This window comes from Mustela putorius, unplaced genomic scaffold, assembly GCF_011764305.1.
Source record: "Mustela putorius furo isolate JIRA1106 unplaced genomic scaffold, ASM1176430v1.1 tig00003856_pilon_pilon_pilon, whole genome shotgun sequence".
Taxonomy (NCBI): Eukaryota; Metazoa; Chordata; class Mammalia; order Carnivora; family Mustelidae; genus Mustela; species Mustela putorius.
The window spans coordinates 2,069-125,853 of record NW_025422008.1 but is presented as its reverse complement, the minus strand read 5'-3'; the positions used below and the strand labels follow the sequence as shown (position 1 = coordinate 125,853).

Here is a 123,785-nt window from a genome sequence, read left to right as displayed (position 1 = left end):
GTTTCTATAATCAGTGGGTAAACTGGGAGTAGGGGGTAAAAAGCAAAGTAAATGACTGATCATGCATGAGGTTAAGACATGCAAAAACATCCTTAGTAGGGAATAAAACGTGACATGCAGCTAAGGTAATATTGCAACTAATACAATGTAGTTCTGCATATGCTTTCAAGACTAGTCCAAGAATCTGGCCTCAGGTGTCTGGCCTCAGTTGTTTAAAATGTTGTCACCTCTTTCCCACATATTTTAGGTCTACTCAGTTTCCTCTTGTTCATTTTTACTTTCATACCAATGTAGTCAAAGAAGTTGGCTGATATGATTTCAATCTTCTTAATTTTGTTAAGATTTCTGTGTTCCATCAGGGGTCTATCCTGGAGAACATTCAAGGTACACATGAGAAGAATATGCATTCCTCTGCAGGTGAACAGAATGTTCTGTAAATGTCTGTCATTTTTTTTTTTGAAGTGTGGTTACATTCTGTTTCCTTGCCAATTCTGTATCTAGATGATCCATCCATTGTGGACCATGGAGTACTGGGGTCCTTATTACTGGATCATTGTCTATTTCTCCCTTATGATCTGTATTTGTTTAATGTATTTCAGTGCTCAGGTGTTGAGGGCACATGTATTTACAATTGTTATATCTTCTTTCTGGCTTGAAGTCTATCTTGTCTGAATGTACATACGGTTGCACCTGCTTTCTTTTTGGTACTATTTGCTTGGGTTATCCACATCCATTCCTACACTATAAACCTACATTTGTCCTTACAGCTAAAATGAGCCTTCTGAAAGCGTCACAAACTTGGGCCTATGTTTTTAATTTATCAAGGCACTCTCTGTCATTTGATTGGTAAAGTCATCCATTTACGTTTAAGTGATTATTGATGCTATTGTCATTTTATCTTTTCTTTTCTGGTTGTTTTGTATCTTTATTATTTCTTCTTCTTTGTGTTTCTGTCTACTTTTGTCAGTTGCTGGTTTTCCATGATGATTCCCTCAGTTTGCCCTTTTTCAATGTTCTCTCTGCTCTAGATATTGTTTTGTCTTATCATGAGGTTTGTATAAACTGTCTCATAGATTAAATGGTGCTTTTCCTGCTGTTGGCAACTTTTCTTCATATGCCTACATGGCTATTCTCATTTTTCTCCTCCCCTTTTGCATTTTTGCTGTCGCAAACTCTTTTTTTGGTATGGGTTTGTTACCAACTGTAGTAGCTCTAGTTATTTTTAATAATGTTAACCATTGCCATTATCATAAAGTGTTTAGTGCCCTATTCTAAAATAAGGTTACAGTTTCTGACTCTGTCTGCCAGCTAACTCAGAGTCTCATCTCATCTGTTCATTACAGTATTAATTTACCTTCCTCTCTTCATTACAGTATTAAAGTTCTGTTCAATATGTCTTGGAGGCAGGACTAGTGGTGGGGAATTCCCTCAAGTGTTCTTTGTCTGGGGAAGTCTTTATTTCTCCTTCATGTCTGAAAGATAAATCCTGGATACAGATTTCTTGACTGACAATATTTATTTTTCAATGCTATGAGTATGTCATTCCACTCTCTCCTGGACTGCAGAGTTTCTGCTGAGAAATCTGCTGGTGTTCTCTCTTATGGGGACTCAGTTTTAGGTTACTTTCTTCTACCCTTTCAAGTTTCCTTCTTTATCATTGACATTTGACAGTGTCATTGGAAAGTGTCTTGGAGATGGTATTTTTGTATTGAGATAGGAAGGTTATCTATTAACTTCACAGACTTCTATGTCCACTTCTTTCCCCAGGATTGGGAAGTTCTCAGACAACACTTTTGTGATAACAACTATGTCCCTCTTCTCCTTCTCTTCTCCTTTTGGTATACCCACTATTCTTAACTGGCTCTTCTAATGGAGACTGGTAGCTCCTCCAGGATTTCTACATTTTCTTTTTTTTTTTTTAAGACTTTATTTATATATTTGACAGAGAGATCACAAGTAGGCAGAGAGGCAGGCAGAGAGAGAGAGAGAGAGAGAGAGGAGGAAATAGGCTCCCCGCTGAGCAGAGAGCCCGAGGCGGGACTCAATCCCAGGACCCTGAGATCATGACCCGAGCCGAAGGCAGTGGCCTAACCCACTGAGCCACCCAGGTGCCTTATTTCTACATTTTCTAAGCTTGCTTTTCTTTATCTTTTTTTTTTTTAATTTATTTTCAGCAAAGCAGTATTCATTATTTTTTCAAGACACCCAGTGCTCCATGCAATCCGTGCCCTCTGTAATACCCAACACCTGGTACCCCAACCTCCCACCCACTGCCCCTTCAAAACCCTCAGATTGTTTTTCAGAGTCCATAGTCTCTCGTGGTTCACCTCCCCTTCCAATTTCCCTCAACTCCCTTCTCTCTATCTCCCCATGTCCTCCATGCTATTTGTTATGCTCCACAAATAAGTGAAACCATATGATAATTGACTCTCTCTGCTTGACTTATTTCACTCACCATAATCTCTTCCAGTCCCGTCCATGTTGCTACAAAAGTAGGGTATTCGTCCTTTCTGGTGGAGGCATAATACTCCATAGGGTATGTGGACCACATCTTCCTTATCCATTCATCCGTTGAAGGGCATCTTGGTTTTTTCCACAGTTTGGCGACCTTGGCCATTGCTGCTATAAACATTAGGGTACAGATGGCCCTTCTTTTCACTAATCTGTATGTTTGGGATAAATACCCAAGAGTGCAATGGCAGGGTCATAGGGAAGTTCTATGTTTAATTTCTTGAGGAATCTCCACACTGTTCTCCAAAGAGGCTGCACCAACTTGCATTCCCACCAACAGTGGAAGAGGGTTCCCCTTTCTCCACATCCCCTCCAACACATGTTGTTTCCTATCTTCCTAATTTTGGCCATTCTAACTGGTGTAAGGTGGTATCTCAATGTGGTTTTAATTTGAATCTCCCTGATGGCTAGTGATGATGAACATTTTTTCATGTGTCTGATAGCCATTTGTATGTCTTTATTAGAGAAGTGTCTGTCCATATCTTCTGCCCATTTTCTGATATGATTGTCTGTTTTGTGTGTGTTCAGTTTGAGGAGTTCATTATAGATCCTGGATATCAACCTTTTGTCTGTACTGTCATTTGCAAATATCTTCTCCCATTCCGTGGGTTTGCTCTTTGTTTTCTTGACTGTTTCCTTTGCTGTGCAGAAGCTTTTGATTTTGATGTAGTCCCCCAAAAGTTCATCTTCGCTTTTGTTTCCTTTGCCTTTGGAGACATATCTTGAAAGAAGTTGCTGTGGCTGATATCGAAGAGAAGGAGCACAAGTTTTTGGTTGCTCTTTCCAGAGTAGCCCTGGTGTCTGTATAGACCAGGCTTAAAGAAAAAAAAAAAAAAAAGTAGGAGGCTGGCACACTGGAGGGGCCAGTATGTATTAAGCCCTTGGGCTTTGGGTGTGTCCCACACTCCAGGCGGAGGATCCTCAAGTTCAGGAATCCCTCAGACCTGGGAGTTCTCTTGTTGAACTCTCAGGTCAGACAGTGCATAAAGTGTTGCTTCTTGTCTGCCTCTCTCCCTTGCCTTTTCCTTCCCCCCACTGTTCCCTCCAGGTCACAGATACCTTACCTCAGAGGACACTGCTCTGTGGCTTCATAACTAGGGGGTCCTCCAGCCACAGCCCACAGGGCCAAATAGACTTTCACTCACCCCTTTCCAGCCCCACCTTCTCCACCACAGGAGTCACTGGTGAGCATTACCACCACTGTAGAAGCCAAGGTAACAGACCTCACCAAGCTGCCTGGGCTCTGGTCTCCGTGAGGCACAATCCACACTCCTTCAAATGTAAACATGGATGGATCTCTTTGGTGTCTCATGTGCTGTGCAGAGGAACCTTTGTTGGGTTTTGGAATCCTACTAGTTGTAAACAGAAAGGGGGAGACAAATGGAAGGACTCATTCTGCCATGATGCTGATCTCACTCCTCCCAAGAATGATGGTTTTAACCATTCTTTCTGGAATTACATGGGCAGCTGGTGTATTTGTTTCAAAGGATACCTCTTTTTTTGTGTGGATAATCATATCCCATCCATACCTTCCTTTCCTCTCCATTTCAATGCAAATATACCCATCGCCCATCTAAAAGTAATCCACTGTCATAAAGGCACAAGCCATACGGAAAGAGGAGATGAACATGTCATATAATGTATTATCATGTAAAGTATTTAAAATATATGCACAGATACCAACGAGTATATTTATGGCTTTATTTTTTTTTTTAATAAATTTGAACATTCCTCCATTACTGTTTCCCATATACTATGAGAACATAGAGTTCAGTTTAGATGTTTGTATCACTCAGTGTCCGGTCAGAAGGGAGAAACCATATCACTCATTTTAACATGGATATAAAGAATTATTAAACAAAGGTTTTAAAGAAGTAAAAGAAAGCTCTAAGGAAACCAGAAGTAGGAGATACAGGAAGTAGACGCTACCTCTAAAAACAGAAGACATTTGAGAGAATAAGTCTGATACTCTGTTTATTGGAGAAGGTGGAACTGGGGTCCTCAGGTAGGGAAAGAAGTTCACCAACATGCCACAGACCAAGGCTACTGGGCAGGAAAACTCTCACTAGAGTACTGGCAAGATTCCCTGGGAGGCAGCCTTCTAGAACTGCTACAATGTACAATTGTAGCCTGCTACAATGCCATACCCTTTTACTTAAAGGCGAGAGAAACTAGGTCTCCTCCAGGCCACTGGCAGTAACACTGTAAGATCAATGGGTGAAAACACTGACAGTGGGACATCTGAGTGGCTCAGTGGGTTAAGCATCTGACTTTGGCTCAGGTCATGATCCCAGAGTCCTGGGAGCAAATCCCACATGGGGCTCCTTGCTCAGTGGGGAGCCTGCTTTTCCTCTGCCTGCCACTCCCCCTGCTTATGCTTGCTCACTCTCTCTCTATCTCTGAGAAGTAAATTAATAAAATCTCTTTAAAAACACAGCAAAAGAAGAAAGCTTTTTCCCCAGCTATGTCTTGCTGTATTCCCTCTGGTGCCCGCTACGAATTCACAGTGCTGACACAGCCAAAATCTGACTTGTATATGCCTCCATGGATGAAACCAACTGAAAAACAAAGAAGGAATGCCCAGAACGCAGGCCTCCTTTGAAGATTCTTGGGTGAAAGCAGTCAGATTCTTACTTCGACTCAAGGTTCTCATGTAGGAAATAAATGTTTAAATTTCGAGGAGAAACAGGCACAAGTGGTGCTCACGTAATTCATGAACTCCTAGCCTCCTTGACCTTATCACCCACTGACCCATATATTATTGTCCTGACCCTTAAGGTTACACTGTCCTCCTTGCTTTGTGATTGTGCTTGGTGTATTGATGTGACCCCAATGAAAGTGGAGTCAAAGCTTGGCATGAGGCCTTTTGCCACTAAAGTGTCTGGTCCCCAGGCCTCTCCTTTGTCCTAGGAAGGTGTCTGGAGAAATTTTTTTCATTTGCCATCTCAGGGTTTGCTAGCCAAACCCAGCAGTGCACTAACTGACAAAGGCTGTGCCAAGTGTGCCACATATCAAAAATGAAACATTTATGACATCCAGTATCAGCAAGTAGGGCACATACAGGGTAGATTTGAATCAAAAGGCAAAGAACAGATAATGGGCAGATTTCACACCTTTAAATCCTCAGCTTCCCCATACACCATTTTACTCATATTGGAGCTTTTTTTTTTTTTTTTTGATTTACATTTCCAGTTTTATTTTATTTTTTTTTAAATTATTTATTTTTTATAAGCATATATTTTTATCCCCAGGGGTACAGGTCCGTGAATCGCCAGGTTTACACACTTCACAACACTCACCAAAGCACATACCCTCCCCAATGTCCATAACCCCACCCCTCTCTCCAGACCGCCCTCCCCCCAGCAACCCTCAGTTTGTTTTGTGAGATTAAGAGTCACTTATGGTTTGTCTCCTTCCCAATCCCATCTTGTTTCATTGATTCTTCTCCTACCCACTTAAGCCACCATGTTGCATCACCACTTCCTCATATCAGGGAGATCATATGATAGTTGTCTTTCTCTGCTTGACTTATTTCGCTAAGCATGATACGTTCTAATTCCATCCATGTTGTCGCAAATGGCAAGATTTCATTTCTTTTGATGGCTGCAAAGTATTCCGTTGTATATATATACCACATCTTCTTTATCCATTCATCTGTTGATGGACATCTAGGTTCTTTCCATAGTTTGGCTATTGTGGACATTGCTGCTATAAACATTCCAGTGCACATGCCCCTTTGGATCACTACATTCGTATCTTTACGGTAAATACCCAGTAGTGCAATTGCTGGGTCATAGGGTAGCTCTATTTTCAACATTTTGAGGAACCTCCATACTGTTTTCCAGCGTGGTTGCACCAGCTTGCATTCCCACCAACAGTGTAGGATGGTTCCCCTTTCTCCGCATCCTCGCCGGCATCTATCATTTCCTGACTTGTTGATTTTAGCCATTCTGACTGGTGTGAGGTGATATCTCATTGTGGTTTTGATTTGTATTTCCCTGATGCTGAATGATATGGAGCACTTTTTCATGTGTCTGTTGGCCATCTGGATGTCTTCCTTGCAGAAATGTCTGTTCATGTCCTCTGCCCATTTCTTGATTGCATTATTTGTTCTTTAGGTGTTGAGTTTGCTAAGTTCTTTATAGATTCTGGACACTAGTCCTTTATCTGATATGTCGTTTGCAAATATCTTCTACCATTCTGTCAGTTGTCTTTTGATTTTGTCAGCTGTTTCCTTTGCTGTGCAAAAGCTTTTGATCTTGATGAAATCCCAATAATTCATTTTTTCCCTTGCTTCCCTTGCCTTTGCCGATGTTCTTAGGAAGATGTTGCTGCGGCTGAGGTAGAAGAGGTTGCTGCCTGTGTTCTCCTCAAGGATTTTGATGGATTCCTTTCTCACATTGAGGTCCTTCATCCATTTTGAGTCTATTTTTGTGTGTGGTGTAAGGAAATGGTCCAATTTCATTTTTCTGCATGTGGCTGTCCAACTCTCCCAATACCATTTATTGAAGAGGCTGTCTTTTCTCCATTGGATATTCTTTCCTGCTTTGTCGAAGATTAGTTGACCATAGAGTTGAGGGTCTATTTCTGGGCTCTCTATTCTGTTCCATTGATCTATGTGTCTGTTTTTGTGCCAGTACCATGCTGTCTTGATGATGACAGCTTTGTAATAGAACTTGAAATCCATTTCTTTGTGTCTTCCTCAATTTCTTTCATGAGTACTTTATAGTTTTTTCTGAGTATAGATTCTGTGCCTCTTTGGTTAGGTTTATTCCTAGGTATCTTATGGTTTGGGGGGGTGCAATTGTAAATGGGATTGACTCCTTAATTTCTCTTTCTCCTGTCTTGTTCGTGTAAAGAAATGCAACTGTTTTCTGTGCATTGATTTTATATCCTGACAATTTACTGAATTCCTGTACAGGTTTCTAGCAGTTTTGGAGTGGGAGTCTTTTGGGTTTTCCACATATAGTATCATATCATCTGCGAAGAGTGATAATTTGTCTTCTTCTTTGCCGATTTGGATGCCTTTAATTTCCTTTTGTTGTCTGATTGCTGAGGCTAGGACTTCTAGTACTATGTTGAATAGCAGTGGTGATAATGGACATCCCTGCCGTGATCCTGACCTTAGCAGAAAAGCTTTTTCAAAGCTTTTCTCCATTGAGAATGATATTTGCAGTGGGTTTTTCATAGATGGCTTTGATGATATTGAGGTATGTGCCCTCTATCCCTACACTTTGAAGAGTTTTGATCAGGAAGGGATGCTGTACTTTGTCAAAGGCTGAAAAAGCATCTATTGAGAGTATCATATGGTTCTTGTTCTTTCTTTTACTGATGTGTTGTATCACATTGACTGATTTGTGGATGTTGAACCAACCTTGCAGCCCTGGAATAAATCCCACTTGGTCGTGATGAATAATCCTTTTAATGTACTGTTGAATCCTATTGGCTAGTATTTTGGTGAGCATTTTCGCATCTGTGTTCATCAAGGATATTGATCTACAGCTCTCTTTTTTGATGGGATCCTTGTCTGGCTTTGGGATCAAGGTAATGCTGGCCTCATAAAATGAGTTTGGAAGTTTTCCTTCCATTTCTATTTTTTGGAACAGTTTCAGGAGAATAGGAATTAGTTCTTCTTGAAATGTTTGGTAGAATTCCCCCGGGAAGCCGTCTGGCCCTGGGCTTTTGTCTATTTGGAGATTTTTGATGACCGTTTCAATCTCCTTACTGGTTATGGGTCTGTTCAGGCTTTCTATTTCTTCCTGGTTCTGTTGTGGTAGTTTATATGTCTCTAGGAATGCATCCATTTCTTCCAGATTGTCAAATTTGTTGGCATAGAGTTGCTCATTATATGTTCTTATAATAGTTTGTATTTCTTTGGTGTTAGTTGTGATCTCTCCTCTTTCATTCATGATTTTATTTATTTGGGTCCTTTCTCTTTTCTTCTTGATAAGTCGGGCCAGGGGTTTATCAATTTTATTAATTCTTTCAAAGAACCAGGTTCTATTTTCGTTGATTTGTTCTATTGTTTTTGGTTTCTATTTTATTGATTTCTGCTCTGATCGTTATGATTTCTCTTCTCCTGCTGGGCCTAGGGTTTCTTTGTTGTTCTTTATCCAGCTCCTTTAGGTGTAGGGTTAGGTTGTGTACCTGAGACCTTTCTTGTTTCGTGGGAAAGGCTTGTACCACTATATATTTTCCTCTCAGGACTGCCTTTGTTGTGTCCCACAGTTTTTGAACTGTTGTATTATCATTATCATTTGTTTCCATGATTTTTTTCAATTCTTCTTTAATTTCCAGGTTGACCCATTCATTCTTTAGAAGGATGCTGTTTAGTCTCCATGTATTTGGGTTCTTTTCAAACTGCCTCTTGTGGTTGACTTCAGCTTCAGAGCATTGTGGTCTGAAAATATGCAGGGAATGATCCGAATTTTGATACCTGTTGAGTCCTGATTTAGGACCGAGGATGTGATCTATTCTGGAGAATGTTCCATGTGCACGAGAGAAGAATGTGTATTCTGTTGCTTTGGGATGAAATGTTCTGAATATATCTGTGATGTCCATCTGGTCCGGTGTGTCCTTTAAGGCCTTTATTTCCTTGTTGATCTTTTGCTTGGATGTTTTTTCCATTTCAGTGAGGCGAGTGTTAAAGTCCCCTACTATTATTGTACTATTGTTGACGTGTTTCTTTGATTTTGTTTTAATTGGTTTATATAGTTGGCTTCTCCCAAGTTGGGAGCATAGATATTTAAAATTGTTAAATCTTCTAGTTGGACAGACCCTTTGAGTATGATATAGTGTCCTACTTCATCTCTTATTATAGCCTTTGTCTTAAAATCTAATTGATGTGATATAAGGATTGCCACTCCTGCTTTCTTCTGATGTTCCATTAGCATGGTAAATTGTTTTCCACCCCCTCACTTTAAATCTGGAGGTGGCTTCGGGCTTCAGATGAGTTTCTTGTAGGCAACATATCGATGGGTTTTGTTTTTTTATCCATTCTGATACCTGTGTCTTTTGATTGGGGCATTTAGCCCATTCACATTCAGGGTAACTATTGAGAGATATGAATTCAGTGCCATTGTATTGCCTGTAAGGTGACTGTTACTGTATATGGTCTCTGTTCCTTTCTGATCTACCACTTGTAGGCTCTCTCTTTGCTTAGAGGACCCCTTTCAAGATTTCCTGTAGAGCTGGTTTGGTGTTTGCAAATTCTTTCAATTTTTGTTTGTCCTGGAAGCTTTTAATCTCTCCTTCTATTTTCAATGATAGCCTAGCTGGAAATAGTATTCTTGGCTGCATGTTTTTCTCGTTTAATGCTCTGAAAATATCATGCCAGCTCTTTCTGGCCTGCCAGGTCTCTGTGGAGAAGTCTGCTGCCAATCTAATATTTTTACCTTTGTATGTTACAGACTTCTTTTCCCAGGCTGCTTTCAGGATTTTCTCTTTGTCACTGAGACTTGTAAATTTTACTATTAGGTGATGGGGTGTGGGCCTATTCTTATTGATTTTGAGAGGCGTTCTCTGAACCTTCTGAATTTTGATTCTCATTCCCTTTGCTATGTTGGGGAAATTCTCCCCAATAATTTTCTCCAATATACCTTCTGCTCTCCTCTCTCTTTCTTCTTCTTCTGGAATCCCCATTATTCTAATGTTGTTTCATCTTATGGTCTCACTTATCTCTCGAATTCTCCCCTCGTGGTCCAGTAGCTGTTTGTCCCTCTTTTGCTCAGCTTCTTTATTCTCTGTCATTTGGTCTTCTATATCGCTACTTCTTTCTTTTGCCTCATTTATCCTAGCAGTTAGAGCCTCCATTTTTGATTGCACCTCATTAATAGCTTTTTTGATTTCAACTTGGTTAGATTTTAGTTCTTTTATTTCTCCATAAAGGGCTTTTATATCTCCTGAGAGGGTTTCTCTAATATCTTCCATGCCTTTTTCAAGCCCGGCTAGAACCTTGAGAATTGCCATTCTGAACTCTAGATCTGACATAATACCAATGTCTGTATTGATTAGGTCCCTAGCCTTTGGTACTGCCTCTTATTATTTTTTTTGTGGTGTTTTTTTCCACCTTGTCATTTTGTCCACATAAGAGTATATGAGGGAACAAGTAAAATACTAAAAGGGTGGCAAAAACCCCAGGAAAATATGCTTTAACCAAATCAGAAAAGATCCCAAATCATGTGAGGGGAGAAAGGGGATAAAAAGAGATTCAAAAAGAAAGAAAATAGAAAAATAAAAGAAAAGAATTAAAAAAAAACGAATTAAGTAAAGTATAAAAAAGAAAAAAATATATATATATATTAGATAAACTAGTTAAAAAACTTTAAAAACGAAAAGGGTAAAAGTTAAAAAAAATTAGCAGAAGAAGGGAAAAAAATGAAAGAGAAAAAATTTAAATTAACTCCAAGCCTAAAAAATCAGAGGGAGAAAGCCATTAGTTCCGTGCTTTGCTTTCTCCTCCTCTAGAATTCTGCTGCTCTCCTTGGTATTGAAACCGCACTCCTTAGTAGGTGAACTTGGTCTTGGCTGGATTTCTTGTTGATCTTCTGGGGGAGGGGCCTGTTGTAGTGATTCTCAAGTGTCTTTGCCCCAGGCAGAATTGCACCGCCCTTACTGGGGCCCAGGCTGAGTAATCTGCTAGGCTTTGCTTTCAGGAGCTTTTGTTCCCTGAGCGCTTTCCGTAGAGTTCTGGAGGACGGGAATACTAATGGCGGCCTCCTGGTCTCTGGCCCGGAGGAGCAGAGATCCCGGGGCCCCACTCCTCAGTGCGCCCTCAGAGAACAGCGACCAGTAACTCCCAACCCCGAGCTGTGAGCTTACTCTCGGCTCTGTCTCTGTAGCCGGCTTTCCCTTTCCAATACCTGCAAGGTCTGCGACACTCAGACAACCCGATCCTTCTGTGACCCTGCGGGACCTGAGGCCACGCTGACCCCTTGTGGGCTTTGCCCCGGTTTAGCCTCTGGAGCGATGTCCCTCACCAGAACAGACTTAAAAGTCCTGGTTTTGTGCTCCGTTGCTCTCCCCCCAGGGTCTATCTTCCCATCGCTTTGGATTCACTTCTCCGCCAGTACCTTTCAGAAAGTGGTTGTTTTTCTGTTTTTGAATTGCTGTTCTTCTTCTCTTCGATCTGCCGATGGATTTGTAGGTGTTTGCAATCTTTCGATAAGCTATCTAGCTGATCTCCTGCTAGCTGAAGTAGTCTCAGCCTGCTACTTCTCCGCCATCTTGACTCCCCATATTGGAGCTTCTATGTGACAACACAACAATTCCACCTTTCACCTATCTACATGGCTACACTTACAAGTGAAAAACTTCTCACTCTTTCCCCAAAATGGAAAAGACAGGCAGTCCCAAGCATTGAATTAATCAGTTATATTTAGTTTCTTCAGTCCAGACACAATCATTTGATTATTCTGTTACCTAGAGATTATATTTGAAATATTACCATGGACAACTTGCATAAAATCACACTTGTAAGAAGAAGGAAGAAAGAAAATACATAATTAATACAAATGACATGACCAGAAACAAAAAATATACAAAACTACCACAGTCCTTGTCCTACTTTTGGTTACAGGCAGGAACTGAGATCTGTGACTTCCTTCTTCCACTTCCGATTCTGTGTATTCTCATCTCTCCCAGAAACACAGCAGGTCAGAGTTCTGTACCTTGGAAGTAGACACACATTCATTCCTGAAGGTCTGAGTCCTCAAGAGTCTGGCTTCCTTGCATTTCCTGTGGGTTCCATCCACCTTTGAAATTGGACTAGAAGTACTGAGAAGCAGTACATAGATCCTGGAACTGTGCTCATGGTCAAAGCTTTCTTCAATTCATCTGGGGTCTGAAAACGCTCTTCTTCATTCACATCTTTATTCTGGCAGCAGTTCTGTTCTCTCGAACTGCTGTTGACTCACAAGGGAACCCAAATTCTCATCTTCCCTTCCCTGAATTAATGCAGCACTAGTATTTCAGAAATAACAGATATTTATTAAGGTTTATTAAGATAAGTAGGTCTTGGGGTGCCTGAGTGGCTCAGTTGGTTGGGCATCTGCGTTTGGCTCAGGTCATGATCCCCGGTCCTGGGATCGAGCCCCACATTGGGTTTCCTGCTCAGTGGGGGACCTGCTTCTCCCTCTGCTCCTTCTTCTCCCTCTGCTCCTCCCCGACTCATGCTCTCTTAAAAAAAAAAAAAAGGTAAGTAGGTCTCGTCCATTCCAGAATAAGAAAGATATACAAGAGAATATTACACTCAACTCTTCTTAAAGTCCACAACCATACATTTATTCAGAAATGTTGAGACAGAGAACATGTCTAGTCAGACTCCACATTTCCTAAAATAAAGCTGGTGACTCACTCATAGCCTCTGGGTTTATCTGCACAACACAAACTGCATAAAATAAACACAATTTAATGGCAGTGGTGAGAGGGTACATCCCTATTGTATTCCCAAGGGAAAAGCTCTCAGTTTTTATCCACTGAGAATGATATTTGTTGTTGATTTTTCATAGATCGCTTTTATGATATTGAGGTATGTTCCCTCTATCACACCACTGTGAGAGAATTTTAATCAGGCAAAGATGCTGTATATTGTCAAATACTATTTCTGCATCTATTGAGAAAATCATATCATTTCCTGCCCTTAGTTTTATTAATGTAGTGTATTACATTGATTAATTTGCAGGTGTTGGACTACTCTTGTAACCCAGGAATAAATCCCACTTGGTCATGGTGAATAGTCCTTTTAATGTACTGTTGGATCTTGTTGGCTAGTATCTTGGTGAGAATTTTTGCATCACATTCATCAGGGATATTTGTCTGTAATTGTCTTTTGTGGTGGGCTCTTTGTCTTGTTTTGGGATCAAGGTAATGTTGGCCTTCTAGAATGATTTTGGAAAATTTCCTTCCATTTCTATTTTTTTTAAAAGCTTCAGAAGAATAAGTATTAATTCTTCTTTAAATGTTTGATAGAATTCTGGGTGCATCTGGACTGAACTCTTGTTTATTGCTAGATTTTTTATTACTGCTTCAATTTCCTTGCTGGTTATGGGTCTGTTAAGTTTTCTTTTTCTTCCAGTTTCAGTTTTGGTAGTTGATACATCTCTCTTGAGACTGCATCTCAGTAATAGCTTTTTAAATTTCAGCCTGATTATATTTTTGTTGTTTTATTTCCCCAGTAAGAGATTCTCTACTGTCTTCTATGCTATTACCTTTATAATTGTTGTGTTGATTCCAGTTCTGACAATTTACTTGTATTCATATTGATTCAATCCCTGGCAGTGATTACTGTCTCCTGATCTTTCTTTTGGGTGAATTTCTCTGTCTAGTCATTATGTCCAGGGGAAAATAGATGAAAGACAGAGAAAAGACAAAAATAGCAATAAGTCAAGCAGAGAGAGTGAATTATCATATGGTTTTGCTTATTTGTGGAGCATAAAGAATTACACGGAGGACATGGGGAGATTGAGAGGAGAAGCGAGTTGGGGGAAATTAGAGGGGGAAATGAGCCATGAGAGACTGTGGACTCTGAGGAACTAACTGAGGGTTTTGGAGGGGAGGGGAGGGGGTTGGGAGGTTGGGTGAGCCTGGTGGTGGGTATTGTGGAGGGCACAATTCTCTCTTCTCAGCAGGGAGCCTGCTTCCTCCTCTCTCTCTGCCTGCCTCTCTGCCTGCTTGTGATCTCTTTTCAAATAAATACATAAAACCTAAAAAAAAAAAAAAAAAAAAGAGTGAGCAGCAATGTATACAATAGCCAAACTATGGAAAGAACCTAGATGTCCATCAACAGATGAATGGATCAAGAAGATGTGGTATATATACACAATGGAATACTATGCAGCCATCAAAAGAAATGAAATCTTGCCATTTGTGACGACGTGGATGGAACTAGAAGGTATCATGCTTAGCGAAATAAGTCAATCGGAGAAAGACAACTATCATATGATCTCCCTGATATGAGGAAGTGGAGATGCAACGTGGGGGGTTAAGGGGGTAGGAGAAGAATAAATGAAACAAGATGGGATTGGGAGGGAGACAAACCATAAGTGACTCTTAATCTCACAAAACAAACAGAGGGTTGCTGAGGGAGGGGGGTTGGGGTTATGGACATTGGGGAGGGTATGTGCCATGGTGAGTGCTGTGAAGTGTGTAAACCTGTCGATTCACAGACCTGTACCCCTGGGGATAAAAATATATGTTTATAAAAACTGAAAAAATAAAAAAATTTTAAAAAAGGAGTCCACTTTAAAAAAAAAAGTGAAGAATTTAAAAAGAATTGATAAAATAAGAGAATGGATAAGCAAATCCCCAAGACTACATCATCATCATCATTATCATCATCATTGTCATCAAATACTCGCAGATGCTATGAACTGTTTTAGCCCAGGCTGAAGTTTTGGAGTTCTCTATGATCCATAACCTTCGTCTTAGCTGGATGTTCCTGCTGGTCTTCTGGGGGAGAAGCTTCTTGTGCTAATTCTTAGTGAACTTCTGGGGGAGGATTTCCCCTCCCTTGCCAGGGCGCTGGGCTCAGTGCGGTGGCTCCAGATTGCAGTATGTGCTCCTTGAAGACTTTCAGCACCAATGGGGGTAGGAAGGAGATGAATATGATGGTGCCCCAATCTGTACCTGGAGTTGAAATTTCGCACCCTCCCCCACTCTTCAGTGAGCCCTCACAGATGAGTAGTCAATCACTTTTGTCAACCTGGTTTCCTTAAAAACTCTGCATTTACTCAGCCTGTGAATGAACTTTTTAAATTTATTTATTTATTTTCAGCATAACAGTATTCATTAATTTTGTACCACATCCAGTGCTCCATGCCATCCGTGCCCTCTATAATACCCACCACCTGGTACCCCAACTTCCCAACCCCCCCGCAACTTCAGACCCCTCAGATTGTTTTTCAGAGTCCATAGTCTCTCATGGTTCACCTCCCCTTCCAATTTCCCCCAACTCCCTTCTCCTCTCTAACTCCCCATGTCCTCCATGCTATTTGTTATGCTTCACAAATAAGTGAAATCATATGATAACTGGCTCTCTCTGCTTGCCTTATTTCACTCAGCATAATCTCTTCCAGTCCCATCCATGTTGCTACAAAAGTTGGGTATTCATCCTTTCTGATGGAGGCATTATATTCCATAGTGTATATGGACCACATCTTCCTTATCCATTCATCTGCTGAAGGGCATCTTGGTTCTTTCCACGTTTGGACTGAACATTTTTATCTCAGGCATGAAATCCCATGTTAAGTCTCAAACTTTACAGGCTCCTGTGGGGCAGACCTGTGCTGTTCCTCTCAGGGGAAGGAGGTGCATCTTGGCACACTTCTGCCTTTGCTGGGCCCCTGCCCAGAGAGCAATAGTGGGACCATGTAGCAGTTTGTAATTTATGACAAAAATGAGCAGAAAACCAGTGCCTAGACTTGTTGTTTTCAGTCATTTTCTCCGCTGTGATGCCTGGAAACTCTGCTGCACCCAGGCACCCCTGTTCTTGTTGTAACCTCCAGGATCCTGAGGCCAAACTGTCCAGTGTCCTTGACCTGAGCGTCTTTAAGCCGTGGACCATCCCAGTCACTGTAGCAAACTTCTAAATGTTCTGATTTTGTGTTCTGCTGCTTAAAATACTTTGTGGTACCTCCTTCAGCATCAAAGAAATTACCCAATATCTTTCATAATATTGAGGAAGAGGCAATGTTTCTAAACCATTCCACAAAATGAGTATTACCTTGATAGCAAACAAGATAATGATACTTTAAATCAATATGTTTGATGACTATAGTTGCAAATATTCTCAGCAACATGTTAGCAAACCAAATTGAAACACTTTAAAAGGACCATACACAATGATGAGATGGGATTTATCAATGGGATGCAAAGATAATTCAACATATAAAATCAGCAAGTATAATTCAATACACCAATAAAATGAGAGATAAAAATCACACGATCCTCTCAATAGTTGCCTAAAGAAATTTGACAAAATACACCATTCTTTCATGATAAAAACTCTTGATGGATTGGGTATAGAGAGTGAGGTCAGGTGATGTAATGAGCACTGGGTATTATGTAAGACTGATGAATCACTGATCTCTACCTCTGAAACCAGGAAATAACACATTATATATTAACTGAATTTAAATAAAATAACAAAGACTGTATCTCATCATTATAAAGACCATTATGAGAAATCTACAGCTAACATTGTACTCAATGAAGAAGAAGTGAAAACCTTTCCTTAAAGAACAGGAACATAACAGAGAAGGCTACTCACCCTTATTCAATATAGTAGTGGAAGTCCTAGCTGGAACAATTAGTCAGGAGAGAGAAATAAAAATCATCCACATCAAGAAGGAAGAAGTAAAATTGTCACTATTTGCACATGATGCCATTTTGAGTATAGAAGAACTTAAGAAGTCAATTGAATTCTATTATAATCAGAGATTTGATAAAGTGAAATGTTACAAAATAAACTTACACAAATACGTGGCATTCCTTTACACTAATAATGGAGCATGAGAAAAAGAAATAGAGAAAACTATTCTACTCATAACAGCATCAAAATACCATCCTTAGAAATATATGTAATCAAGGGGCTCAAAGATCTGTACAATTGAAACCACAACACTTTGCGAAAAGAAGATGAAGCCACAAGCAAATGGACAGACAGCTCATGCTTTGGGTTGAAAGAAATTTTTAAAATGTATTTAAAAGTACTTTTAAAATGATGATATTACCCAAAGCCATTTACAGAGTTAATGTGATCTCAATCCAAAAAAACAAAGGCATTCTTGATGGAAATAGAAGAAATAATTCTGAAATTTGTGTGGAACTGCAGGAGATTCCAAATACCCCAAAAATTCCTGCAAAAATAAAATGAAGCTGGAGGTTTCGTACTTCTTGATTCTAGATGATTCCAAATCATAGTAACAAAATACAGCCTAGCGGTGGCATAAAAAGAGACATATCAACCAATAAAACAGAATAGAGAGTCCAGAATTAAATCCCAACATATATGGTCAACAAATATTGGATAAAGTAGTCAAGAATGCCCAATGGGAAAACGATAGTCTCTTCAAGAAATGGTGCTCAGAAAACTAGAAAAACACAAGTAGAACCATGGACTCGTTGGATCATGCACACCTTTGGAAAAGATACAAAATGCAAGAGCATATACATAAAGCATCAGGGAGGGATTAACAAACACGTTTGTCATAACATTGTACAGATTATAAAAAGAAACACAACCAGCATGTGTAAAAGAGATAATATTAAAAGTTTATATAATAGGAGTTCTAACATAACATTAAAAAAAATGGGCAGAAGATATGAACAGACACGTTTCCAATCAAGACATACAAATGGCTATCAGACACATGAAAAAATGTTCGTCATCACTAGCCCTCAGGGAGATTCAAATTAAAACCACATTGAGATATCACCTTACACCAGTTAGAATGGCCAAAATTAGCAAGACAGGAAACAACATGTGTTGGAGGGGATGTGGAGAAAGGGGAACCCTCTTACACTGTTGATGGGAATGCAAGTCGATGCAGCCACTTAGGAGAACAGTGTGGAGATTCCTCAAGAAATTAAAAATAGAACTTCCCTATGACTCTGCCATTGCACTCCTGGGTATTTACCCCAAAGATTCAGATGTAGTAAAAAGAAGGGCCATCTGTACCCCAATGTTTTTAGCAGCAGTGGCCACGGTCGCCAAATGTGGAAAGAACCAAGATGCCCTTCAACGGATGAATGGATAAGGAAGATGTGGTCCATATACACTACGGAGTATTATGCCTCCATCAGAAAGGACAAATACCCAACTTTTGTAGCAACATGGACGGGACTGGAAGAGATTATGCTGAGTGAAATAAGTCAAGCATAGAGAGTCAATTATCATATGGTTTCACTTATTTGTGGAGCATAAGAAAAAGCATGGAGGACATGGGGAGACAGAGAGGAGAAGGGAGTTGGGAGAAATTGGAAGGGGAGGTGAACCATGAGAGACTATGGATTCTGAAAAACAATCTGAGGGTTTTGAAGGGGCAGGGGGTGGGAGGAGGGTACCAGGTGGTGGGTATTATAGAGGGCACGGATTGCATAGAGCACTGGGTGTGGTGCAAAAACAATGAATACTGTTATGCTGAAAATAAATAAAAAATAAATTAAAAAAAAAAGACGTTCTAATATGATTTCTTTCTATCCTCCTGCGCCCCAAACTTCTGGAGCAGTCTTAGTGTTGGTAACCCCTGTCTGGTGCCATTTGATTAGAGCCTAGCTGAGCTATAGCATGGACCCTGCTCCTGCAGGTTTAGGCCACCTAACCATGTGACCCTGGGTAAGTCCCCTCCTATTGTTGAGCTTCTGTCTCACAACTTTCAAATGAGGAGAGACTTTCCTCTCAAGATTCAAGGAAGTAATTTGCTGAAATAAATTAGCTAAAGTTCAGCATAAAATAGCACTGGCATATAGTGGGCCTGAATATTTGGTGAAGGTCAGTAGCAAGTGGGAGCCTGGTCTCAGAACTTTACCTACAGTTCAGCCTATGGAGACAAGTCGCCCTGACATAAAGTAACAAGGTGTGGGACATCCTGGGGATGGTTGGTATCAACCTCTCAGGGTTGGTCAGGGACTCTCCTGCCTTTTCTGCCCAAGGCCACCCTCCTCTCATTCTTTCAAGGTGAGAGACGAAAGTGCCAGGTCTCCAAGCCCTTTCCCATAACTCGGCACTCACATCCTTCCCACCAGCACTTACTTGATTCAGTATTTACAAAGGGAGAAGGAGTAAATTCATCCCAGGTCACTGACTTGGTCACCCACATGGGCAATAGGTGCACTCATTCTCAGCAAATCATTTACTGACATTGCAGCACCTGGGGAATGTGCTTGAGACACTTGAGCAGACCTGAGTCTGATCCAGGTGTTTTGTCCCCAGATATATCAGGGATGAATGTTAGGAGGAATTTGCTACTTCTTTTTTACCTTTTCTCCCCTCCCTCCCTCTGTTCTTTCTACCTCCCTCTCTTCATTCTCCCTTAATCCCTCCCTTCTTCCTTCCTCCTCCTATTGCCATTCTTACATCATCTTTCTCTCTGCTTCTTTTTCTGGTAATTTCTTATTTACCTATTCCTGACTAATGAGTATAATAAATTTACTGAAGTTTCTATCACAATGACTTTGTCCTTGGTCTAAGTCCTTTGCCTTCATAAACTCAGGGCTTGAGTGGGAATGTTGTATCCTCACTTCCTCTGGAAACTGAGACTTTGGAAGCAGAGTGGATTGCCCACTTAGAGAGTGCTGGGGCAGGAGCCCCTGGCCTTGTGCACCTGTAGCCTATCTCTAGGTGGGTCTGGGCAGGCCCCAACCCTTGGGAGAGATAAGGATCTTAAGGAGTTCTTAAAGGTACCTTTGGTGGGTTATTTCAGTTATGGGAAGACAATCTCCATTGGGAGTGGCTGTGCACACTTGAGGGGCAGATTTGTGGGCTCAGGGGATCCTGATTCTTCCTGTTGTGCCCTTGAGTTTCTCCTTAGCAGGCTTCGAGGGTAGAATTCAGCTCGCCAACGAGTGTCATGCTGGTTAAGAGGAGGATGAATCTGAATGTCCAAACAGATACTCTCACTGTGTGTGTGTGTGTGTGTGTGTGTGTGTGTGTGTGTGTGTGTCCTGTCATATTCCACCTGTTTCCAATAGCAAAAAAGCAGAAAACCATTCTTTAAGCATTTGCCTGCAGTGGAAGATAATCCAGTGAATCCTTCATCTTCACAGGGTCAAAAGAAATGAAGTTCTTTTTAAGTCAGAAGCAAGTGACATAATATATTCACAATGTTGAAAGGGAAAAATAAAAACCCTACAACCGAGAATAATCTACCCAGGAAGATTATCCTTCATATCTGAGAGAGAGATAAATAATTTCTTAGATAAACAAAGGACAAAGGAGGTTATTACCAACAAAACAGCCTTACAATAAATGTTAGTGGGACTTTTTTACCTGGAAAAAAATATTCATAAATTGAGCTCAGTATAATGAGTAAAAGTTGTAAAATACAGGGGGGACAAGATGGCGGGGAAGTAGGAAGAGGCATCTTTTCAGCCTGTACCTCAAAGTGAGCTGATTACCTACCAAAGAACTCTGATCACCCATGAAATCAGCCTGAGGTCAGAATTATACACATCTGGATCTCTACAGGGGCAGAAGATGCCAGTGAGCAGGTAAAGCAGAGTGGAAATGACGACTGATATTAGAAGATAAACAAAAGGGGGAGGGAGCCACCAGAGGAGACCGGTTGGAAAGTAATACCCCAATACAAGCGAGAGTACCCTGGGTCTGGGGATCAGCATTAACTTAGAGACTGGTTGAAAGCACTCCAAAAGAGCAAAGGATTGCGGGGGGGGGGGGGGGGGGGGGGGGGTGGGAATCCAGGCGGCTAGAGACAAGGGCTTAAGTCCCAGGTCCCAGGACAGCCTCCCCTGGCGCTGAGGCAGAGAGAGTGCCTCGGAGAAACCAGCTCTTGGTCCCTAAGCCACCAGCGCGCCCCTAGAATGTGTGGGGTCCATTTCCTGTGAGGGGATGGGAGCCACACTGGGTGGCAGAATGCGAGAGCCCTGCTATAGAGCATGAGATACTCCCCTGAGAGAGATACAAAGGCCCAGCTGGCGCCCTTTGATACGCGCCATTGTTTCAGACCAAACACTCGCCCGAGAGAGGTGTGTGGAAGGCCCAGCCTGGAGCTTTCGGACCTGCGCCCTATTCTCAGAGCCTGAGACCTGCGCACGACCCACAGTCTCCCCTGAAATTGGTGCGCACAAGCCGGGCGCGCTTAGACCCAGAAACACGAGGCACTCCCAGCCCAGGCCAGCGGGAAAATCTCAGTGTGCAATTGCTGCTTGGAACCTCTCTGGTGGTCTGGAGCTGCCCAGCAGCCACCACTGCCTTGGCTTTGGGTACAAGCAAAAGATCCTGCAACTCCAGGGACCGCGACTCAGAACCTGCTCTGCCAGCGGCCAAGGGGAAACTTATTTAGGCTCTGCAGCCAGACTGAGGCTTCTCTCTGAGAAGGAGATCAGGGTGCGGTTTGTTTTCCTCTAAAACTACAAAAACCAGCAAAAGCAGTCAAAGTGAGAGAGGAAAAAAAAAAAGTGAACAAACATAAAAACCGCCAGAGAACAAAAGCCTGAAAAAAAAAAAAAAAAAACCAGTTTCCTCAGAGCCCACCCCTTTGAGGGGGCCGGGAGGACTTAACACAGGGAACATCATTGACTGAAAACCCACGTGGCAGGGAGGGCCCCCAGAAAACAAACCAAGAAAGAAAAAAAAAAGAGAAAAAAAAAAAAGGACTACAAGAGAACAACCACTACTTTATAGGAAAACTTTTATTTTTCACTCGTTCCCACTATTCTGGTTCATTTTCTTTTATACATAGGTAATTTTTTTAACCTATTTGCCATCACAGCGAGCTGTACAGTACATCAAATTTCATAATACCCTTCTAACCTGAACTTTTTGATACATACACTATGTTTTTCTTTTGCATTTCTATTTTTTGAATTCTTTTTTTAAATTTTAGTTTAGCTTAGTCTAGTTTATTCCTTTTTATTTTTATCTTCTAATATTCATATGGAGTTAAACTTCAAGGTAATCCCCTTTCCCCAATCAATACTATCCCTATAGGTAAACCAATTTTTAATCCCCCTTTATCTTAGGAAACTTGAGTCCTTTAACAAAGATATCAAGATACATCCAGGAAGAATCAAAACAACCTTCCTCGCAGACACTGAGACTTTATAAGAACTCTCCCATCTTCTTCCACCAGTGTTTCTGTGTTTTGGGGTTTGTCCTGATAGCATATAAATCTTACACTTGGGGTTCCTTTTGATGAGGTTCTACCTTTATTTGCATATATATTTTTTTTCTCTTATACTTGTATCAGTCTTTATGTTTGTCTGTTTTTGTTTGTCTACTCCATAAATCTTACCTTGGGGTGCATTTGTGCTGAACCTTCTCTTTCATCTTCCCTTTCTTTCCTGTCTCTCTCTCTCTCTTTTTTCTTTTTCTTTTCTTTTGTCTCTCGTTTTGGTGGGGAATCCTGATTCCTCAGAAGTGTTCCAGGGTGCACCTTGACTGCACCACAGTTGATACATCCAGATACATCTGTTCAGTCATCTCCCACCAAAATGACTAGGAGGAGGAAGGCCCAACAGAAGAAAAATACAGAGGATGGACCTTCTGCAACAGAGCTAACGGCTATCAACATAGACAATATGTCGTAAAGAGAATTCAGGCTAACAATTATCCAAGCAATAGCTAGGTTGGAGAAAGCCATGAAGGACCAAACAGAATTATTAGGGCCGAACTGAAAGCGACCAGACAGGATGTTCACAATGTTAGGGCTGAGCTGAAAGCTACCAGGGAGGAGGTTCACAATGCTCTCAATGAGTTCCAATCTAATCTAAACTCTCTCAAAGCTAGGGTAACTGAGACAAAAGATAGAATTAGTGATCTGGAGGACAAACATATAGAGAGAAAGGATCAGGAGGAAGCCTGGAACAAACAGCTTAGAAACCATGAAAGCAGAATCAGGGAAATAAATGATGCCATGAAGCGTTCCAACTCAGAATTATTAGAATCCCTGAAGGGGAGGAGAAAGAAAGAAGTCTAGAAGATATAGTGGAACAAGTTCTTCAGGAAAATTTTCCCAATCTCACGAGTAGAACCAGCGTTCATGTACTAGAGGCTGAACGGTGTCCACCCAAGATTATACATTCCAAAAAAACATCACGACACCTGATAGTCAAATTGAGGAATTATAATTGTAGGTATAATCTCTTGAAAGCCGCAGGGGAAAGAGGCTCCTTACTTACAGAGGGAAGCCTATCAGAATAATATCAGACCCGTCTACAGAGACCTGGCAAACCAGAAAAGGCTGGAAAGACATATTCAGGGCACTAAATGAGAAGAACATGCAGCCAAGAATACTTTATCCAGCAAGACTGACATTCAAAATGGATGGAGAGATAAAGAGTTTCCCGGACCTGCAAGGCTTAAAAGACAATGCAACCCCCAAGCCAACACTGCAGGAAATATTAATGGGGGTTCTATAAAGAGGAAAAATCCTAAGAATAGCATTGAACAGAAATATAGAGACAATCTACAGAAAGAAAGACTTCAAAGGTAACTCAATGTCAATAAAAATGTATCTATCAATAATTACCCTCAATGTGAATGGCCTAAATGTGCCCATAAAATGGCACAGGGTTGCAGATTGGATAAAACGACAGGACCCATCCATATGTTGTCTACAAGAGACCCATTTTGAACCTAAAGATACACCCAGACTGAAAGTGAAGGGATGGAGAAGCATCTTTCATGCTAATCGGCCTCAAAAGAAGGCTGGGGTAGCTATTCTCATATCAGATAAATTAGACTTTAAACTAAAGACTGTAGTCAGAGATACAGAAGGACACTACATAATCCTTAAAGGGACTATCCACCAAGATGATCTAACAATTATAAATATGGGAGTAGACAATTACTTAAGAAAACTGTTAATCAAGATAAAGAGTCATATTGATATGAATACACTAATCGTAGGAGATCTTAACACGCCTCTCTCAGAAATAGACAGATCATCAAAGCAGAAAATCAATAAAGAAACAAGAGCATTGAATGACACATTGTACCAGATGGACCTCATAGATATATACAGAACATTCCACCCTAAAACAACAGAATATTCATTCTTCTCAAGTGCACACGGAACCTTCTCCAGAAGAGACCACACCCTGGGTCACAAATCAGGACTCAACCGATACCAAAAGACTGAGATCATTCCCTGCATGTTCTCAGATCACAATGCTTTGAAACTGGAGCTCAATCACAAAGAAAAGTTCAGAATGGATTCAAACACCTGGAACCTAAAGGCCACCTTGCTTAAGAATGCTTGGATCAACCAGGAGATCAAAGAACTGAAACAATTCATGGAAACCAATGAAAATGAAGACAGTTTGGTCCAAAACCTATGGGGTACAGCAAGGGCGGTGCTAAGGGGGAAATACATAGCCATCCAAGCCTCCCTCAAAAAAATTGAAAAATCCAGAACACGGCAGCTGTCTCTACACTTAAAGAAGTGGAGAATCAACAACAAATCAAACCAACTCCACATATAAGAAGGGAAGTCATCAAGATTAGAGCTGAGATCAATGAGGTACAAAACCAGAGATACAGTAGAACCTATCAATGAAACTAGAAGCTGTTTTTTTGAAAGAATCAATAAGGTCGATAAACCATTGGCCACACTAATCCAAAAGAAAAGAGAGAAAGCCCAAATTCATAAAATTATGAATGAAAATGGAAAGATCACAACGAACACCAAGGAAGTCGAAACAATCATCAGAAGTTATTATCAACAGTTATATGCCAATAAGCTTAACAACCTAGATGAAATGGATGCATTCCTGGAAAACTATAAACTCCCAAAATGGAACCAGGAAGAAATAGACAACCTGAATAGACCGATATCTAGTAATGAGATTGAAGCAGTGATCAAAAATGTCCCCCAAGACCAGAGCCCAGGACCTGACGGATTCCCTGTGGAATTCTACCAAACTTTCAAAGAAGAAATAACACCTATTCTCCTGAAGCTGTTTCAAAAAATTGAAGCAGAGGGAAAACTTCCTGACACTTTCTATGAAGCCAGCATTACCCTGATCCCCAAACCAGACAAAGACTCTACCAAAAAGGAGAATTTCAGACCAATATCACTGATGAATAGGGATGCTAAGGTTCTCAACAAGATCCTAGCCAACAGGATCCAACAGCACATTAAAAAGATTATCCACCATGACCAGGTGGGATTCATCCCTGGGCTACAAGGATGGTTCAACATTCGCAAATCAATCAATGTGATACAACAAATTAATATGAGAAGAGAGAAGAACCACATGATCCTCTCAATTGATGCAGAAAAAGCATTTGACAAAATCCAGCAACCGTTCCTGATTAAAACGCTTCAAAGTATAGGGATAGAGGGAACATTCCTGAAACTCATCAAATCTATCTATGAAAGACACACAGCAAATATCATCCTCAATGGGAAAAAGCTTGCAGCCTTCCCACTGAGATCAGGAACACGACAAGGATGCTGACTCTCACCACTCTTGTTCAACATAGTATTAGAAGTCCTAGCAACAACAATCGACAACAAAGAGAAATAAAAGGTATCCAAATTGGTAATGAAGAAGTCAAACTCTCTCTCTTCGCAGATGACATGATTCTTTACATGGAAAACCCAAGAGACTCCACCCTCAAACTACTAGAACTCATACATCAATTCAGCAACGTGGCAGAATACAAAGTCAATGTGCAGATATCAGTGGCTTTCTTATACACTAATAATGAAAATACAGAAAGGGAAATTAGAGAATCGATTCCATTTACTATAGCGCCAAGAAGCACAAGATACCTGGGAATAAACCTAACCAAAGAGGTAAAGAATCTGTACTTGAGGAACTACAGAAGACTCATGAAAGAAATCGAAGAAGACACAAAAAGATGGAAGACCATACTCTTGGATCGGAAGAATAAACATAGTTAAAATGTCTATACTGCCTAGAGCAATCTATACTTTTAATGCCATTCTGATCAAAATTCCACTGGTATTCTTCAAAGAGCTGGAGTAAATTATCCTAAAATTTGTATGGAATCAGAAGAGACCCCGAATTGCTAAGGAAATGTTGAAAAACAAAAATAAAGCTGGGGGCATCACGTTACCTGATTTCAAGCTTTATTACAAAGCTGTGATCACCAAGACAGCATGGTACTGGCATAAAAACAGACACATAGACCAGTGAAACAGAGTAGAGAGCCCAGATATGGACCCTCAACTCTATGGTCAAATAATCTTCGACAAAACAGGAAAAAATATACAGTGGAAAAAAGATAGTCTCTTCAATAAATGGTGCTGGGAAAACTGGACAGCTATATGTAGAAGAATGAAACTCAACCATTCTCTTACACCGTACACAACGATAAACTCGAAATGGATAAAAGACCTCAACATGAGACAGGAATCCATCAGAATCCTAGAGGAGAACATAGGCAGCAATCTCTTGGATAACAGCCACAGCAACTTCTTTCAAGATATGTCTCCAAAGGCAAAGGAAACAAAAGCGAAGATCAATTTTTGGGACTTCATCAAAATCAAAAGCTTCTGTACAGCAAAGGAAACAGTCAAGAAAACAAAGAGGCAACCCATGGAATGGGAGAAGATATTTGCAAAGGACAGTACAGACAAAAGGTTGATATCCAGGATCTATAATGAACTCCTCAAACTCAACACACACAAAACAGACAATCATATCAAAAAATGGGCAGAAGATATGGACAGACACTTTTCCAATAAAGACATACAAATGGCTATCAGACACATGAAAAAATGTTCATCATTGCTAGCCCTCAAGGAGATTCAAATTTAAACCACATTGAGATATCACCTTACACCAGTTAGAATGGCCAAAATTAGCAAGACAGGAAACAACATGTGTTGGAGGGGATGTGGAGAAAGGCGATCCCTCTTCCACTGTTGGTGGGAATGCAAGTTGGTGCAGCCTCTTTGGAGAACAGTGTGGAGATTCCTCAAGAAATTAAAAATAGAGCTTCCCTATGACCCTGCCATTGCACTCCCGCGTATTTACCACAAAGAGATGTCGTGAAAAGAAGGGCCATCTGTACCCCAATGTTTATAGAAGCAATGGCCATGGTTGCCAAACTGTGGAAAGAACCAAGATGCCCTTCAACAGACGAATGGATAAGGAAGATGTGGTCCACATACACTATGGAGTATTATGCCTCTATCAGAAAGGATGAATACCCAACTTTTGTAGCAACATAGATGGGACTGGAAGAGATTATGCTGAGTGAAATAAGTCAAGCAGAGAGAGTCAATTATCATATGGTTTCACTTATTTGTGGAGCATAACAAATGTCATGGAGGACAAGGGGTGTTAGGAGAAGGGAGTTGCGGTAAATTGGAAGGGGAGGTGAATCATGAGAGACTATGGACTCTGAAAAACAACCTTAGGGGTTTGAAGTGGCGAGAGGGTGAGATGTTGGGGTACCAGGTGGGTGGTATGATAGAGGGCTCGAATTGCATGGAGCACTGGGTGTGGTGAACAAATAATGAATACTGTTATGCTGAAAATAAATAAATTAATTTAAAAAATGCAAAAAAAAAAAAAACTACCAAAAAACAAGCATCCAGGACAGGTGGTTTCATGGGTGAGTTCTACCAAACATTTACAGAATAGCTTTCAACAATTCTCCTCAAATTATTCCAAACCACAGAAGAGGAAAACACTCCTAATAAATTCAAGGAAGGCAAAATTAATCTGATATTGAAGCCAGGGAAAAACATCATAGAAAAAGAATAGACAGGCCATAATCCCAAATGAACATAGAGGAAAAATCCTCAAGAAAATATTAGTAAACCACATTTAGCAATACATTAAAATAACCGTTCACCATTATGAAGTGAAATTTAGTTTGGGGATACAAGGATAGTTCAATATTTGCAAGTCAATGAATGTGATAAATTTCAGCTACATAATAAAGGAAAATATTGTATGATCATGTCAATAGATATAGAAAGAACTCGTCTGGCAAAATTCAACATCCTTTTATCCTTTTTAAAAAATTTTTTAAATTTATTTATTTTTCAGAAAGAGAGAGAGTGTTCACAAGCAGGCAGAGTGGCAGGCAGAGGTAGAGAGAGAAGCAGGCTCCCCACTGAGCCAGGAGCCCAATGTGGGACTCAATCCCAGGACCCTGAGATCATGACCTGAGCCAAAGGCAGCTGTTTAACTGACTGAGCCACCCAGGCGTCCCCTTCTATTCTTTTTAAAAAGATTGTATTTCTTTATTTGAAAGAGAGAGAGAGAGTACAAGCAGGGAGAGTGGAAGAGGGAGAAGCAGATTCCCCACTGATATACACACTTGTGAATTGGAAGCATTAATATTGTTAGAATGTCCATACCTACTGCCCAAAGCAGTCTACAGATTCAAGGCAATCCTTATAAAAATATCCATAGCATTCTTCTCAAAACTAGAACAAACAATACTAAAATTTTGATGGAACCACAAAAGACCCTGATAGCCAAAGCATTCTTGAAAAAGAAGAACAAAGCTGGAGGTATCACAATTTCAGGTCTCAAGATATAGTACAAGGTTGTAGTAATGAAAGCAGTACAATACTTTGAAAAACATAGACACCTAGGCTAATGCAAGAAAATAGAGAGCACAGAAATAAACTCACAAATCTATGGTACGTGACTCTATTACAAAGAAAGCAAGAACATACAGCTGGGAAAAGAGAGTCTCTTCCAAAAAGATGCTTGGAAAAGTGGGCGCTGCATATCAGTGAATGACACTGGATCACTTTGTGGTGCAGTGTAGAAGAAAAAGTCAAAGTGGATTAAAAACATATTTCAGTGGACCTGAAACAATAAAACTCCTAGAAGGAAATACAGAGGGTGCCTGCATGTTTCACTCCACTGAGAGTCTGCCTTTGGCTCGGGTCATGATCTCACGGTCCTGGGATCAAGCCCTGCTTTGGGCTCTTTGCTCAGGGACGAGTCTGCTTCTCCCTCTCCCTCAGCCCCTCCTCCTCCACTTGTGCTCTGTCTCTGCTTTCTCATTCTCTCAAGTAAATAAATGAAAAAGAAAATATAGAGAATAATTTCTCTGACATCAGCCATAGAAATATTTTTCTAGATATATCTTCTCAGACAAGGGATATGGTAAGAAATACAATGTATTGGGAATACATGAAAACAAAATGCTTTTGCATAGCTAAGGAAACCATCAACAAAACAAAGGTAACCTTCTTTGGGAGAAGATATTTGGAAATGATCTATCCCATAAGGTGTTAATATCCATAACATATAAAGAACCCATACAAGTCAACCCCCCAAAACCCCCAGTCAATCCAATTAACCAATGCAGAGAGGACCTAAACAGATATTTACCAAAGAAGACATACAGATCACCAGTAGTCGCATGAAAAGATGCTCAATATCACTCATCATTAGGGAAATACAAATCAAAACCACAAGGAGATGATCACCTCACACCTGTCAGAATGGCAAAAACCAATACAAGAAATAAGAAGTATTGGTGGGGATGAGGAGAAAAAGGAACATTGTACATTGATGGTGGGATTGTAAATTGGTACAGCCAGTGTGAAAAAAGAGTATGGAGGTTCCTCAAAAAATTAACAATAGAAAGACCATGTGCTCCAATAATGTTACTATGGATATTGATGTGGGGCCAGAGAGCAAACAGTCAAGAAATAATTCTTGAAATGTTTTTGGTGCAAAAAGATGCTTAGCACAGGGACAGGACCCATGGGCAGAAAGAGTTGCATGGGTATTGTGAGGTGCAATTGATTATATATTTTTTTTATTTAGTGGTGGTTAGCAATAATATGAAGTCTCTAAGGAATTTGGAAGCAAGTCTTCCAGGACTTTGAGGGGCTTGCTACTAGGGAAGCAACACTGAGAACAAAGCTATAGCGGTAAAGCATGAAAGGAAGTCCTTGAGGGAGCTGCAGGAGTGTTACATCTATAAGCCTGGAGACTACAAGCTGCCGCAAAGTAGAGCCTTTGTTCTGTTTTCTCTCATCAGGTATTTACCCAAAGGCAATGAAAACACTAATTTGGAAAAGATGTATGCATCCCTATGTGTTCTGCAGCATTATTTATCATAGCCAAGATACGGAAGGAACTTAGGAGTCCACTGACAGATGAATGGATAAGGAGGAGGAGGTCTATAATCAATGCAATATTATGTATGCAGCCAAGAAAATGATGAAATCTTGCTGTTTGTGACAACATGGATAGACATAGAAGGTATTAAGCTAAGTGAAATAAGTCAGACTGGGAAAGACAAATATATGATTTCACTCATGTGAAATCTAAAACACCAAACAAATAAATAAACAAAAAACAAAAGCAGAATCAGGTCTATAAACACAGAGAACAAGCCCTTGGTTGCAGGAGGGAGGTGGGGTGGGCAGACGGGCCAACATGGTGAAGAGAGAGAGATAGGCTCCCAGTTAGATGGGAGGTACACTCATGGTGAGCATAGCATAATGTTTAACTTGTAAGTTACAATGTTGTACACCTGAAATGAATGTGTCATTGTCAAGTATACTCAAATTAAAAAATTAATAAAAATTTAGAATAAATTAAACTTTATTTCATGTTTTTAATAAGTGGGTTTAAACCTTTCCACCAACTGGCACATTATAAAATCATAACTCATTTTATCTTAGCTCTAGTTTTCTGCCTTAGGTATTTCTCTGAAACTGTTTCAAACGCACTTGAAGCAACTAAACATCAGAAAGGCGGGAAACCATAAGAGTCTCTTAACCAAAGGAAAGAAACTGAAGATTGCTGGAGAGGAGGGGAGTTGGGGGAAAGAGGTAATTGAGTGTTGGGCATTAAGGGTAACACTTGATATAATGAGCACTGGGTGTTATATGTAATTGATGAATTACTTAATTCTACCTTTGAAATTTATAATATACTATATGTCAATAATTGAATTAAAACAAATATTGGAGGGGGAGATGAACCATGAGAGACAGTGGACTCTGAGAAACAAACTGAGGGTTTTGGAGGGAACGTGGGTGGGGGTTTGGGTGAGCCTGGTGGTGGGTATTGTGGAGGGTACATATTACGTGGAGCACTGGGTGTGGTGCATAAACAATGAATTCTGGAACACTGAAAAGAAATTAAAAAGTAAATAAAAATTAAAAAAAAAGAATTGTATGTCTGTTAAAGTAGATAGTATAATATTAACTCAATTAGCATCAGAATAATCTATATTTAGAGCAAGAAAAGTCATTCATGGTCAATGAACAGTGTTTATAGATAAAGCAGCCAGAATGTAAGCCTGATGAGCTGGAGGAGGCAGTGGAGTTTGTTGCCTTTTTTGTTTTGTTTCCTTTCCAAGGTGTCTTCAGATATCCTTCCACTATCCTTCAGAAAAATCTTCCCTGTGCTTTGTTGTTCCTTCCTCTCCCCTTTCAACATGGGGTCCAAGGGTGGGTATGCAGGGGGATAAGCTTTCAGGCTCTATCATCTGCATCACTGCTGGGTCCAAGGTCCCCTTCCTCCTCCTCTTTCACCCTGCATTGTACAGAGTTGGGGGCTGGGGTGGGCTTAAGGACTGAGGTGTGGAGGGGTGTGTGGAGCAGAGTTTCTGGAGCTCTAGCCCTCCCTCCTCTGGAAAGTTCCTGCATAAAAGGTTATTAGATGACAGGACTGACTTCTTCATCTACGTTTGCATGTGTGAGAATCGTGTTTTGTGAATATAACTTTTATAGCTTATTTCTTGGCACTTAGGAGGTACTCAATAAAATATGCCTTTCTTTCCTGTGTCTTTTTTTTATAGGATAATTTTTAAAAGTTTATTTATTTAATTGACAGAGAGAGAGAGAGCGAGCGAGCACAAGTAGGTAGAGAGGCTCAGTGGGGAGCCCAATGCTGGACTCGATCCTGGTGCCCTGGGAACACTGCATCTGTATCTTTGGGGTACATACCCAGTAGTGCAATTGTGGAGTCATAGGGTAGCCCTATTTTTAATTTTTTGAGGAATTGTCACACTATTTTCCCAAGTGGCTGCTCCAACTTGCATTCTCACCAACAGTGTCAGAGGGTTCCCCTTTCTCCACATCCTCTCCAAGATTTGTTGTTTCCTGCCTTGTTTATCTTTGCCATTCTAACTGATGTAAGGTAGTATCTCAATGTGTTTTTTAAAAAGATTTTATTTATTTATTGGACTGAGAGAGAGATCATAGGTAGGCAGAGCAGCAGGCAGAGGGAGAGGGGGATGCAGGCTCCCCGCTGAGCAGAAAGCCCTATGCAGGGCTCAATCCCAGCACCCTGAGATCATAACCTGAGCCAAAGGTAGAGGCTTAACCCAGTGAGCCACCCAGGTGCCCCTCAATGTCGTTTTGATATTTATTTGCCCGATGGCTATTGATATTGAACATTTTTTCATGTGTCTGTTAGCCATTTGGAGCAGTATTTGGCTACTCTTAACTGGGTTTGCTCATGCATTTATGGTCATGTTGGGGAAATACAATTAAAAGGAAATCTCTGAGAAATCTCCTTCACACAGATAGTGGGAAAGAAAACCCTTTTATATAGAATTAGATTTACCAAAATGTGATGTGTATCATAGGCAATCTTTGAAGAGATGCAAAGACAAAGAAAATCACTCTTTTCCATAGCCGTGCAGACACAGCTCATTACACATATGTTCTCAGGATAGATGGTTACTAGCTCTCAAGTAAGTGGACCTGACAGCACCATCTGTCACAAACAGTTCACCCTAGATTTACATAGTAATAGGGTGACCATCTATGTTAGCTAGTTGGCCTCACTAGAAGAAAACAAATTCTCCCATTTTTATAACAGGAAGTGGTTTTACACGAGGATCCTGGTGCCCACCAGGTGCCCACTGAGGTTAGGCCTGTACCCTGGCACAGGAAGGAGGAGAGAGGGGTGTTGTCCTCCTTGAGTGAGCCGTTCAAAGAGAAGTTTCCCAGATCTTTGAGAAAGACATTCCTGGATCAGAAAGCTGGCAAAAGGCCTATCTGTGTTTTTCAATGGACTTACATACGTTTCAAAGAGGAGAGAAAGCACCCACAGTCACAAGTTTTCTCAATAAATGATGAAAAAAAAAAAAAGGGAAGGGACTGTCTTCCCTTATTTTCAACAAGGACAATTAAGCCTTTTTGCCTTAATTTTTATTTGTCCTGACAGTGGACCTTGGCTGGTTTGCTCACATGGGTTTGTTTAGCTGGCTCTTGGCTGGTGTAGGACAACTTTAGCTAGGAAGACAGTGCTAGCCTGAGCATGTCCTTTTCATGCGAGAGGGCAAGGCAAATGGCAAAAGCAGTTTCCAACCCCTGCTGGAGTCATATTCCCTGAACTCTCAGTGGCTGAGCCAAGTCACATGATAGAGCCTAGAAGCAGTGTGTGAAGGCACTAACAGTATGTGACCGAGGGTGAGCTGGCTGTGAGGAAAGCTGAAGGATTGGAATATTTTCATCATCAGGCTATCAAAGATGGGACCAAGTATGAATCTGTTCAGGATTTGAGTTTGAAGCATCTGTGAGGAATTCAGGCAGAGGTAACCCTCGGGGATGTGGAAAATAGAGAGGATGCTCAGGAGGTAGTCAGATTTCTTTTTTTTTTAAGATTTTACTTATTTATTTGACAGAGAGACATCACAGGTAGGCAGAGAGAGGCGGGCAGAGAGAGAGAGGAGGAAGCAGGCTCCCCACTGAGCAGAGAGCCCGATGTGGGACTCGATCCCAGGACCCTGAGATCATGATCTTAGCCGAAGGCAGAGGATTTAACCCACTAAGCCACCTAGGCACCCTCTATTTTTTTTAAAGATTTTATCTATTTATTTGACAGACAGAGATCACAAGTAGGCAGAGAGGCAGGCAGAGAGAGAGGAGGAAGCAGGCACCCTGCTGAGCAGAGAGCCTGATGCAGGACTCGATCCCAGGACCCTGGGACCATGACCTGAGCCGAAGGCAGAGGCTTTAACCCACTGAGCCACCCAGGTGCCCCTAGGCACCCTCTATTTATGATCAGGGATATAAACTGTGAGAGCAGAGAAGGGGAAGCCAGAGGTGAAGGAAACCAGGGGTCCAGATGTGTGAGGCTCCTTAGAGAGCCTCGCTGATTCTTGGGATGTATGTGAAAAGTGATGATCAAATAATCATATTTAGCATTTCCCCTTCTCTGCTGAATTGATGTGCATGATTTAATCAGATTAATTAATTTTAAAATATTTTCCCCATGAAGCATACTGATAAAATATTTTTTATTATATTATGTTAGTCATCATACAGTACATCATTAGTTTAGTGTTCTGTGATTTATTATTTGCATTTAACACCCAGTGCTCATCATAACACATCTCCTCCTTAATATCTACCACCAGGCTACCCCATCCTCCCCCCCCACCCTTCTGAAATCTTCAAATGGTTTCTTGGAGTCCATAGTTCCTCAAAGTTTTTCTCCCTCTCTTATTCCCTCTCCTCAGTTTTCCCTTCCTTCCCATAATGTCTTTCATGCTATTCCTTACGTTGCACATATGAGTGAAACCATATGATCTTTGTCTGCTTGACTTAATTTCACTTAGCATAATCCCCTCCAGTTCCATCCAGGTCAGTGCAAATGGTGGGTATTCATCCTTTCTGATGGCTGAATAATATTCCATTGTATATATGAACCACATCTTCTTTTTTTTTTTTTTAAAGATTTTATTTATTTATCTGACAGACACAGATCACAAGTAGGTAGAGAGGCAGGCAGAGAGAGAGAGAGGAGGAAGCAGGCTCCCTGCTGAGCAGAGAACCTGATTCGGGACTCTATCCCAGGATCCTGAGATCATGACCTGAGCCGAAGGCAAAGGCTTAAGCCACTGAGCCACCCAGGCGCCCGAACCACATCTTCTTTATATATTCATCTGTTGAGGGACATCTCGGCTACTTCCACAGTTTGGTTTCTTTCCTTTCCTTTCCTTTTTTTTGAATTAAAAAAAAGATTGTAGGGGCCCCTCGGTGGCTCAGTTTCTTAAGCAGCTGCCTTTGGCTCAGGCCATGACCCTAGGGTGCTTGCATCAAGCTCCACATTGGGTTCCCTGCTCAGTAGGGACACTGCTTCTCCCTCTCCTCCCTGCTCTTGCTGTCTCTCACTATCTCTGTCTCTCTCTCAAATGAATAAAATCTTAAAAAAATAAAAAGATTCTATTTATTTATTTATTTATTTATTTAGAGCAATTGGAGTGGGTAGAAGGTTAAAAATCTCAAGCAGATTCCATGCTGAATCTGGAGCCAGATGGGGGGCTGGATCCAACCACTCTGAGATTATGATCAGGTAATAGAAGATAAATGTTGACTTTTTCAGCTGTAATAAGGCTGACTGAATTTTGCTATAGGAAGCCATGTTTCTTTTGATCATGAATATTATTTTGTGGAGTCTTTGTGTTGTTTTGATATGAAATGAGATGAGGTCTGAATTACTCTGGAGAATTAAATGGTGTTTATTTTATGCAGTTTGTGTTGTGCAGATGAACCCAGAAGCTATGAGTGAGTTACCAGCTTTGTTTTAGGAAATGTGCACTCTGACTAGAGGTGTTGTCTATCTAAACATTTCTGAAGAAATGTATGGCTGATGGACTTTAAGAGGAGTGGAGTGTAATATTCTATTGTATATCTTTCCTATTCTGGAATGAATGAGACCTACTCATTTTAATGGACCTTAGTATATATCTGTTGTTTGTGAAATACTAGTGCTACATTAATTCAGGGATGGGAAGATGAGAATTTGGGTTCCCTTGTGACTCAACAGAAGTTGTAGAGAACAGAACTGCTACCAGAATAAAGATGTGAATGAAGAAGAGCGTTTTCAGACCCCAGATGAATTGAAGAAAGCTTTGACCATGAGCACAGTTCCAGGATCTATGTACGGCTTCTGGGTACTTCTAGTTCACTTGTATAGGTGGATGGAAAACACAGGAAACACAAGGAAGCCAGACTACTGAGGACTCAGGCATTCAGGAATAAATGTGTGTCCACTTCTAAGATACAGAACTCTGCCCTGCTGTGGTATGGGAGAGATGAGAATATACAGAATAGGAGGTGGAAGAAGGAAGCCACAGATCTTACTTACTGCCTGTAACCAAAAGTAGGAAAAGGACTGCAGTAGTTTTGTATATTTTTTTCTTTCTTGTCAGGTCATTTGTATTAATTATGTATTTTCTTTCATCATTCTTCTTATCAGTGTGATTTATATAAGTTGTCCATGGGGATATTTCAAATGTAATCTCTAGGTAACAGAATAGTCAAATGATTGTGGCTGGACTTAAGAAACTAAATATAACTGTTCAATTCAATTCTTGGGACTGCCTGTCTTTTCCATTTTGGGGAAAGAGTGAAAAGTTTTTCACTTGTAGGTGTAGCCATGTAAATGGGTGAAAATGTGGAGTTGTTATATTGTTATGTGGAAGTTCCAGTATGAGTAAACTGATGTATGGGAAAGCTGAGGATCTAGAGGTGTGAAATCTGCCCATTATCCATTCTTTGCCTTTTGATTCAAATCTACCCTCTATGTGCCCTACTTGCTGATACTGGATGTCATAAACATTTCTTTTTTGCCATGTGGCACACTTGGCACAGCCTTTGTCAGTCAGGGCACTGTTGGGTTTGGCTAGCAAACCCTGAGACAACAAAAGAAAAGATTACTCCAGACACCTTCCTAGGAGAAAGGAGAGGCCTGGGGACAGATGCTCTAGTGGCAAAAGGCCACCAGGCCAAGCTTTGTCCACACTTCATTGGGGTCATATCAATACACCCAGTGCAAGCACAAAGCAAGGAGGAAAGTGTAGCCTTAATGGGCAGGACAGTAATATGTGGGGTAGCGTGTTGATAAGGGCAAGGAGGCTAGGAGTTCATGAAGTACATGAGCACCACGTGTGCCTGTTTCTCCTCGAAATTTAAACATTTACTCCCTAGATGAGAACTTTGAGCCACAGTTAGAATCTGGCCAGTTTCAGCCAAGAATCTTCAAAGGAGGCCAGAGTTCTGGGCATTCCTTCTTTGTTTTTCAGTTGGTTTCATCCACGAAGGCCTATACAGGTCAGATTTTGGCTGTCTCAGCACTGTGAATTCCTAGGAGGCAGCAGAGGGAATACAGCAAGACAATAGCTGGGGACAAAGCTTTATTCTTCTTTTGCTATGTTTTCAAAGAGACTTTATTTATTTGTCAGAGAGAGAGAGAGAGAGAGAGAGCGCAAGCATAAGCAGGAGGAGTGGCAGGCAGAGGGAAAAGCAGGCTCCCCGCTGAGCAAGGAGTCCCATGCAGGATTTGCTCCCAGGACTCTGGGATCATGACTTGAGCCAAAGTCAGATGCTTAACCCACTGAGCCACTCAGATGTCCCACTGAGCCACTCAGATGTCCCACTGTCAGTGTTTTCACCCATTGATCTTACAGTGTTACTGCCAGTGGCCTGGAGGAGACCTAGTTTCTCTCGCCTTTAAGTAAAAGGGTATGGCATTGTAGCAAGTTACAATTGTACATTGTAGCAGTTCTAGAAGGCTGCCTCCTAGGGACTCTTGCCAGTTCTCTAGTGAGAGTTTTCCTGCCCAGCAGCCTTGGTCTGCAGCATGTTGGTGAACTTCTTTCCGTACATGAGGACACCAGTTCCAACTCCTCCAATAAACAGTGTCAGGCTTATTTTCTCAAATGTCTTCTGTTTTTAGAGGTAATGTCTACTTCCTGTATCTCCTACTTCTGGTTTCCTTAGAACTTTCTTTTACTTCTTTCATAGTTAAAACCTTTGCTTAATAATTCTTTATATCATATTTTCCATGTTAAAATGAGTGATGTGGTTTCTGCCTCCTGACCGGACACTGAGTGATACAAACATCTAAGCTGAACTGTGTCTTGGAGGAGGGCCCTGCACTGCTCACAGTACATTGTAAGTGTAGTGGAGGAATTTTCAAATTTAACAAAATGTTTACCCCAACAATAAAGTCATAAATATACTCTTTGGGATCTTTGTATATATTTAAATACTCTATATGTTAATATATTATCTGACATGTTCATCTCCTCCTTCAGTAAACCTTGTGGTTTTATGACACTGAATTACTTTTAGATGGGCTATGTGTATATTTCCTTTAAAATGGAGAGGAAAGAAAGGTATGGTTGTGATATGAATTATCCACACACAAAAAAAGAGGAATCTTTTGAAACTAGTGGGCCAGCTGCCCATGTAATTCCAGAAAGAATGGTTAAAACCATCATTCTTGGGAGGAGTGAGGTCAGCATCATGGCAGAATGAGTCCTTTGTCCTTTGTCTCATTTGTCTCCCCCTTTCTGTTTACAACTAGTAGGATTCCAAAACCCAACAAAGGTTCCTCTGCACAGCACACCAGATGCCAAAGATATCTATCCATGTTTACATCCAAGAGGGTGTGGATTGGTTCTCAGGGAGACCAGAGCCCAGGCAGCTTGGTGGGGCCTGTTACCCTGGCTTTTACAGTGATGGTAACGCTCACCCGTGACTCCTGTGGTCGAAAAGGTGTGGGTGGAAAGGCATGAGTGAAAGGTTACTTGGTCCTGTGGGCTGTGGCTGGAGTACCCCATAGATGTGAAACCACAGAGCAGAGTCCTCTGAGGTAGGACATCTGTGACCAGGAGGGACAGTGGGAGGAAGGAAAAGACAAGGGAAAGAGGCAGAGAAGAAAAAATACTTTATGCACTGTCTGCCCTGAGAGTTCAGCAGGAGAACTCCCTGCTCCTTGGGACTCCTGAACTTTAGGATCCTCCTCGTGGAGTTGGGGCATGCCCCAAGCCCAGGATTTTAGTACATGCTTGCCCCCTACTTTTTTTCTTTATATTGAGCCTGGTCTAAACTATCAGGGCTGCTCTGGGAAGAGAAACCAAACACTTGTGCTATTCTCCCACCTACTGTAATACTAAAGAAGGGTCTCTAACTGCATATGTATGAACAGTGAGAATTCAAGTTAATAAATCTTGACCTACATGAAAAAGGTGTTGGCTACTTCAAATGATCTGGCAGAGGAAAATCTCATGAAAGACCATGAAAAATGTAGTTACATGATCTTGCTAAAAGAAAATGATGTTCTCCGCCACCAAAACTAAATTAAACATTGTGTTATTGGATGTCTGTAATATGTGGGTTTAATCCTTTCCTCCAACTGGCACATTATGAAATCACATTTCATTTTACCGTAGCCCATGTTTTATGGCATGTTTTCTGGAACTGCTCAGAAGAACTTGAAGCAACTAAACATATGATCTATTATATGGCTGTGAAAGTCGAAAGTATAATATTAATCCTACTTCCATCAGGATAATTTATTTTGAGCAAGAAAAATCATTCATGGACAATGAACAGTGTTTGTGGATAAAGCAGCTGGAATTTGAGCCTGCTGAGTGGGGGGAGGACAGTGAAGCCTGCTGTTTAGTGTTCTTCCTGCAGTGTCTTCGGGTGTCTCTCCAGAGTCCTTCAGGAAAACATTCCCTGTGCTTTGTCATTCCTTCCCCTCTTCTCCCAACATGGGACCCAGGGGCTGCATTCAGGGGAGATAAGCTTTCTGGCCCAATCATGCTGGGTCATGTCTGAGTCCAAAGTCCCCTTCCTGTTCCTCTTTCACCCTGAGTTGTGTGGAGCCTGGTCTGGGCTGGGTTTGAGGACTGGGGTGTGTGAGGGTGCGGGGAACCTTGTCCGGGAAGTTCCTGGATGAAAGATTACTAGATGGCAGGACTCCTGTCTTCCTTCATCTCTGCATGTGTGAGAATGAAGTGTCATAAGTACAGCTTGTGTAGTGCAGTTCCTGGCACTTAGTAGGTACTCAATAAAATTTGGCTTTCTTCCCTCTGACTTTTTTGCAAAATTACACTATGTTCTCAGGACGTAAGGAATCTCTCCATTGGGCAGAGATTGGTGGTGGCAATGGAGGGTGGACCTGGAGGATGATATTGGCCCTTCTGTTTTTGTTTCACTTGAGATAGATTTTCCCAATACTCCTGAGTCTAAGTGGATATTGGCAGAATAGACCTCTGGGAATGATAATGTGGGATATACTCAGGTATATGTAGAAGCCCTGGGTTTGCCCAGAGTTTAATATCTCAGACCAGACATCTGGGTGGAAACCAATCACTCCCATGCACCAGTGGGTCCATCAGTCCTTGCTTCATGAAAACAGATGGAGTGGATCATTCAGAACAATTGAGAGTGAACACAGGCTGCCAAAAGCATGGACCCGTGACCAGGACACACAGTGCCTCCCTTTGTGGATGCCATGGACATTCCACAGGAGATCACATGTCAGGGCTGTGGAGGAGCACAGGGCACCACTAAATCCCAACAAGCATGTGTGTGGGGCACATATGGGGATGAGCAGGTTGTCGAAGGCCCCTCTGAGGGAGGTCACTTTAGGTGAGACTGGAATGGTGACCAGTTTGGGGGATGAGAGAGAACAGGAACATCCAGGGCTTGTGAGAAGATCTGAGGCTAGGAAAGCTCTGTGAACTGGAGGAACGCTGCCAGGCCAGGAGGGAGCACTGGGAGCAGTGGAATGAAGTCAGAGAGGAAGCTGGGCCCAGGAGCCACAGAGAAGAGGTTTAGCAGGGGGATCCCTGGAAGGGGTGAAGCAGAGCTGATAAAAGATGGTTTGAGAGGTTATAACCTTGGATGGAAAATGAACTTGAGAGGGCGAGGCTGGAGGTGGGCAGGGGAGGCCCATGGGGAAGCAGGGACACCATGTCTGGGTGAGGGGGAAGTGAGATGGATGTGGAGCTAGAAGGTAGCCACAGATATGGATTAGAGAAGAGTCTTGAACTTTCTGGTGCACTGGCAGAAGACTGGGTGGGAAAGTGGTGTGTGTGGTGGAATGGCCCTCCAGAATCTGGCAGACATAACTGGGTGACCCCAGGTGTCTTTTACTGAGATGGGGAACTGCAGGAAGGGAGGGGCTGGAACGGAAGCCCTAGTGCTCCACAGTGTTCCTTCAGAGACCACAGAATCCACCTTGCCTGGTGCATACTGTGGCCTGTTGCGGAGGGGCTGAATGGTCTACCCAGGTCTTGTGTGATAGTATAGTATTAGGAAGCCACAGGGTGCTGTCCATTCAGCTGGGGCAGGGCCAGTGTCCTGGAGCTGGTCCTGGAAGATTCTGTGATGCTCAGGCTTAACCCCTCTATTGCCCCACTGTGGGGAGCACCTGGGTTATCTCCTGGTGATAAAAAGCAAAGCAGCTACACTGGGGCATTTCAAAGTCTTCTGCCACATAGCATTCACCAGCTGACAGGATTCACCAACCAACAGAATAGTTTTGGTAGTGAAAAGAAAGTACTAGTAGCCCCAAGCATAGGGCTTTTTAAATCTTGGCTGTGCCGCATACACACCTTGCTTCTGGTCTAGAAGCTAGTCAACCTGGAGAGTAGCAGTTGATCAACAAAGGATTATGGAGTCTCTGCCTCTGTGTGTTGCCCTGCGGAGTGGGTCCATGTATCTGTACCTGCCCTGTTTCTGTGGCTCTGATCATGCTGTTTCCTTCCTGATAACTAGAGTGCACTGTCCAGTGGGCAGGGCAGAGTCTGCTAGGGTTGCATTTTGTAAGCTTTCACTTTCAAATGGTGGAAGGAATCAGTGCAGGATTCTTCTGTCTGGGAGTGCTGAGTGTCCCAGTTCCTGGTCAACTGAGACCTCTGCAACCTGTGTTCGGCTGTGCTTCTCTGCTCTACTGGAACCACCTGCCTCTCAGACAAGAGGAGCCTGTGGCACCAACGTTGGATCTGGAGCAGGCTTCAGGGCTTGAGCATGTGCAATCTCTGAGAGCAGATTTGGGGCTGGCTGAGGTCTCACAGTATAGAGCTCCAGAAGTCCCAGGTTTTCAACAGGTGAGTGGGTTCTGAAGACACTTGCTGGACAAGAAGAGGAAAGTGGGGGAGTAGATGCTTGGGAGGAGGACGTTGAGGTCCTGGATGTGCTGAGAGACTGGTGCAAATAATAATGAGGCTCTGAGATGACCCAACTACAGTGCGGACTCCACTTTACTCATTTACTTAATGACATTTCTATAGCTTTCCTAGGAACAGGCACTGTTCTAATGTGCACTAACTCTCCATACATACATTCATAGGATACTTCTTATACAGTGGGATGAGATCTTATTACTCTGCAGATAGGACCTGGGGCAGAGCAGGTCAAGAACCTTGCCTCAGGTGATTTCCACAGCAGGTGGCTGAGTGTGGAGGAGACCTTAGCAGTCAGCCCCAGAATCTGTCCCAGGACCACTGGCTGCCCCCTCCCCACTCAGGGTCAGTGGTTTGAAGCCCTTCTTTTTGACCAGGTCTCATTTTATCCTGTGATTCCCACTGCTCTGCTGGGATCCTTTACCATGAGTCAGAAACTCCTCAAACATAGAGAAGATGATGATTAACCATTGAGGGGAATTGTCTGGCTTCAGCTATGAGCAAGTCCACATCCTTGGTCCTGAGCAGAAAAGAGCTGCAGGAGGCAGGAGGGGAAATCAGGGTGAACTCACCTATCAAAGGACCCCAGAACAACGTGCCTGTGGTGGGAGCCACAGTGTCCTTGAGGACGACGCAGTCTGGCTGTCATGCTTCTCAGTCATTCCCTGGTCATAATTAGGGGGCAGCAGAAGAACAACACACAGGAGCTGGTGTGTCCTTCTTTGGGAGGGCCCCAAGTCTACACCTTGTGTCCCTGGACCTCTGTGGTGGCCTGTGACTTACGCAAACATGGAGGAGGCCTTTGTGCTGAGGCGGGAAGGGTGTGGTTCTGTGGGCAGAGCAGACTGGGAAAGTTTCCAAAGGCCTGGGCAGGCTTTCCTCACATCAGGGTTGTGGGGCCCCCACCTCATCAGCATACTGAGCTGTAGGAAAGGCTGTGCTCCTGCTGGGGACTGTTGCCAGCCCTGAGCCCTCCTGTCTGCTCTGAGGACCAGAGCTCTGGCCTGGCCCTGCTTCATCTCTGGAGGTGTTCACCTGCCTCCTGCCCTGTGTCTTCCCAGATCTGAGGAAATGGAGGGTTGCTGCGGGGGCTCTTTGCTGTCCCAACTCTCCTCCCTGCTTCTCCTCTTCCAGCTGCCTGCTGGTAGCTCTGCAGGTGAATGTGTCCCCTCCCCCTCCCTGTGTCTCCCTGGGGTGGGTGAGAGCCCTGGAGCTCTGCTGGTGTCTCATCAGGACAGATGGCTGTTGGTGGAGTCCCTGGCTCTACCCAGATTCTGGAGATGCCCCAACTGCTATTTGAAATTAAACACATAAGAAGAATCCCAGAACTACAAAATACGGGCAGGGGAGCATGACAGTTCTCTAATGAGTTTATGTCTCTGAAGTAAAATGTGAATTTCACTATGAAAGTAATTGTTTCTCTCTCTCTTTTTGGGGAGGGGGGGTTCCTGGCTTTATTGGCTTTTTGTTTCCTAGCTTTACTGGTACGTATATTTCACAAATATTTATAGGGCACTGAGTACATGTTAGGTGCTACGCTGTGTACAAAGCAGACAGTCTCTGTCTTTATAGAGCTTACATTCTGGCAGGGACAGCGAGTATGAAATACCCCATAGAGTCTACATCTGTTAGAGGAGTAGAGAGCATGGGACAAGGATGTAGAGCAGGATGGCAAGTGGGCAGGCAGCAGTGCTCCATAAGGTGGTCACTGTATGCAGTGTGGTGGGAACCAAGTCATAGAGGAGGTGGGAGGAGCTTGTCTGGATCCCATGGATAAAGCTTTTCAATAGTGAGGAGCAGCCAGACAAAGCTGGCAGTGTGCCTGGTGTTCAAGGAGCAGAGGAGGTGAGTGTTGGCCCGAGCAGAGTGAATGAGGGGGAGAGAAGCAGGAGTTGGGGATCAGAGAGCAGGGAGGGTCTTCCTTAATGGGCTCAGGATCACTTGGGCAACTGCAGAATCATTGAAGGGCTTTGGTAGAGGAGGTACATGGTTTTGGTTCTAGGTTTAAAGGATCACAGACACTGACTGGAGGGAGGATGTCACAGGGAGACTAGTAATTGTCATCCCCCAGGTGAAACAGATGGTGACTCAGCCAAATTTGAATAGCACAGGAGCTGGGAAGTCAGTGTTTGGTTGTCAGGTGGGGTTTGTCCTGCAGAAGTGTCCTGCTGTGACATATCTACCAGGTCTCAGAAGACCAGGGTTTCGAGGGGCTGGGAGCAATGTGATGAACCCTCTTTGGTAACAGGTAGTGAGTTGGGTCCTGTGAGCAGTGGAGTGAAGGCAGGTTTTAATGCAAGTAGCTGTGAGGTCTAGTTTTTAGTGCACATGGAATTCAGCAGAGAACAAAGACACAAACAGAAATAATAAATTTAGGAGCAAGTGTAGGAAAGTTTCAGGTGTGCTACAATGAATAGGATGTTACCACTCGGCCATAGTAGTGCTCTTTGATAAGTTTTCAGTTCTGTCCTAAGAGGAGGCAAGTTAGAGTTGTGGTTCTCAGAGTGTGGTCCCTGGAACATCAGTATCAGCTTCTCACCACCTCCTTAGAAATGCACAGTCTTGGACCCACTCCAGACCTACTGAACCAGGAGGCCTGGGGGTAGAGCCCAGCAGTCTGTGTTTCACAGGCCTTCCTGGTGATTGTGATGCCTGTGGAAGTTTAGAACGACTGAGTCAAAGCGTCCTTCATGGAAGGTCCTGGAGTCAGGAGCACTTGCTGCTGAGGAGAATCTTTGACACCATTTGTGTGTTTTAAAATTGTAGGATAAAATTGTCCCATTAGGAGTTGTCACAGCTGAGTGAGTCCCTCAGTCAGGGTCTCCCTCCTGATAGCATGTTTCCTTCCCTGTCCTGCATCTCTCCAGCTTTCTCACTCCTATGTCTGTGTCCACAGAGGAGTTTATGGTGATTGGCCCCTCCGAACCCATTGTGGCAGTGCTGGGTGCGGACATCACACTGCCGTGTCTTGTGTCCCCAGCCATGGATGTGGAGAATATGGAGCTGTGGTGGTTCCCCTCCAAGTTCTCAGGAGCAGTGCTCATCTATCAAAACCAGCGGGAGCAGACAGAAGAGCAGTTGGCTGAGTACAGAGGGCAAACCTCACTGGTGAAGGATTTCCTCACCCAGGGGGAGGCTGCTGTGCGCATTCACCATGTCCAGGCTTTTGACAACAGGCTGTATACCTGCTTCTTCCAAATGAGAATCTTCTATGAAGAGGCCAGTGTGGAACTGAAGGTGGCAGGTGGATTGTTGGTCTATATTTAGAGATCTGCAGTATTGGAATTCAGAGCCACCTCAGGGTCTAAGTTAATAGCCCTCAATTTATACAAGAGGGAAAGTGGGTCTTTCACTCTTCATTTATTCAGTTTAAATATATAGAACTCCTGGTACATGATAGCTATGTTCTCTGCACCTGGGTATCTTGGTGTAACAAATAAAGGTCCATGCCCTGTAGAGTTTATATTATACAGACAATAAATAGCCAAATAGGTTATAGATAATGTTAGATGGTGGTGTGTAGAGATTTAGCCAAATAAATATTTTAGGAATGAGAGTTCCAAGCAGAAGAACACCCACATGAGACACCTGAGGAAGGAGTGTGGCTGGTGAGTCTGGGCATAGAGAGAGGCCACATGATTGGTGTGGAGGTGAATGGGAGGGTGGTTAGAGGTGACTCTCCGGAATATAGAGGTGTTCCTTGTCCAGGTGCACAGAGACGGGATTTGTCAGGAGAAGCCCATGAGTAACACACACTTGAGCAGATATTTGAGTGAAGCAGACAGTGTTCTGAAATGGCCTTCGGTTGATGGATCTGTGTGGCGCATACACAGCATGATGATTGTGGTTCTGAGCAATCAACCGAATTGTCCCAGGTCTGGACTGTGTACTCCCTGACAGGTGCAGATGGTGGGATTGAGGAGGAAGTGGATAGGAGTTTCGTTTGCGGGGTAGTGGGGGTGGTAATACCAGACCATCAAAGGCTTTGTGTGCTCTTATGCCATTTAGATGCAGGGTTGAGGGAATTTTCAACAGAGCAGTGGAGCGAGGTGTGTGAGGGCAGGTTTGCTTTGGCAGCTGTAATGGACGGTGTATGGAAGGTGAACAAGATTGGAGGCCTGGATGTAGTTATGGGGTGAAGAGGATGGCCCTCTGCATTCATGTAGGGGCAGTGTGGTGGGAAAGGAGCACTCTAGTGTCAGAGAGGTTTGGATATAGACCCAGCTGAGTGAGGAGATTTGGGGACAAGGGACTTCAGGTACTCACAGGTTATTATTTTTTTTAATTGGTTGTTTAGTGGTAGATATATGGATTTTATGTGTAAGCTGCAGATTGCTGCCATAATGTTGTGTAATGCAGAGATAGAGATCTCAGTGGCCTATAAGAACAAGGATTTTTTAAATCTGGCATTCAGGGAGTTCAGCTCATCTGTGCCATGTTTGGCTAATCTTTTTTTAACAAATTAATTTATGTATTTACTTTAATAAACATATAATGTATTTTTATTCCCGGGGTACAAGTCTGTGAATCGCCAGGTTTACACATTTCACAGCACTCATCATAGCACATTCCCTCCCCATTGTCCATATCCCCACTACCCTCTCCATCCCCCCTCTCCCCAGCAACCCTCAGTCTGCTTTCTGAGATTGAGTCTTTTATGGTTTGTCTCCCTCTCAATCCCATCTTCTTTCATTTTTTCCTTTCCTACCCTCCCAACCCCCCCCACATTGCATCTCCATTTCCTCATATCAGGGAGATCATATGATAGTTGTCTTTCTCCGATTGACTTATTTCACTAAGCACAATACTCTCTAGTTCCATCCACGTCGCGCAAATGGCAAGATTTCATTTCTTTTGATGGCTGCATAGTATTCCATTGTATATATATACCACATCTTCTTTATCCATTCATCTGTTGATGGACATCTAGGTTCCTTTCTAGTTTGGCTGTTGTGGACATTGCTGCTATAAAAATTCGGGTGCACGTGCCCCTTTGGAGCACCATGATTGTATCTTTAGGATATATATCCAGTAGTGCAGTCGCTGAGTCATAGGGTAGCTCCAATTTCATTATTTTGAGGAAACTCCATGCTGTTTTCATAGTGGTTTCACCAGCTTGCATTCCCACCAACAGTGTAGGAGGGTTCCCCTCTCTCCGCATCCTGGCCAGCTTCTGTCATTTCTTGACTTGTTAATTTTAGCCATTCTGACTGGTGAGGTGGTATCTCATTGTGGTTTTGATTTGTATTTCCCTGATGCCAAGTGAAATGGAGCATTTTTTCATGTGTCTGTTGGCCATCTGGATGTCTTCTTTGCAGAAATGTCTGTTCATGTCCTCTGCCCATTTCTTGATTGGATTATTTGTTCTTTGGGTGTTGAGTTTACTAAGCTCTTTATAGATTTTGGATACTAGACCTTTATCTGAGATATCATTTGCAAATATCTTCTCCCATTATGTCAGTTGTCTTTTAGTTTTGTTAACTGTTTCTTTTGCTGTGCAAAAGCTTTTGATCTTGATGAAAACCCAATAGTTCATTTTTGCCCTTGCTTCTGTTGTCTTGGTGATGTTCCTAGGAAGAAGTTGCTACAGTTGAGGTCAAAGAGCTTGCTGCCTGCATTCTCCTCAAGGATTTTGATGGATTCTTTTCTCACATTGAGGTCCTTCATCCATTTTGAGTCTATTTTTGTGTGTCATGTAAGGAAATAGTCCAATTTCATTTTTCTGCATGTGGCTGTCCAATTTTCCCAGCATCATTTGTTGAAGAGGCTGTCTTTTTTCCATTGGACATTCCTTCCTGCTTTGTTGAAGATTAGTTGATCATAGAGTTGAGGGTCTATTTCTGGCTCTCTATTCTGTTCCATTGATCTGTGTGTCTGGTTTTGTAATAGAGCTTGAAGTCTGGAATTGTGATGCCACCAACTTTGGCTTTCTTTTTGAATATTCCTTTGGGTATTCAAGGTCTTTTCTGGTTCCATATAAATTTTAGGATTATTTGTTCCATTTCTTTGAAAAAAATGGATGGGATTTTGATAGGGATTGCATTAAATATGTAGATTGCTTTAGGGAGCATAGACATTTTCAGAATATTTGTTCTTCCAATCCAGGAGCATGGAACATTTTTCCATTTCTTTGTGTCTTCCTCAATTTCTTTCATGAGTACTTTATAGTTTTCTGAGTACAGATTCTGTGCCTCTTTGGTTAGGTTTATTCCTAGGTATCTTATGGTGTTGGGTGCAATTGTAAATGGGACTGACTCCTTAATTTCTTTTTCTTCTGTCTTGTTGTTAGTGTAAAGAAATGCAACTGATTTCTGTGCATTGACTTTATATCCTGATACTTTACTGAATTCCTGTACAAGTTCTAGCATTTTTGGAGCAGAGCCTTTTGGGTTTTCCACATATAGTATCATATCATCTGCAAAGAATGATAGTTTGACTTCTTTGCCAATTTGGATGCCTTTAATTTCTTTTTGTTGTCTGATTGCTGAGGCTAGGATTTCTAATACTATGTTGAACAGCAGTGGTGATAACAGATATCCTTGCCATATTCCAGGCCTTAGCGGAAGAGCTTTCAATTTTTCTCCATTGAGAATGATATTTGCAGTCTTTTTTCATAGATGGCTTTGATAATATTGAGGTATGTGCCCTGTATCCGTACACTTTGAAGAGTTTTAATCAGGAAGGGATGCTCCTCTTTGTCAAATGCTTTTTCAGCATCTATGAGAGTATCATATGGTTCTTATTCTTTCTTTTCTTAATGTATTGTATCACATTGATTGATTTGCTGATGTTGAACCAATCTTGCAGCCCTGGAAAAAATCCCACTTGGTCGTGGTGAATAATCCTTTTAATGTACTGTTGGATGCTATTGGCCAGTATTTTAGTGAGAATTTTCTCATTTGTGTTCATCAAGGATATTGGTCTATAATTCTCTTTTTTGATGGGATCCTTGTCTGGTTTTGAGATCAAGGTGATGGTGTCCTCATCAAATGAGTTTGGAAGTTTTCCTTCCATTTCTATTTTTTGGAACATTTTCAGGAGAATAGGAATTAATTCTTCTTTAAATGTTTGGTAGAATTACCCTGGGAAGCCGTCTGGCCCTGGGCTTTTGTTTGTTTGGAGATTTTTTTTTTTCATTTTCATGGTGAGATATTTAATTTTTAGAACTCAGTCTTTTTTTTTTATAAATTTTTTATTTTTTATAAACATATATTTTTAGTCCCCAGATATTTGATGACTGTTTCAATCTCCTTACTGGTTATGGGTCTATTCAGGTTTTCTATTTCTTCCTGGTTCTGTTGTGGTAGTTTATATGTCTCTAGAAATGTATCCATTTCTTCCAGATTGTCAAATTTGTTGGCATAGAGTTGCTCATAGTATGTTCTTATAATTGTTTGTATTTCTTTGGTGTTGTTTGTGATCTCTTCTCTTTCATTCATGATTTTATTTATTTGGGTCCTTTCTCTTTTCTTCTTGATAAGTCTGGCCTGGGATTTGTCAATCTTATTAATTCTTTCAAAGAACAAGCTCCTAGTTTCATTGATTTGTTCTATTTTTTTGTTGTTGTTTCTATTTCATTGATTTCTGCTCTGATGTTTATGATTTCTCTTCTCCTGCTGGGTTTAGGGTTTCTTTGTTGTTCTTTCTCCAGCTCCTTTGTGTGTAGGGTTAGGTTGTGTATTTTTAAAAAAATTTTTTTATTTCTTTTCAGCATAACAGTATTCATTGTTTTTGCACCACACCCAGTGCTCCATGCAATATGTGCCCTCTCTAATACCCACCACCTGGTTCCCCCAACCTCCCACCCTCACCCCTTCAAAACCCTCAGAATGTTTTTCAGAGTCCATAGTCTCTCATGGTTCACCTCCCCTTCCAATTTCCCTCAACTCCCTTCTCTTCTCAATCTCCCCTTGTCCTCCATGTTATTTGCTATGCTCCACAAATAAGTGAAACCATATGATAATTGACTCTCTCTGCTTGACTTATTTCACTCCACATAATGTCTTCCAGTCCTGTCCATGTTGCTACAAAAGTTGGGTATTCATCCTTTCTGATGGAGGCATAATACTCCATAGTATAGATGCACCACATCTTCCTTATCCATTCATCCATTGAAGGGCATCTTAGTTCTTTCCACAGTTTGGCGACCGTGGCCATTGCTGCTATAAACATTGGGGTACAGTTGGCCCTTCTTTTCACTACATCTGTATCTTTGGGGTAAATACCCAAAATAAGTAAATAAATAAATAAATAAATAAATACCCTGCAATTGCAGGTCCTAGGGAAGCTCAATTTTTAATTTGAGGAATCTCCACACTGTTCTCCAAAGAGGCTGCACCAACATCCATTCCCACCAACAGTGGAAGAGGGTCCCCCTTTCTCCACATCCTCTCCAACACACGTTGTTTCCCGTCTTCCTAATTTGGCCATTCTAACTGGTGTAAGGTGGTATCTCAATGTGGTCTTAATTTGAATCTCCCTGATGGCTAGTGATGATGAACATTTTTTCATGTGTCTGATAGCCATTTGTCTGTCTTCATTGGAGAAGTGTCTGTTCAGATCTTCTGCCCATTTTTTGATATGATTGTCTGTTTTGTGTGTGTTGAATTTGAGGAGTTCTTTATAGATCTTGGATATCAACCTTTTGTCTGTACTGTCATTTGCAAATATCTTCTCCCATTCTGTGCGTTGCCTCTTTGTTTTGTTGACTGTTTCCTTTGCTGTGCAGAAGCTTTTGATCTTGATGAACTCCCAAAAGTTCATTTTTGCTTTTGTTTCCTTTGCCTTTGGAGATATATCTCGAAAGAAGTTGCTGTGGCTGATATTGAAGAAGTTCTTGCCTATGTTCTTCTCTAGGATTCTGATGGATTCTCATCTCACATTGAGGTCTTTTATCCATTTTGATTTTATCTTTGTGTATGGTGTAAGAGAATGGTCGAGTTTCATTCTTCTACATATAGCTGTCCAGAGTTCCCAGCACCATTTATTGAAGAGACTGTATTTTTTCCACTGTATATTTTTTCCTGTTTTGTCAAAGATTATTTGCCCATATGTCGGGGTCGTGCCCCTAAGATGGCGCTGGCTACATAGCCCGAGCAGCACGGACAGCTGCCCTGGCCACACATGACCTCATGCTTGTCATGTGAACACCTCTGTGATTGGCTGTTATGCCACCACTGTCTACAAGCTCTAGATACCTCCTGTTCACGTGAACACCTCTGTGATTGGATGTTATGTCCTATATAAGGCAAGGGAACTTCCCCGCAGGGGGAGGAGAAAGATCGACCAGGGAATAAACAAGAGCTTGTGCATCGACCTGTGTGTGTGTTGGTGTTGCGTCATCTCTGCAGGCAGGGAGAGCGTGACACCCATAGAGTTGAGGGTCCATTTCTGGGCTCTCTACTCTGTTCCACTGGTCTTTGTGTTTGTTTTTGTGCCAGTACCATGCTGTGTTGGATATCACAGCTTTGTAGTAAAGCTTGAAATCAGGCAACATAATGCCACCAGTTTTATTTTTGTTTTTCAACATTTCCTTAGTGTTTTGGGGTCTCTTCTGATTCCATACAAAATTTTGGATTATTTGCTCCAACTCTTTGAAAAATACTGGTGGAATTTTGATCAGAATGACAAATGCTCTAGGCAGTATAGACATCTTAACAATGTTTATTCTTCTGATCCAAGAGCATGGAATGGTCTTCTATCTTCACGAAATTAAAATAGAGCTTCCCTAGGAACCTGCAATTGCACTACTGGGTATTTATCCCAAAGATACAGATGGAGTGAAAAGAAGGGCCATCTGTACCCCAATGTTTATAGTAGCAAACTGTGGAAAGAACCAGGATGCCCTTCAACAGATGAATGGATAAGGAAGATGTGGTCCATATACACTATGGAGTATTATGCCTCCATCAGAAAGGATGAATACCCAACTTTTGTAGCAACATGGACGGGACTGGAAGAGATTATGCTGAGTGAAATAAGTCAAGCAGAAAGAGTCAATTATCATATGGTTTCACTTATTTGTGGAGCATAAGAAATAATATGGAGGACAAGGGGAGATGGAGAGGAGAAGGGAGTTGAGGGAAATTGGAAGGGGAGGTGAACCATGAGAGAGACTATGGACTCTGAAAAACAACCTGAGGGTTTTGAAGGGGCGGGGGGTGGGAGGTTGGGGGAACCAGGTGGTGGGTATTAGGGAGGCCAGGTATTGAATGGAGCACTGGGTGTGGTGCAAAAACAATGAATACTGTTACGCTGAAACAAAACAAAACAAAACAAAAAAGAACCCCCCAAAATCTCCCAAAAAAACCCATAATCTTTCAACTCAGAATCTTGTCTCTAGGGTAGTAGGAAGAAAGCTCCTTTTTATTATTAAATTAGCATTAACTACAATGTGCTGTACATCACAGAGATTCTATCAAGAAATGCAAGGACAGGGGTGCCTGGGTGGCTCAGTGGGTTAAGCCACTGCCTTCAGCTCGGGTCATGATCTCAGGATCCTGGAATTGAGTCCTGCATTGGGCTCTCTGCTCAGCGGGGAGTCTGCTTCCTCCTCTCTCTCTCTCTGCCTGCTTCTCTGCGTACTTGTGATCTCTCTCTGTCAAATAAATAAATAAAATCTTAAAAAAAAAAAAAGGAAATGCAAGGACAGAAGAAATCTCATCTTTTCCATATGCAGACAAAACTCATTCTATATACATTCTCAGGATCAACAGTTATGATCTCTCAAGTAGCTGGACTTGCCAGCACAATTTGTCCTAGGTGGTGCAAATATTTGCACCACCTAGGAATTGGGTGAGCATGTAAGTTAGCTAATTGGCTTTATTATGAGGAAAACCAAATTCTCCTAGCTTAAAAATAAAATGAAATATGATTCCAGTGTAGTTAACACAGAGTGTTATATTCATTTCAGGTGTGCAATATAGTGATTCAACACTTTCACATATACTCAGTGGAATTTTCAACAGAAACTCTGCAGGCCAGAATGGAGCCGTGTGATATATTCAAATGTGCTAAAAGGAAAAAAAAAAATCTGCAGCCAAGAATCCAGCAAGGGAATCATTCAGAATAGAAGGAGAGATGAAGAGCTTTGCAGACAAATAAAACTTACAGTAGTGTTTTTATTTATTTATTTATTTATTTATTTATTTATTTATTACCAATTCTCCCATCATGATGAAAGGCGGTGATTTTACATGTGGATCAAGGTGCCCACTGAGGATAGGCTCCTACCCTGGCAAAGAAAGGAGAGCGAGGTCTGCTGTCCTCCTTGGTGTGAGCAGTTCAAAGAGAGGGCTCCTGGGTCCTTGAGAAACACATTCTTGGATCACAGAGCTGGCAAAAGACCTCTTTGTTTTTTTGTTTGTTTGTTTTAAAGTACTTATATACATTTCAAAGATTAGAGAAAACACCCAGAATTACAAGTTTCCTCAAGTAAATGTTACAAAAAAAAGGATGGGAAGGGACTCTCTTTCCCTATTTGCAACAGGGACAATAAGCCTCTTACTTTAAATCTATTTTGTCCTGCCAGTAAACCTTGGCTGGGTTTGCTCAGCTGGTGTTGTCCAGGTGGCTATTGGTTAATCTAGGACAGCTTCAGCTGGAAATGCTGCACTAGCCTGAAGATGTCTGTCCTGTGGCAGAGGACAGTGCAATGGCACAAGCAGTTTCCACCTCTGCTAGAGTCCCATTCCCTGAACTCTCAGTGGGTTAAGTCAAGTCACAGGTTGGGGCCCAGAAGCAGAGTGTGAAGGCATTAACAATATGTGGCAGAGGGCTGGCTGGATGTAAGGAAGACTGAAAGATTGGGGTATTTTCCTCATTATCCTGTCACAGATGGGGCCAAACATGAAATATCTGTGAGGAATCCTGGCACAGCTAAACCAGAGATGTGGATATTAGGGAGCGAGCTCAGGAGGTATGTGGGTTCGTGGAAGTGATGACCGAGTGGCAGTGGGTGTTCCTGAAGATGCCCTGGAGAGTGTGTGAGTTGAGAAGAGCAGAGAAAGATGGATCATGGAATGAAATTCCTCCTACCCCTCTGGGTGATGGAATTCCCACCCTCATGGTAGGGAGCAGTGCCTGTCCTCTGGACCTGTCACAGGTCCCCATGATCCCCATGGCAGGACCCCTTACATTAATTCTTGTAGGGATCACTCCCCCAAGAAGCCCCCAAAATGCAATGCTTCCCTGGAGTTGTGTACAGGAAGGTTCTGCTGGAATCTCTGGGTTCTGGGTGGCCTCCCTGGGTTCTCCAGCTTTTCTCTTCAGGTGCGGGCTCTGCCCCTCAAGTGCACATCACAGGGCCAGAGAAGGATGGGTTCGAATTGTGTGCATGGCCTCGGGGTGGTTCCCAAAGCCCCAAGTGCAGTGGAGAGCTCTAAGTGGAGAGAAGTTCCTGACGTTCTCTGAGACCCAAGCCCAAGGGCTGTTCACCATAAAGGCAATTCTTGTGGTGAGGGACAGCTCTTCAGGGAATGTGACCTGCTCAGTCCTCAACCCCATCTTGGGCCAGGAGAAGGCAATGGCCATGTTCATCCCAGGTCAGTACTACTTCCCGCTCCTAGAAGGGTGGGATTATCTGGTTGGGGGTCCCTGTGTGTGCTGGGCTGGGCCGTCCTGAGCAGTGCCCTGATGGGGTGTCTGGCTGGGCACAGAACCCTTCTTCTCTTGGAGTTCTCCCTGGAAGCTAGCTTTCATGGTGATCCTGACTGTGCTGATGCTCCTACTCCTTGGGGCTGCCTTTTACATCATGAGAGAACATACTGCAAAGCTCCAGGAGATGCAGGAATGGGAGAAACCACACAGAGAACAGGAGGAGGACCAGCAGATAAAGGAGGAGGCACTGAAGGCCAGAGGTAAGGCAGGACAGGGCCAAGGCCAACATTTGTGGAAGCTGGTGCAGAGGAGAAGCAGACAGTAGGCCCTTGGCCAGGAGCAGGGGGCTGAGGAGGACCAGAGAGGACAGGTAGGGCTCTGGAGGCTTGAGGGGTCTGGAGTTAGATCTTCTAGGAGACATACAGATGCTCTTGTGAGTTTTTCAGGTGCAGTCTTTGCTGCTCTTAGTGATGGGAGTTTAAGAGTATTTTTCACCTTTTTTCAGATGAACTCCAAGGAGATCTTGGTATGTTACATCCTTTTCCCAGAAGTTTCTGTGTCACGTTTGTAGGAGACATTCTGATTCTTAACTCACCGTTTCCTGTGTTGCCTTGCAGACTGGAGGAAATCTGTTTACCTGCCTGGTGAGTGACTGTCCAGATATCCTTGGGTCTCTTACCCCCTAAGCTATAGTGTCCCTTCTGTGTTTCATGCAGAGACATGTGGACCCGTCCCTGGTGCAGAAGTGGAAACTGGCCAGAGGCAGAACTTGTTCCATGGGCTTTCCCCATCTGGGCTATTTTTTCGCACACAGTGCTTTGAAACCTGGAATGATGGTGGTCACTGGAGTCTGTGGTGCATCTTGGGTTGATCTACCCACCTACCCACCTCCTTTGTAGCCTTTTAGTCTTCACTGCAACTGGTTCTCAGTCAACCTGAATACTCTGGAATGTTTTAGAGAAACTATATAAATAAATGGGGTCATTAAATTTAGGAGTATGTTCCCTCCACATAACACCATCGTGGGAGAGTCTTTTTTCTACAGTTCTGGAGGTACTGATCACAAATTGTTGGGTAGAGGATAGACAGACCTTGGGTGGGAATGTCATGGGGTAAGTTGTCAGTGGTCCAGTGTTGTATTTTCTGAGAACGTTTGGACACTTTTACCCTAGTGCTCAGCTAACACCCCAGTTCTTAATTCATCTCCCCTTTTGTGTTATTTCCCATATCTCTCTTTCCTGAAAGTCATTGGATGTAATAATGATTTCTTGCATTCATGGAATAACGTATACTTTATTCCCTAAAACATTTTCATACATTGTATAATTTTTGACCTTTAAAGTCAATTGAAAGCAGATGGGATAAAAATTTTGTGTGGTTTTTTTTCATGTGAAAATTTCTTTATTTTGGGATGCAATTGATATTGGGATTCATTTCAGAAAAATTCTGTGGATGAAATTTGTTAGTATTATGCGTTTTCTTTTGTTAATCAAGAATGGTTGGACATAGAGTATTTTTCTTTGAAGGAATACTATTTTTCATTGAAAATTTACTTGAAATGCGCATTTTGACTTATTGTTGAATCCCCCTGCACACCATAAAAAAAGGAAGAATCAGATTTAGATGTTGACTGTATGTATGCTGAGTGCCTCCCACACTGCTACCAATTTTTTTAAACATGAAATTTCTTTAGATATTAAAATTCTTCTCCACTGGCCCCAGGAGATCTACCTGACTCTTATGGATTCTGTGTTTCCACGGAAGTTGTGTCTCTTCTATTGTTCAGAAAACCAAATTCATATAGATAACTGGTCTTGCAATGCTTGTGTGCATAAAATTGAATGAATAACTTAAGAGTTTTTCACCTTAGATATTTTTTTTTTTTAAGATTTTATTTATTTGCCAGAGATAGAGAGAGAGAGTACACACAAGCAGGCAGAGAGGCAGGCAGAGGCAGCGACGAGAGAAGCAGGCTCCCCGCCCAGCAAGGAGCCCGATGTGGGACTCGATCCCAGGACCTTGAAATCATGACCTGAGCCGAAGGCAACGGCTCAACCAACTGAGCCACCCAGGCGTCCCTCACCTTAGATATTCTTAATGTTATAATCAATCGTTCAGTTCTATGTTATTTTCATTTGTCTCTTTGGACTCTGCTGAATTTATTTGTTTATTTTTTAAATTTTGTCTCTTCTGGTTAAAATTGTTTCTCTTGGTTGACTCTTAAGTCTACTTGTCTGTAGGAGAATAGAAGTTGAATATTTAAAAGTTCTTTTGGGATGCCTGGGTGGCTCAGTGGGTTGGGATGCGGCCTTCTGCTAGGGTCAGGATCTCGGGGTCCTAGGATCGAGCCCCACATCGGGCTCTCTGCTTGGCAGAGAGCCTGCTTCCTCTTCTCTCTCTCCCGGCCTCTCTGCCTGCTTGTGATCACTCTCTGTCAAAGAAATAAATAAAATCTTTAAAAATAGAAACAAACACAAACAAACAAAAATTTCTTTTGATTTTTAATTTAACTCTCATTGTGATGGTTTTATTATTCAACTACATGTATCTTTTATTTTTCTAATTTTTTTTCAGTGTTCCAGAATTCATTGTTTATGCAGCACTCCCAGTGCTCCACGTAATACGTGCCCTCTATAATACCCAAGACCAGGCTCACACAACCTCCCACCCTCTCCCCTCCAAAACCCTCCATTTGTTTCTCAGAGTTTTTATTTTAATGTTGTGGTTTTTAAGACTCAGGACACTAGCTTGGCAAGGTCACACAGCAGCAATTGGCAGGCATGGAACTCAGCCTGCAATGCTGGCTCTCTGACCAGTGGTCCAGGGAATTTCCCAGAACATCCTATTGTCAGCCAAGTCAGGAGGGTATCTCCTCTCTAGCCTCTCTCCTTACTCTGTTATAGTGTCACCTGTAACACAGAGAGGAGTCAATAATATGCAGATTTGTTCTGGCTCCTGTCTCACCAGGGTGTCTTCCCTTTCAACCCTGAAGAAGGCAAAACTGTATGCAGGTAAGTGACTCAGTTTTCTGTGGCTTTACCTCCCCAGCCTCCACTGTGCCACCTTCTCTGTCACTGGACCTCACACCAGGATGGGGTTGGTGTTCCTGATCTCCTTGTTATATTTGTTGTGTCCTTCTGAAGACTGCAGGGACTGTCCTTGGGAACACAGATCTGTCTCTATTCTGACCCATCCTCTACTGTAGGTTGCTGTTAGAATTAGCAACACCCTCTGAACACACCTTGCTCAACTGATAGTTTGTTGGTCAAGTGACAACAGAGTGGCCATTTATAAGGGCAGTTGGACCATGGCATTGATGGTGTACTTCAGAATTTGCTGTCTCTGGAAGATTTCAGAAATCAAGCTAGCCTGTTTAGGACTCAGGTCTTCCTTTTTTTTTTTAAATTTTTTATTTTTTATAAACATATATTTTTATCCCCAGGGGTACAGGTCTGTGAATCACCAGGTTTACACACTTCACAGCACTCACCCAAGCACATACCCTCCCCAATGTCCATAATCCCACCCCCTTCTCCCAAACCCCCTCCCCCCAGCAACCCTCAGTTTGTTTTGTGAGATTAAGAGTCACTTATGGTTTGTCTCCCTCCCAATTCCATCTTGTTTCATTTATTCTTCTCCTACCCACTTAAGCCTCCATGTTGCATCACCACTTCCTCATATCAGGGAGATCATATGATAGTTGTCTTTCTCTGCTTGACTTATTTCCCTAAGCATGATACGCTCTAGTTCCATCCATGTTGTCGCAAATGGCAAGATTTCATTTCTTTTGATGGCTGCATAGTATTCCATTGTGTATATATACCACATCTTCTTGATCCATTCATCTGTTGATGGACATCTAGGTTCTTTCCATAGTTTGGCTATTGTGGACATTGCTGCTATAAACATTCGGGTGCATGTGCCCCTTTGGATCACTACATTTGTATCTTTAGGGTAAATACCCAATAGTGCAATTGCTGGGTCATAGGGCAGTTCTATTTTCAACATTTTGAGGAACCTCCATGCTGTTTTCCAGAGTGGCTGCACCAGCTTGCATTCCCACCAACAGTGTAGGAGGGTTCCCCTTTCTCCGCATCCTCGCCAGCATCTGTCATTTCCTGACTTGTTGATTTTAGCCATTCTGACTGGTGTGAGGTGATATCGCATTGTGGTTTTGATTTGTATTTCCCTGATGCCAAGTGATATGGAGCACTTTTTCATGTGTCTTTTGGCCATCTGGATGTCTTCTTTGCAGAAATGTCTGTTCATGTCCTCTGCCCATTTCTTGATTGCATTATTTGTTCTTTAGGTGTTGAGTTTGCTAAGTTCTTTATAGATTCTGGACACTAGTCCTTTATCTGATATGTCGGTTTGCAAATATCTTCTCTCATTCTGTCAGTTGTCTTTTGATTTTGTTAACTGTTTCCTTTGCTGTGCAAAAGCTTTTGATCTTGATGAAATCCCAATAGTTCATTTTTGCCCTTGCTTCCCTTGCCTTTTGCGTTGTTCCTAGGAAGATGTTGCTGCGGCAGAGGTCGAAGAGGTTGCTGCCCCTGTTCTCCTCAAGGATTTTGATGGATTCCTTTCGCACATTGAGGTCCTTCATCCATTTTGAGTCTATTTTTGTGTGTGGTGTAAGGAAATGGTCCAATTTCATTTTTCTGCATGTGGCTGTCCAATTTTCCCAGCACCATTTATTGAAGAGGCTGTCTTTTTTCCACTGGACATTCTTTCCTGCTTTGTCGAAGATTAGCTGACCATAGAGTTGAGGGTCTATTTCTGGGCTCTCTATTCTGTTCCATTGATCTATGGGTCTGTTTTTGTGCCAGTACCATGCTGTCTTGATGATGACAGCTTTGTAATAGAGCTTGAAGTCCGGAATTGTGATGCCACCAACGTTGGCTTTCTTTTTCAATATCCCTTTGGCTATTCGAGGTCTTTTCTGGTTCCATATAAACTTTAGAAGTATTTGTTCCATTTCTTTGAAAAAGATGGATGGTACTTTGATAGGAATTGCATTAAATGTGTAGATTGCCTTAGGTAGTATAGACATTTTCACAATATTTATTCTTCCAATCCAGGAGCATGGAACATTTTTCCATTTCTTTGTCTTCCTCAATTTCTTTCATGAGTACTTTATAGTTTTCTGAGTATAGATTCTGTGCCTCTTTGGTTAGGTTTATTCCTAGGTATCTTATGGTTTTGGATGCAATTGTAAATGGGATTGACTCCTTAATATCTCTTTCTTCTGTCTTGCTGTTGGTGTAGAGAAATGCAACTGATTTCTGTGCATTGATTTTATATCCTGACACTTTACTGAATTCTTTTTTTTTTAATATAATTTTTTATTTTTTATAAACATATATTTTTATCCCCAGGGGTACAGGTCTGTGAATCACCAGGTTTACACACTTCACAGCACTCACCAAAACACATACCCTCCCCAATGTTCATAATACCACCCCCTTCTCCTTAACCCCCTCCCCCCAACAACCCTCTGTTTGTTTTGTGAGATTAAGAGTCACTTATGGTTTGTCTCCCTCCCAATCCCATCTTCTTTCATTTATTCTTCTCGTACCCACTTAAGCCCCCATGTTGCATCACCACTTCCTCATATCAGGGAGATCATATGATAGTTGTCTTTCTCTGCTTGACTTATTTCCCTAAGCATGATACGCTCTAGTTCCATCCATGTTGTCGCAAATGGCAAGATTTCATTTCTTTTGATGGCTGCATAGTATTCCATTGTGTATATATACCACATCTTCTTGATCCATTCATCTGTTGATGGACATCTAGGTTCTTTAACTGACAGAATGGGAGAAGATATTTGCAAACGACATATCAGATAAAGGACTAGTGTCCAGAATCTATAAAGAACTTAGCAAACTCAACACCCAAAGAACAAATAATCCAATCAAGAAATGGGCAGAGGACATGAGCAGACATTTCTGCAAAGAAGACATCCAGATGGCCAACAGACACATGAAAAAGTGCTCCATATCACTCGGCATCAGGGAAATACAAATCAAAACCACAATGCGATATCACCTCACACCAGTCAGAATGGCTAAAATCAACAAGTCAGGAAATGACAGATGCTGGCGAGGATGCGGAGAAAGGGGAACCCTCCTACACTGTTGGTGGGAATGCAAGCTGGTGCAACCTCTCTGGAAAACAGCATGGAGGTTCCTCAAAATGTTGAAAATAGAACTGCCTTATGACCCAGCAATTGCACTATTGGGCATTTACCCTAAAGATACAAACGTAGTGATCCAAAGGGGCACGTGTACTCGATTGTTTATAGCAGCAATGTCCACAATAGCCAAACTATGGAAAGAACTTTACTGAATTCTTGTATAAGTTCTAGCAGTTTTGGAGTGGAGTCTTTTGGGTTTTCCACATATAGTATCATATCATCTGCGAAGAGTGATAATTTGACTTCTTCTTTGCTGATTTGGATGCCTTTAATTCCCTTTTGTTGTCTGATTGCTGAGGCTAGGACCTCTAGTACTATGTTGAATAGCAGTGGTGATAATGGACATCCCTGCCGTGTTCCTGACCTTAGTGGAAAAGCTTTCAATTTTTCTCCATTGAGAATGATATTTGTGGTGGGTTTTTCACAGATGGCTTTGATGATATTGAGGTATGTGCCCTCTATCCCTACACTTTGAAGAGTTTTGATCAGGAAGGGATGCTGTACTTTGTCAAATGCTTTTTCAGCATCTATGAAGAGTATCATATGGTTCTTGTTTTTTCTTTTATTGATGTGTTGTATCACATTGACTGATTTGCGGACTCAGGTCTTCCTTAAGGGATCTTTGTTTCTGAATCCATTTTATCCTGAAATTCCTACCTCTTTTTGGATCTTGCTTTGGTTTTCCCATTTTTTTTTTCTTTTTCTGTTTTTCTGGAATGATGGTCTTCATTTTGCTTCTGCATGCTCTGACATCTTGTCCAAACCAGGTATCTTCCTCTAAACCTCCATGGTTGTTTTGGAAGTAGTTATCTCTAGATCAGCTGTTCTAATTCTCAGATCCAGAGCCTCCAGGATGTTTAGGGAGTCCTGGTAGTGGGTTTGTGAGATTCGGACCATTACATAAAAAATCCTATGTACATGTTTGTATTGAAGGGTTAAGAAATTAATTTTTTAAAGGACAGTAACTTACAGTTTTTCCACAACCATTATCTCCCCTTTTAGGAGAATTCTGGGTTTAGCTGATGGGCTCAGTCCTGGTTAGATTTATTAGGGGCAATGTGTGAGGATTGCAATAACAGAAGCTCAGAGGAGTGAAAATTGTTTACCAGAGAAAATTTGGGAGTAAATCAGGGAAAGAAAAGCTGGTTGGAAAAGAGAGGAGGAGATGAGAAGGAAAGTAGGGAGCCTGTGATTCCTCTCAGAGACACTTTGTGTGGCTGAGAGTAGAAGAGACACTTTGGGTGGCTTTGGGTAGAAGAGAGACCACAAATGACAGCTATGATGGTTAGAGTTGGAAGTACACAAAGGACATGCAAGTTATTGGATGTGCAAAAAGTAATAGGCTCCTTGATACATGTTTGAGAGTTTTCTGAAAAGACTTATATTTATTTTAAGGTGTTCAGAAGTAATTTTCTAACTGGGTTTGCTTCTGATAATAAGGCCATCTCACCCTTCCTGTAGTAGCTGGGGGCAGGAGTATGATCCTAGGATTGCTAATGCAATGAAAGAGCATTAGCAGAGCACTCTGTAGCACCGGGGCGGGTTATGAATCTAGGCCATCTGAATCCATAACATGTGCCTTTTCTGTCCTGGCTGTTTCTATTTATGGTAAGGGATAAAGCCTGTGAGAGCAGAGAAGGGGTAGCCAGGGGTGTAAGAGTCTATGGGGACCAGATGTGTGAGGAAAACTCTTTAGAGAGTCTCACTGAATCTTGGGACTTATCTGTTAAAAATGTGGATTAAATAGTCTTCTTTTAGCATCACCCCATTCTCTGTTGGATTGAAATGTCTGTGTTTTAAAGTATACCTTATATATGTTCTTTTTATTCTGTAAGGACAGACACCTTTACAGTAAAATCAACACTTTCACATTGGTGGGCTCATAATGTGATGTGAACAAATGTCTGATTTAATCTTATTCATGAAATTGGAAGAATAATTTCTAATGAACAGCTTGCTGTGGAAATGAGGTGAAGAGTGTGCTTGGACCACTGAAGTGCACAGCATAGCTCTGGGTGCACTGTAGAGTCTCAGAATGGAACACCAACTCCCTTTCTCCTCTTCCTTCTTCTCCTCCTCCTGATTCCTCTTCTTTGCTAATCTGTGTCAGTTGTCATATAGAAATGTAGAGTTTGCTGTAAGCTAATGTCTTAGTGAAGAACAAGTAAAGTTCCCTTTTCTCAAAATGTGACATGTCTACCCACTTCATGTGATCTGTTGGTATAAGCAAATCAACAGAGCTGGACGTGCTACTTTATCTGAAAAAACCTGTGTGATAATAGGGGTCCCATGTTGTTGGCAAATATTCAAGAAAGTGTCCTGTTCTTGTTTTATAATCATTCTAATTTTGTTCTGGAGTCTCTGTCCTATTGGAGGTCACAGCTTTACTGTGCAGACTTTTCAGGGTCTTATGACAGATATACATTTTCTGTGATCAGTTAGCTTCCTTTCTTCTTCCCAAAGGGGAGTATGAAGGTTGGAGGAGTTCATACTTTGTGTCACTGAGGGACAGGGTCCCTCTATTCTTCTCTTGCTCATTTCAGGACCTCACTTTATAGAGGATAGCTTGATATGGTCCTTAGACTAATTGGGGTTTGAGGTTCCATCTAGGTTTATGGAGAAATTGTTATTCTACCCCTGCTGCATTCGTTATTTCCATTCGTTAATCTTCGTTAATCTTCCTCACATCTGTAAAGTCCTTCTTTTTCTTTTTTTTTTTTTAAGATTTTATTTGTTTATATGACAGACAGAGATCACAAGTAGGCAAAGAGGCAGGCAGAGAGTGAGAGAGGGAAGCAGGCTCCCTGCTGAACAGAGAGCCTGATGCGGGACTTGATCCCAGGACCCCGAGATCATGACCTGAGCCGAAGGCAGCGGCTTAACCCACTGAGCCACCCAGGCACCCTGTAAAGTCCTTCTGTCAAACATATTCACAGTTTCTGGGGCATAAGACACAGCCATACTTGGGGGCTGATTATGTGTGGTGTCTCCTGCTGATTTTGATCTCTCTAGGTGATTATAAGGAGAAGCAGATGACTAGACCTAATGTTTTGGGGTTTCCCCTTACACAGGGATGTTTTTCCTTGCAATATTCCATAATAAAGGGAAGCAAATTCATTACTTTCTTGCTTTGAACTTCTCTCTCTCCTTCCTTGAATATTCTCCATTACCTCCTGATGGGGCAAGATTTCTCTGGTGCCATGTCCTGAGTTCTCCTCATCCATGGCTGAGAGTCATCCTCCAAGTGCAGCTCCACCCAGTTGTATTGCCCCTACCATGGTTTGGAGTCAACCTGCAAGTTCAGTTCAGCCAGTTCTTTAAAAGTAAATGGAGACCTCAGAAATTTTGGTCTCCTCAGTTCTTTCTCAAAAGAAAACTTAGTTTTTGGGACTGATGTGTGGCTAGGGATAGAGAAAGCTTACTTTGATAATGAAATCTGTGCAAATAGCCTTCTTTTTAGGTTAGTACACACTCCCTCAGTGGTGTTAAGCTTTTTGGCTTGGGTTTCATGGAAACAGTGTAGCTTGATGGCTGTGGATGTATGAGAGAGAGTGTGTGCATGTATGTGTGCGTGTGTGTGTGTCAGAGAGGACAGAGAGAGACAGCGAGAGGGAGGGTGAGCATGAGAGAGAGAGAATTAATGTATGTGAAAAATAAATTCACAGGTGAATGCTTCCAAAACATTTCCCCTATATCTCTTGGTTCAGTGTATTTCAGAGATAGGTACCAACACTGGTCTGTACAGTCTCCTCAAGTCTCTGATTTGTTGTCCACATTTGTGCAATGTGGTTTTCTTGTAGATTGGCAGAAGGAGAAGTTTCAGGCCTGTGAGTTACTTCTGCTGTTTGGTTGCTCCTACTGCTATCCCATGGCTGCTGATACCTCCTTCAGCTTGCTGTGGTGATACAGATGCTGGCATCATCAATGGTGGTGAGTGGAATGGGGCGGTGAAAGTCATGTAGCTGAGATTACTGGGTGTGACTGATACTGGATATAGATGGATATTCTTTAGTGTTGGAGTCCAGTCTGGCCCTCAAGTGCCCTGTGACATGTCTAACCCCCAGATCAGTCTTATGCTTACTTCTTCCAGTTAGAGGCTGTGTGCTTGAGCCAAAAGGCTCTCATCTCCTGAGGTTTAGCCCTCCCTGCATGGAGCTAGGTGTCTGGGAGTGGGGTGGTGGTTGTGTGCCTTGTTATGTGGTAGGGCAAGTCCTTAAATTATTGGTAACTGTCTCTGCAGTGACTGTCAGTCTGGATCCAGAGTCTGCCCATTCCAGCCTTGCTGTCTCTGATAACAAGACTAGTGTGACCTGGAAAAACTTACCCAAGGGCTCAGAACATGGAGTCTATAGTGTCTTGGGTCATGAAGGCATCACATCAGGGTGCTGTTAATGGGAGGTGGAGATCAGGAATGCAGAAAGAAGTGAGTGGGCCCTTGGTGTCTGCAGGAGAGATGTGGAGAAGAATGGCTGGAACCAGGAATCCCCAGAAAAAGGGTTCTGGGTTGTGGGGATGTATGGATATACATTCTCTTCCCTTCCATATATTTCAGAACATGTTGTGCCAATTCCCCAGAGGGTAGGGGACCTGGACCTGGAGAAAGGGGATGTCTCATTCTACAACATGACTGATGGTTCCCACATTTTCTCCTTCCCTCTCACTTACTCCTCTGGGACTTTGTTTCCATACTTCAGGTTGAGGTCAGGAGATGTGTCCCTGACCATCTTCTCTGGGGTGGGTGGGCCTCTGCAGACCCCTGTTCCTGTTAACAACCCTCCTTGTTCTTCAGAGGAGCCTGTGAGCCTCCCAGGGCAGGGGTTCAGTTCAGGCTGTGGTGTTGATGGTGATCTCGCAGGGGCTGAATCTCCATTACTCCCCTCTGGTCCTGAAGCTATGTCCCCATAATGCTCCAACACTGTCCCAGATTCCTCATGGTGGCTTCTCCTGGAGCTGTAGATTCCCAGGGATGATAGCCTCTGAAGTTAATCTTGAATGACTGGATGTCTTGCCCTTCTTTTCTGGGTATAGACTGCTAGGGTGAGGTTATGAAAATAGTCGGTTCATGATTTATGCTCAGGTATTAGAAGATAAATGTTGACTTTTTCAGCTGTAATGGAGTTGGCTGAATCTTGCTATTGGAAGTCATGTTTCTTTAGATCATGAGCATTATTTCATGGAGTCTTTGTATTGTTTTGATATGAAATGAGATTAGGTCTAAATTATTCTGAAGAATTAAATGATTTTTATTTTATATAGTTTGAGTTGTGCAAATGAACCCAGAGGCTACAGGTGGGTTACCTGCTCTATTTAGGAAATGTGCACTGTGACTAAAAAACATTGTCCATCTGAACATTTCTGATGGACTTAAAGAAGAGTGGAGTGTAATATTCTATTGTATGTGCTTCCTATTCTGGAATGGATGAGATATACTTATCTTAATGAACCTTAGTAAATATTTGTTATTTCTGAAATACTGGTGCTGCATTAATTAAGGGAATGGAAAATGAGAGTTTGGGTTTCCTTGTGAGTCAACAGCAGTTGGAAAGAACAGAACTGCTACCAGAATAAAGGTAAATGAAGATGAATGTTTTTAGACCCTGGGTGAATTGCAGAAAGCTTTGACCATGAGCCCAGTTCCAGAACTATGTATGGCTTCTGAGTACTTCTAGTCCAATTGTAAAGGTTGATGGAACCCACAGGAAACAGATGGAAGCCAGACTGTTAAGGACTCAGACATTAATGAATAAAGGTTTGTTGGCTCCTGAAGTAGAGAACACTGACCTGTTGTGATTCTGGGACAGATGAGAAGACACGGAATTGGAAGTAGAAGAAGGAGGTCACAGATCTCAATTCCTGCCTGTGACCAAAAGTAGGAAAAGGACTGGCGTCCCTTTGCATATTTTTCTATCTTGGCATGTAGATGTGTCCTTTGTATTAATTATCTATTTTCCTTCTCCCTTCTTACCAGTGTGATTTTATGCAAGTTGTCCCTGGTAATATTTCAAATATAATGTCTGGGTAACAGAGGAGTCAAATGAGTGTGGCTGGACTTAAGGAATAAATACAACTGATTCATTGCCTGAGACTGCCTGTTTGTTCCATTTTGGGGAAAGAGTGAGAACTTTTTCACTTGTAAGTGTGGCCCTGTAGATGGGTGAAAATTGGAGTTGTGTTGTTATATGGAATTTTCAATGTGAGTAAATGGTTTATCTGGAAGTTGAGGAACTAAAAGCGTGAAATCTATCCTTTATCAATTTATTGCCTTTTGATTTAAATCTACCCTGTATGTGACCTACTTGTTGATACTGGAGGTCATAAACGTTTCATTTTTGCCATGTGGCACAGTTGGTACCGCCTTTGTCAGTTAGTGCACTGTTGGGTTTGGCCAGAAAACACTGAGATGGTGAGTGAAAATATTACTCCAGACACATTCACAGGAGAATGGAGAAGCCTAGGGACCAGACACTCTAGCAGCAAAAGGGCTCCAGCCAAGTTCTGTCTCCAGTTTCATTGGGGTCATATCAATACACCATGTGCAAGCACAAAGCAAGGAGGAAAGTGTAGCCATAAGGTTCAGGACGGTAATATATGGTACATCATGTGGTAAGGGCAAGGAGGCTAGGAGTTCATGAAGTACATGAGCACTGCATGTGCCTGTTTCCCCTTGAAATTTAAACATTTACTCCCTAGATGAGAGCCTTGAGCCGCGGTAAAAATGTGGCCACATTCAGCCAAGAAATCTCTTTTTCTTTCTTTCTTTTTTTTTTTTTACAAAGTAAAAAATGTATTTTTTATTTGAGTATGCTTGACACACAATATGGCATTAGTTTTTGTGTACAGCATAGTGATTTGACAAATTTATGTATATGCTACACTCACCATAAGCGTAGTTACTATCTAGCAGCATACAAGACCATTATAATATCATTGACTATATTTTTATGCTGTACTCTTTATTCCTGTGATTATTCATTTCATATCCAGAAGCCTGTGTCTCCTTTCCCAGTTCTTTCTGAGGACTTTTTGCCAATGAGCACAGTGATTACATGGTCGTCAGAGAAAACTTATTATTGCTCATATACTGTTTTAAATTACATGAATCTGGTTTTTTTTTTCAGCATAACAGTATTCATTGTTTTTGCACCACACCCAGTGCTCCATGCAATCCGTGCCCTCTCCAATACCCACCACCTGGTTCCCCCAACCTCCCCCCCCCTTCAAAACCCTCAGATTGCAAGAAATTTCAATGGAGGCATAAATTTCTGGGCATTACTCCTTTGTTTTTCAATTAGTCTCATCCAGGGAGGCATATGCAAGATTTTCCCTACATAGCACCAGAGGTAACACAGCAAGACATAGCAGGAGAAAAGCTTTTTTTTTTTTTCATGTTTTTTAAAAAAGATTTTATTTATGTATTTGTCAGAGAGAGATTGAGTGAGCACAAGTAGGGAGAGTGGTAGGCAGAGAGAGAAGCAGACTCCCTGCTGAGCAGAGAACCTAAAGCAGGACTCCATCCCAGGACTCTGGGATCATGACCTGAGCTGAAGGAAGACATTTAACTGAGTGAGCCACCTAGGTGTCCCACTTTTGATGTTGTTTCCCCCTTGACTTTACGACGCTACTGTCAGTGGCTGAGAAGACTTAGTTTCCCTTGCCTTTGGGTGAATGAATATGGCCTTGTAGCAGGTTGTGTTCTAGAGGGCTGCCTCCCAGGGAATCTTGTCAGTTCTCTAGTGAGAGTTTTCCTGCCCAACAGGCTTGGTCTGCAGCGTGTTGGTGCATTTCTTTCCTTCCTGGGGACTCTGGTGTACCTTGTCCAATAAACAGAATGTCAGTCTTATTCTTTCAAACATATTCCGTTTTTTGGATGCTCTACCTCAGCCCTAGATGTAAAGTCTGCTTCCTATATCTTCTATTTCTGGTTTCCATAGAGCTTTCTTTTATCTCTTTCATAATTAAATACATCTTTCTTAATAATTCTTTATATCAGATTTTCCCTGTTAACCTGAGTGATGTGGTTTCTGCCTCTGACCAGACACTGAGTGATACAAATATCTAAACTGAACTGTATGTTGGAGGAGGGCATTGCACTGCTCACAGGACGTGGGAAAGAGTAGTAGAGGAATTTTCAAATTTGTCAAAATATTTATCCCAACAATAAAGTCATAAATATACTCTTTGGGATCTTTGTATATTTAAAAAATACTCTATGTGTTAATATATTATCTGACATGTTCATATCCTTTTACAGTATACTTTGTGGCTTTATGACACTGGATTCCTTTTAGATGGGCTATGGGTATATTTCCTTTGAAATGGAGGGGAAAGGAAGGTATGGATATGATACGAATTATCCACACACAAAAAAGGAATCTTGGGCACCTGGGTGGCTCAGTGGGTTAAGCCACTGCCTTCGGCTCAGGTCATGATCTCAGGGTCCTGGGATCGAGTCCCGCATCGGGCTCTCTGCTTAGCAGGGGGCCTGCTTCCCTTCCTTTCTCTCTGCCTGCCTCTCTGCCTACTTGTGATCTCTCTCTGTCAAATGAATAAATGAAATCTTAAAAAAAAAGGAATCTTTTGAAACTAGTGGACCAGCAGCCCATGTAATTCCAGAAAGAATGGTTAAAACCATCATTCTTGGGAGGAGTGAGGTCAGCATCATGGCAGAATGAGTCCTTCCATTTGTCTCCCCCTTTCTGTTTACAACTAGTAAGATTCCAAAACCCAACAAAGGTTCCTCTGGACAGCACATGAGACACCAAAGAGATCCACCCATGTTTACATTTGAGAGGGTGTGGATTGGTATTCAGGGAGACCAGACCCCAGGCAGTTTGGTGGGGCCTGTTACCCTGGCTTTTACAGTGGTGGTAATGCTCACCTGTGACTCCTGTGGTCCAGAAGGTTGGGGTGGAAAGGGGTGAGTGAAAGGCTACTTGACCTTGTGGGCTATGACTGGAGGACCCCATCGCTGTGAAGCCACAGAGCAGGGTCGTCTGAGGTAGGGCATCTGACCAGGAGGGGACAGTGGGGGAAGGTAAAAGGCAAGGGAAGGAGGCAGAGAAGAAGAAACACTTTATTCTCTGTCTGCCCTGAGAGTTCAGCAAGAGAGCTCCCAGCTCCATGGGACTCATGAACTTGAGGATCCTCCTCCTGGAGTGTGGGGCACACCCCAAACCCAAGGGACTTAGTACATACAGGCCCCTCCAGAGTTGCCAGTCTCCTCCTTTTTTTTTTTTTTTCCTTTGAGCCTGGTCTATACAGCCACCAGGGCTACTCTAGTAAGAGAAAGGAAAAGATTGTGCTCTTCTGCCACCTGCTGTAATACTAAAATAGGGCCTCCCCATGAACTGTTAGCATCAAAGTTAACAAATTTTTGCCTACATTCAAAAGGTGTTGGCTACTTCAGACTATTTGGCAGAGGAAAATCTCATTAAAGAGCATGAGAAATCATGGTAATATGGTTTTGCTAAAAAGAAATGACACTTCTCCAGCCACCAACCCTACATTTACAGAAGACTGTGATCTAAGTAATAGAGAATTCAAAATAACGGCCAGAACGGAATTCAACAAGATATACGAGAATCAGGCAATTCAATGAACTCAGTAATAAAATGAATGGGTAGAAGGAGTACATTACCCAAGAGACTGAATTTCTAAAAAAGCACCAAACCGAAATTCTGGAGCTGAACTCAGGAAATGAGATGAAGAATGCATTAGAAACATTGGAAATAGAGCAGATCAGGTGGAAGGGAGAATACATGGTCTGAAAGGTGGAATCTAGAAATGATTCAGGTAGAAGTGAAGAGAACTAAGGTTTCTTCTTCTTATTATTTTTTTAAAAGATTTTATTTATTTATTTGACAGACAGAGATCACAAGTAGGCAGAGAGGCAGGCAGAGAGAGAGGGGGAAGCAGGCTCTCCACCGAGCAGAGAGCCCGATGTGGGGCTTGGTCCCAGGACCCTGAGATCATGACCCGAGCCGAAGGCAGAGGCTTAACCAGTAAGCCACCCAGATGCCCGGTTTCTTATTATTTTTTAAAGTGAAAAAACCCTGGAGTGCCTGGCTGCTTCAGTTAGTGGAGCATCCGACTCTTGATCTTTGGATTGTGACCTAGAGCCCTATGTTGCATGTAGAGATTACTTAAAAGAAAAACAAGCTTAAAAATTGAAGAAATCCTGCAAGAGCTACCACACTCCATTAGGAGAGCCAGTTAAGAATAGTGGGTATACCAAAAGGAGAAGAGAAGGAGAAGAGGGGCAGAATTGTTATTACAAAAGTGTTGACTGAGAACTTCCCAATCCTGGGGAAAGAACTGGACATAGAAGTCTGGGAAGTTAACAGATAACTTCATTATCTCAATACAAAAATACCATCTCCAAGACACTTTCCAATGACACTGTCAAATGTCAAAGATAAAGAAGGAATCTTGAAAGTATAAAAGAAAGTAACGTAAAAATGAGTTCCCATAGGAGAGATCATTAGCAGATTTCTCAGCAGAAACTCTGTAGGCCAGGAGAGAGCAGAATGACATAATCATAGCATTGACAAATAAATATTGCCAGACAAGAAATCTGTATCCAGGATTTATCTTTCAGACATGAAGGAGAAATAAAGACTTTCCCACACAAAGAAAACTTGAGGGAATTCCCCACCACTAGTCCTGCCTCCAAGACATATTGAGCGGAACTTTAGTACTGTAATGAAAAGATGAAGGTACAGAGACTCTGAGTAAGCTGGCAGACAGTCAGAAACTGTAACCTTATTTTAGAATAGGGCATTAAACACTTAATGATAACAGCAATGGCTAAAGTTATTAAAAATAACTAGAGCTACTGCAGTTAGTAACAAACCTATACCAGGAAAAGTGTTTGTGACAGCAAAAATGTCAAAGGGGAAGAGGAAAATGAGAACAGCCATGTAGGCAAATGAAGAAAAGTTGCCAACAGCAGGAAATCACCATTTAATCTAGGAGACAGTTTATACAGTTTGTCAGGGTAAGACAAAACAATATCGAGAGCAGAGAGAACCTTGAAAAAGGGCAAACTGAGGGAATAATCATGGAAAACCAACAAGTGATAAAAGTAGACAGAAACACAAAGAAGAAGAAATAATAAAGATACAAAACAATCAGAAAAGAAAAGATAAAATGACAATAGTAAGTCCTTTCATATCAATAATCACTTAAATGTAAGTGGGATGACTTTACCAATCAAATGACAGATAGTACCTTGATAAATTAAAAACATAGACCCAAGTATGTGATGCTTTCAGAAGGGTCATTTTAGCTGTAAGGACAAATGTAGTTTTATAGTGAAGGAATGGTTGTAGATAACCCAAGCGAATGATCCCCTGATGGAACACAGAAATCTTAACAAAATTAAGAAGACTGAAACCATATCAGACAACTTCTCTGACCACATTGGTATGAAAGTAAAAATGAATAAGAGGAAACTGAGTAGACCTAAATATATGTGGGAAAGAGATGACAAAATTTTAAACAACTGAAGCCAGACGCCTGAGGCCAGATTCTTGGATAAGTCTTGAAAGCATATGCAGAACTACATTGTATTAGTTGCATTATTACCTTAGATGCTCGTCACGTTTTATTCCCTACTGAGGACGTTTTCACATCACTTAACCTCATGCATGATCAATCATTTACTTTGCCTTTTATCCCTACTCCCTGTTTACCCACTGATTATAGAAACCTAATGGGGAGTGGAAAGAAACATTTGTCTCAAAATTATCTGACATACCTGATCATTCCAGGTCCTGAATGGGGTGCCTTATTTTCCAGAGGAATACAGAGCTCCAGACTGTTTCAAGGCCCACCCTCTCAAGGTTTCCAGAAACACCTCATCCTCCTCTTATATATTAACCTCCTTCCACAAACAAGTAGTGGCTGTCCCTGTTCCTCCAGAGGGCAATGCAGCTTCGGGAATGATAGCCAGCTTTCTCACTGGGCGTTCCTTGTGATAATGAGTGAGACTTTCTTGCCTCAAAACCCATGTCTCAGACATTGGCTTACTGGGCACTGGGTGCTCAACTAGTCTGAGTTTGGTAACACAATTTATAGGTCAAAGAGGAACTCAAAAGGAAAATAAATAATGGTCTCAAACAAGTGAAAATGAAAATACAATATATCAAACTTTGCGGGTTGCAGTAAAAGCAGTTCAGAGAGGAAGTTTAGAGTAACAAAAATTAGAAAGATCTCAAAAAAAAATCTACCTTTACACTTCAATGAACTAGAAAAAGAGGAACAAATTAATCCCCAAGTTAACAAAAAGGAAGAAATACTAAAAATCAGAGCAGAAGTAAATGAAATAGAGACCAGAAAAACAATAGAAAGGATCAATGAAACTAAAAGCTGGTTCTAGAAGATGATGAACACAAACTGGCAAAAAGTTAGCTAGTCTAAGAAAAAAAAGGGACATAGTACTGTACGGTGACTAATATAATAAAAAAAGAAGAAATAAAAGAGGGTTATTACAATGCATAGGACAGGAATACGTAGAATTATGAAAGACTATGAATAATTGCATATCAACAAATTATATATCTAAAGGAAATGGGTACATTCTTAAAAACACCCAACTGACCAAGACTGACTTAGGAAGATGTAGACAACCTGAACAGACCAGTGTAGTCATCTGAGAGGCACAGGTGGAGCCTGAAGGGCAGGAAGACAGGCTTGTAGGGGAGGCACAGATACCAGAGAGCTTGGAGTTGAGGAACACATGGGGCCTACAGGCCCCCTGATTGTAACTGACATGCACAAGGAGCTCTCCTTATGGCCGTTCTCTGCCCACTGATAACCAGATAAGCTCTGACCTGGCTGAGTTCCAAGAGCCCCCTCAACTTGCCTCTGTATTCATTGTGGAGAACTGGGCTGCAGGAGTTTTGAACAGTTACAGTGAGATTCCAGAAAAATCGCATCCCTACTCCACTGCTATCCCTGCCAGAAAGACAGCTCTCCCTGTGGTCCTGCCTATTTGTCTCTTCCCCCAGAGCCCAGCTGGTGGATGATGTGCCCTGGGATAATGTCCCCGCAGAGAAGGGGCAGGTCTTTCTACTACCATCTGACTGAATAGGACAAGTACTGGCTCTGCCTTCACACCAGTGTGAGGAACCCCAGCCCTCAGGACATTTATCCAGGCCCCACCCCTCCTAGCATCCTGCTCAGCTACCATTGAGGTTTTCTGAATGGTAAAGTGGACTCCAAAGTCCCTGTTATTGAAGAGAACTTGTTAGAGGACAAAGATTTGTTGAAGAAATGCCATGCTTGGAAGCTGTCCTGATGTTCTTCCTATCTTAGTCCTGTGAACTCCCTGGAATTAACACTTATCTGATGTTAATCAGAGCACTATGTGCTCCCTGACCAGCCTGCCAATGTGCCTGCCCTTCCACCAGCCATGAACACAGGAAGCTCCCTACCTGATCTCACCAACCTGCACTTTCCCCTGGCACTTCCCACCCCCCAGGGCTCTGAGGAGACAGCCTATCCCAGCTTGAGGGAGGGTATCAGTACCTCCAAATTAAGACACAGCATGATCTACCTCAGGATCAGTGGGAGCCAGTGCCTGGACCAGGCTTGGGCTATGATGAGACAGGACTTTACTCCCTGCTCAGCTACCCATCCTGTGGTCTTCCCTGGGCAATCCCAACTCCTGGACCTCTTGGAGCATTCCCCACCCCCACATTCAAGGCTCTGATAGCCATCCCTGACTGTCAGCCTCTTTCCTCCTCACTCAGTGCTCTGGTTCTCTCATCCTCCAGTTCCTGCCCCTCTGCTTCCTCTCCTGTGCTGGGTAACCCCCTTACCCAGCTTCTTTCCCTGGAATCCCTTCCTGCCACTACCATGTTCCCCTCAGCCTCCTGAGCTTGCCCAAGGACTCAGCTGACACCCAAAAGCAGCTGCCCCAAAAGTTTGTGACAACAATGTCACCTGCCTTCTCCTGCATCACTCAGGAGTCCACCTGGATACTAGCAAACTGTTCACTGACCAGTGGCTGCCTCCATACCCATACAGCCCCCCAAATTTGGTTCTGCCCACACAGCCACCTACCCCAAAGCCTCTATAGCATCCAGCGATGTCCTCTCAGGCCTGCTTAAAGCACCTTCAGGTGGGCAGCACCTGGGTAGCCCACCACACTGTGGGACACTATACCCACCCAACTCAATGGGCATAAGCAAGCATTTTACCATCAGCCAGTGAGGGACTTCAGCCTGGGATACCTGTTTCCTCAGGGCATGCTCTTTGATGACTGCTGCTCTGACTTGTTTGTCCCCTGGCATGCACACACTCTGTCTCAGCAGCAGGAATGGTTTAGCATGGAAGCCCACCAACCAGCCTGGTGTTGGACCCCTCAGATTTTCTGAGGGTCCTTTATATTTAGGGGACAAGGGGCTTTTTAGTGACCTACAGGACCCCCATGCCCTCAACCACCAGAACTTGACCCTCTGTTCCTGCCATGGCTCAGGGCCCAACATCATCCTCCCAGGAGAGTCCTCCCCAGGTTATTGTAATGAGATTGTGGCAGCCCTGGCTTGAGTGCCTGGCAGATGCTGGCAAGGATGTGGAGAAAGGGGAACCCTCCTACACTGTTGATGGGAATGCAATCTGGTGCAACCACTCTGGAAAACAGCATGGAGGTTCCTCAAAAAGATGAAAATAGAGCTACCTTATGACCCAGCAATTGCACTACTGTGTATTTACCCTAAGAATACAAATGTAGTGATCTGAAGGGGCACATGCACCCGAATGTTTATAGCAGCATTGTCCCCAATAGCCAAACTATGGAAAGAACATAGATGTCCATCAAGAGATGAATGGATAAAGAAGATGTGGTATATATGTACAATAGAATACTATGCAGCCATCAAAGAAAAATGAAATCTTTCCATTTGAGATGATGTGGTGGAACTAGAGGGTTTTATGCTTAGCTAAATAAGTCAACCAGAGAAAGACAACAATCATATGATCTCTCAGATATTGGGAAGTGGAGATGCAACGTAGGGTGTTTGGCAGGGTAGGAAAGGAATAAATGAAACAAGATGGGATCAGGAAGGAGACAGACCATAAGAGACTCTTACTGCCATAAAACAAACTGAGGGTGACTGGGGGGAGGAGGATAGGGAGAGGGCGGTTGGGTTATGGACATTGGGGAGGATGTGTGATATGGTGAATGCTGTGAAGTGTGTAAACCTGGTGATTCACAGACCTATACCCCTGGGGCTAACAATACATTATATGTTTATTAAAAAATTAAAAAATTAAAAACAAAACAAAACAAAACCCCCAAAACTCCTAAAAGAAAACCTCATGGTCAAATGACTTCACTAGTGAATTCTAATGAACATGCAGTGGAAAATTAATACCAATACTCCTCAAACTCTTCCAGAATGTTAAGGAAGAGGCAACAATTTCAAATTCATTCTACAAAGGCAGTATTATTTTGATGGCAAACCAGATAAGGATACCACCATGACAAAAAAAGCAATAAACCAGTATCCTTGATGAATACAGATGGAAAAATCCTCAGCAAAGTGTTATCAAACTGAGTTCCCACATTGGACAAATTAGACACCATGGCTAAATGGGATTTATCTGTGGGGTGCAAGGTTGTTGAACCTACAAAGAGCAATAAGTGTAATTCAATACACCAAGAGAATGAAAGGTAAAAAATCACATGATCATTTCAAAACTTGCCCAAAGAAATTAGACAAAATATACCCTTCTTTTATGATAAAACTCTTAATCAATTGGATGTAGAAGGAGCATTCCTCTACCTAATAAAGGCCACCTACAGGAAACCCACAGCAACCATCCTACTCAATGAAGAAAAATTGAAAGCATTTCCTCTAAGAGCAGGAACATAACAAGGAAGGACACTCTCCCCAACTCTCTATTCAATATAGCAGTGGAAGTCCTAGCTAGCAATTAGGCAAGAGAAAGAAATAAAAGCTTTCCATATTAGAAAGGAAGAAGCGAAAATGTCACTCTTTGCAAATATCATCTTACATACAGAAAAATCTGAAGAGTCAATAAAAAAATCTTTTGAAAGTAATCAATGATTCAATAAAGTGACATATTACAAATTGATTTACAAAAATCAGTGGCATCCTTGTACGCTAATGGTGCCCAGGCCTCTCTCCCTTGATGCTTTCAAGGTGAGAGGCCAAAGTGCCAGTTCTCCAGGCCTTTTCCCTTAACTTGGCACTCACATCCCTCCCCCTAGGATTTGCCCATTTTAGCCTTGACCTTGAATGGGCCTGAACTACATGGGACTGAGAGAGTGAGTACATTCTTCTAGGTCACACTTGCTCTCTGCAAATGATTCACTGACATCGCAGGGACTGAGGAATGCGATTGAGACACTCTGGGCATTTCTGTGACTATGTACTGAGTGAAGTCTTTCACTGATAGAGCAAAATACATAGTGTCCTGTATTATCATACCTTTTCTCTCAATGTGCTCTGAAGAATTAAATCGTGACACATAAATGGATGTGCAACAGGTTCAAATGTTTCAAATATCTTTCCTGCTGTCTGTCCATTGCTTTTAAAAATTACAGTCTCAAAAAATAAATTAGTCCCATTAACCGGAGGTAGGTTAATCATAGATGGAATTATTACTAATTGCTCAATAATACTTGAAACCACCCCAAGGGGCTTTAGATCAGTATATTCAGGCAGAATAATAGCAAGTTTTTCAAGAGAAGGTAGTTCATTAAGAAGTAACTCATCTTCAGTTTTAAGAGGAAAATTATTATTTTCCTTCCCAGTTTGTCAATCATCTTCTCCACCTGACAGCAGTGGAGGAAGATGATGAGAATGAGGAGGCGCTTGAACTATCTGAATCTGTTGCACTGTCCAAGTCGGAATCCGAGTCCGAAGAGTTTAGAGAGTCCGGGGTCCCCGCCGGCTCTGCCACGCCTGGGGCGGTGATGCAGTTCCCTCCATGGGAAGTTCTGGGCTTGACTGTGGAGCGAATTCAGGTGGCTGCTCCTTGGCAGGCTGAACCTCCTTGGCCTGTCTGGTGTCCTGGGACACCACTTCCGACTGCAGTGACGGCCGTGACGCTGGAACAGGTATACAGCCCCGAGACTGCACCGCCTGACCTTGGCCATCCCCCAAACCAGTGCCATTAAATTTCAGAGTTTCCCGCTGAGCCGCGGTGGCCTCAACTACTTCTAAGGTGTCACGCCAGAGGGCACTGACAGGCTTACACCTCGTTAGGAAAAAAAAAAAGAACTGTGGGGGGTTGTAATCGCATCTGGGCCAGATTTCCCGTGTTTCTAGGGTAACTGCATGGGGACCTGCCTGGAAACACGCCCCACTGCTTACACAGGGGCACTTCAGGGGAGTCTACTCTGCATTTGCTTTTCTTTTAATTTCTTATTTACTCATTGTTAATTAATGAGTATAATAAAATTTCTCCAAGTGTCTATACGAATGTCTTTTTCCTTGAGTCCTTTGCCTTTATATAGCTCAGGGCTCTGGTGGGAGTGATGCCTCCTCACTTTTCTTGGAATCTCAGACATTAGAATTAGAGTGGATCTCCTACTCAGAGCGTGCTGGGACAGGTGCCCATTGTCACATACACTGTGCAGCTGACCTCTGGGTGGACATCCACATGCTCCAACCCTTGGGAGTTCCTTAAGGAATTCTCAGAGGCACCTTTGTTTTGATACTTCGGATATGGGATGACAATCTCTTTGGAGGGGCTGTGCTCACCAGAGGGACGGATGTGTGGACTCAGAGGATGGTGAACATTTCCACTGTACCCTTTGACAGCTCATAGCAGGCTGTCAGGGCAAAACTCAGACCACCAGCTAGAGTAAATGCTGGTTAGAGGATGAAGGAAAATTTTGAAAGGCCAAAAGAATACTATCATGTATGTGTGTGTGTGTGTGTGCTGTCATATTCCACATCTTTCCAGGTAGCAAACAAGCCAAAAACTTTACCCCGCAGAGGAAGATAACCCAGTGAACCCTTCTTCTTAAAAGTGTCAAAAGAAATGAAACTCTCTGCAAGCCAGAATGAGTGACATGATATATGCAAAGTGCTGAAAGGAAAAAGAACTACAACCAAGAAGAATGTACTTGATAAGACTTTCGTTCAGATTTGAAAGAGAGATCAACATTTTCCTAGAGAAACGAAAGCTAAAAGAGTTTATCACCACTAAAACAGTATTACAGTCAGTGAAAAGTCAGTGAAACTGACTTTTTGAAAAGGGAAAATGAGGGGTGCCTGGGTAGCTCAGTGGGTTAAAGCCTCTGCCTTTGGCTCACGTCATGGTCCCGGGCTCCTGGGATCGAGCCTCACATCAGGATCTCTGCTCCATAGGGAGCCTGCTTTCTCCTCTCTCTCTCTCTGACTGCCTCTCTGCCTACTTGTGATCTCTGTCTGTAAAATAAATAAATAAATAAAAAATGAAATGGAAAACGAGCGACCAGAAAATGCATAATAAGTTATGAGTAAAAAGATGTAAAATACAAAAAATATGTAAATATGATAGCATGTACATAAAATATGGAAGAGATAAGGAAAAAGGAAGAGAAGTTTTTCTAAAAAAGAATGTGTTTATTTATTTTTTAAAGTATTTATTTATTTATTTCAGGGAGAGAAAGAGAAATAGCACAAGAAGGGGAAGCAGCAGGCAGAGGAAGAGAGAGAAGCAGGCCGCTGAGCAGGGAGCTAGATGTAGGGCTTGATCCCAGAACCCTGGGATCAGACCTGAGCTGAAGACAGACGCTTAAGCAATTGAGCCACCCAGGGATGTGTAAAGAATGTATTTAGACTCAAGTGACTGTCCAATTAATATACACTGCTATAATGCAGGATATTATATAAGAACTTCTGAGTAACAACAAACCTAAAACCTGTAGTGGATACACAAAATTAAAAAAAGAAAAAGTGAAACAACCCTACAGAAACTCGTCAATCACAAAGAAATAGAGGAAGATAAGGAGACAGGAACAGAAAACTACAAACAACCAGACAACAAATAACAAAATTTCAATAGGGACATATGTCTCAATAATTATGTTAAATGTAAAGGACTTAAATATTCCAATCAAATGACAAGGTAGAGAATGGATAAATAAGCAACACCTATCTATATGGTGCCCAGAAGTGATCATCTCAGATGTGGAGATACATGCAGAGTAAAAGCTAAGGTATGGAAAACATAGATGCATATGTTTGGAAGCAAAAAAATAACCAAACAAACAAAAATCAAAACAAAATGAAAACAACCCAGAGAAGAAATGCTTATATCAGAAAAAAAGGAATTTAAAAGAAAGACTGTAATGAGCTATAAAAAGACATTACATAATGCAAAGGGGTAAATCCAACAGAGAGATAAAACAATTCTAAATATCTATGCACCCAACACTGAAGCACCTAAATACATAAATCAAATATTAATGGACATAAGGAGCCAAGATGATATGGCACAGCAAGGGTATTGGGCTTTAACCCCAAAGTACATCAATGGATAGAGCATCAGGGCAGAAAATCAATAAGGAAATCATGTCTTTGGATGAGAAATGAGACCATGCAGACAACACAGATGTATACAGAACATTCCATCCCAAAACAACAGAATACACATTTTCTTCCAGTATATATGCAACATCTAGAGTATATCACATGTTAGGGCATAAAACAAGCCTCAGTAAATTTAAAAAGAGAAAAACTGGAAAACACACAAACACGTGGAGTCTAAACAACATGATACTAAACAAACAGTGATTCAACAAAGCAGTCTAATGTAATAAAAAAATGGGAAATATATATAAATATCTACAAAAAGTGGAAACATGAAAAACAAAAAATATCCTCTCTATATAATAAATAACATTAAAATAATGAAAATGAGACAATGGTAAAAAATAATCTTTGAACACAGGGAAAGCATTTTGTTAAAATTTGAATTCAATTAGCCAATTACCCATCACCCTGTTACACCATACCCCCACCAACCTCCCCTTCCACAACCCTCAGTCTGTGTCCCAATGGTCCATTTTTGCTTTTGTTTCTCTTGACTTTAGAGACATGTCTTGCAAGACTTTGCTCTGGCCAAGGTTGAAGTGGTTACTGCCTTTATTCTCAGAGATTTTCATGGATTCCTGCTTCACATTTGGGTCTTTCATCCATTTTGAGTTTATCTTTGGGTATGGTGTGTGATTCTCTTTCTTCAGTCACATTATTAATGTATAGAAATGCAACTGATTTCTGTGCATTGATTTTGTATCCTGTCGTGTTGCCAAATTGCTGTATGAGTTCTAGCAAGTTTGGGGTAGAGTTTTTTGGGTTTTCCACATAAAGTACCATGCCATCTGGGAAGAGAGAAAGTTTGACTTCTTTGCCAATTTGAATGCTTTTTATTTGTTTTTGTTGTCTGATTGCTGAAGCTAGGACTTCTAGTACTATGTGGAACAATAGTAGTGAGATTGGCATCCCTGTCATGTTCCTGACCTTAAGGGAAAATCTCTAAGTTTCTTCCCATTGAGAATGATATTTGCTGTGGGCTTTTCATAAATGACTTTTATGATACTGATGTATGGTTCTTCTATCCCTACATTTTGAAGAGTTTTAATGAAGAAAGAATGCTGTATTTTATCAAATGCTTTTTCTGCATCAAATGAAAGGATCATATGGTTCTTGTCTTTTCTCTTATTTATGTGATCTATCACATTGATTGATTTGTGAATGTTGAACCACTCTTGCATCACAGGAATACATCCCACTTGGTCGTGGTGAATAATCCTTTTAATGTACTGTTGCATCCTATTGAGTAGTGTCTTGGTGAGAATTCTGGCATCTCTGTTTATCAGGGATATTTGTCAGTAACTCTCCTTTTTGGTGGGATCTTTATCTGGTTCTGGGATCAAGGTAAAACTGGTCTCATAGAATGATCGGAAAATTTCTTTCTATTTCTATTTTTTTTTTAAAGCAGTTTCAGAAGAGTAGGTATTAGTTCTTCTTTAGATGTTTGGTAGAATTCCCCTGGAGTCATCTGGCCCTGGATTCTTGTTTGTCAAAAGATCTTTGATTACTATTTCAATTTCCTTGCTAGTTGGCATATAGCTGCTATAATAAGTTCTTAAATTGTTTCTATTTCCTTAGTGTTGGTTTTGATCTCTCCTCTTTCACCTATGGTTTTCTTAATTTGAGTCCTTTCTGTTTTCTTTTAAACAAATTTATTTGGCTTTATTTATTCATTTCTGTGAGAGAGAGCGTGTAAGTGAGTGAGAGAGAGAACAAGGCGGGGGGAGGGGCTGAGGAAGAAGCAGACTCTGCAAAGCCGAGAGCCTCGATCCCAAGACCCTGGGATCATGACCTGAGCTGAAGGCAAGTGCTTAACTGACAAAGCCACCCAGGTGCTCAAGGGTCCTTTTTCTTTTCTTTTATTTCTTTTTTTTTTTTTTTTTTGTCTGGCTGGGAGTTTAACAATCTTATTAATTCTTTCAGTGAAACAGCTTCTACTTTCATTGATCTGTTCTACTATTCCTCTGGTTTCTATTTCATTGGTTTCTGCTCTAGTCTTTCTTATTTCTCTTCTCCTGCTTGGTTTAAGCCATATTTGCTGTTCTTTCTCCAGTTCTTTTAGGTGTAAGGAGAGCTTGTGTATTTGAGATTTTTCTAATTTTTGAGAGAGGCTTGTATTGAAATACAGCTCCCTCTTAAGACTGCTTCTGCTGTTTGTCAAAGGTTTGAACAGTGTGTTTTCATTCTCATTAGTTTTCATGAAATTTTAAAGATCTTTAATTTCCTGGTTGACTCTTCATTCTTTAGTAGGATGCTCTTTAACCTCGAAGTGTTTTGTTTCCTTCCAAATTTCCTCCTGTGATTGAATTCAAGATCACTGTTGTCTGAAAACATGCAGGGAATTACCCCAGTCTTGGTATTGCTTAAGACTTGATTTGTGACCTGGGATGTGATCTGTTTGGAGAATGCTCCATGTGCGCTTGAGAAGAACATGTATTCTGTTGCATTAAGGTAGGTTTGTTGCCAGCCTAATGTTTCTACCATTGTAGGTTAAGAACCTGTTGTCTTGGGGCTCCTGGGTGGCTCAGTGGGTTAAGCCTCTACCTTCGGCTCAGGTCATGATCCCAGGGGCCTGGGATCGAGTCCCGCATAGGGCTCTCTGCTCAGCAGGGAGCCTGCTTCTCCTCATCTCTCTCTCTGCCTGTCTCTCTGCCTATTTGTGATCTCTCTCTCTGTCAAATAAATAAATAAAATCTTTTAAATAAAAAAAAATAAAAAAAAAAGAACCTGTTGTCTTAAGCTGCTTTCAGGATTTTGCTTTCATCTCTGAAATTTGCAAGCTTCACTATTACATGTTGGGGTGTGGATCTATTTTTATTGATTTTGGGAGGGTCCTCTCTATCTCTTGGACTTGAATACCCATTTCCTTCCCCAGATTCAGGAAGTTCTCAGCTATGATTTGCTTAAATATACCTTCTGGCCCTCTCTTTCTCTTTCTTCTCTCTCAGGTCCCCCACCCAAATTCTAATATTGTTTCATTTGATGGCTTGGCTGATTTCTCAAGGTTTCCCCTAATGGTCCATTAGTTGTTCTTTTCTCTTTTCCTCAACTTCTTTCCTTTCCATCAACTTGTCTTCTATGTTACTTACTCTCTCTTCTGCCTCACTTATCCTAGCTGTTCAGACATCCAGTTTAGACTGCATCTTACTTAAAGCATTTTAAATTTAGGCCTTACTGGATTTCATTTCTGCACTATGAGACTGTCTAGTGTCTTTTATTCTTTTTTTCAGGCCCAGCTAGTAACTTTTTACTTATTATCCTGAATTCCATCTTCAACACTCTACTTATATGCATATTGATTAGATCCATGACAGCATTAACTCTGGTTCTTTCTTTTGTTGTGAATTCCTCCTTCTAGTCATTTTGTTCAGAGAAGAATGGATGAACAAGTGAAATAAATCAAAATCAACCATGAGCCATGTGAAATACACACCAGACAAATCCAAAGAGATCAAAACAAACAAACAAAAAAGAAATAAAGAAAACAAAAGAGAGGAAGAGAAGACAATATAATTTCCCAGATGGACAAAACAGGACGATCCACTTCTCCTGGGTGTATTTTAGTCCATTTGTTAGAAGACACTAAATCCCAAAATTGTGAAGAAAACAAAACTTATATACACACAAAAATTAAATGAATACAGTGAAAGGAAACAAAAAAGGCAGAATATATTGATAAAATGTAAACATGAAAAATGAAAATAGAAAAAGACTTAAAAAATTGAGGAAGGCACAAAAAAAATGAAAAGACATTCCATGCTCATGGATTGGAAGAACAAATATTGTTAATATGTGTATGTTACTTAGAGCGATCTACACATTTAATGCAGTCCCTGTCAAAATGCCATCATGATAGAGGGGGGCAATATGGCAGAGGAGTAGAGGACTCCATTTCAACAGATGCCCTGAATTTAGCTGGATATCTACCAAGCTGTCTGAACACCGATGGAATCAGCCTGAGATGTAAGATTATATGTCTGGATCTCTCTGGGGACAGAGAATCTTCAGTCGTGAAGTACAAAGGATGGAGCTGTGATTGTGCAGACCGATATCAGAGGATAAACAGAAGGGGGAAGGACCCACCAGAAGCTACCCACTGGGAAGTAAATTAATATCCCAGTGCAAAAACATCCTGCACTGAGGACCAATGAGTGTTTTCAGAGGGGTGGTGGTGGGACAGAAAGTGCCCAATATAACAGCATTCAAACAGAATCCAGGAGCTTAAGGTGAACTTGCTGGACCAGGAGAGGCACTTGTGAGACCTGTGCCTGTGGATCTGGGGGTCTGACCTTCGCCAGGGCAGCTTCTGCAGCTGCCACCCTCACCCACCCAGACTGAGATCACTCATGGTCTTGGTGGCACAAACATGCAGCCAAGAGGAATTTATCCAGCAAGGCTGTGATTCAGAACAGATGGAGAGACAAAGAGCTTCCAGGACAGGCAGAAACTGAAAGAATATGTGATCACCAAGCCAACCCTGCAAGAAATACTAAGGGCAATTAGATAAAAGGAGAAAGTCCCCAAGAGTGATATAGAACAGAAATATACAGAGACAATCTACAGAAACAAGGACAGGCAGCCTGAAGACAATAAAATCCCATCTTTCAATAATTACTTTCAACGTGAATGCCCAAAATGCTCCCATAAAATGGCACAGAGTTGCAGATTAGATAAAAAGGACCCATCCATATGCTTTCTATAAGAGACTATGGTTGAACTTAAAGATACCTCTAGATCGAAAGTGAAGGGATTGATAACCATTGTTCATGCCATCAGAACTCAAAAGAAAGCTGAGGTAGCAATTCTCTTATCAAATTAGATTTTAAGATAAGGACTGTAGTTAGAGATACAGAAGGACACTATATGATTCTTAAAGTGTCCATCCAACAAGAGGATCTAACAATTATAAATATTTATGTCCCCAACATGGGAGCAGCCAACTACATAAGCCAACTGTTACATATATATACACATATATATATATGTGTGTGTGTGTGTGTGTGTGTATATATATATATGATAGATAGATAGATAGATAGATAATAACACCTTAATAGTAGGAGACCTCAACACTCGACTCTCAGCAATAGACAGATCATCTAAGCATCTAAGCAGAAAATCAAAGAAGAAACAAGAGTCTTGAATGACAGACACACTGCACCAGAAGAACCTCATAGATATATACAGAACATGCCCTGAAACAACAGAATACTCATTCTTCTCAAGCACAAAAAGAACTTTCTTTTTTTAAAAAATTTATTTTTATTTTCAGCATAACAGTATTCATTATTTTTGCACCACACCCAGTGCTCCATGCAATCCGTGTTCTCTATAATACCCACCACCTGGTACCCTGACCTCCCACCCCCCGCCCCTTCAAAAGCCTCAGATTGTTTTTCAGAGTCCATAGTCTCTCATGGTTCACCTCCACTTCCAATTTCCCCCAACTCCCTTCTCCTATCTCCCCATGTCCTCCATGCTATTTGTGATGCTCCACAAATAAGTGAAACCATATGATAATTGACTCTCTCGGCTTGACTTATTTCACTCAGCATAATCTCTTCCAGTTCCATCCATGTTGTTACAAAAGTTGGGTATTCATCCTTTCTGATGGAGGCATAATACTCCATAGTGTATATGGACCACATCTTCTTTATCCATTCGTTTCTTGAAGGGCATCTTGGTTCTTTCCACAGTTTGGCGAACGTGGCCATTGCTGCTATAAACATTGGGGAGCAGATGGCCCTTCTTTTCACTACATCTGTATGTTTGGGGTAAATACCCAGTAGTGCAATGGCAAGGTCATAGGGAAGCTCTATTTTTAATTTCTTAAGGAATCTCCACACTGTTCTCCAAAGAGGCTGCACCAACTTGCATTCCCACCAACAGTGTCAGAGGGTTCCCCTTTCTCCACAACCCCTCCAACACATGTTGTTTCCTGTCTTGCTAATTTTGGCCATTCTAACCGGTGTAAGGTGATACCTCATTGTTTAATTTGAATCTCCCTGATGGCTAGTGATGATGAACATTTTTTCATGTGTCTGATAGCCATTTGTATGTCTTCACTGGAAAAGTGTCTGTCCATATCTTCTGCCCATTTTTTGATATGATTGTCTTTTTTGTGTGTGTTGAGTTTGAGGGGTTCTTTATAGATCCTGAATATCAACCTTTTGTCTGTATTGTCATTTGCAAATATCTTCTCCCATTCCGTGGGTTGCCTCTTTGTTTTCTTGACTATTTCCTTTGCTGTGCAAAAGCTTTTGATATTGATGAAGTCCCAAAAGTTGATCTTCGCTTTTGTTTCCTTTGCCTTTGGAGACATATCTTGAAAGAAGTTGCTGTGGCTGATATCGAAGAGATTACTGCTCTTGAGAATAGATCACATACTGGGTCTCAAATCAGGTCTCAACCCATACTGAAAGACTGAGTTGATTTCCTTCATATTCTCAGACCACAATGCTTTCTTTGAAACTGGAACTGAGCCACAATAAGAAGTTTGGAAAAAGTTCAAACACTTGGAAGCTAAAGATCATCCTGCTCAAAAATTTGGGATCAACCAGGAAATCAAAGAAGAAATTAAACAATATGGAAACCAATGAGAATGAAAACACATCATTATAAAACATATGGGATATGGCAAAGGCAGTCTTCGGGGGCAATACATAGCCAGTCAAGACTCAGAAAAATAGAAAATTCCCAAATTCACCACCTAACTTTACCCCTTAAGAAACTGAAGAAAAAACAACAAATGAAGCCTAAGGCACACACGATAGAGAACTAATTAAGATTAGAGGAGAGATCAATGAATTAGAAACCAGAAATGCCAAGAGCAGATCAACAAAACTAGAAACTGGTTCTTTGAAAGAATTAATAAGATCAATAAACCACTGGCCAGACTTATCTAAAAGAACAGAGAAAGGACACAAATGAATAACATTATGAATGACAGGGGATGATCACAATGAACACCAAGGAAATAGAAACAATTAATAGAGATCATTATCAACAAACACATGCCAATAAAGTAAGCAACGTGGAAGAAATGCATGCCTTCCTGGAAACCCATGAACTACCAAGACAGAGGCTGGAAGAAATGGACAACCTGAAGAGAGCTATAACCAGTAACAAGATTGAAGCAGTGATCAAAAACCTCCCAAAAAACAAGAGTCCAGGACATGATGGATTCCCTGTGGAATTCTACCAAACATTAAAGGATGAAATAACACCTATTCTCCTGAAGCTGTTTCAAAACATAGAAACAGAAGTAAAGCTTCTGGTCCATCAGGACCAGGTGGGATTTATCCCTGGGATGCAAGAGTGGTTCAACATTGGCAAATCAATGTGATAGAACACGTTAATTAGAGGAGAGGGAAGAACCATATGGTTCTCTCAATTGGTGCAGAAAAAGCATTTGACTAAATTTAGCATCCTTTCCTGATTGAAACTTTTCAGAGTATGGGGATAGAGGGAGCATTCCTCAATTTTATAAAAACCGTTTATGGAAAGTCCACAAAGAATATCATTCTCAATGGGGAAAAGCTGAGATCCTTTCCCTTAAGATCAGGAACACAAGAAGGATGCCCACTATCCCCACTGTTGTTCAACATAATACTAGAAGTTCCAGCCTCAGCAATCAGACAACAAAAGGAAAGAAAGTGTATTTAAATTGGCAAAGAAGTCAAACTTTTTCTCTTCACATAGGATATGATACTTTATATGAAAAACCCAAAAGAATCTATTCCCAAATTGCTAGAACTCATACAGCAATTCAGTAATATGACAGGATACAAAATCAATGCAGAGAAAAATAGTTGCTTTCCTATACACTAACAATGTAACTGTAGAAAGAGAATTTAAGGAATCCATTCCATTTATAAGAGCACCAAAAACCATAAGTTACTGTCGCTCTCGGCCCGCAAGAACGACCCACAGACGAGGTGAGTGGCAAGCTTCTTTTTAATAATGGCGGCCGCGCGCAAACCAAGCACACAGCGATATTTATGCACGCGCGTTCACCCCTCCCCTCTCGCCCAATCACAATGCCGCGCACGCAGCGTCCTCGTGGCACTCTTATGTAACCATACAGGACTCTATTGTTCTCTAGCGGTGATCATGCGTTTCTCTCTTGGCTCCTGGTGCTGCTCATGCGTCAGCCACGAGCGCACCCACATCCTCCTAAACCAATCATTCTCATTTCCTCAATCTACAGGCACTGCCGTCTACGTGACTCCTTGCATCTGCTGAATGGCTCTCCACAGCTCCCCCTTTTTTATTGTTTATATGGCAGGGATCGTGCCTGTCTTAGGTTGCCAATCCTCAGCACACATGCTTACCCATCATCGGGTACTCCCCCTGGCCGAGGAGCCCCTGTCTTAGGTTGCTATGGTGAGGGATCAGTCTTACCCGTCTTTGGCTACCGATCCAGCATATTAAGCCATATTTGGGGGGGGAGGTGCCAGCCTCCAGAGCCATCATGGCTTAGACCAAAGCCCGTTGCTGTAGCCGTTGTTGTCACGCGATGCATTGTAGAAGGAGCACTTGAGCCAGAATCATCAACATAATCAGGGCTCCTATGCCTGCCCAGTTTTTGAGGAATGAGGCTGATTGTTATAACATACTAACCAAATCACTGACGGAGCCAAGAGATACCTGGGTGGTGTTCAAGGTGACATTCTGAGCCCAACGCGGTTGATTAGCTGATGGTTACGTATGATGGCTCTTAACTTATAAACTTCTGCGAGTATAATTTTAACCGCACAAGGCAAGAGGCACATGAAAAGAACAATTACCACTAGCACTCCTATAATTGTTCCTACAACATACCATGCGTCACGCCAGCTATACTCACATCACTATAACCAGATCACGGGGAAACACTTAAACAGTGTGGTATTGTGCGCTTCATCGCAAAGCATATGGGATATACATCAGAATAGCCCTTGTAAGATATGGCAGCCTGCTGTGGCCGGAGATGAACAGAAGAGGGAGGGCCTAGCAAGACAGTATCATTAACATATACAGGAATAGAACTCACATCCCAACCCACGGGCTGTAACAGGGGTGGATCGGGGACGTATGCCCAATATAATGAGCCCTGGGCTGCCAACACCTGTTGCATTAAAATAAGCGTCAGTAGCAAACATGAGTTCGGGTGAGAAGAATGCACTCTATGCTGAGCCATTTGAAGAAGGGCCTGAAGCTGGGCAGTCTCTTGTCTTGGCCACAGTTGAACTGGCTCCGCCTTCATGGGAACAGGCTGCAGGACAGTCGTCGTCGCTATCATCATCATCACCAGCATCCTCCACAGGTTCCACGGCCACCAGCCTGGTGAGGCATTCCGGCACCCAGAGTGGAGCAGGCGCATCCTGTGGGAAAACACAAAGGGAACCTCGGTGCCATCGAAGCACCGGGTCAGGTCCCTTCCATAAGCCAGTAAGGACATCTTTCCATTTCACCATTGACTGCTGCATTTTCTGTTGGCCCCAATGACGTTCCGCGGCCGAAGTGCCGTCCTTGTCAACCGTGAGAAAATTTAAAATAAAGGTGACCAGATTGGTGAGGTCATTGGGTGTACGATACTCCTCTCCAATTCCCCCTTTTTGTATTTTTTGCAAGGTAGTCTTAAAGGTCAGGTGCGCGCGTTCCACAATGCCCTGGCCTTGAGGATTATATGGTATGCCTGTAACATGCTGGATATTGTAGCAGGCCATGAAGCTGCGAAAACCTGCAGAAGTGTAAGCAGGGGCATTGTCTGTTTTCAAGTGCTTTGGCACTCCCCAGCAGGCAAAGCTGCACAGGCAATGGGACATCACATTTTTGACATTTTCCCCTCGCAAGGGGGTCGCGCTAACAATCCCCGAGCAAGTGTCTACACTTAAATGGACGTATCTTTGTTGTCCGAAGGAAGGAACATGTGTTACATCCATTTGCCATAGATGGTTAGGTAAGAGCCCTTTGGGATTTACCCCTAGGGAGGGCATAGGCAAATGTGTTACATAATTACCACAAGACTTCATGATGTCTCGTGCATCAGCTCTTGAGATGTTAAAACGCATCTTTAAAGTTTGGGCATTGACATGCCACCTTTTATGATAGGTTCTCGCGTCTTCCAAGGCGCTACAGACATGAAAGCGTGCGGCCGTGTCAGCTATTTGGTTTCCCTTAGCCATAGGCCCTGGGAGGTCTGAGTGTGCTCTGAGATGTCCGATATAAAAAGGGGCACCACGAGAGAGAATGAGGTCTTGCAATTCAATCAGCAGGGAGGAAATTTCTGATTGACTGGCTGAGATAATGGCAGTCTCAACAGATCTGGTAGCTACAACTGCATATTTACTGTCTGAAATAATATTGATAGGCTGATTTTGAAACCTTTGTAAAACACACATAATTACCAACAATTCTGTTCTTTGAGCTGAGGTTGATGGCACAACAACCGGAATTACCTCTCCTTCCACCACGTAGGTACCAGTTCCAGATTTGCTACCATCTGTAAACACCGTGAGGGCATCAACCAATGGCTCTAATTGGCAGGATTTAGGCCATATGAGGGGTGTATTTTTGTAAAATCCAATTAGGGGGTGTGAGGGATAATGATTATCAAATGTGACAGGATAAGCGATCGTCAAAATGGCCCAATCATCATTTTCATGTGTTAGAATGTTCACTTGGGTTTTGTCATAAGGGACTATACACGCATCGGGCAGTCTCCCGAGGACCTGTATGCTAGCTTTGAATATTTTGCTTGCTATCATAGCTACAGCTGTAGCATACGGGGTGATGACACGGCTAAGATTATGGGGCAGGTAAATCCATAACAGGGGTTCTCCCTGCCATAGTGCTCCTGTATTTTCCATTCTAGATATTGTCCTCCACTTAATACCGCTCTGGTCAAGTTAGCCCAATCCTCAGGAGTGAGGTAAAGTGTTCCCAGCGACTCCACAAGGGAGACAGTGAAAGCTGCCTGGGGTCCATAGGCGCTGACTGCCTCCTTAAGCTGCTTTACCAACTTGAAATCTAGTGGCTGGTGGTACCTCTGCTGATTCTGATCTTCTAACACTGGAAAAAAGCCTTTTCCCAGGCCAAGGACCTCTCTCCAATTTTCCGCGGTACAGCCCGAACAATAGCACGTCTTGGTGCAACTGGGCCTATAAGGCGGGGGCCACTCATGGGGTGGCGCCATGGGGCTAGAATGCGGAAGCGGTGTAACTTCTGTTTTTAATTTCGACTGCGCCACAACTGCAGCTTCCGCCCCTGCTTTCAGCTGCGCCATTACTTCTCCCTGCACTCTTAATTCTCCTAATGCCTTTTGCAATTCCGCCTTCTTTTCCTCAAGTTGCTGCCTCACGGTCTCCAAGTCTGTCTGGAGACCGGGAGATTCCCTTTTCTTGTTACTTGCCTCTATCTTTCCTAGCTCCTGTAACTCGCGTTCGGACATCCCTTCTGAGCTTTCGCTTTCGGATTCAGAATCTCGGGAGGAGCCCTTACGGGACTCTTCCTTCATTTGCTCAAGGACTTTGCCCCCCTGTTGTACAGCTCGCTGCAAGGGCCCTCGGGGGGATTGCAAACATACCTTCACCAAGGACCACACAGCTAGAGTCCCTGGGGATGTAGAGGGGCAGCGTTTTAAGTCCTCACCCAGGTTTTCCCATTGTGGCACATTTAGGAGCCCTTCTTCTATAAACCAGGGGGCAATCTCTTCTACTTCTTTCAAAAAGGCCCTCGCTGTTTTTGCCTTTAAGGGGGGTACCGTTCGTCTTGAGGACATCTTTTAAGGAGTCCTCCAAGCGAGCAAGATCGTTCCCCATTCCGAGGAAACTTACCTTATCATCCCCGTAGAACGTCACAAGCAACCTAACGTCCGATTGTCTACGGGGAACTTCCCTGTCAACAGACAGTTATTGGTGCACTCTTTACCTTATCGTTGCTCTTACCTCGATCCTCGTTCTGCGTCTAAAGGTAGGGATCCCGGGTTTCGGCACCAGTTGTCGCTCTCGGCCCACAAGAACGACCCACAGACGAGGTGAGTGGCAAGCTTCTTTTTAATAATGGCGGCCGCGCGCAAACCAAGCACACAGCGATATTTATGCACGCGCGTTCACCCCTCCCCTCTCGCCCAATCACAATGCCGCGCACGCAGCGTCCTCGTGGCACTCTTATGTAACCATACAGGACTCTATTGTTCTCTAGCGGTGATCATGCGTTTCTCTCTTGGCTCCTGGTGCTGCTCATGCGTCAGCCACGAGCGCACCCACATCCTCCTAAACCAATCATTCTCATTTCCTCAATCTACAGGCACTGCCGTCTACGTGACTCCTTGCATCTGCTGAATGGCTCTCCACAAGTTACCTTGCAAAAACCCTAACCAAGGAGGTGAAGGAAGTACAAAGAAGACATCCAAATGGCCAACAAACACATGAAGAAATTCCCAACATTCCTTGGCATGAAGGAAATACAATTCAAAACCACAATGAGATACCAATTCATACCAGTCAAAAATGGTTAAAAAAAAAAAAGGCTAAAACAAACAATTTAGGAATCGACAGATGTTGGCGAGGACGTAGAGAATGGGGAACCCTCTTGCACTGTTGGTGGAAATGCAAGCTGATGCAGCCACTCTGGCAAACAGTATGGAGGTTCCTCAAAAAGTTGAAAATAAGAGTTACTCTGACCCAGCAATCGTACTACTGGGTATTTATCCCAAAGATACAAACATAGTTACCCAAAGGGGCACATGCACCCTGATGTTTATAGCAGCAATGTCCACAATACCAAACTAGGGAAGGGCCTAGATGTCCATCAACAGAAGAATGGGGAAAGAAGATGTGCTTGATATATCTATATCTATATCATCTATATCTATATTCACCTATCTATCTAACTATATATCTACACACACACACACACACACACACACACACACACACACACTAGAATATTATGCAGCCAATAAAAAAAAGAAATCTTGCCATTTGCAATGACATGGCTGGAACTAGGGGGTATTATGCTAAGAGACATAAGTCAACCTGAGAAAGACAACTATTGTATTATTTCGCTGATGTGTGGATTTTGAGAAATAGGGCAGAGGATCATGGGGGATGAGAGGAAAAAATGAAATAAAATGGGATGAAACCAGTGAGGGAGACAAACCATAAAAGACTTTTAATCTCAGGAAAAAACTGCGGGTTCCTGGAGTGGTGGACACTGGGAGGGGTAAGATGATTGGGTGGTGGACATTGGGGAGGGTATGTGCTATGGTGAATGATGTGAATTGTGTTAAGACTGGTGAATCACAGGCCTGTACCCCTGAAACAAATAATACATTATATGTTCATTAAAAAAACTTAAAGATGTGAGGGCGATCTGACTACAGCATCTGTCACCCCAATGTTCGCCAGAGTTGATTCGGCTGATCTGGCTGGCTAGGCGGGTGTCCCCTTTCTCCCTCACCACTCCATGTACATCCCTCCCAAAGTTGTGCATGCAGTCAAAGAGGATGACCTTTCCCAATAGAGGAGAGGACCGCTCTTGTGTCAAGGGTATACAAGTAGCTGCGCTCCCCTGCTAGAACCTCCAACAAGCTCTCAAGGTCCATTTGTAGGAGAACATAGGGTAGTCAAGCTTCCAACACCCCAGACACACCCAAATGAGGCTCTGCACATGGCAGTCTGCCTTTAAAAAAAAAAGGCAAAAACAAAGGATCAATAAAGTAAGAAACTAATTGAAAAGGAAATAAAAGAAATAAGAAAATGAAAAATTTTAAATGAAAGGTAAACAAATCACAAAAAAAAGAAAAAACACCTTAAATTCTCTGTATTATTTTCCCCTAGTCCTAGAGTTTTGCAGTCCTGTGTGCTCTGTAAACTTGGTGTTCCCAGTTGTTTCATCTGGTCTTCTGGGGAAGGGGCCTGCTGCCCTGAATCTCAGGTGCCTTTGCCTGGGCAGAATTGCACAGCCCCTTGTCAGGGGGCTGGACTTGGGCTGAGCTGTTACTGATTGCTCTGTGTGGCTTTTGTTTCCCAAAGGTGTTCTGCGTCTCGCTAGAGGATGAAAACAAGTAAGGCCTTGCCTGATCTTGAGTCCTGGAGCCAAGAGATGGCAGTCCCCTCTCTTCACTAAACCCTCTGGGATAAGTAGTCTTCACTTTTGTGTGTGCCAAAGTCTAGAGACTCCTGTGGTGTGTGCTTGCTCGGATCATATTAGCAGAATGCAAAAGCTCCCTGAATTTCTGTCCTTTGTAGGATCTCCACACAGAGAGTGGTCACCTGGTCATGCACTCCTCCATGCTGTCCTTCCTGGGGAATGCATATGGCTACAGGTTTTCTGTCCTTTTCAGTACCCCTACACTCTGAGGAATTGCCCAATTGTGCACACTCCCATGCCATCCCTGCTGGAGGAAGTCACAGGGCTGCCACTTTTCCCTCCTTTGCAGGACGCCTGCAGGAGTGCTGTCACCGGATCATGCTGCAGTTCATGGTTTATGGCGAACTGAGTTGAGGGTCCTCTCCCGGGTTTGCTGACCCTCACTTCTTTCTTCATTCCAATGCTTAGGAACTCTGTCTGCTCATGCACCCCTGTTCTTTCTGTGACCCTGGAGATTCTAAGACCATACTGTCACACCTAGGATTCTGCCCTGCTTCCCAACCTGAGCACCTTTCAGGCACAGATGTCTCTCATTGGAGCAGATTTATAAAGGTTCTAATATTGGGCTCTGGGGCTATATCACTTTCTAGTAGACAGTTTACAGAGGCTCCCTCCCTCCACTGATTATCTTCTGAGATATCCCCTCAGATTCTCCAGACATCCTACTTCTCAAAAAGTAGTCACTTTTTGGTTTGTAGAATTCCTGTAATTCTTTCCTTACATCTCAGTTTGAATTCATAGGTGTTCAGAATGATTTGATAGTTATCTACCTAAATTCTGGGGACCAGATAAAATGAGGTCCCCTACTCTTCTGCCATCTTGCCTCCCTCCCCAAAATGCAATTCTATAATCCATGCAAGAAGAGGAGGTGACTTATATCATACATAATGAATTAACAGATCTTGTTCAGTCCTATGGAAGGACTCCATATACTCTAAAGCCTTGGGTCACACATTGTGCAACACAGGTTTCCCTTCCCTGTATTTACATAAACTAAGTCACCATCCACTGCACAAACATCCACCGTTTTAGTGTTCATAAACACAAGTTTCCAATTTCACATCAGGTATTGGCAGTCCATCCCCTTCAGCAATAAATCCAAATCCCCTTCAGCAACAAATAATGATTGATCAGAACTATCAAGATCTTATGGCACCTGGGTTGCTCAGTTGATTAAGCATCTGACTCTTGATTTCAACCCAAGTCATGATGTTCCAGGTTGTGAGATGGAGGCCTGTGGTGGCTCCATGGTGAGTGTGGAGCCAGCTTAGGATTCTCTCTCTCCCTCTATCTCTCACTACCTGCATGTTCCCTCTCTCTCAAAACACCAAACCAAAACAAACAAACAAAAATCACTGTTCTCAGCAGCAACTATTATGAACACCCAAAGCACCTTCACACCACTGTATGGATGGATCCTGCAGCATGGGGATTTTCTTCAGCTCTAATGATAAAGAAAAGCTCTAAAGATGCAGAGTATCACTACTAGGAGAAAAGGTAGTTGCTGCAACTGACATTTCTGTAGAGTCACCGATGGATGAGATGTGGAGGGAGCAGCTTCCTAGTGAGACTGGATTCACTTTTGTACCTGGGAAACCAGGGTACTAAGAAGAGATCAGGGGGGTACCTTAAAAGAAAGGCAAGTCAAAGGACTGTAAGCCTGCATTATTGCCATAACCTTGCTATAGACTTACTGATAAACATCATTATTTTGACTCTCTGTATATAATTCTGTGTAAAGCCACAAAATTATTTTCCATACATGTCCACTCCCTCACTGCATACTACAACAAAGAACCCTTCTGCTCAAAGACCCAACAGAGTAGTGTGTAAGCATTTTGAGGCATAATTTGAAAACACCATTAAGGCTTACTCATCTCAACAAAGTATTCTGTCCCCTTAAAAATATAAGGACTATTTTCAGCCCCTTGCAGGTCTGGCATCACAGATAACAAATATTGCAGTGGGCCCAGGGTGTGTGGACACCAGATCACAGTAGAGTGGCAGCTCCCTTCCTATCCATTCAACACCTCCAAGGACATGCTTGGAAAGGAGGAAGACATACATTTCCTTTGTCTCTCATCCACAGTGAGCAGGTATCAAAGGTAACAATTCTCCAGGATGGTTAGCATCCTCTTAGAGCACTCAATAACTCTATTTGCAGTTAAAGCTTGGATGTAATAATACCTTGCTTTACTAACTACCCCTTGTCACTTGAAAAAAGAAGCAAAATTGAAATAAAACAAAAGCACTTATTTGGGGTCTTAGAATTTCAATAAAGAAGGGCCATCTGTACCCCAACGTTTATAGCAGCAATGGTCACGCTCGCCAAACTGTGGAAAGAACCAAGATGCCCTTCAACGGACAAATGGATAAGGAAGATGTGGTCCATATACACTATGGAGTATTATGCCTCCATCAGAAAGGACGAATACCCAACTTTTGTAGCAACATGGATGGGACTGGAAGAGATTATGCTGAGTGAAATAACTCAAGCAGAGAGAGTCAATTATCATATGGTTTCACTTATTTGTGGAGCATCACAAATAGCATGGAGGACATGGGGAGATAGGAGAAGGGAGTTGGGGGAAATTGGAAGTGGAGGTGAACCATGAGAGACTATGGACTCTGAAAAACAATCTGAGGGTTTTGAAAGAGCGGGGGATGTGTGGGAGGTCGGGGTACCAGGTGGTGGGTATTATAGAGGGCACGTATTGCGTGGAGCACTGGGTGTGGTGCAAAAATAATGAATATTGTTATGCTGAAAATAAATAATAAATTTTTAAAAAAGAATTGCAATTCAGGAATATAGATTCAGGTAGTAACCCAAATTGTGTCCCACTAGGGAACAAAAAAATTGAGGGTTTTTACAACAACAAGGAATGCTTATATACATTGTTAAAAATAGTTATGATTGGTGTTGGTGGTAGAAAACTAATCTCAGCTAAACAGAACTGGTTCTCTGATGGCTAGAGCCATCATTGAGCAAAAGTCCATTACTGCTGCAAGTTGCAGAAGTTCCTACAGAGACCCTGGAATATTCCTGGTTTGGCCTTGTTCAAAAGTTCATTTTTCCACTCAGTGACGACAAGTGTAAGACCCACCTCCTTAATGGTCTTGGGCTCCATTTTAAAACCTCTCAACATAAGTGACCCCATTTCTTTTCACCTCTCACACATTTCAAAAGGTTAGAAGTCATATTTTAAGCATACTTATACATATATATTTTAAAGATCTTATTTATTTATTTGACAGACAGAGATCACAAGTAGGCAGAGAGGCAGGCAGAGAGAGAGAGAGAGAGAGAGAAGAAGCAGACTCCCCACTAAGCAGAGAGCCTGACGCAGGGCTCGATCCCAGGATCCTGGGACCATGACCTGAGTTGAAGGCAGAGGTTTTAACCCACTGAACCACCCAGGTGCCCTCATACTTATTTTTTTAATATAAAAAAGACCTAGGACACTTTCAGCTACTAAAATTATTTCCTACAGCTGTCAAGTCATAAGCCATACTTATTTGTTTCTTCCCTAATGGTTCCTTAATAATAAATTTTATTAGCATCAGGTTATTATTTATAATGCAAAAACAGGAATGAACAGAGTAGTAAAATTTTCTATTTCCTGTATCTTTTTCAGTGAAATGTCTATTTAGAAGCTCAGGGTTACTGTATTATCATTTCTATTTTGAAATCAGCTGGACAAAAATAGGAATTGGTATTCTACCAATACAAGTTCTATAAAAAGATCATTCTAGCTTGACAACTGATTGTCACATTTTAATTAAATTAATTAATTCGACCTAAATGAAAATGTTAGTAACTTTCTAGCTTAAATTCAATTAGTTTTAGTTACTGGTAGAAAGCCTAGATACCCAACTTGGCTGTTAGAAAAAATGGTAAACAGGTATTCCTAGAGGTCAGTATGCTCAGTGCCTGTCATGCTGACTACACACAACAGGCACGGAGCAGATGTGTGTGGAGGGGATGATGGAAGAGTAGATGAGGAGTGGACAGAACCAACTTAGCAGGCAAGGAGGAAGGAAAAGCAGGAGGTGAGAAGGAAAACCCAGAGAGTCCCTAAATCCAAGCTGTACCCATAATATAATACAGAGAATAAGTACGGAGACATGCAGATGATCACCATTTAGGTCCATCTGGTAAAGATATGAGAGGATTATGCTACGTGAAATAAGTCAAACAGACAAAATCAATTATCATATGGTTTCACTTATTTGTGAAACATACAAGGAATAGCATGGAGGACATCAGGAGAAGGGAAAAATGAAGGGGGAGAAATTGGAGTGCAAGATGAACCATTGGAGACTATGGATTTCAGGAAACACACTCAGGATTTTAGAGGGGAGGGTGGTGAGGGATGGGGCAATGGGTTATCCTGGTGATGGGTATTAAGGATGGCAAGGATTGCATGGAGCACTGGGTATAGCATGCAAACAATGAATCTTGGAACACTACATCAAAAACTAATGGTGCACTGAATGGTGACTAATAACACAATAGGAGAGGAAATGGGAGTTTAGTCAGCCCTTTAAATACTAAAGCAGGAGGGACAAGCAGTGTGTTCTAAGAGGGTCTGTACTGTGTCAGCTAGCAACATTGGGCTGCTAGGACCTCCATGCCAGCTGGGCTCAGGCTGGATTCCCAAACCTGCAGGGTCACCAGTGTGGACAAGGCTGATACCCAGAAAATCTTTCTGGGGTGGCAGCTTTCAGCCAGCACAGTTACTCCCCACTTGGACTGGCTCCCTGATGAAGTTCTGGGCATTCTATAATCAAGACTCGTGGCTATCTCCTACTAGAGAATATCTCAAACCATCCTGCACTGCCCTGCTCTGACAAGGCAACCCAGAGCCCTCCAGGTGTGTCTTCAGGAACAAAAATAACCACATTTGTGTAGATTAGCTCTTGGAATGAGGCAGTGGCCAGGAACACCCAATATCCCACTACTGGAACCCAGCCTCTCCCTACAGATGGCCTGGTTCAGATTCCAGACTCTTCTGAACTGTGTCACCCATGGTTTTGTGGTCTGTACTCTGATAGTTGGCCTTTGGCTCTTGGGGCCCCCCCCAGGCCTGTTGAGCTCAGTCTGGACCCCAAAAACTGCATAGCATCCAGAGTAGACAGAGCCTACTCCCCCAAAATCTTCCTGAGGTGGCAATTTTCAACTGAGGACCATCAGTCCTAATTGGGACTGGCTGCCTGATGGTGTCCTGGGCCTGGGCTCACCAGTAATCAACTTTCTTGTGAAGGATACTCTAGGCAGTCAGCTGGGCTGATCCTGCGAAGGCAGAACCATTTCCTCCATCTCTGCCTTCAGGGGGATTATGCACATTTGTGCAGAGTAGAGCTTGCAATTAGGCACACACTGGGTCCTGCAAAGAGCTGAATCCTGTGACCTGGGCTCTTCAGACCCTTGTCTTTCTGGATCCCTGACAGCACCAATCTGCACAGCAGCACATGTCCAGCACACATACCTTCAGCAGACCATAGGTGTCAGGGCCCTCTAGGCCTGGGGAGTTAGTGCCTGTCTCCAAATGTTGGTTGAGACTAGAGGATAGTGGAAGCCCAGCCCCCATAAATCATTCTGAAGCAGCAGTTGCAAACTGGTGAGTCAGTCCTCATTTGAAGCTGTTGCCTGTTTAGGATCCAGGGCTTTGGGTCTCTCTTACTGGAGGAGTCACTGGCCAGTCATCCTGCCTCTTGTGGACTAGGAAGTCCACTATCCTCCAAATTTGCCTGCAGGGGAAATGGGTACACTCTTTATTGTGTTAAGACTTGGTGCTTGCAAGTAGGCATACCAGCTAGCCACCCAGCCCTGATCAGGCTAGTCACAGCTGAGTTGGGAGATCCTGAACTTCCAGGTTAGAAAAGCGTTTCATGAGTTCTCCCAGGCCAATATTTGTGCCTTACTCACATAGGAAACATGAGTACTTCCTCAATAAAATAAATGTGATCTCTCAGTTCTGGCAATGTCCATGGGTACCTTCACCTTCTCCTAGGCCACGGGAGAGGGCTGGAGACCTCAGTTCTAATCCTGGGCTTGCCATTAACCAGCCGTATGACTCTATCTGGACCCCAGTCTCTGCAAGCTCCTGTCCCTCATCTGTAAGAGGTGGTACTAGACTTAGGACATATCCAAGCCCCTCCCTCTCCTCACTAAGTAAATGGGACATGCCTGAACAGGGGACTTTCCTGCATGATGTTCCCTCCTTCCTACAACAAGCTGTTTCTACATGTGCATGTTTCATATTAAGATTTCTGTTTCTGGGAAGGTACAGAAGTCATCATTTCGCTCCAAAGTGAACTTGGGAGTGCACCGGTCCCTGAGCAGAGAGAGTGGTGGGATCTAGCTGCCTCATGTGCAACAGCTCTGAGCAGGGACATCAGCAGCCCTGCTGGTGGGGAACATTTGCCTGTAGCCTGGTGGCACCAGTGGCTCCTCAGGACAGCAGCACCTCCCCTCAGCTCATCCTCCTGACAGGCTCTCCCTGCGCCCTTGGCTCTGCCACAGCCCAGTGCTCACTGCAGCTTAGGGAGCCCCTAGCAGGCCAGATAATGGACTCTCACCTTGTAGTTTTTTCTCCCAGTGAAGTCAGTAAGGGCTCTGCTGTGCACCCTAGGCTTGTGACCAAGCTATCAAGAGTCACATGAAAAGATGAGTCAGCAGAGCTGCTTGAAGCAGCAGGAAGAATGGGCTTTCTCCCATTTGCAGCTCCCAATCTGCTGCAAAGATGAGAGTCCATTCCTCCACACTTGCTAGAGGTCCCAGAGGCACCATAGACATTGCCCTGTGAGAAGTGTTAAAAAATCAGAAAGCCTTTCCTGTGGTTAAGAGACATCATCAGCCAAGGATAGTTTGGCCTGGCACTGAGCAAAACATGCATGGTTTGTAGAGAAGCGCATGATACTGCTTCCACATGGGCAGTGGCCGGGAAATAACGCCAGCCTTTTCTTGCCTCAACATCTATCCTCAGCTGGTGAATCCAGGTTGAAAAAGGACACTACTTCCTACAGATAGGGCACCTGGTCCCATTCCTCAGCAGTTCTAAAGCACAGGATGATGGACAGCGGTGCTCTGAGGGACAGTGGGGTCTCAGCCAACCCTACTACAGGATCCCTACCTACCTGGGCCAGCTCAGCTGGGCCTCCATCGTGCTGGGTGTCAGTCTACATTGCAGCATCTGAGTGCTCTGAAGTCACATGGCTTCCCAGATACCACCTCATGCTTAGCCTACCACTTCCCATTTTGATTCCTTTATGATCTCCAAAGTGTGGGGACCTCACTCTAAATATGCTATTGCATTTTATCATCCTCACCTTCTCTGGGGAACTGGAACCAGTGTCCAGACCCATAACATTGAAAGTCTTGTGAAACCAAACCAGTGATCTCTTTCAAGTGGCACCTGAGAGGCTTAGCCTGTGTCTCATGGCTCTAGAAAATGTATGTGTACAAATGCATGGCATGTATTCATTGTGTTGCTATAGCTATGTATTGAAGCCAGCATAATTGGTGGACATGGTAAGTGAGAGGAAGTGAAGCATCTTGGCAGTGCCTATTGAAGCAAATGTGAATAAAAAGAGGCTCTTAGGGGGACAAGATGGCAGGGAAGTAGGAGGAGGCGCCTTTTAAACCTGTACCCTAAAGTGAGCTGATTACCAACCAAAGAACTCCGATCACCCATGAAATCAGCCTGAGATCAGAATTATACACGTCTGGATGTCTACAGGGGCAGAAGATGCCAGTGGACAGGTAAAGCAGAGTGGGAATTGATGAGGGAGCAGGAGGCTGGCTGAGGACAGAGCAGGGGCTGGCTCCTTGCACCCCCTCTCCACCCACTCCCCTTGGTAATATGTGTGTGACATTCTTCAGGCACCCCTGACTGCCCTAAAAGAAGAACAAATGGTTATCTTGCAGAGATCACAGTCCTGTAAGCAGGAGTCTCCCTTGGATGGCAAATGTCCTTGAGATTTACAACAAAGAAGTTACCTTATCAATAGCTCAATTTCCAAAGGCACATAACTCAATTCCTCAAGCTCTAATGTCACCCTCCCCTCCATAAAAACTGAAGGAGACTGAGGTAGAAGGAAAAGTAAATAAAGTTAAATTTCTTGTAAACCTAAATCTCACTAACAAGGACGTTTGATAGCAGGAATGTAACATTCCACCAGCAGACTCCCAATTGTCTTTATGTTAGTGCCTCATTAGAGGGAAAGTGGCCTTGGCTTGATAGTAACCAGGCCTTCAATATCCTGGCAGTCTTCTTTACCCCAATAGCCCTTCTGAACACCCCTTTGTCCTCACCTACCCAACTCCTGTGTATATAACCAGCCACTCCTCACAGGCCCTGGGCAGTAGCATCTCCGTCTGCCCACGGGTCTTGTCCCCGTGCTCTAATAAACCACCGTTTTGCACCAAAGATGTCTAAAGAATTCTTTCTTAGCCGTGGGCTCTGAACCTCACCCCATTGAACCTGACCTAGGTTTTGGGACTTCATCAGGAATGGCAAAATGATATCAGAAGATAAACAAAAGGGGGAGGGAGCCACCAGAGGCGACCGGTTGGAAAGTAATACCCCTAATACAAGCGAGAGTGCCCTGTGTCTGGGGACCAGCATTAACTTGGAGACTGGTTGAAAGCACTTCAAAAGAGCAAAAGATTGTGGGAATCCGGCGGCTAGGGACAGGGGCTTAAGTCCTTGGTCCCAGGACAGCCTCCCCTGCCTCTGAGCCAGAGAGTGCGGTGGAGAAACCAGGTCTTGGTCCCTAAGCTGCCAGAGCGCCCCTGAATGCCTGGGGTCCAGCTCCTGGGAGGGGCTGGGTGCCTCACCAGAGGACAGAATGCGCAAGCCCTGCTATACAGCCTGAATTGCGCATGCCCCTCATTCTCCCCTGAAAGAGGTACACAAAGGCCCTGCCATTGCTCTTTGACCCGAGCCATTGTTTCAGAGCCTAAGGCGAGCACCCCAAAATCTCCCCTGAAAGAGGTGCATGAAGGCCCAGCCTGGTTTTTTTGGACCTGCGCCCCATTCTCAGAGACTGAAAAGCATGCGTGACCCACAACCTCCCCTGAAATCGAAGCGCGCAAGCTGGGCGCTCTTAGACCCAGAAAGACCAGGCACTCCCAGCCCGGGCCAGCAGGAAAATCTCAGTGTGCAGTTGCTGCTTGTAACCTCTCTGGCGGTCTGGAGCTGCCCAGACAGCTTCCATGGTTTTGGGTACAAGCAAAAGATCCTGCGTCCCCAGGGACCGCGACTTGGAACCTAATCTGCCAGTGGCCAAAGGGGAACTTGTTTGGGCTCTGCAGCCAGACTGAGGCTTCTCTCTGAGAGGGAGGCCAGGATACAGTTTGTTTTCCTCTAAAACTACAAAAACCATCAAAAGCGGTCAAGGTGAGAGGAAAAAAAATAGTGAATAAACATAAAAACCGCCAGAGAACAAAACCCTGAAAAAAAACAGTTTCTTCAGAGCCCACCCTCTTGAGGGGGGCAGGGGAACTTAACTCAGGGAACGTCATTGAAAACCCACATGGCAGGCCCCTCCCCCAGAAAACCAACCAAGAAAGGAGAAAAAAAATAAAAGACTACAAGAGAACAACCACTACTACTTCATAGGACAACTTTTATTTTTAATGCCTTCCCACTATTCTGGTTCTTTTTTTTTTATATATAGATAATTTTTTAACCTATTTACCATCACAGTGAGATGTCCAGTACATCAAATTTCATAATAACCTTCTAACCTGAACTTTTTGATACATACACCTGTGTTTTTCTTTTGGATTTCTATTTTTTGAATTTTTTAAAACAAATTTTAGTTTAGTTTAGTCTAGTTTATTCCTTTTTATTTTTATTTTCTAATATTCATATAGAGTTAAAATTCAAAATAATCCCCTTTCCCCAATCAATACTACCCCTATAGGTAAACCAATTTTTAATCCGCCTTTTTCTTAGGAAAGTTGAGTCATTTAACAAAGATATCAAGATACATCCAGGAGGAATCAAAACAACCGTCCTCGCCCACAATGCGAACTTATAACCACTCTCCCGTATTTTTCTTCCACCATTGTTTCTCTGTTTTTGTGTTTGTCCTGATAGTATATAAACCTTATGCTTGGGGTTCTTTTTGACGAGGTTCTTCCTTTATTTGCATATATATATATTTTTTCCTCTTGTCATATACTTTATTCAGTCTTTGTGTTTGTCTGTTTTTGTTTGTTTACATCATAAATCTTACCTTGGGGTCCATTTGGGCTGAACTTTCTCTTTCATCTTTCCTTTCTTTCCTGTCTCTCTCTCTTTTTTTCTTTTTTTCTTTTTCTTTTCTTTTGTCTCTCGTATGGGTGGGGAATCCTGATTATTCAGAAGTATTCCAGGGTGCACCTTGACTGCACCACGGTTGATACATCCAGCTACATCGGTTCAGTCATCTCTCACCAAAATGACTAGGAGGAGAAATGCCCAACAGAAGAAAAATACAGAGGATGGACCTTCAGCAACAGAGCTAACAGCTATCAACATAGACAATATGTCAGAAAGAGAATTCAGGCTAACAATTATCCAGGCAATAGCTAGGTTGGAGAAAGCCATGAAGGACCAAACAGAATTGATTAGGGCCGACAGGAAGTTCACAATGTTAGGGCTGAGCTGAAAGCTACCAGGGAAGAGGTTCACAATGCTCTCAATGAGTTCCAATCTAATCTAAATTCTCTCAAAGCTAGGGTAACTGAGACAGAAGATAGAATTAGTGATCTGGAGGACAAACAGATAGAGAGAAAGGATCAGGAGGAAGCCTGGAACAAACAGCTTAGAAACCATGAAAGCAGAATCAGGGAAATAAATGATGCCATGAAACGTTCCAGTGTCAGAATTATTGGGATCCCTGAAGGGGAGGGGAAAGAAAGAAGTCTAGAAGATATAGTGGAACAAGTTCTTCATGAAAATTTTCCCAATCGCGCGAATGGTACCAGCGTTCATGTACTAGAGGCTGAACGGTGTCCACCCAAGATTATACATTCCAAAATAAATCACGGCAACTGATTTTCAAATTAAAGAAACATAATTATACGTATAATTTCTTGAAAGGGGCTGGGACAAAGAGGCTCCTTCCTTAGAGAGGACAGCCCATCAGAATAATGTCAGACCTATCCACAGAGACCTGGCAAGCCAGAAAGGGCTGGCAAGATATATTCATGGCACTAAATGAGAAGAACATGCAGCAAAGAATACTTTTTCCAGCAAGACTGACATTCAAAATGGATGGAGAGATAAAGAGTTTCCAAGATTGACAAGGCTTAAAAGACTATGCAACCACCAAGACAACACTGCAGGAAATATTGGGGGGGAGGGTCCTATAAAAGAGGAAAAATCCTAAGAATAGCATTGAACAGAAATATAGAGACAATCTACAGAAAGAAAGACTTCAAAGGTAACTCGATGTCAATAAAAACGTATCTATCAATAATCACTCTCAATGTGAATGGCCTAAACGCACCCATAAAACGGCACAGGGCTGCAGATTGGATAAAACAACAGGACCCATCTATATGTTGTCTACAAGAGACCCATTTTGAACCTAAAGTTACACCCAGACTGAAAGTGAAGGATTGGAGAAGCATCTTTCATACCAATGGGCCTCAAAAAAAGGCTGTAGCGAGGGGAGGAGTCAAGATGGCAGAGAAGTAGCAAGCTGAGACTGCTTCAGCTAGCCGGAGATCAGCTAGATAGCTTATCTAAAGATTGCAAACACCTGAAAATCCATCGGCAGATCGAAGAGAAGAAGAACAGCAATTCTGGAAACAGAAAATCAACCACTTTCTGAAAGGTAGGACCGGCGGAGAAGTGAATCCAAAGCGAGGGGAAGAGAGACCCCGGGGGGAGGGGCCGGCTACCGGCAAGCGGCGGAGCAACCTCGCACAAAATCAGGATTTTTAAAAGTCTGTTCCGCTGAGGGACATCGCTCCAGAGGCTAAACCGGGGCGAAGCCCACGCAGGGTCAGCGTGGCCTCAGGTCCCGCAGGGTCACAGAAGGATCGGGGATGTCTGAGTGTCGCAGAGCTTGCGGGTATTGGAATGGGAAAGCCAGCTGCAGAGACAGAGCCGACAGTAAGCTCACAGCTCGGTGTTACCTTGAACCGGTCACAGGCTCGGTGAGCTCGGAGCGCGGCCGGAGGTTAGGCAGACGGGGGTAACTGGGCGCTGTTCTCTGAGGGCGCACTGAGGAGTGGGGCCCTGGGCTCTCGGCTCCTCCGGCCTGAGACCAGGAAGCCGCCATTTGTATTCCCGTCCTCTGGAACTCTACGGAAAGCGCTCAGGGAACGAAAGCTCCTGAAAGCAAACACGAGCTGATTACTCACCCCGGCCCCAGGTAAGGGCGGTGTAATTCCGCCTGGGGCAAAGACACTTGAGAATCACTACAACAGGCCCCTCCCCCAGAAGATCAACAAGAAATCCAGCCGAGACCAAGTTCACATACCAAGGATTGCGGTTTCAATACCAAGGAGAGCAGCAGAATTCTAGAGGAGGAGAAAGCCAAGCACGGAAATCATGGCTTTTTTCCTGTGATTTTTTTTTAGTCTTGCAGTTAATTTAATTTTTTCTTTTTCATTTTTTTTTCTTTTTCTTCTTCTCGCCTTCGGGTAAAAAGTTTTTTTTTTTAAACTGTTACCTTTTTCTTTTTTAACGATTTTTTACTAGTTTATCTAATATCTATATTTTTTCTTTTTTACATTTTTCTTAGGTGTTTTCTTTTTTTAAACATTCTTTTTTGGGGCGCCTGGGTGGCTCAGTGGGTTAAAGCCTCTGCCTTCGGCTCAGGTCATGATCCCAGGAACCTGGGATCGAGCCCCGCATTGGGCTCTCTGCTCGGCAGGGAGCCTGCTTCCTCCTTCTCTCTCTCTGCCTGCCTCTCAGCCTACTTGTAATCTCTGCCTGTCAAATAAATAAATAAAATCTTTAAAAAAAAATTCTTTTCTTTTCTTTCTTTTTCTTTTTTCTTTTTTTTTTCTTTCTACCTTTTTGAACCTCTTTTTATCCCCTTTCTCCCCACTCACGATTTAGATCTCTTCTAATTTGGTTAAAGCATATTTTCCTGGGGTTGTTGCCACCCTTTTAGTATTTTACTTGCCCCTTCATTTACTCTTATCTGGACAAAATGACAAGACCTAAAAATTCAACACAAAAAAAAAGAACAAGAGGCAGTACCGAAGGCTAGGGACCTAATCAATACAGACATCGGTAATATGTCAGATCTAGAGTTCAGAATGACAATTCTCAAGGTTCTAGCCGGGCTCGAAAAAGGCATGGAAGATATTAGAGAAACCCTCTCGAGAGATATCAAAGCCCTTTCTGGAGAAATAAAAGAACTAATATCTAACCAAGTTGAAATCAAAAAAGCTATTAATGAGGTGCAATCAAAAATGGAGGCTCTCACTGCTAGGATAAATGAGACAGAAGAAAGAATTAGTGATATGGAAGACCAAATGACAGAGAATAAAGAAGCTGAGCACAAGAGGGACAAACAGCTACTGGACCACGAGGGGAGAATTCGAGAGATAAGTGACACCATAAGATGAAACAACATTAGAATAATTGGGATTCCAGAAGAAGAAGAAAGAGAGAGGGGAGCAGAAGGTATACTGGAGAGAATTATTGGGGAGAATTTACCCAATATGGCAAAGGGAATGAGCATCAAAATTCAGGAGGTTCAGAGAATGCCCCTCAAAATCAATAAGAATAGGCCCACACCCCATCACCTAATAGTAAAATTTACAAGTCTCAGTGACAAAGAGAAAATCCTAAAAGCAGCCCGGGAAAAGAAGTCTATAACATACAATGGTAAAAATATTAGATTGGCAGCTGACTTATCCACAGAGACCTGGCAGGCCAGAAAGAGCTGGCATGATATTTTCAGAGCACTAAACGAGAAAAACATGCAGCCAAGAATACTATATCCAGCTAGGCTATCATTGAAAATAGAAGGAGAGATTAAAAGCTTCCAGGACAAACAAAAACTGAAAGAATTTGCAAACACCAAACCAGCTCTACAGGAAATATTGAAAGGGCTCCTCTAAGCAAAGAGAGAGCCTACAAGTGGTAGATCAGTACGGAGCAGAGACAATATACAGTAACAGTCACCTTACAGGCAATACAATGGCCCTAAATTCATATCTCTCAATAGTTACCCTGAATGTGAATGGGCTAAATGCCCCTATCAAAAGACACAGGTATCAGAATGGATAAAAAAACAAAACCCATCTATATGTTGCCTACAAGAAACTCATTTTAAACCCGAAGACACCTCCAGATTTAAAGTGAGGGGGTGGAAAAGAATTTACCATGCTAATGGACATCAGAAGAAAGCAGGAGTAGCAATCCTTATATCAGATCAATTAGATTTTAAGCCAAAGACTATAATAAGAGATGAGGAAGGACACTATATCATACTCAAAGGGTCTGTCCAACAAGAAGATTTAACAATTTTAAATATCTATGCCCCCAACTAGTGGGAGAAGCCAACTATATAAACGAATTAAAACAAAATCAAAGAAACACATCAACAATAATACAATAATACTAGGGGACTTTAACACTCCCCTCACTGAAATGGACAGGTCTTCCAAGCAAAAGATCAGCAAGGAAATAAAGGCCTTAAACGACACACTGGACCAGATGGATATCACAGATATATTCAGAACATTTCATCCCAAAGCAACAGAATACACATTCTTCTCTAGTGCACATGGAACATTCTCCAGAATAGATCACATCCTCGGTCCTAAATCAGGACTCAACCGGTATCAAAAGATTGGGATCATTCCCTGCATATTTTCAGACCACAATGCTCTAAAGCTATAACTCAACCACAAAAGGAAGTTTGGAAAGAACCCAAATACATGGAGACTAAATAGTATCCTTCTAAAGAATGAATGGGTCAACCGGGAAATTAAAGAAGAATTGAAAAAAAATCATGGAAACAAATAATAATGAAAATACAACGGTTCAAAATCTGTGGGACACAACAAAGTCAGTCCTGAGAGGAAAATATATAGCGGTACAAGCCTTTCTCAAGAAATAAGAAAGGTCTCAGGTACACAACCTAACCCTACACCTAAAGGAGCTGGAGAAAGAACAAGAAAGAAACCCTAAGCCCAGCAGGAGAAGAGAAATCATAAAGATCAGAGCAGAAATCAATGAAATAGAAACGAAAAAAACAATAGAACAAATCAACGAAACTAGGAGCTGGTTCTTTGAAAGAATTAATAAAATTGATAAACCCCTGGCCCGACTTATCAAAAAGAAAAGAGAAAGGACCCAAATAAATAAAATCATGAAGGAAAGAGGAGAGCTCACAACTAACACCAAAGAAATACAAACTATTATAAGAACATACTATGAGCAACTCTACGCCAATAAATTTGACAATCTGGAAGAAATGGATGCATTCCTAGAGACATATAAACTACCACAACTGAACCAGGAAGAAATAGAAAGCCTGAACAGACCCATAACCAGTAAGGAGATTGAAACAGTCATTAAAAATCTCCAAACAAACAAAAGCCCAGGGCCAGACGGCTTCCCGGGGGAATTCTACCAAACATTTCAAGAAGAACTAATTCCTATTCTCCTGAAACTGTTCCAAAAAATAGAAATGGAAGGAAAACTTCCAAACTCGTTTTATGAGGCCAGCATCACCTTGATCCCAAAACCAGACAAGGATCCCACCAAAAAAGAGAGCTATAGACCGATATCCTTGATGAACACAGATGCGAAAATGCTCACCAAAATACTAGCCAATAGGATTCAACAGTACATTAAAAAGATTATTCACCACGACCAAGTGGGATTTATTCCAGGGCTGCAAGGTTGGTTCAACATCCGCAAATCAGTCAATGTGATACAGCACATCAATAAAAGAAAGACAAGAACCATATGATACTCTTCATAGATGCTGAAAAAGCATTTGACAAAGTACAGCATCCCTTCCTGATCAAAACTCTTCAAAGTGTAGGGATAGAGGGCACATACCTCAATATCATCAAAGCCATCTATGAAAAACCCACCGCAAATATCATTCTCAATGGAGAAAAACTGAAAGCTTTTCCGCTAAGGTCAGGAACACGGCAGGGATGTCCATTATCACCACTGCTATTCAACATAGTACTAGAGGTCCTAGCCTCAGCAATCAGACAACAAAAGGAAATTAAAGGCATCCAAATCGGCAAAGAAGAAGTCAAATTATCACTCTTCGCAGATGATATGATACTATATGTGGAAACCCCAAAAGACTCCACTCCAAAACTGCTAGAACTTATACAAGAATTCAGTAAAGTTCTTTCCATAGTTTGGCCCTTGTGGACATTGCTGCTATAAGCATTCGAGTACACGTGCCCCTTTGAATCACTACGTTTGTATCTTTAGGGTAAATGCCCAATAGTGCAATTGCTGGGTCATAGGGCAGTTATATTTTCAACATTTTGAGGAACCTCCATGCTGTTTTCCAGAGAGGTTGCACCAGCTTGCATTCCCACCAACAGTGTAGGAGGGTTCCCCTTTCTCCGCATCCTCGCCAGCATCTGTCATTTCCTGACTTGTTGATTTTAGCCATTCTGACTGGTGTGAGGTGATATCGCATTGTGGTTTTGATTTGTATTTCCCTGATGCCGAGTGATATGGAGCACTTTTTCATGTGTCTGTTGGCCATCTGGATGTCTTCTTTGCAGAAATGTCTGCTCATGTCCTCTGCCCATTTCTTGATTGGATTATTTGTTCTTTGGGTGTTGAGTTTGCTAAGTTCTTTATAGATTCTGGACACTAGTCCTTTATCTGATATGTCGTTTGCAAATATCTTCTCCCATTCTGTCAGTTAAAGAACCTAGATGTCCATCAACAGATGAATGGATCAAGAAAATATGGTATATATACACAATGGAATACTATGCAGCCATCAAAAGAAATGAAATCTTGCCATTTGCAACAACATGGATGGAACTAGAGCGTATCATGCTTAGCGAAATAAGTCAAGCAGAGAAAGACAACTATCATATGATCTCCCTGATATGAGGAAGTGGTGATGCAACATGGGGGCTTAAGTGGGTACGAGAAGAATAAATGAAAGAAGATGGGATTGGGAGGGAGACAAACCATAAGTGACTCTTAATCTCACAAAACAAACTGAGGGTTGTTGGGGGGTGGGGGTTTGGGAGAAGGGGGTGGTATTATGAACATTGGGGAGGGTATGTGTTTTGGTGAGTGCTGTGAAGTGTGTAAACCTGGTGATTCACAGACCTGTACCCCTGGGGATAAAAATATATGTTTATAAAAAATAAAAAAATTATAATGATAAAAATAAAAAAAAAAAGAAAGAAAACTGGACAATCCATAAAAAAAAAAAAAAGCTGTAGCGATTCTCATATCAGATAAATTAGATTTTAAACTAAGGACCATAGTCAGAGATACAGAAGGACACTACACCATTATAAAAGGGACTATCCCCCAAGATGATCTAACAATTGTAAATATCTATGCCCCCAACATGGTAGCAGCCAATTACATAAGAAAACTGGTAATCAAGATAAAGAATCATACTGATATGAATACATTAATAGTAGGAGATTTTAACACACCTCTCTCAGAAACAGAAAGATCATCGAAGCAGAAAATTAATAAAGAAACAAGAGCATTGAATGACTCCTTGGACCAGATGGACCTCATAGATATATACAGAACATTCCACCCTAAAACAACAGAATACTCATTCTTCTCAAGTGCACATGGAAACTTCTCCAGAATAGACCACATACTGGGTCACAAATCAGAACTCAACTGATACCAAAAGACTGAGATTATTCCCTGCATATTCTCAGATCACACTGCCTTGACACTGGAGCTCAATCACAAGGAAAAGTCCTGAAAGAACTCAAACACCTCGAGCTAAAGACCACCTTGCTTAAGAATGCTTGGATCAACCAGGAGATCAAAGAACTGAAACAATTCATGGAAACCAATGAGAATGAAGACACTTCAGTCCAAAACCTATGGGATACAGCAAAAGCAGTCCTAAGGGGGAAACACATATACATCCAAGCCTCATCAAAAAATTGAAAAATCCAGAACAGAGCAGCTGTCTCTACACCTTAAAGAACTGGAGAAACAACATCAAATCAAACCAACTCCACACATAAGAAGGGAATTCATTAAGATTAGAGCTGAGATCAATGAGGTAGAAACCAGGGATACAGTAGAATGTATCAATGAAACTAGAAGCTGGTTTTTTGAAAGAATCAATAAGATCGATAAACCATTGACCACACTAATCCAAAAGAAAAGAGAGAAAGCCCAAATTCATAAAATTATGAATGAAAGGGAAGAGAAGTAGAAACAATCATCAGAAGTTATTATCAACAGTTATATGCCAATAAGCTAAGCAACCTAGATGAAATGGATGCATTCCTGGAAAACTATAAACTCCCAAAATTGAACCAGGAAGAAATTGACAACCTGAATAGACCGATATCTAGTAACAAGATTGAAGCAGTCATCAAAAGCCTCCCAAAAAATAAGAGCCCAGGAAATGGCGGATTCCCTGGGGAATTCTACCAAACTTTCAAAGAAGAAATAACACCTATTCTCCTGAAGCTGTTTCAAAAAACTGAAGCAGAAGGAAAACTTCCAGACTCTTTCTATGAAGCCAGCATTACTCTGATCCCCAAACCAGGCAAAGACTCTACCAAAAAGGAGAATTTCAGACCAATATCACTGATGAATAGGGATGCTAAGATTCTCAACAAGATCCAAGCAAACAGGATCCAACAGCACATTAAGAAGATTATCCACCATGACCAGGTGGGATTCATCCCTGGGCTACAAGGATGGTTCAATATTCGCAAATCAATCAATGTGATAGAACAAATTAATATGAGAAGAGAGAAGAATCACATTGTCCTCTCAATTGATGCAGAAAAAGCATTTGACAAAATCCAGCATCCGTGCCTGATTAAAACGCCTCAAAGTATAAGGATAGAGTGAACATTCCTGAACTTCATAAAATCTATGAAAAATCCACAGAAAATTTCATATTCAATGAAAAAAAGCTTGCAGCATTCCCACTGAGATCAGGAACAAGACAAGGATGCCCACTCTCACCACTCTTGTTCAACATAGTACTAGATGTCCTAGCGACGACCCTCAGACAACAAAGAGAAATAGAAGGTATCCAAATTGGCAATGGAAGAAGTCAAACTCTCTCTCTTCGCAGATGAAATGATTCTTTATATGGAAAATCCAAAAGACTCCACCCCCAAGCTACTAGAACTCATACAGCAATTCAGAACATGGCAGGATACAGTCAATGTACAGAAATCAGTGGCTTTCTTATACACTAACAATGAAAATACAGAAAGAGAAATTAAGAATCTATTCCATTTACTATAGCACCAAGAACCATAAGATACCTGGGAATAAACGTAACCAAAGAAGTAAAGGATCTGTATGTAAGGAACTACAGAACACTCATGAAAAAATTGAAAAAGGCACAAAAAGATGGAAGACTCTTCCATGCTCATGGGTCGGAAGAATAAACATTGTTCAAATGTCTATACTGCCTAGAGCAATCTATACTTTTAATGCCATTCCGATCAAAATTCCACTGGTATTTTTCAAAGAGCTGGAGCAAATAATCCAAAAATTTGTATGGAATTAGAAGAGACCATGAATCACTAAGGAAATATTGAAAAACTAAAAAAAAAAAAAAAAAAAAAAAAAAAAAAAACAGGGGGCACAACACTACCTGATTTCAGGCTTTACTACAAAGCTGTGTTTACCAAGACAGCATGGTACTGGCATAAAAAACAGACACATAGACCAGTGGAACAGAGCAGAGAGCCCAGATATGGACCCTCAACTCTATGGGCAAATAATCTTCGACAAAACGGGAAAAAATATATAGTGGAAAAAGACAGTCTCTTCAATAATTTGTCTGGGAAAACTGGGCACCTATATGTAGAAGAATGAAACTCGACCATTCTCTTACACCGTACACAAAGAAAAACTCAAAATGGATAAAAGACCTCAACGTGAGACAGGAATCCATCAGAATCCTAGAGGAGAACATAGCCAGTAATCTCTTCGATACCAGCCACAGCAACTTCTTTCAAGATATGTCTCCAAAGGCAAAGGAAACAAAAGCGAAGATGAACTTTTGGGACTTCATCAACATCAAAAGCTTCTGCACAGCAAAGGAAACAGTCAAGAAAACAAAGAGGCAACCCACGGAATGGGAGAAGATATTTGCAAATGACAGTACAGACAAAAGGTTGATATCCAGGATCTATAAAGAACCCCTCAAACTCAACACACACAAAACAGACAATCATATCAAAAAATGGGCAGATCTAAACAGACACTTCTCCAGTGAAGACATACAAAAGGCTATCAGACACATGTTCATCATCACTAGCCATCAGGGAGATTCAAATTAAAACCACATTGAGATACCACCTTACACCAGTTAGAATGGTCAAAATTAGCAAAACGGGAAACAACATGTGTTGGAGGGGATGTGGAGAGAGGGGAACCCTCTTCCACTGTTGGTGGGGATAAAAGTTGGTGCAGCCTCTTTGGAGAACAGTGTGGAGATTCCTCAATAAATTAAAAATAGAAGTTCCCTATGACCCTGCCATTGCACTACTGGGTACTTATCCCAAACATACAGATGTAGTGAAAAGAAGGGCCATCTGTACCCCAATGTTTATAGCAGCAATGGCCATGGCCGCCGAACTGTGGAAAGAACCATGATGCCCTTCAACCGATGAATTGATAAGGAATATGTGGTCCATATACACTATGGAGAATTATGCCTCCATCAGAAAGGATGAATACCCAACTTTTGTAGCAACATGGATGGGACTGGAAGAGATTATGCTGAGTGAAATGAGTCAGGCAGAGAGAGTCAATTATCATATGGTTTCCCTTATTTGTGGAGCATAACAAATAGCATGGAGGACATGGGGAGATGGAGAGGAGAAGGGAGTTGGGGGACATTGGAAGAGGATGTGAACCATGAAAGATTACGAACTCTGAAAAACAATCTGAGGGTTTTTGAAGGAATGGGGGGTGGTTGGGAGGTCAGGGTACCAGGTAGTGGGTATTATAGAGGGCACATATTGCATGGAGCACTGGGTGTGGTGCAAAAATAATGAATACTGTTATGCTGAAAATAAATAAAAAATAAATTAAAAAAAAAAAGAGGCTCTTAGATGTCGGTACCTTAGCACCAGCAGTGAGGATCATAGAAGCTGCTTCCTGGCCCCACTCCCAAGCAATTTAGTTGATGTGGGGCCCTGGACTCTGCAGTTTTTAAAAATATATATTTTTTATTTATTTTCAGCATAACAGTATTCATTATTTTTGCACCACATCCAGTGCTCCATGCAATCAGTGCCCTCTATAATACCCACCACCTGGTACTGCAATGTCCTACCCCCAACACCTTCAAAACCCTCAGATTGTTTTTTGGAGCCCATAGTCTCTCATGGTTTACCTCCCCTTCCAATTTCCCCCAACTCCCTTCTCCTCTCCATCTCCCCATGTCCTCCATGCTATTTGTTATGTTCCACAAATAAGTGAAACCATTTGATAATTGACTCTCTGCTTGACTTATTTCACTCAGCATAATCTCTTCCAGTCCCGCCCATGTTGCTATAAAAGTTGGGTATTCGTCCTTTCTGATGGAGGCATAATACTCCATAGTGTATATGCATCACATCTTCCTTATCCATTCGTCCGTTGAAGGGCATCTTGGTTCTTTCCACAGTTGGCGACCTTGGCCATTGCTGCTATAAACATTGGGGTACAGATGGCCCTTCTTTTCACTATATCTGTATGTTTGGGATAAATACCCAATAGTGCAATGGCAGGGTCATAGGGAAGTTCTATTTTTAATTTATTGAGGAATCTCCACACTGTTCTCCAAAGAGGCTGCACCAATTGCATTCCCACCAACAGTGGAAGAGGGTTCCCCTCTCTCCACATCCCCTCCAACACATGTTGTTTCCCGTTTCGCTAATTTTGACCATTCTAACTGGTGTAAGGTGGTATCTCAATGTGGTTTTAATTTGAATCTCCCTGATGGCTAGTGATGATGAACATGTGTCTGATAGCCTTTTGTATGTCTTCACTGGAGAAGTGTCTGTTTAGATCTTCTGCCCATTTTTTGATATGATTGTCTGTTTTGTGTGTGTTGAGTTTGAGGGGTTCTTTATAGATCCTGGATATCAACCTTTTGTCTGTACTGTCATTTGCAAATATCTTCTCCCATTCCGTGGGTTGCCTCTTTGTTTTCTTGACTGTTTCCTTTGCTGTGCAGAAGCTTTTGATGTTGATGAAGTCCCAAAAGTTCATCTTCGCTTTTGTTTCCTTTGCCTTTGGAGACATATCTTGAAAGAAGTTGCTGTGGCTGGTATCGAAGAGATTACTGGCTATGTTCTCCTCTAGGATTCTGATGGATTCCTGTCTCATGTTGAGGTCTTTTATCCATTTTGAGTTTATCTTTGTGTATAGTGTAAGAGAATGGTCCAGTTTCATTCTTCAGCATATAGCTGCCCAATTTCCCCAGCACCATTTATTGAAGAGACTGTCTGTTTTCCACTGGATATTTTTTTCTTGTTTCATCGAAGATTATTTGCCCATAGAGTTGAGGGTCCATATCTGGGCTTTCTACTCTGTTCCACTGGTCTATGTGTCTGTTTTTATGCCAGTATCATTCTGTCTTGGTGATCACAGCTTTGTAGTAAAACTTGAAATCAGGTAACGTGATGCTGCCAGGTTTATTTTTGTTTTTCAACATTTTCTTAGTGATTCAGGGTCTCTTCTGGTTCCCTACAAATTTTAGGATTATTTGCTCCAGCTCTTTGAAAAATACAAGTGGAATTTTGATCGGAATAGCATTAAGAGTATAGATTGCTCTAGGCAATATAGACATTTTAACAATGTTTATTCTTCTGATCCAAGAGCATGGAATTGTTTTCCATATTTTTGTGTCTTCTTCAATTTCTTTCATGAGTGTTCTGTTGTTCCTTGATTACAGATCCTTTACTTCTTTGATTAGGTTTATTCCCAGGTATCTTATGGTTCTTGGTACTATCATCATCACTAGCCATTAGGGAGATTCAAATTAAAACCACATTGAGATACCACCTTACACCAGTTAGAATGGCCAAAATTAGCAAGACAGGAAACAATATGTGTTGGAGAGGATGTGGAGAAAGGGGAGCCCTCTTACACTGTTGGTGGGAATGCAAGTTGGTTCAGCCTCTTTGGAGAACAGTGTGGAGATTCCTTCAAGAAATTAAAAATAGAACTTCCTTATGACCCTGCCATTGCACTACTGGGTATTTACCGCAAACGTAGAGATATAGTGAAAAGAAGGGCCATCTGTACCCCAATGTTTATAGCAGCAATGGCCTGGCCGCCAAACTGTGGAAAGAACCACGTTGCCCTTCAACAGATGAATGGATAAGGAAGATGTGGTCCATGTACACTATGGAGTATTATGCCTCTATCAGAAAGGATGAATACCCAACTTTTGTAGTAACATGGATGGGACTGGAAGAGATTATGCTGAGTGAAATAAGTCAAGCAGAGAGAGTCAATTATCATATGGTTTCACTTATTTGTGGAGCATAACAAAATGGATTACATGGGGAGACGGAGAGGAGAAGGGAGTTGAGGGAAATTGGAAGGGGAGGTGAATCATGAGAGACTATGGACTCTGAAAAACCTTCTGAGGGTTTTGAAGGGGTGGGGGGTGTGAGGTTGGGGAAACCAGGTGGTGGGTATTGGGGAGGGGACGGATTGCATGGAGCACTGGGTGCGGTGCAAAAACAATGAATACTGTTACACTGAAAAGAAATAAAAAAATAAAATAAAATAAAAAATATGAAAAAAAAACAAAACAATACAAAACAAAAAGATAAAGCTATTTACTACTTTCTAGAAAAACATTAATTGTGAGACCCTTGGGATGTATATCAGTGGACCAAAGTTCACAAGGTAATTGCTACCATATTTTGGGTGGGGCTGCTTATGATTATCACAGGGAAGTAAAACTACAAAGAACAAAGCTATAGTGGTCAAACGTGAAAGGAAGTCCTTGAGGGTGCTGCAGAAGTCTTGTAATATGTACACCTGTAACCTATGAGCCACAGCAAATTCTATGCTTTGTTCTGTTTTCTATCATCAAATGTTTATCCAAAGATAATGAAAATATGGATTTGGTAAGGCATAAACACCCCCATATTTATTGTAACATTATTTATAATAGCAAAGATATGAAAACAATCTACAGGTCCGTTGACATACAGACAAGGAGGAGGCAGTATGCATAAACAGAATAGAATTGTATGCAGCCAGAAGAAAGAATGAGATTGTGCTACTTGCGATAACATGGATGGATCTAGAAGGTTTTATACTATGTGAAAGAAGTCAGACTGGGATAGACAAATACTACATGATTTTACTCATATTTGGAATACAAACAAACCAAATGAATAAGTACACAAACAAAAGGTAGAACCAGACCTGTGAACACAGAGCACAAACCCATGCTTGCCAGATGGGAGATGGAGTGTGGTGTGGGCCAAAGTGGGTGAAGAGAATGGGAGCTAGGCTCACAGTTAGATGATAGGTACACTTGTGGAGAGCATAGAATAATGTTTAACTTGTTGAATCAGTGTGTTGCCATCTGAAAAATAACAACATTGTCTGTCAATTACACTCAGATAAAAATGAGTCATAAAAAATTAAAATAATTTAAGCTTTACCTAATTAGAGGTTTTTAAAAAGTGGGTTTAATACTTTCTACGAAGTGGCACATTACAAATTCATAATTATTTTTACCTTAGCCATTGTTTTAAAGCCTAGTTATTTGTCTGGAAGTGTTTCAAAAGCACTTGAAGCTATTATGTGCTATTATACTATATGCTAACAGCTATTATATGGCTGTTCAAGTAGAAAGTGCAATCCTAACACCTCACTAGATAATTTATTTTGAGCAAGAACTATCATTCATAGCCAGTGAATAGTATTTGTTAACAAATAGTTGGACTGTGAGCCTGATGAGCTGGCAGTGTGTGGGTGAGGGGAGGGAAGTTTGCTGTTTGGTGTCTTTCCTGCAATGTGTCCAGGTGTCTTTCCAGTGTCCTTCAGGAAAATCTTCCCTGTGCTTTGTCATTCCTTCCCCTCCTCTTCCAACATGGGATCCAAGGGCCAGCATTCAAGGGAGATAAGCTTTCTGGCTCAATCATGCTGGGCCATTGTTGAATCCAAGGTCCCCTTCCTTCTAATCTCTCTCACTGAGTTGTATGGAGCTGGGGGCTGGGCTGGGCTTGAGGACTGGGGTGTGTGCAGGGCAGTGTTGGTGCAGCTCCAGACCTCCTTCTTCTAGAAAGTTCCTGGATGAAGGCTTATTAGATGGCAGGGCTCATGTCTTCCTACATCTCTGTTGCACGTGTGAGAATGAAGTGTCATAAGAACAACTTGTGTAGCCCAGTTCCTGGCACTTACTAGGTACTCAATAAATTAGTTTTTTTCCTTCTGCTCTTATATAAAATTCCCCTAATGTCTCTCAGGCCCCAAGGAGACTCCCTGTTGGGCAGGGAAATTTGGTGGCAGTGGGGGATGGACCTAGAGGCTAATATTGGTCCTTGTGCATTCATTATTTTTCAATGAAGATGGGTTTTCCCGATACTCCTGACTCTAAGTGGATATTGGCAGAAATGCACATTTGGGGATGACAGCATGGGATGTGTTCAGGTATATCTAGAAGTCCTGGGTTTGCCCAGAGTTTTAATATTTCTGGCCATATATCTGGGTAGAAATTGCATGCATTGATGCATCAGTCTTTGTTTCAAGGTCAGTCTTTGTTTCAAAACAAATATAGCAGATCATTCAGAACAATCAAAAGTGAACACAGGCTGAGAGAGGTTTTGCTGGGAGCAAGGCCAGGTCATTGGTCCCAAGCAGGAAAATGCTAGGGAGCTGCAGGACAGGGTGTGTGTGGTGGGATCCACAGTGTCGTTTAGGAGAATGTAATCTGACTCTTATACTTCTCAGTGATTACCTGGTCATATTGAGGGATCAGGAGAAGAAAAGCATGCAGAAGCTGGCATGTCATTCATTGTGAGGGGTCTGTGTCTGGGCCCTGTGTCCCTGGGCCTCTGTGCTGGCCTATGACTCACGCAGGCATGGAGGAGGCCCCTATGCTGAGGTGATAGGGGTCTGGTCCTGTGGGCTGAGCAGGCTGGGAATGTTTCCAAAGGGCTGGGTGGGCTTTCTTGTCATCAGGGTTGTGGGGCTCCCACCCATCGGCATACTGAGCTGTAGGAAAGGCTGTGCTCTTGCTGGGGACTGTTGCAAGTCCCGAGCCTTGCTGTCTGCTCTGAGGCCCAGAGCTGTGGGATGGCCCTGCCTCCTTTCTGGAGGTGTTCACCTGCCTCCTGTCCTGTTTCTCCCCAGCTCTGAGGAAATGGAGGATTGCTGCAGGAGCTCTTTGCTCGCCCATCTCCCCTCCATGCTTCTCCTCTTGCAGCTGCCTGCTGGGGGCTCTGCAGGTGAGTGTATCTTCTCCCCCTCCTTGTGTGTCCCTGGGGTGGGTGAGAGCCCCTGGCGCTCTGCTGCTGTCTCCATCAGGACAGATGGCTATTGGTGGAGGCCTTGGCTCTAGACAGATTCTGGAGATGCCCCAACTGTTATTTGAAATTAAACACATAAGGACAATCCCAGAACTGCAAAATAAGGGCAGGGCAGCATAACAGCTCTCTAATGAGTTTATGTCTTATAAAGTAAAAAATGTGAATTTCACTAAGAAAAGTAGAAAATGAATTTCCCCTCATTTCTTGTTCCCTATCTCTATTGGTATCTAACCACTTATTTTGTTATTAATTGATTACATCCACGAATACTGACAGGGTGTCCAGTGTGTGTTAGGTGCTACTCTACGTACAAAATGACAGAGTATCTGTCTTCACAGAGCTCATTCTGCAGGTGACAGGGAGTAGTAAATACCACAACCCTGTACTATGTATGACTGATGGAGTAGAGAGCATGGGACAGTGAAATAGAGGAGAGTGTGGAAGGGAGAGATGCAGGAGGGCTGTGGGCAGGCTGTAATGCTCTATAAGGTGGCTCATGTAGGTAGTGAGATGGGAATGAAGCGGGGTGGAGGCAGTGTGTCATCCTGTGAGGATCACCCAGGATTGAGGGATTCTATCATGTGGAGCTGCCAGAGCAAACCTGGAAGTGTGCTTGTGTGTTCAGGGAGCCAAGGAAGTTAGTGTTGGCTGTATCAGAGTGAGGGAGAGAAGCAAGGGTTGGGGGGGGGTCAGAGAGCATTGGCAGGTCATCCTTATAGGGCCTATGGGCCATGTGGGGAACTGTGGGGCCATTGCAGGGCTTTGAGCAGAGGAGGGACATGGTTTTGCTTGTGGATTGAAAGTCACGCACAGAGGTTTGGGAGAGAATAGTCACAGGGAGTGTAGTCACTCTTATCCCACAGGTGAGGCATATAGTGAGTCAGCCAAAGTTGAGTGGCACAAGGGGTGAGAAGTCACTCTTCTGAGGTCCAGCATGGGTGTTTCTTGGAGAAGTGTCCTGTTGTGACATGCCCATCAGTTCTCAGAAGACCAAAGACTGTGAAAGGGTGCAGCATTGAAGTGAAACTTGTTGTAAGAAGTCATGATTTTTGTCCTATAGGTGATGGAGTGGGGCAGGCTTTAACATAAATAGCTGTGGACTCTAGGTTTAGTGCAAATGTAATTCACCAGAGTACTAAAATATGGGGACAGATATCTAACTTAGGAGTATGTGTGGGTAAGTTCCTGAGTTGGCTGAATGAGCAGAGAGTTCCCACCTAGGCAACAGGTGTTTTGTGGTCAGTTTTCAGTCCTGTCCTAAGTGGAAGCAGGTTAGAGCTATGGATCTGAGTGTGGTCCCTGGAGCATTAGTTAGAGTCCCCACCACCCCCTTAGAGATATACATTCTTAGACCCACCCAAAACTACTGAACCAGGAGCTCTGGGGGTGGAGCACAACCTTCTGTGTTTCACAGGACTTTCTGGTGATTCTGATGCCTGTGGAAAGTTAGAACCACTGAGTTAGAGAGTCCTTCATGGAAGGGCCTGGAGTCAGGAGCACAGGCCGCTGAGGAAGTCTCTTTGACATCATTGCTGGGTCTCAAGTATGTGGTAAAAGGATCTTGCCCAGGTACAGAGTGGTTAAAGCTGAGTCCTTCAGGTTAAGATCTCCTATCTGACACTTACCCCACTTGTTTGGGCCTTCCACCTGACAGTGTGTTCCCTTCCCTGTCCTGCATCTCTCCTGCTTTCTCACCCTTATGTTTGTGTCCACAGAGGAGTTTGTGGTGATTGGCTCCTCAGAACCTATTGCGGCAGCTCTGGGTGGGGACATCATGCTGTCATGTCGTGTGTTCCCAGCCATGAATGTGGAGAACATGGAGCTGTGGTGGTTCTGCTCAAATTTCTCAGAAGCAGTGTTCATCTGTCAAAACCAGCAGGAGCAGAGAGAGGCGCAGTTGGCCCAGTACACAGGGTGGATCTCACTGGTGAAGGAATTTCTCACCTGGGGAGAGGCCATCCTTCACATCCACAAGGTTCAGGTTTTTGACAACGGGCTATATACCTGCTTCTTCAGAAAGGGAAGCTTCTATGAATCTGCCAGTTTAGAGCTAAGGTGGCAGGTGGGTCATTGATCTATATTTAGAGTGCTATAGTATTGGAGCTGTGAACGAACTTGGGGCCAAGTAAATCAGCCCCTCATTTTACAGCTGAAGGAAAGGAGGTGTCTTCACTTATTCATTAATTCAGTGTGCATATAGAATCCCCATGAAGTGTCAGCTCCCTTTCTGGATACCTGGAGGCATTACTGAACCAAACCATGATCCTTTTTTTAAATTTGTTTTTTATTTATTTTCAGCGTAACAGCATTCATTATTTTTTTTTTTTGAGCTCAAACTAAAGCTTTATTTTTTCAGATATGCATGAAAATGCAAAGTAAATTTCCATAATTCAAAATACATTTAACCATTCAAATGAAATGCTTGCACCTAATTTGTAATCCAAAGTGATTAATCTGCAATATAATGATGTGCTAAAAAGCAAAAATCAATAGAAG

The 123,785-nt window shown here is 42.3% G+C and overlaps 2 protein-coding genes and 2 pseudogenes across 2 annotated transcripts; 3 read left to right on the top strand and 1 right to left on the bottom strand.

The window, feature by feature from the left end:
* The first annotated feature begins 41,624 nt into the window (after nucleotides 1–41,624).
* Nucleotides 41,625–65,043, top strand: LOC101691246. Its single transcript, XM_045065121.1, has 7 exons — nucleotides 41,625–42,022; nucleotides 53,933–54,639; nucleotides 54,754–54,954; nucleotides 55,200–55,220; nucleotides 55,312–55,338; nucleotides 57,598–57,705; nucleotides 64,694–65,043. The coding sequence occupies exons 2-7, from the start codon at nucleotides 54,036–54,038 to the stop codon at nucleotides 64,795–64,797; spliced, it is 1,065 nt and encodes a 354-aa protein (XP_044921056.1). The 5' UTR covers nucleotides 41,625–42,022; nucleotides 53,933–54,035; the 3' UTR covers nucleotides 64,798–65,043.
* On the top strand, nucleotides 42,962–53,220 carry LOC106003436 (myelin-oligodendrocyte glycoprotein-like). The gene is made up of 3 exons (XM_013050892.2): nucleotides 42,962–43,253; nucleotides 44,994–45,341; nucleotides 53,010–53,220. Exons 1-3 carry the CDS (start codon nucleotides 43,169–43,171, stop codon nucleotides 53,093–53,095), a joined length of 519 nt encoding a protein of 172 aa, XP_012906346.2. The 5' UTR covers nucleotides 42,962–43,168; the 3' UTR covers nucleotides 53,096–53,220.
* Nucleotides 65,044–69,841: 4,798 nt separating the features above from the next.
* LOC106004664 lies at nucleotides 69,842–75,286 on the top strand (annotated as a pseudogene).
* A 1,700-nt stretch (nucleotides 75,287–76,986) lies between these two features.
* LOC101691794 lies at nucleotides 76,987–121,159 on the bottom strand (annotated as a pseudogene).
* Between the last annotated feature and the right edge of the window lie 2,626 nt (nucleotides 121,160–123,785).

Bases quoted from the DNA above. Each gene is read 5' to 3' on its own strand.
- LOC106003436 (XM_013050892.2), top strand. From the start codon at position 43,169: ATGGAGGGTTGCTGCGGGGGCTCTTTGCTGTCCCAACTCTCCTCCCTG. The intron at 43,254-44,993 runs GTGAATGTGTCC...CTGTGTCCACAG, and splicing joins GCCTGCTGGTAGCTCTGCAG to AGGAGTTTATGGTGATTGGC. The intron at 45,342-53,009 runs GTGGATTGTTGG...TATTCATTTCAG, and splicing joins TGTGGAACTGAAGGTGGCAG to GTGTGCAATATAGTGATTCA.
- LOC101691246 (XM_045065121.1), top strand. From the start codon at position 54,036: ATGACCGAGTGGCAGTGGGTGTTCCTGAAGATGCCCTGGAGAGTGTGT. The intron at 54,640-54,753 runs GTCAGTACTACT...GGCTGGGCACAG, and splicing joins AATGGCCATGTTCATCCCAG to AACCCTTCTTCTCTTGGAGT. The intron at 55,339-57,597 runs GTGAGTGACTGT...ACTCTGTTATAG, and splicing joins GAAATCTGTTTACCTGCCTG to TGTCACCTGTAACACAGAGA.